Source organism: Coregonus clupeaformis, chromosome 7, assembly GCF_020615455.1.
Source record: "Coregonus clupeaformis isolate EN_2021a chromosome 7, ASM2061545v1, whole genome shotgun sequence".
NCBI classification, from domain to species: domain Eukaryota; kingdom Metazoa; phylum Chordata; class Actinopteri; order Salmoniformes; family Salmonidae; genus Coregonus; species Coregonus clupeaformis.
Window position 1 is genome coordinate 68,174,030 of NC_059198.1, and position 144,179 is coordinate 68,318,208.

The window sequence follows — 144,179 nt, forward strand, 5'->3', positions numbered from 1 at the left end:
CACTCGCACCAAACCTACGGTGCGCGTCGCCAGCCCGGTCCGGCCTGTTCCTGCCACCCGCACCAAGTCTACGGTGCGCGTCGCCAGCCCGACCCGGCCTGTTCCTGCCACTCGCACCAAACCTACGGTGCGCGTCGCCAGCCCGGTCCGGCCTGTTCCTGCCACTCGCACTAAGCCAGGGGTGCGAGAAGTCAGCCTGGTAAGGCCCGTCCCTCTTCCACGCACCAAGCCAGGGGTGCGAGTCGTCAGCCTGGTAAGGCCCGTCCCTCTTCCACGCACCAAGCCAGGGGTGCGCGTCGTCAGCCTGGTAAGGCCCGTTCCTCCTCCACGCACCAAGCCAGGGGTGCGAGTCGACAGCCTGGTAAGGCCCGTTCCTCCTCCACGCACCAAGCCAGGGATGCGCGTCGTCAGCCTGGTAAGGCCCGTTCCTCCTCCACGCACCAAGCCAGGGGTGCGAAGTCGACAGCCTGGTAAGGACCGCTCCTGTTAAGTCCAGTCCTGCTCCAGCCGGCGGGGCCAGACTGGACCAGGGGCGCTATGGGGGGTGTGTTGGAGGGTGGTGGTCAAGGCCGGAGCCAGAACCGCCGCCGAGGAGGTATGCCCGCCCAGCCCTCCCCTGGTTTGTTTAGTTGAGGCGCGTGCCGCAGTCCGCGCCTTTAGGGGTACTGTCACACCCTGGCTCTGGGACTCATTATGTTGAGCCAGGGGTGTGTTCATTTCTATGTGTGTATTTCTATGTTGGTGTTCATTCTAGTTTGTTGTATTCTATGTTTGCCTGAGTGACTCCCAATCAGAGGCAACGAGTGTCAGCTGTTGGCTGGTTGTCTCTGATTGGGAGCCATATTTAAACTGTATGTTTTCCCTTTGTGGTTGTGGGTTTTTGTTCCGTGTTCGGTCATTGATACCGTGGACGTCACGAGTCGTGTTTTATTTTGTATTTTGACGCTTTAACTAATTAAAGTAATGTTTGTTCATCACGCTGCGCATTGGTCTACTCCTTACCTCGACCTTGACAGAAAAACCCACCATGCAACGACCAAGCAGCGTGTCCAGGGGCAGCTCTTGGGCTGGACATGGGAGGAAGCGCCGGGAGAAGAGACGGTGGAGGCGCGCCGTAGAGAGGTGCTACGGCGTGATCAGGGTCGTCGTCGGACGGTCGTGAGGCAACCCCAGAAAATTTTTAGGGGGGGGGCACACGGCATGGACGACGGGGCTGACGGAGGAGAAAAGGGGGCGGATCCAGAAGGCCACCAGGCCAGGGGTACACCGCCCTGTACGTCCTGTGCGGATGCCTCACACAGAGTGTGTGAGGGTAGGCATTCAGCCAGGACGGGTGGTGGCCGCTCTTCACTCCAGGCCTCCTATCCGTCTCCACAGCCCGGTTCGGCCTGTCCCTGCTCCACGCACCAAGCCTACGGTGTGCGTCGCCAGCCCAGTCCGGCCTGTCCCTGCTCCACGCACCAAGCCTACGGTGTGCGTCGACAGCCCAGCCCGGCCTGTCCCTGCTCCACGCACCAAGCCTACGGTGTGCGTCGCCAGCCCAGTCCGGCCTGTCCCTGCTCCACGCACCAAGCCTACGGTGTGCGTCGACAGCCCAGCCCGGCCTGTCCCTGCTCCACGCACCAAGCCTACGGTGTGCGTCGACAGCCCAGCCCGGCCTGTCCCTGCTCCACGCACCAAGCCTACGGTGTGCGTCGACAGCCCAGCCCGGCCTGTCCCTGCTCCACGCACTAAACCTACGGTGCGCGTCGCCAGCCCGGTCCGGCCTGTTCCTGCCACCCGCACCAAGTCTACGGTGCGCGTCGCCAGCCCAACCCGGCCTGTTCCTGCCACTCGCACCAAACCTACGGTGCGCGTCGCCAGCCCGGTCCGGCCTGTTCCTGCCACCCGCACCAAGTCTACGGTGCGCGTCGCCAGCCCGACCCGGCCTGTTCCTGCCACTGCACCAAACCTACGGTGCGCGTCGCCAGCCCAGTCCGGCCTGTTCCTGCCACTCGCACTAAGCCAGGGGTGCGAGAAGTCAGCCTGGTAAGGCCCGTCCCTCTTCCACGCACCAAGCCAGGGGTGCGAGTCGTCAGCCTGGTAAGGCCCGTCCCTCTTCCACGCACCAAGCCAGGGGTGCGCGTCGTCAGCCTGGTAAGGCCCGTTCCTCCTCCACGCACCAAGCCAGGGGTGCGAGTCGACAGCCTGGTAAGGCCCGTTCCTCCTCCACGCACCAAGCCAGGGATGCGCGTCGTCAGCCTGGTAAGGCCCGTTCCTCCTCCACGCACCAAGCCAGGGGTGCGAGTCGACAGCCTGGTAAGGACCGCTCCTGTTAAGTCCAGTCCTGCTCCAGCCGGCGGGGCCAGACTGGACCAGGGGCGCTATGGGGGGTGTATTGGAGGGTGGTGGTCAAGGCCGGAGCCAGAACCGCCGCCGAGGAGGTATGCCCGCCCAGCCCTCCCCTGGTTTGTTTAGTTGAGGCGCGGTCGCAGTCCGCGCCTTTAGGGGGGGGTACTGTCACACCCTGGCTCTGGGACTCATTATGTTGAGCCAGGGTGTGTTCATTTCTATGTGTGTATTTCTATGTTGGTGTTCATTCTAGTTTTTTGTATTCTATGTTTGCCTGAGTGACTCCCAATCAGAGGCAACGAGTGTCAGCTGTTGGCTGGTTGTCTCTGATTGGGAGCCATATTTAAACTGTATGTTTTCCCTTTGTGGTTGTGGGTTTTTGTTCCGTGTTCGGTCATTGATACCGTGGACGTCACGAGTCGTGTTTTATTTTGTATTTTGACGCTTTAACTAATTAAAGTCATGTTTGTTCATCACGCTGCGCATTGGTCTACTTCTCTCCCTGACGATCGTGACAAATTGTCAAGATGTATTGCAATGCTTCACTGGATCAATCTGAAACTTTGCACACACACATCTAAATTGCGCCTAAACTGCAATATTATATTGTGGACTTTCTCTTGCATTTAAAAGACAATAAAAAAAAGAATTGTTTTTGTTTGTATTACCTTTTACCAGATCTAATGTGTTACATTCTCCTACATTCATTTCACATTTCCACAAACGTCAAAGTGTTTCCTTTCAAATGGTATCAAGAATATGCATATCCTTGCTTCAGGTCCTGAGCTACAGGCAGTTAGATTTGGGTATGTCATTTTAGGCGAAAATAGAATAAAAGGGTCCGATCCTTAAGAGGTTAAAGATATGTAAAGACATAATTCAGTTGCTCAGTGAGGAGCTGTTTTTGCTTATGCTTAAGGTATGATATCTACTAGAATGTGTGGTGTGCCCCCAGGCTTGGAGGGAAGCAAAAGTCATTCCGCTACCTAAGAATAGTAAAGCCCCCTTTAATGGCTCAAATAGCCAACCAATTAGCCTGTTACCAACCCTTAGTAAACTATTGAAAAAAATTGTGTTTGGCAGATACAATGCTATTTTACTGTAAACAAATTCACAACAAACTTTCAGCATGCTTATAGAGAAGGACATTCAACAAGCACAGCACTTACACAAATGACTGATGATTGGCTGAGAGAAATTGATGATAAAAAGATTGTGGGGATGTTTTGTTAGACTTCAGTGCGGCTTTTGACATTATCGATCATAGTCTGCTGTTGGAAAAACGTATGTGTTATGGCTTTCCACCCCCTGCTATAATGTGGATAAAGAGTTACTTGTCTAACAGAACAAAGAGGGTGTTCTTTAATGGAAGCCTCTCAAACGTAATCCAGGTAGAATCAGGAATTCCCCAGGGCAGCTGTCTAGGTAAAGTAAGTGAGTAAAGCCAGTGTGTCTATGTATGCGGATGACTCAACACTATACATGTCAGCTACTACAGCAACTGAAATAACTGCAACGCTTAACAAATAGTTGCAGTTCGTTTCGGAATGGGTGGCAAGGAATAAGTTAGTCCTGAATATTTCCAAAACTAAAAGCATTGTATTTGGGTCAAATCATTTACTAAACCCTAAACCTCAACTACATCTCGTAATGAATAATGTGGAAATTGAGCAAGTTGAGGAGACTAAACTGCTTGGAGTAACCCTGTCAACGTCTGGGTGAAGTGATGAAACGGAATCAGGCGCAGGACACAGAACTGAGAAATGAATGGATTTACTAAAACAAAAGTAAACCATAACAAACCCTCCATGCAGGGGAGAGCAGAACAACAGCTCACCAAACGACGTAAAACAACGGACAATCACGCACAAACCCAGGAGGGAAAACAGAGGTAATTATAGGGAAACAAATAGGCATAATGGGTAACAGGTGTGAATAATAAAGATAAGACTAGTGTACCACAGAAACATCGATCGGTGGCAGCTAGTACTCCGGTGACGACGAACGCCAAAGCCTGCCCGAATAAGGAGGAGGGGCAGCCTCGGCTGTATTCGTGACAAACCCTGGATTGTAGACTGTCATGGTCAAAGCATATTGATACAACAGTAGCTAAGATGGGGAGAAGTATGTCCATAGTTAAGCACTGCTCTGCCTTCTTAACAACACTATCAACAAGGCAGGTCCTAATGGCCCTAGTTTTGTCGCACCTGGACTACTGTTCAGTAGTGTGGTCAGGTGCCACAAAGAGGGACTTGGGAAAATTGCAGTTGGCTCACAACAGGGCAGCACGGCTGGCCCTTAAAAGTACATGGAGAGCCAACATTAATGACATGCATGTCAGTCTCTCCTGGCTCAGAGTGGAAGAGAGATTGACTTCATCACTGCTTGTTTTTGTAAGAGGTGTTGACAAGCTGAATGTACCGAGCTGTCTGTTTAAACTACTATCACACAGCTCGGAAACCCATGCATACCCCACAAGACATGCCACCAGAACCAGAAGTCCAGAACAGACTATGGGAGTCGCACAGTACTACATAGAGCCATGACTACGTGGAACTCTATTCCACATCAGGTAACTGGTGCAAGCAGTAGAATCAGATTTAAAAAACAGGTAAAAATACACCTTATGGAACAACAGGGACAGTGAAGAGACACACACAAGGATATAGACATGCATACGCACACATTGTGATATTGTTGTATGGTAGTATTAAACATTTAGTATTGTAGCTAGGTAGTGGTGTAATAATGTCATAAGATGTACTGTTTCATATTTTGTTTCATATGTAATGTAAGTGCTTTAATATGTTTGGTCCCCAGGAAGAGTAGCTGCTGCCTTGGCAGCATTGGAATAAGAATGTCATGAAACCTTTCCATTAGAAGGTGTTGTGTTTGATTGGAACGTATTCATCATAATTTACCTGTATATTAAAATGTGTATGGAGAAGCACTGAATGCTGATTGGCTGAAAGCCGTGGTATATCAGACCATATACCATGGTATGACAAAACATTTATTTTTACTGTTCTAATTATGTTAGAAGTCAGTTTATAATAGCAATAAGGCACCTTGGGGGATTGTGGTACATGGCCAGGCACTCGAGCCTTGAATGCTCATTGGCTGGAAGCCGTGGCATATCAGACCATATACCACGGGTATTTTTACTGCTCTAATTACGTAAGTAACCAGTTTATAATAGCAATAAGGCACCTCTGGGGTTTGTGGTATATTGCCAATATACCACGGCTAAGGGCTATATCCAGGCACTCTGCGTTGTGTCGTGCTAAAGAACAGCCCTTAGCTGTGGTATATTGGCCATATACCACACCCCCTCGGGCCTTATTGCTTAATTATATCCATCTCCTTTAGATATTGCCTCCTTTTCTATAAAAACATATTTCACACTTAACTACACTGATGTTCTGTCTGCATCTCCCGTTTGTGTGTATGTATATGTGCGTGTGCGTGTTTGTGATTGACTGTCTATGAGTGTCTAGTGCACAGGTAGTCTGTTCTAAACTATTCCTCTCCATACTCCTCCTTGTCATCAGGCTTTTGTTTTGGGGCCGGTAGGTGTTTCTGTTTTCATTATTCATACTTGTCATTAGATAGATACTAGGAGACCATTACACAATGCTGGTCTCTGAAGAGGCAGAGGAGGATGAGGGATGGTGCTTTGTGATGATGTGAATGGCATATTAACCTGTTGTCTGCCCAAAGAGGTCTGGAGATGCAGCAGCCATTCCTGCCATTACAGAGCAAGGTGTCAACAACTCATCATCAATGCTATTTTCGTCCTAAATGGCACCCTATTCCCTATTTAGGGCACTAAAAGCTCTGGTCAAAAGTAGCTCATCAGCCAAATATTCAGTGGTTCCGTACTGAAGAGATAGAGGATGTTTCCCAAATGGCAACCCACTCCCTACATAGTACACTACTTTGACCAGAGCCACATGGTCCCTTGTCAAAAGTGTTGCACTATAGGGAATAGGGTGCCATTTGAGATATAGTCAGAATCCTCTACCTACACTCTCTATTGTTATTGTGCCCCAGACATGGGATAACTATAGTTTTAACTATGCTTTGTGGAAAGTAACTATTTGAATACAGATCCCAAAAAAGTACTACTTTTTAAAATGATTTCAATACAGATCTCAGACAGTAACTACAGTCCCCTGTAGCTCAGTTGGTAGAGCATGGAGCTTGCAACGCCAGGGTTGTGGGTTCGTTTCCCACGGTGGGCCAGTATGAAAATGTATGCACTCACTAACTGTAAGTCGCTCTGGATAAGAGCGTCTACTAAAATGTAAAAAAAAAAAAAACTATTTGAATACAGATCTGAGAGAGCAGCTACTTAAAAAGTAATATTTGAATACAGTTGCCTTTAACTAATGGCAGGTATGTATCTGGAACTGCATGTTGAAGATAGAAATAGAAGAAATAGAGCACATACAATCTCCTTTCCTATTCCAATCTATCTGACAGTCATATTTGATCTACACAATACAGTTTTGGGATATTTAGTTTCCATTAAACACTTAATACCCATATTGTGTTACTGTTAGCATTCTCAGTAACACTTAACATTAAACTGTTCTTGTGCCTGTGTAATAAAACAAATTACTTTTGGAGCAGCATTTTATTAGCATGTTGTTACATAATACTTTGGTAATTGCATTTTAAATGCATAGCAATGAGCAATAAGCTGAGAGTTTTTGTAACTACTGTACACAAGAGGAATAGTGACTGTTCCTTATTCCACTTATGTAATAACTCCATTATTAGGCAATTATAAAGCAGTATATATATCTAAGAACCCTCCAAACCATGTGCTTATGATCATATATTTAGACTAATTCAACTAACTGTTGTAGTTTTTGTTTCTTCAGCAAATATTTGGCAGGCATCAAATACACATGCAAATACCTTCAAATATTATTTGGTTTTCTGAGAGGTAATCAAAATACTTTCAAAAATGACTTGTTTTTCTGAGACCTGTATTTGGAATATTAAAGAAAATAGTTGCCTTTTCATTGAAACTCTATATAAACTACATTCAACTATCTCAAGTATTTGAAAAGCTGGTATTTTCAAATAAAATACAAAATACAACTATTTGGCACCTGGCAGGGTGTGTTTGTGTATTTGCGTATTTGCATGTGTTTACATTTTAGTCATTTAGCAGACGCTCTTAACCAGCGCGACTTACAGTTAGTGAGTGCATACATTTTCATACTGGCCCACTGTGGGAAACGAACCCACAAACCTGGCGTTGCAAGCGCCATGCTCTACCAACTGAGCTACAGGGGACTGTTCTACTGAAAGGCTGCTGATGAGATGACTCATCATGTTTCTAACTGTCTAATGATTATCAGACTCTAGACTGTTGGTATAGTATTTATTTATTGGATTCTTCCTTTTCAAAAACAAGACAGTTATCTTCAGAGACACTTATGTCCTGAAGGATGCTAAACATCAATATGATCTTAAGTTGTTTATTCATGAAGAAACGTTATGTATCAGGGATTTTCTATTCAAAAATATTGTGTCCTAGCGGCAAGGCTGTCCACTCCAGTTTATTTTGTTAATCCCATGTTTCGATCTGTTCCCGCTGGTTTACGTCATGGCTGTTACACCAATGGGCTGAGTAAGGCTGTATCTGTCCCTTAAACAGTAACAACAGCGATAGCCTTCTAATAGCTCTGGTAATTTGGCGGTTCCCTCCACCCCTGCTTTGATCGCTCTCTCCCCCCACCGGCTATGAGAAATAGCCTTTCATATTACCTCTTTCCCTCTTATGCCCCGCGGTTTCATATGAGTTTAATCCCCAATATGATTCCCTCTTATCTTTCTCTGTAACAAATCTTGATGTTGATTTGCCCCAAAAAGTTGAGAAACGTTGATGCCTCTTGGGTAAAATTTCTCAATATTACTTAAATATTATTTATGGTTTCAGCCTTTTTAAGATACTTTTTATTCCTCCAGTCTTTTGGTTCATCTATATTACTTTAAAAAGTGAAAAAGAAGGGAAGGAGAAAAGAGAATATATTTCTCAGGGTGGGAGTTAGTTAATAAAAGTCCTTGAAGTGCGGAGAGAGAGAGGGAGCAAGAGAGGAGGCTGTCACCTGCTCTGTAGATAGATAGCACTCCTTAGTCTTAAGTATTCCCTCTGCAGAGTTGTATGCCTTTACTTGAGCCATTTGTTGATTAATTAATCAGGTAATGCAGGCTATCTCTGGGACAAAACATGACAGTAGTTCTCCTTGGCTCCTATGCAACCTCAGGTATAAAGAATATCTCCCACTAGACTAGGGTTTGCATTCCAAATGGCACCCTATTTCCTATTTAGGACCCGGGTCCATCAAAAGTATTGGACTCTATAGAGAATATGGTGCCATTTGGGACTAAGCTTAGAACCATACTCCATTCAAAGCATTACAGTCCCAGCAGCTAAGCACTGCAAAAAGCCAAGGGAAGCAATTCCATTTGTAGAGTGGGCCTGTATTAAAATGTAAAGGAGAACAATAAACAACAGAGGGGAAATGGGTTTCCAGTTTCAATTATATATTTAATTTAGCAGCCCTGAGTCAACTCTGTCTGATGTAATTCTTCATTTATGGGAGAATGTTTTAAACTGTCAAATAAACCACGTGGCAAGAAGAAAGTAAACAAATTAAGAAAGTACACAAGATGGCGTATTGAATACACAGCGGTGCGAATCACCTCAAGATAAAAACATAATATTGTCAGTGGGTGCTGTAGGTGGGTGTGGTGCAGGAATCAGATGCAGGACGCAGAAAGATAAGTCCAATAGATTTTAGTGAAACGCACACTCAAAATCACGAGTCAAACGCCCGGAGGCGAGAAAGTCCGCACACAGGCGAAAACCAAAAGGCGCACCAAACAGTGCGTAATAAACCTCCTAACACAGAGGAGGAAAATGCGAAATGCACAAGGCAAACAGTAGCGCACAAAACACGACAGCGAAACAATAACACACAACCACAGACACACACAACGAGACTTAAATAGAACACTAACGAGGACTAACTAGACACAGGTGTACAACATCAAGACCAAACCAAACGAACATGAAACATAGATCGGTGGCAGCTAGTACTCCGGAGACGACGACCGCCGAAGCCTGCCCGAACCAGGAGGAGGAGCAGCCTCGGCCGAAACCGTGACAGTATCCCCCCCTTGATGCGCGGCTCCAGCCGTGCGCCGACCCCGGCCTCGGGGACGACCAGGAGGACGCGGAGCAGGGCGCGCGGGATGGTCCCGGTGGAACTCCGACAGGAGAGATGGGTCTAGGATGTCCCTCCGCGGCACCCAGCACCGCTCCTCCGGGCCGTACCCCTCCCACTCCACGAGATACTGGAGACCCCCCATCCGGCGTCTGGAGTCCAAGATGGACCGAACGGTGTACGCCGGAGCCCCCTCGATGTCCAATGGGGGCGGAGGAGTCTCTCCTATCTCATTGTCCTGGAGTGGACCAGCTACCACCGGCCTGAGAAGAGACACATGGAACGAGGGGTTAATATTCTTATATTCAACAGGTAGATGTAACCTATAACACACCTCGTTCAATCTTCTCAGGACTTTAAAGGGGGCCCCACAAACCGCCGACCCAGCTTCCGGCAGGGCAGGCGGAGGGGCAGGTTTCTGGTAGAGAGCCAGACTCGATCTCCGGGTGCGTACACCGGCCCCTCACTGCGGTGGAGATCGGCGCTCGCCTTGTGACGAAGGACGGCCCGCTGCAGGTGGACGTGGGCAGCGTTCCACGTCTCTTCCGAGTGCCTCATCCAATCATCCACCGCAGGGGCCTCGATCTGGCTCTGCTGCCACGGTGCCAGAACCGGCTGGTAACCTAATACACATTGAAAAGGGGTTAGGTTAGTAGAGGAGTGGCGGAGAGAGTTCTGGGCCATCTCGGCCCAGGGAATGTAACGCGCCCACTCCTCAGGCCGGTCCTGGCAATACGACCTCAGAAACCTACCCACATCCTGGTTGACACGTTCCACCTGCCCGTTACTCTCCGGGTGGTACCCCGAGGTAAGGCTAACCGAGACCCCCAAACGCTCCATAAACGCTCTCCACACACGGGAGGTAAACTGGGGGGCCTCGATCAGACACTATATCCTCGGGGACCCCGTAATGCCGGAAGACGTGGGTAAATAGGGCCTCAGCGGTCTGTAGGGCAGTAGGAAGACCCGACATAGGGAGAAGACGACAGGCCTTAGAGAACCGGTCCACAACGACCAGGATGGTGGTATTCCCCTGAGAGAGGGGAAGGTCTGTTACAAAATCCACCGAGAGGTGGGACCATTGTCGTTGTGGAACGGGTAGGGGCTGTAACTTACCCCTGGGCAGATGTCGGGGCGCCTTACACTGGGCGCACACTGAGCAGGAGGAGACGTAAACCCTCACATCCCTAGCCAAAGTAGGCCACCAGTATTTAGTGCTAAGGCAATGCACTGTCCGGCCAATACCCGGATGTCCTGAGGAGGGTGACGTGTGAGCCCAGTAGATGAGTCGATCCCGAATCTCGAGCGGAACGTACCTCCGACCCTCAGGACATTGTGGAGGGCTGGGGTCGTGCACGCAACGCTCGCTCGATCTCGGCATCGACCTCCCACACCACCGGTGCCACAAGGCAAGACTCCGGTAGTATGGGAGTAGGCTCAACGGACCTCTCCTCCGTGTCATACCGCCGGGACAGCGCATCTGCCTTGCCATTCTGGGACCCAGGGATGTACGTGATTTTAAATACGAACCTGGTGAGAAACATACTCCATCGAGCCTGGCGAGGGTTCAGTCTCCTCGCTGCCCGGATGTACTCCAGGTTCCGATGGTCAGTCAAAATGAGGAAAGGGTGTTGAGCCCCCTCAAGCCAATGCCTCCACACCTTAAGGGCCTGAACTACAGCTAACAGCTCCCTGTCCCCAACGTCATAGTTACGCTCCGCCGGGCTGAGCTTTTTGGAGTAAAAGCACAGGGGCGGAGTTTAGGTGGTGAGCCGGACCGTTGAGAGAGCACGGCCCCTATACCAGCCTCAGACGCGTCCACCTCAACCTGAAAGGGAATTGTGGGGATCCGGATGCGCCAGCACCGGAGCCGACGTAAACAGGTCCTTCAGTCTCCCAAAGGCCCTGTCCGCATCAGCTGACCACTGCAGGCGCACCGGACCCCCCTTTCAGAAGGGACGTGATGGGAGCTGCCACCTGTCCAAAACCCCGGATAAACCTCCGGTAGTAATTCGCAAAGCCCAAGAACTGCTGCACCTCTTTTACAGTGGTTGGAGTTTGCCAATTACGCACAGTGGACCACGATCCACCTCCATACTCACCCCTGACGCGGACAACCGATAACCCAAAAAAGGAGACCGATTCCTGGAAAAACAGACATTTCTCTGCCTTGACATATAGGTCGTGCTCCAACAGCCTCCTCAATACACGTCGCACCAGGGTTACATGCTCGGCTCGGGTAGACGAGTACACCAGAATATCATCAATGTACACGACCACCCCCTTGTCCCTGCATATCCCGGAAAATGTCATCTACGAAGGATTGAAAGACTGATGGAGCATTCATCAACCCATATGGCATGACAAGATATTCGAAATGACCTGACGTGGTACTAAACGCTGTTTTCCATTCATCGCCCTCCCTAATGCGCACCAAGTTATACGCGCTCCTGAGATCCAATTTTGTGAAAAACCGCACCCCATGCAATGACTCCGTCATGGTCGCAATCAGAGGGAGTGGATAACTGTATTTCACAGTAATCTGATTGAGACCACGGTAATCAATGCACGGGCGCAACCCTCCATCTCTCTTTTTCACAAAAAAGAAACTCGAAGAGGCGGGGGAAGTGGAAGGCCGAATGTATCCCTGTCTCAAAGATTCGGCTCTGTGCTCTTCACAGATGAAAGCAGGTTCACACTGAGCACGTGACAGACGTGACAGAGTCTGGAGACGCCGTGGAGAACGTTCTGCTGCCTGCAACATCCTCCAGCATGACGGGTTTGGCGGTGGGTCAGTCATGGTGTGGGGTGGCATTTCTTTGGGGGGCCGCACAGCCCTCCATGTGCTCCTGCCAGAGGTAGCCTGACTGCCATTAGGTACCGAGATGAGATCCTCGGACCCCTTGTGAGACCATATGCTGATGCGGTTGGCCCTGGGTTCCTCCTAATGCAAGACAATGCTAGACCTCATGTGGCTGGAGTGTGTCAGCAGTTCCTGCAAGAGGAAGGCATTGATGCTATGGACTGGCCCGCCCGTTCCCCAGACCTGAATCCAATTGAGCACATCTGGGACATCATGTCTCGCTCCATCCACCAACGCCACGTTGCACCACAGACTGTCCAGGAGTTGGCGGATGCTTTTGTCCAGGTCTGGGAGGAGATCCCTCAGGAGACCATCCGCCACCTCATCAGGAGCATGCCCAGGCATTGTAGGGAGGTCATACAGGCACGTTGAGGCCACACACACTACTGAGCCTCATTTTGACTTGTTTTAAGGACATTACATCAAAGTTGGATCAGCCTGTAGTGTGGTTTTCCACTTTAATTTTGAGGGTGACTCCAAATCCAGACCTCCATGGGTTGATAAATTTGATTTCCATTGATAATTTTTGTGTGATTTTGTTGTCAGCACATTCAACTATGTAAAGAAAAAAGTATTTAATAAGATTATTTCATTCATTCAGATCTAGGAGGTGTTATTTTAGTGTTCCCTTTATTTTTTTGAGCAGTGTATATATCTATATATATTTGCGAGAACAAAAAAAAACATATGTGGGATTGGAAGTGATGCAGACAATTACGTTGATGGAAGTTATAATCTATCTGCAATATTAAAACTGATCTACCCCCGAAAAGAAAGAAGAAAAAAAGAGGAAAAAAGAGGAAAAAAAATAAAGTACAGCATAACTTGGACCAAGAGGTCGGTCTGTCGAACCTAATACCTAATACAATCTCAGCAGGAATCCTTTCAGTCTGAAAATGGAATGGGATCTTTTTCTGCAATCAATGCAGATTTTCATAATCACGTGTAAAATGTGTGAATTGAGTCATTGTGTTGAAAAGTAAACAGTCAATGATAATCCAATTCTATTTTGTGATTACAGTTATTGAATTCCCTCATACATTGAGTCACATGTAGATCCATACACATTATGCTATTGCCTTGCATCACTAACTCCCTGTTGTTGAACTTGCCACGTACACACGCGCACACACACACACACATACACAAGGCAGACATCCCACGCAACCCATAACCAGCTCCATACTATCATATTAGAGACGTGTCCTTAAATTTCTATAAGTAGCTTTCAAACTGACCTCCCGGTGCACTTCCTGAATTCACATCCTGACTACTTCCTATGTCCTTCCTCCTTTCTCCTGTTGCTCTGAGTTCCCTCTCAGCTGGCAACATTATGTAAAGAAACTGAAAGAAATGGCAGGAAAATATGACAGGCAGTATTTAACGAAAGAGGCTTTTCTGGTGTCAATAGGGAGTGTTCACACTACATGAATAAGAAGTGTCTGCATTTCCAGTCAAACCCAAACCCTTACATGCTGATCAAACCGGCTTTGCGCGTGCGTCCATGTGAGCCATCGTGCGCATGTTGACTTTGTCTATGTCACGGTTTCGGCCGAGGCTGCCTCTCTCCCTTGTTCGGGCAGGCTTCGGCGTTCGTTGTCTCCGGAATACTAGCTGCCACCGTTGTATGTTTCATGTTCGTTTGCTTTTGTCTGATTGTTGTCACACCTGTTTTCATTTAGTGTCATTAGTGTCCTATTTAGTTCTCGTTGTGTTTGTCAGGTGTTGTGTGTTATTGATTTTGTCAGTCGTGTATTTCGCTCGGTTGAGCTTCTCTCCACTGCGCTGGAGTTATTACGCACCTGTTTTGTGCGCTGTTGTTTCGTTTCGCCTTCGTGCTTATTTCGCCTTCGGGCAAGTGTTGTCCGTTTGCCGTGTTTTGGCATTACTAAAGTCTGTTGGATTATCCGTCTGCGTCCTGCGTTTGATTCCACCACTGCACCTACAGCACGCTTTTGACAGAATAACACACCCTAATGGAATCAGCAGGAGCCGCAGCAGCCCAGGCGACTCTGGAGGACAGGGTCCGGGAACAAGGTGACCAGATCCTGCAGATGGGCACCGCACTGCAGGAGGTGATCACCACCATCCGAGGCTAGGGGACGCCTCCACCGCCACCCTCCATGCCAGCACCATCGGCCAGTCAGCCTATTCCCGCACCAGAACCCCGAGGAGTCCGACTCTCGCTCCCGAGGGCTTACGATGGGACCGCGACCGGGTGCCAGGGTTTCCTTCTCCAGGTGGAGCTGTACCTGGCCACCGTGCACCCGGCGCCCTCGGGACATGAGAGCGTGTCCGCCCTGATCTCCTGCCTGTCCGGGAGGGCGTTGGAATGGGCCAACGCGGAGTGGAGGAGGATCGACGCGGACACCATAACTTACGACGAGTTCTCCCGCCGCTTCAAGGCGGTGTTTGACCATCCCCCGGAGGGGAAAGCGGCGGGGAGCGTCTGGTCTTCCTCCGGCAGGGAGGAGGAGTGCTCAGGAGTTCGCCCTCGAATTCCGTACTCTAGCGGCAGATGCAGGGTGGAATGATCGGGCCCTCGTCGATCACTACAGGTGTAGTCTACGAGAGGACGTCCGTCGGGAGCTGGCCTGTAGGGACACCAGCCTCACGTTCGACCAGTTGGTCGACATGTCCATCAGGCTGGATAACCTGCTAGCTACCCGCGGACGTTCCGAGGGGGGTCCGTCCATTTCACCCTCCAGCGCTTCCGAGCCGTGCCCCATGGAGCTCGGGGGCGCTGGCGCTAGAGAGAGGAGGGGTCGGCTTACTAGGGGGTCCATCCCCTGCACCAACTGTGGTCGGGGAGGACACACTGCGGCTAGGTGCTGGGGATGGCCTCCTAGGGGAGAGGACGACAGGTCCCGCGACTGGGGATTCCCTCCAGGTGAGTAGGCGCCCCACTCACCCAGAGCTCTCTGTTGCACATTTTTGTATGCCTGTGCGTTTTCCACAGGTAGCACCTCATTCCCAGCATAAGGCGCTGGTAGATTCAGGCGCGGCTGGGAATTTTATTGATAAGAAGTTTTGTTTAGCTTTAGGGATTCCCCTTCTTCCTGTTGATGTTCCTTTCCCCGTTCATGCCCTAGATAGCCGTCCGTTGGGTGCGGGCTTGATCAGGGAGGTCACTGCGCCACTTAGGATGTGTGCGCAGGGGGGTCATCAGGAGATGATTCAGCTATTTCTGATTGACTCTCCTGCGTATCCGGTGGTGCTGGGCATGCCCTGGTTGAGTACCCATAACCCATCCATTTCGTGGCAGGAGAGGGCTCTGATGGAGTGGTCTGCCCAGTGTGTGGGTAGATGTTTAGGCGTTTCCGTGAGGGGCTACCTCGGTGGAGAGTCCAAACCAGGTGCCCGCATTGCACGTTCCCCCTGAGTATGGGGGATTTGGCTATTGCGTTTAGTAAGTCGAGGGCGACGCAGTTGCCGCCCCATAGGCAGGGAGATTGTGCGATAGACCTCCAGGCAGGAGCTGCGCTCCCACGGAGCCATGTGTATCCTCTGTCTCAAGAGGAGAAGAAAGCTATGGAGACTTACATAGACGAATCTCTGAGACAAGGATACATACGGCCTTCCACTTCCCCTGCGTCCTCGAGTTTCTTTTTTGTGAAGAAAAAGGATGGTGGTTTGCGCCCGTGCATCGATTACCGTGGTCTCAATCAGATTACGGTGAAGTACAGTTATCCACTCCCGCTGATTGCGACCATGACTGAGTCGTTGCATGGGGCGCGTTTCTTCACTAAATTAGATCTCAGGAGCGCGTACAACTGGTGCGCATCAGGGAGGGCGATGAATGGAAGACAGCCTTTAGTACCACCTCGGGCCATTACGAGTATCTGGTCATGCCATACGGGTTGATGAACGCTCCGTCAGTTTTCCAATCATTCGTGGATAAGATCTTCAGGGACATGCAGGGGCAGGGGGTGGTTGTGTACATAGATGACATTCTCGTGTACTCGCCTACCCGTGTCGAGCATGTGGCCCTGGTGCGTAGAGTGTTGCGGAGGCTGGTGGAGCACGACCTGTATGTGAAGGCAGAGAAGTGTCTGTTTTTCCAGGAGTCGGTCTCCTTTTTGGGGTATCAGTTGTCTGCGTCAGGGGTGAAGATGGAGGTAGACCGGGTGTCGGCCGTCGTAATTGGCAAACACCAACCACTGTGAAGGAGGTGCAGCAGTTTTTGGGGTTTGCGAATTACTACCGGAGGTTTATCCGGGGTTTTGGACAGGTGGCAGCTCCCATCACGTCTCTTTTGAAGGGGGGTCGGTGCGTCTGCAGTGGTCGGCCGAGGCGGACAGGGCGTTTGGGAGGCTGAAGGACCTGTTTACCTCGGCCCCGGTGCTGGCGCATCCGGATCCCTCTTTGCCGTTCCAGGTAGAGGTGGACGCGTCAGAGGCCGGTCTAGGAGCCGTGCTTTCACAACGGTCTGGCGCGCCACCTAAACTCCGCCCCTGTGCTTTTTATTCTAAGAAGCTCAGTCCGGCGGAGCGGAACTATGACGTAGGGGACAGGGAGCTGTTAGCCGTGGTACAGGCCCTAAAGGTGTGGAGGCACTGGCTTGAGGGGGCTCAACACCCTTTCCTCATTTTGACGGACCACCGTAACCTGGAGTACATCCGGGCAGCGAGGAGGCTGAACCCTCGCCAGGCAAGATGGAATATGTTCTTGACCAGGTTTACTTTTAAGATCACGTACATCCCTGGGTCACAGAACGGCAAGGCAGATGCGCTGTCTCGCGGTATGACACGGAGGAGAGGTCAGTGGAGCCCACTCCCATACTGCCGGAGTCGTGTCTGGTGGCACCGGTAGTGTGGGAGGTCGATGCTGAACTCGAGCGGGCGTTACGCACCGACCCTAGTCCACCACAGTGCCCGGAGGGTCGGAAGTACGTTCCGCTCGAGGTTCGGGATCGATTGATCTATTGGGCTCACACGTCACCCTCCTCTGGACATCCGGGTATCGGCCGGACAGTGCACTGTCTTAGTGCCAAGTACTGGTGGCCCACGTTGGCAAGGGATGTGAGGGTTTATGTTTCCTCCTGCTCGGTGTGCGCCCAGTGTAAGGCACCTAGACATCTGCCTAGGGGTAAGTTACTACCCCTGCCCGTGCCACAACGATCATGGTCCCACCTCTCGGTGGATTTCCTTACTGACCTTCCTCCTTCACAGGGGAATACCACTATACTGGTCGTTGTGGACCGGTTTTCTAAGGCCTGTCGTTTACTCCCCATGCCGGGCCTTCCTACCGCCCTGCAAACTGCCGAAGCCCTATTCACCCATGTGTTCCGGCACTACGGGGTACCCGAGGATATTGTGTCTGATCGGGGTCCCCAATTTACCTCCAGAGTCTGGAGGGCCTTTATGGAGCGGTTGGGGGTCTCGGTGAGCCTCACCTCGGGTTACCACCCGGAGAGTAATGGGCAGGTGGAACGGTAAACCAGGATGTGGGCAGGTTTCTTAGAACATACTGCCAGGACCGGCCGGAGGAGTGGGCAAGGTACGTTCCCTGGGCCGAAATGGCCCAGAATTCCCTACGCCATTCCTCCACTAACCTAACCCCTTTCTAATGTGTGTTAGGTTACCAGCCGGTTCTGGCACCCTGGCAGCAGAGCCAGATCGAGGCTCCTGCGGTGGATGAGTGGGCGAGGCGCTCGGAGGAGACATGGAACGCTGCACACGTCCACCTGCAGCGGGCCCTCCGACGTCATAAGGCGAGCGCCGATCTCCACCGCAGTGAGGGACCGGTGTACGCACCTGGTGATCGAGTCTGGCTCTCTACCAGAAACCTGCCCCTCCGCCTGCCCTGTCGGAAACTGGGTCGGCGGTTTGTAGGGCCATTTAAAGTCCTGGGAAGGTTGAACGAGGGTGTGTTATAAATTACAGCTACCTGTTGAATATAAAAGTATTAACCCCTCGTTCCATGTGTCCCTTCTCAGGCCGGTGGTAGCTGGCCCACTCCAAGAAAGTGAGATCAGGGGAGACTCCTCCGCCCCATTGGACATCGAGGGGCACCGGCGTCACTCCGTGAGGTCCATCTTGGATTCGAGACGTCGGATGGGGGGTCTCCAGTATCTAGTGGAGTGGGAGGGTACGGTCCGGAGGAGCGGTGCTGGGTGCCGAGGAGAGACATTTTGGACCCGTCTCTCCTGACGGAATTCCATCGTGGGCACCCGACGCACCCTGCTCCCGCGTCCTCCGGGTCGTCCCCGAGGCCGGAGTCGGCGCACGTCTGGAGCCGCGCGTCAAGGGGGGTACTGTCACGGTTTCGGCCGAGGCTGCCTCTCTCCCCTTGTTCGGGCAGGCTTCGGCGTTCGTTGTCTCCGGAATACTAGCTGCCACCGTTGTATGTTTCATGTTCGTTTGCTTTTGTCTGATTGTTGTCACACCTGTTTTCATTTAGTGTCATTAGTGTCCTATTTAGTTCTCATTGTGTTTGTCAGGTGTTGTGTGTTATTGATTTTGTCAGTCGTGTATTTCGCTCGGTTGAGCTTCTCTCCACTGCGCTGGAGTTATTACGCACCTGTTTTGTGCGCTGTTGTTTCGTTTCGCCTTCGTGCGTATTTCGCCTTCGGGCAAGTGTTGTCCGTTTGCCGTGTTTTGGCATTACTAAAGTCTGTTGGATTATCCGTCTGCGTCCTGCGTTTGATTCCACCACTGCACCTACAGCACGCTTTTGACAGTCTATCCCCACCAACTATATTAATTTAGGGACAGGGAGTAACACACATGAAACACTCATGGGCATTTAGCTTTCTCTTGCTAGCTAATTTGTCCTGGGAGATAAACATTGGGTTGTTATTTTACCTGAAATGCATATGGTCCTTTTTTTTGCTGGATCTTTGTAGACCCATTTTGAGTCATACAAAATCGTGTGTTCTTTACTCCGACAATTAATCCACAGATAAAAGGTGAAACCTAGTTTGTTTTTTGTTCGTTTTCTTTGATTAATCTCTCCTCGTTCATGTTTCTTCTTCTTCTTCTTCTTCTTCTGTGGATTTTATATGGCGGTTGGCAACAAACTTTAAGGTGCATTACCACAACCAACTGGACTGGAGTATGGACCTCATTCATCTTCCATATGGGTTAGTAAGCTGTAAAAAACAATGAGTAGATGGGATAGGCGGGACTTGCAGAGCGTCAAGTGTAGAAATAGAACCAAGTTATATTTTAGTGCCTGGCTACGCAGACTCCCATTGATGCGCGCAAGCAGTTTGGATGAAATGATTGAATAGCATATGTGTACATTTCTTTTGCAACGCTCATGCATGAAACGCGGACAGTTTAGTCAGCATGTTACGCAGCACAGAAATAACACCATGGATCATCAAATACTACTGTAACACATTACAATATCAGCATCCATCCTGAAAATCATTCATGCCTCAGACATGGGCAAACTCTATGAGTCTGATCATGTACATGTAATAGAGTGGCTCCGATAAAGATGCTGGCAACCGCCTCCATTCTCTTCTGATCTCCTCTACCCTCTATTCCCCATCATTTTCTCACAACCTGCAGGCAGGTAGAGTCTCCAGTAATTTGTATGTACTGTAGCTACGTGTAGAGGACGGTGCGGGGGAATTTACGATAATCAGCCGTGGTTATTCTCACCCCTCTATAAAGCTGTCGTGGATTTACCGCTCCCTCTGTGTCACCTGCGTCTTTAAAATGTATAGGTTTGCCGCTCGCTGCCAAGAAAGTTGCAAAATATGCCAGAAATTGGCTTCTACGTCTCTCTACTTACTGTACTTCACCCAGCAGCTCTGGTTGGTTGGTTGGTGTGTGTGTGTGTGTGCGTGTATGCCTCAGACAGACTGAATCACAAGCTGTCACAGCTCCTATCACACTAAGTCAACTGACTCAACTCAAGGCCTAGACTAAAACCCAGCCTGGGCCTTAATTAAACACCTTCCCCGTTATTCCCCCTTATTGTGTCTCAAGGTTTGGGAAGCAACGCAATGCAGACAAGATGGAGCATAAGGAGTCAAGTAAATCTAAGATCGAGGACACACAGGAATCGGAGGAGGAGATGCTATGGATGGAGAGGTGAGTGTGCGTGTGTTTGCATGCATCAGTGTGTGCGTGTGTGTGTACGCTCGGCTTGGTAAAAGCCTGTGAAGAGAACGCACAGTGCTCCTGCATGCTGTTAACGAAATGGGGGAGTGGAGAAAGAAAAGTTCTGGGAAAGCATTCAGATGTCAATTTGTAAATGTTCAGGCCCTTTTATAACAGTATATTAAAATGATCATTTATAGATTGTTTTTGCTTTGTGCCGTTGAATGGACCTGACCTGTTAATGGGCCCGGTACGCTCCTTCTGCTTTGACTGATTGAATGGCCGGTCTTTAGAATTGTCAAATCAATGTTGTAGGGCATTTCTCTTTTCTTTTTGGCAGGAAAAGGTTGTTCATCATTCAAACATTTGTCGTTCAGTTTCCTATTTCCTATATAGTCCACTACTTTTGACCAGAGTCATATGGGGCTATAAAGTGAATAGGACACCATTTCCTTTACTTTGGTAACTGCCAAAGTAAAGGAAGCACCAACATAAAGTGTCTTAATAGGGCGTTGGGCCACCAGGAGCCGCCAGAACAGCTTCAATGTGGCAATGCATAGATTCTACAAGTGTCTGGAACTCTATTGGAGGGATGCGACACCATTCTTCAATGATGAAATTCCATTATTTGGTGTTTTGTTGATGGTGGTGGAAAACGCTGTCGCAGGTGCCGCTCCAGAATCTCCCATAAGTGTTCAGTTTGGTTGAGATCTGGTGACTGACACACACACACACACACACACACACACCCTTTAAACCCCTTATGTTCCTTTGAGACCCCTCTTTCAAAGTCACTGAAATCTCTTATTTTAGCAATGGTAGCCAAAATAATGGGCAACTGGGCATTTTTATAGATTAAACTAATCATAATGATATGTTAATTGCTTAATTAACTCAGGAAGAACACCTGCATGTACAGGTAACTGACAAAATAATGGAAATTAGGGATACTATCATGGCTCAGGAGAAGACCCAGATGCAGACAGTTGCGAAGTAACAAAAGTTATTACAAAAACAGGGGGGCAGGCAAACGACAGGTCAAGGGCAGGCAGAGGTCAGTAATCCAGAACAGCATCCAAAAGGTACAGAACAGCAGGCAGTCTCAGGGTCAGGGCAGGCAGAGGTCAATAATCCAGGGTGGGGTGATAAGGTACAGAACGGCAGGCAGGCTCAGGGTCAGGGCAGGCAGAGGTCAATAATCCAAGGCGGTGTCACAAGGTACAAAACGGCAGGCAGGCTCAGGGTCAGGGCAGGCAGAATCGTCAAAACCGGGAAAACTAGAAAACAGGAACTAGAGAAAAACAGGAGTATGGGAAAACCGCTGGTAGGCTTGACAAGACGAACTGGCAATAGACAAACAGAGAACACAGGTATAAATACCCTGGGGATAATGGGGAAGATGGGCGACACCTGAAGGGAGGTGGAGACAAGCACAAAGACAGGTGAAACAGATCAGGGTGTGACAGATACAAAGTATATTGAAAGCAGGTGCTTCCACGCAGGTGTGATTCCTGAGTTGTTTTGGCCATTATTTTGGCTACCATGGCTATGCCGCCATACGATGACAATGCCCCCATCCACAGGGCACGAGTGGTGACTGAATGGTTTGATGAGCATAAAAACCATATGCCATGGCCCTCTCAGTCACCAGATCTCAACCCAATTGAACACTCTTGGGAGATTCTGGAACGGCGCCATTAACAGCGTTTTCCACCACCATCAACAAAACACCAAATGATGGAATTTCTCGTGGAAGAATGGTGTTGCATCCCTTGAATAGAGTTCCAGACACTTGTAGAATATATGCCAAGGTGCATTGTTCTGGCTCATGGTTGCCCAGCGTCCTATTACTTTACGTTGGTAATTCCTTTACATTTTACATGTTTAAAATGTTAGTCATTTGTATTTGTATTTATTATGGATCCCCATTAGATGCTGCCAAGGCAGCAGCTACTCTTCCTGGGGTCCAGCAAAATTAAGGCAGTTATACATTTTAAAAACATTACAATACATTCATAACAGATTTCAAAACATATTAAGTGTGTGCCCTCAGGCCTCTACTCTACTACCACATATCTATAACACAAAATCAATGTTTAATGTGTGTATAGTGCGTATGTTATCGTGTGTTTGTATGTTTGTGTTGCTTCACAGTCCCTGCTGTTCCATAAGGTGTATTTTTATCAGTTTTTTAAATCTAATTTTACTGCTGGCATGAGTTACTTGATGTGAAATAGAGTTCCATGTAGTCATGGCTCTATGTAGTACTGTGTGCCTCCCATAGCAGATGCTCTTATACAGAGTGACTATCTTAAGATAGCTAAGTGGGACAACCACATATCTCAGTCATAGTAAGTACATTTTTACTAAATAAAGTAGCTATCAGCAAAGTCAGAGCTAGTGTTAATTCACAAATGGCATTTCATTAATACATTTTTTTTAAATGGGGCGTCGGGTTGAGGAGGGTATGCGAGCCACCTTTCCAACAAGTCAGTTCGTAAAATGTCTGCCCTGCTTGAGCTGCCCCAGTCAACTGTATGTGATGTTATTGTGAAGTGGAAACGCCTAGGAGCAACAACGGCTCAGCTGCGATGTGGTAGGCCACACAAGCTCACAGAACGGGACTGCCGAGTGCTGAAGCGTGTAGCACGTAAAAATCGTCTGTCCTCGGTTGCAACACTCACTACCGAGTTCCAAACTGCCTCTGGAAGCAACGTCAGCACAACAACTGTTTGTCGGGAGCTTCATGAAATGGGTTTCCATGGCCGAGCAGCTGCACACAAGCCTAAGATCAGCATGCACAATGTCAAGCGTCAGCTGGAGTGGAGTAAAGCTCGCCGCCATTGGACTCTGGAGCAGTGGAAACGTGCTCTCTGGAGGGATAAATCAGGCTTCACCATCTGGCAGTCTGACAGACGAGTCTGGGTTTGGCGGATGCCAGGAGAACGCCACCTGCCCGAATGCATATTACCAACTGTAAAGTTTGGTGGAGGAAGAATAATGGTCTGGTGCTGTTTTTCACAGTTCGGGCTAAGCCCCTTAGTTCCAGTGAAGGGAAATCTTAATGCTACAGCATAAAATGACAAGGCCCTTTCCTGTTTCAGCATTACAATGCCCCCGTGTACAAAGACCCATACCGAAATTGTTTTTCAAGATCGGTGTGGAAGAACTTGACTGGCCTGCACAGAGCCCTGATATGAACCCCATCCAACATCTTTGAGATGAATTGGAACGCCGACTGCGAGCCAGGCCTAATCGTCCAACATCAGTGCCCAACCAAGTCCCCACAGCAATTTTCCAACATCTTGTGGAAACCCTTCCCAGAAGAGTGGAGGCTGTTATAGCAGCAAAAGGGGGAACAACTCCATATTAACGCCCATGATTTTGGAATGCGATGTTCGACGAGCAGGTGTCCACATATATTTGGTCATGTAGTGTAGCTTCAGGGGGAAGCTGGTTCCACCACTGGGGTGCCAGGTCAAAGAAGACTGGGCTGGGCTGAGTGGGAGCTGCCTTCCCGTAGGGGTGGGAGGGCCAAGAGACCAGAGGGGGCAGAATGGAGTGCTCTAGTTGGGGTGTAAGGTTTGAGCATGGCCTGAAGGTAGTGAGGGGCAGTTCCTCTTGCTGCACCATAGGCAAGTACCATGGTGTTGTAGTGGAGGCAAGCTTCGACTGTAAGCCAGTGGAGTGTGCGGAGCAGCGGGGTTGACATTGGAGAACTTGGGAAGGTTGAACACCAGGCGGGCTTCCTGTGTGGCAGTTACCTGTTTGTATGAATTTTTTTTAATTTATTTTTTTATTTCACCTTTATTTAACCAGGTAAGCCAGTTGAGAACAGGTTCTCATTTACAACTGCAACCTGGCCAAGATAAAGCAAAGCAGTACAATAAAAACAACACAGAGTTACATATGGGGTAAAAAACATAAAGTCAAAAATACAACAGAAAATATATATACAGTGTGTGCAAATGTAGCAAGTTATGGAGGTAAGGCAATAAATAGGCTATAGTGCAAAATAATTACAATAGTATTAACACTGGAATGCTAGATGTGCAAGAGATTATGTGCAAATAGAGATAATGGGGTGCAAAAGAGCAAAATAAATAACAATATAGGGATGAGGTAGTTGGGTGGGCTAATTTCAGATGGGCTGTGTACAGGTGCAGTGATCGGTAAGGTGCTCTGACAACTGATGCTTAAAGTTATTGAGGGAGATAAGAGTCTCCAGCTTCAGAGATTTTTGCAATTCGTTCCAGTCATTGGCAGCAGATAACTGGAAGGAATGGCGGCCAAAGGAGGTGTTGGCTTTGGGAATGACCAGTGAGATATACCTGCTGGAGCGCAGACTACGGGTGGGTGCTGCTATGGTGACCATACGTATTTATTTTTGTTCTCTACGCCTCATTCCTTCCTTGCAGACAAGCTCTATTTAATTCACTTGACTGAAAGAGACAATATCAATGGCTGTGTGAATTAAACAAGGCGCTTGCTGCCTCTATTGTTCTCTGCAAGCCAAATTAACTCAGTTATCAAACTACTGTTGGTAATGAAGCGTAATTGAAAATAAATGGGGTTGATATTGCTCTCAGTGGAGAGAGAAAAAAAAGAAAAGGAGTGGTGGATAGCTTGGATACACACATGCGCTCGCACGCACAAGCAGACACACACACACACACACACACACACACAGTGACGGACCACAATGGTGTTCCTGTTCAATGGAACAGCTGCAGCAAGTCTTCAAAGACGCTAGCTAGCTAGCTCTGTCTTAGACTGTGACATGCAGGGAATGTCTTGTTTTCTGCTCTGTGAGCCCCAGCTGCCCCTCAGGCTGCTGGCCCAACACATTGCCAGCACACCCCAGAGACCTACAGCCAGATCCTTCAAGAGCCAAGCTGTGTCCTCTTTGAGGCTCTCCCAAACGTCTGCTATGCAAAGCCAGCATAAAAAAACACAGAAACAGAGACACACTGGGCTTAAGCTACAGTACATGCACTCATCCTTCTCTTCCCCTCCTCGGAAATCAATTACCTCTGTATTTTGGGTTGTGTTACGCCACTCAGAGGTGTACATTTGATGGGGGTGGTGCACTGAGACTGAGAGTGGGTCTTGCTCAAGGCAAATGCACTGAATGATTATATAGGGCCCAATGAAACTGAGCTATTTCAAACAACGTTTATGATATTGTAGATCGAAGGTGAGGGGAAAAGCGGACTATGTTTCTAAAACTGAATTTACAAAACATTAAGGACATCTCATCTTTCCATGACATAGACTAACCAGGTGAATCCAGGTGAAAGCTATGATCCTTTATTGATATCACTTTTTTTTAAAGCGTCTGCTAAATGGCATATTATTATTATTATTATTATTAGTGTAGATGAAGGGGAGGAGACAGGTTAAAGAATGATTTTTAAGCCTTGAGACAATTGAGACATGGATTGTGTATGTGTGCCATTCAGACAGTGAATGGGCAAGACAAAAGGTTTAAGTGCCTTTGAACGGGGTATAGTAGTAAGTGCCAGGCGCACCGGTCAAGAACTGCAATGCTGCTGGGTTTTTCACGCTCAACAGTTTCCCATGTGTATCAACAATGGACATCCAGCCAACTTGACATAACTGTGGGAAGCATTGGAGTCAACATTGGCCTGCATCCCTGTGGAACACTTTCGACACCTTGTAGAGGGGTGTGCAACTCCATATTAGGTAGGTATTCCTAATGTTTGGTATTCTCAGTGTATAGTAAGCCCAGCAGGAGAAGTGTCAGAAATGTCAAGATTTCACGCTGCGAAACACACTGCTCAGCTGACACACACACACACACACACACATGGTAGTCAAACTGACAGCTATAACACCAAATACGACTTTCTGAAAATTTGCCAGCAGGAATACTGTAGGCCTATCTCCAGTGTTGGGGAAGCTACTGCTACCGATCACTCTGGAATCAGATGTTAGCAGAATGTGTTATTTAGCCGATTATTAAACACAAAATATATGTTTCAAGTGAGAATTAGGCAGGTCTGATGCCGAAAAAGAAAGTAAATTATTGCCTACTTTACCCATATTTTAATTTATAAAAAAAAAAAAAAAAAGTTTGTAGTTCCAGTACTTAGCTACACCACTACATTGCAAGAAAAGTAATTAACTACTGAAAACACAAATGGGATTTGAATTTAGTTCAACTACCACCAAGCAACTGCAAAATATAGTTAAATTACTAGTTGAACTACATATAGTTCACTACTCCCCATATTGTTAAAGGATGTTAAAAGCACAGAGTAGGTAGGCACATCTACTGTGGTTAAGACTGGATAAAAGTCACAGCCCACAGAAAGGCTAAAAGACAATGCCTTCATTGGCCACAATACTCCCATTAGCAAACATTCAGACTAGTGATGCACGGGTTGACTCATAACACACTGCTCAGCTGACACTGACAATCATTAAATCAAGCAATGTTTTTGCAGACTTTATTGTAGTATTCACTGTAGTGTTTTTACAGACTGAAGTCTGTAGTATACTGTAGTATTTACAGTTTACTATATTATAAATACTGTAGTTAGAAAATTGTCGTATTTACTATAGTCATTACTGTAGTGTTTTTGCGGACTGTAGTATACTGTAATATACGTAGCCGGCCACGACCGGGAGACCCATGGGGCGGCGCACAATTTGCCCAGCGTCGTCCAGGGTAGGGGAGGGAATGGCCGGCAGGGATGTAGCTCAGTTGGTAGAGCATGGCGTTTGCAACGCCAGGGTTGTGGGTTCGATTCCCACGGGGGGCCAGTATAAAAAATTAAATGTATGCACTCACTAACTGTAAGTCGCTCTGGATAAGAGCGTCTGCTAAAATGACTAAAATGTAAAATGTAAATGTAATATGTACTGTTATCACGTTTCAGGAGAAGATCCAGATGCAGACAGTGTCGAAGTAAAAAAAGTTTATTTCAAAAACAGCGTGCAGGCAAACGACAGGTGAAGGGCAGGCAGAGGTCAGTAATCTAGATCAAAGTCCAAAAGGTACAGAACGGCAGGCAGTCTCAGGTTCAGGGTAGGCAGAGGTCAATAATCCAGGGTGGTGTGACAAGGTACAGAACGACAGGCAGGCTCAGGTTCAGGGCAGGCAGAATTGTCAAAACTGGGAAAACTAGAAAAAAGGAACTTGAGAAAGCCAGGAGCAAATGAAAAAATGCTGGTAGGCTTGACGAAACAAAACGAACTGGCAACAGACAAACAGAGAACACAGGTATAAATACACTGGTGATTGTCACGTCTCCTCCCGTTGCTCCCCTCCAGCGCTCTGATTCGCCGGTCTACTGAGCCACCGGTCTGAGCGCACCACACGGCAACACCGGAATGGAAACCCAACGCACCCTAATCACCTCCAGCGCACCTGCATCTCATCATCTCATCACTACCGTGTAGCTCAGTTGGTAGAGCATGGTGCTTGCAACGCCAGGGTTGTGGGTTTGATTCCCACTGGGGGCAAGTATGAAAAAAAAAATAATAATAATAAAGAATGTATGCACTCACTAACTGTAAGTCGCTCTGGATAAGAGCGTCTGCTAAATGACTAAAATTTAGCCCTGGACTGTTCTGTAGGATGTTGTGTGTGATTGTTTTGCTTCGTGTCATGTACTCTATCTTTGTTAATTCTCTTTGTCATTGTTTGAGTAAACCCTGACCTTGTTAATTCCTGCGTCTGCGTCATGCCTCTTCGTATACTCAGTACTCGTCACAGGGATAATGGGGAAGATGGGCGACACCTGGAGGGGGGTGGAGACAATCACAAAGACACAGGTGAAACAGATCAGGGTGTGACAACTGTAGTGTTTTTGGGGAAATTAATGTATTTGTATTTATTATGGATCCCCATAAGCTGCTGCCAAGGCAGCAGCTACTCTTCCTGGGGTCAACCAAAAATTAAGACAGTAATATACATTATAATACAATTGTTAAACATTAAAATACGTTTTACATAAGATTTTACAATACATTAGGTGTGTGCCCTCAGGCCACTACTCTACTACAACACACAATCCAGGTGTACGTGTGTGTATACTGTGTATGTTATGTGTGTTTGCATGTGTGTGTTTGTACCTGTGTGTGTGACTCTTCACGGTCCTCGCTGTTCCATAAGGTGTATTTTTATCTGTTTTTTTCAATCAGATTTTACTGCTTGCGTGAGTTACATGATGTGGAAAAGAGTTGCATGTACCCATGGCTCTATGTTGTACTGTGCACCTCCCATTGTCTGTTCTGGACTTGGGGACTGTGAAGAGGTGGCATGTCTTGTGGGGTATGCATGGGTGTCCGAGCTGTGTGCTAGCAGTTTCAACAGACAGCTCGGTGCAGTCAACATGTCAATACTTCTTACAAAAACAAGTAGTGATGGTCAATCTCTCCTCTACTTTGAGCCATGAGAGATTGACAAGCATATTATTATTAGCTCTACATTTACATTTTAGTCATTTAGCAGACGCTCTTATCCAGAGCGACTTACAGTTAGTGAATATATTTTTTTTTATACTGGCCCCCCTTGGGAATCGAACCCACAACCCTGGCGTTGCAAACGCCATGCTCTATCAACTGAGCTACATCCCTGCTGGCCATTCCCTCCCCTACCCTGGGCCAATTGTGCGCCGCCCATGAGTCTCCAGGTCGCGGCCGGCGGCGACAGAGCCTGGATTTGAACCAGGATCTCTAGTGGCACAGTTAGCACTGCGATGCAGTGCCTTAGACCACTGCGCCACTCAGGAGTACAAACACTACCGGTCAAAAGTTTTAGAACACCTACTCATTCAAGGGTTTTTCTTTATTTTTTACTATTTTCTACATTGTAGAATAATATTGAAGACATCACAACTATGAAATAACACATATGGAATAATGTAGTAACCAAAAAAGTGTTAAACAAATCAAAATATATTTTATATTTGAGATTCTGTGGTCAATGTATGTCGCTCCGATACCACAGAGGTGCACACGACACGTGGGGGAAGGTGCTGTGGGAGATGATTGGTTGGTACTGTAGATTAAGCAATGAGTAATGCTTCTCCCGGCACTCTGTACTGGCTAACGAAGGCCAAGTTTGATGGTTTGGTCTACCAGACCTTCTGTGCATTTGGGTGAAAGTGTCTGGAAAAGAGATTAGTTGTAATGTGACTAACATCACACCACGTTAGAGTGTGTGCCATCCTTCAGCAAAACATAGCACCCTTTATAAAAGCACGTGTTTATATCATATTTGACATAGTGGGTTATGTCACATTTGACGTTGGTGATTATGTCACACAGTTATGCCACATTTATAAAGCATTTTTATAAAGCATGACATATGGTTATAGATGCTTTGTAACACATTTATGTAGTGCTTATGAAGGCATTATGAAGCCTTTATAAGCTGAACGTCTTTTAAAGCGGGACCCACAATTCTATACTAAGTACTTCACATGATTGAGGGATGCTACAGTGTGTAGTATAGTATTTTACAGTATACTACAGTTTACTACAGAATTCTATAGTAAGTACTGTGGTATTCTAAAGTAAACTGTAGTATTTTTTATGTGGCAGTAGAAACACTGACACTGAAAAATCCTCTACCAGGGCATAACAACCCATAGCAGCAGAGCTGTGATGAACTATTCTGAAGTTGATGAGAGTCGTCATCAGCACCATTTGTTTTGCTACAATTGTACAAATTGAATGCAGCAGCTGCCTGCCTGCCTGCCGCCTATATTTATGTTTAGCAGACTTTCCCATTCCTCATCAAGAGCTTCATTATGGCCTAGCTGGAGAGGCCATCCATAGCCACGCAAGTACGCACACACATGAAGCACACACACACACTGCCCTCGGCACAACAGCAATTAGAGTACCTTGTTTATGCCCGTGGACAACCCCTGGCCACTGTACCTGATTGTGCCACACTGAGAGGACTAGCACGAGTCTCTTTGATTGTTACCATGCAGGTTGGATAGGATAGGAGTAGCATAGAGTACAGGGAGTCAGTGTGTTTCAGAGTATCAGTTTGAGCAAGGTAAGGTGCAGAATCACTCATCTCTATAATGAGTCGTTATTTGGGATGCAAGGTGATTCCTAGATTGCTTGCTCAGGCCAATCCCCTTGAACACGCTGACTCTCTCTCACTCTCTCTCTCAGTGCCTAGGGTTTGAGTGGCCCACCGTCAATCAAGTAGAGAGAGAGGATGTTTCAGGAGGAGGATATGCTATGGATTATTCCCTTTCATATGTCCTGGTGTGCTGAGATTGGGATTGTCACATTGTCTCGTCGGTTTACCAGTGTCTGTCTGAAGCCAAATCTAAAACCACCTCAGTAGCAACCAGCTGCCGTCTGCTCCTTCTGTGTTAAACTGTATGGAACTGCAACACTTCCCTCCCCTTCACTCTCTCTCTCTCTCTCTCTCTCTCTCTCTCTCTCTCTCTCTCTCTCTCTCTCTCTCTCTCTCTCTCTCTCTCTCTCTCTCTCTCTCTCTCTCTCTCTCTCTCTCTCTCTCTCTCTCTCTCTCTCTCTCTCTCTCTCTCTCTCTCTCTCTCTCTGTGATTGTGGTGGGAGATTATGATGCCCCTTCTCTTATCTGGTCGGCTCTGCTGAGCTTCTAATCAGTGGCTCACACTCCTCCACTGCTCCATCCATCCATCTCGCTCTCTTCCTGCTCCCAGACCAGACCAGACGCCTTGTAGTGCCTGTTTGGCTATGTCCACCCTGTCTACCTGTTTGGTTTCCTGCTGATGCCAGCCAAACAAAGACAAGCTATACTGCTTCTGTAGCTTATCAGTCAGCAGACTTTGAGATCACAGATGTGTGGTTGGTTTCAAGGAACTAGGAGCTGCAAGAGCAACTATAGCAGTCAATTTCCCTATTTTAGATACACATTGGTTTTGAGGAACTAAGCCACAAGAGCAATTAGCCATCAATGTCTCTCGTTTAAAATTAGTGCTGAATTGATGGTTGGGACTACATAAAGTGTGTGACTTTCCTCTATTAGAATGAAATTAGAAATTAAATTAAACTTGTGTTAATGTCGTACTAATTACAGTGTCGGCAAATACGCAGCAGGTACTTTATAACTTGTTTCTGCACTAAGTTAATGTGAGTTAGTCATTATCTTTGCAGATCTTTTCACCTTCCTTTGTAACGTAATTGTTACCAAATAAATAGCTAGCTTTGTCGCCGTTCCACTTTCTCAAACTGCTTCGTTATTTCAGAGTTGTTTGTAATGTTTCACTCTCTGTCTTCTGTTGTCATTAGCACAGTGGGTTCAAAGAGAGATCCACTGATTGCAAGCCTGATTATATTTGTAATTATTTGATACTCAATCAATTTGATACTCTGCAGTAAGCTTCATGTGATTATTACAGAATTGAAATGTGCCCAATTATTTACCTGGTGAAATTATACTATTGTGGGGTAAGTGTCAACATAAAATATTGTGTATCAGAGTCTTAATGACAGCACAGTCCTTTGCACACAAGATTGTACTTTTGTGTTTTTATTGTCAACTAATTTGTTAAAATAGAGGCAGAATAAGTATGTTTAAGACGTCTACAAATTTACTAAAGAAAGCAATGTATTCTGTTTCATCTGCCTTTGCGATACAATGTAAAGTCCCCTGTAGCTCAGTTGGTAGAGCATGGCGCTTGCAATGTCAGGGTAGTGGGTTCGTTGTCCACGGGGGGCCAGTATGAAAATGTATGCATACACTAACTGTAAGTCGCTCTGGATAAGAGTGTCTGCTAAATGACTAAAATGTAAAAATGTATATTGAACAGGCAGACTGTCACGATCGTCTAACAGAGTGGACCAAGGCGCAGCGTTGAAAGTGAACATATTCTTTTATTTTACTGATCACACGATCAAAAACAATAAACGATAACGTGACGTCTACGGTTTAACACGAACCGAAATGAACAAGAAACCACAACACAAAGTGAAAAGACCGATAGTTAAATATGGCTCCCAATCAGAGACAACCAGCTGACACTCGTTGCCTCTGATTGGGAGTCACTCAGGCCAACATAGATTTACCAACATAGACTTACACACCCTGGCTCAACATAACATAGTCCCCAGAGCCAGGGCGTTACAGCTCCCCCCCAAAGCGCGCGGACTCCGGCGCGCCAAACTCAACCACAACAGGGAGGGACCGGGTGGGCACTCCGCCTCGGCGGCGGATCCGCTCGGACATGACCCAGGCACGGGTTGTGCTGGACTGACGACGCACACCCCTGGCTTGATGCGTGGAGGAGGCGTGCGGACGGGCTGACGAGGCGCACCCTGACTGGTGCGGGGAGCAGGAACGGGCCGGACCGGGCTGGCGCGCGCACCACAGACTTGGTGCGGAGAGCAGGAACGGGCCGGACAGGGCTGACGAAGCGCACCACAGACCTGGTGCGGAGAGCAGGCACGGGCCGTGCCGGACTGACGACGCACACCACTGGCTTGGTGCGGGGAGCTTGGATGGGCCGGACTAGGCTGGCGACGCGCACCACAGACTTGGTGCGGAGAGCAGGAGCGGGCCGAGCCGGGCTGTCGAAGCGCACCCCTGACTTGGTGCGGGGATCAGGAACAGGCCGGACCGGACTGGCAACACACGCCAGTACCTCTCGCCGTGCCTCTACATCTTCCACCCCCTCTTCGACCAGTGGCCCCCGTAACCTGGCGGCCTCCTCTGCCAATCCGCTGGGCCGCTCTGCCGCGGTCTCCTGCTGGCCCGTCGTCCACGGCGTTAGCCCCCCCCTAAAATTTTTCTGGGCGTCTCCCCTACCCGTGGACCAGGTCTCCATGTCCCTCGCCAGCCTTTCGCCCTTCTGCCATAATGTCAAGCCCTTCTCTTCCTCACTCGGCTTGACCCAGTCGAGGAGGCGAAGGAGATCTGTTAGGGATCTCCCTGGCGATGGCTCCTGGACACGCTGCTTGGTCACATCTTGGTGGTTTCTTCTGTCACGATCGTCTACGAGAGAGGAGGACCAAGGCGCAGCGTTGAATGCGAACATTTTATTAAACTTGAATGAACACACGAACAAAACGAAAACGTGACGTCCCTGGTTACATAAACCAACCAACACGGAACAAGAAACCACAAACACAAAGTGAAAGACAGACAGTTAAATATGGCTCCCAATCAGAGACAACCAGCTGACACTCGTTGCCTCTGATTGGGAGTCACTCAGGTCAACATAGAAATACAAACATAGAATTACACACCCTGGCTCAACATAACAGTGTCCCCAGAGCCAGGGCGTGACAGACCTGGCCAAGATAAAGCAAAGCAGTGTGATAAAAACAACAACACAGAGTTACATATGGGGTAAAACAAAAACATAGAGTCAAAAATACAACAGAAAATATATATACAGTGTGTGCAAATGTAGCAAGTTATAGAGGTAAAGCAATAAATAGGCTATAGTGCAAAATAATTACAATTAGTATTGACAATTAACACTGGAATGATAGATGTGCAAGAGATGATGTGCAAATAGAGATACTGGGGTGCAAATGAGCAAAATAAATAACAATATGGGGATGAGGTAGTTGGGTGGGCTAATTTCAGATGGGCTGTGTACAGGTGCAGTGATCGGTAAGGTGCTCTGACAACTGATGCTTAAAGTTAGTGAGGGAGATAAGACTCTCCAGCTTCAAAGATTTTTGCAATTCGTTCCAGTCATTGGCAGCAGAGAACTAGAAGGAATGACGGCCAAAGGAGGTGTTGGCTTTGGGGATGACCAGTGAGATATACCTGCTGGAGCGCATACTATGGGTGGGTGTTGCTATGGTGATCAATGAGCTAAGATAAGGCAGGGATTTGCCTAGCTGTGATTTATAGATGGCCTGGAGCCAGTGGGTTTGGCGACGAATATGTAGTGAGGACCAGCCAACAAGAGCGTACAGGTCACAGTGGTGGGTAGTATATGGGGCTTTGGTGACAAAACAGATGGCACTGTGATAGACTACATCCAATTTGCTGAGTAGAGTGTTGGAGGCTATTTTGTAAATAACATCGCCAAAGTCAAGGATCGGTAGCATAGTCAGTTTTACGAGGGCATGTTTGGCAGCATGAGTGAAGGATGCTTTGTTGCGAAATAGGAAGCTGATTCTAGATTTAACTTTGGATTGGAGTTTCTTAATGTGAGTCTGGAAGGAGAGTTTACAGTCTAACCAGATACCTAGGTATTTGTTGACTCATTTCTCTCTGCCTCCTTCTTTCCACTCCTCTCGTCTTTTGACCTCACCCTCTCACCGTCCCCCCCTACTCACAAGGCAGGCAATACGCTTGACCTCATCTTTACTAGATGCTGTTCTTCTACTAATCTCACTGCAACTCCCCTCCAAGTCTCCGACCACTACTTTGTATCCTTTTCTCTCTCGCTCTCCTCCAACACTACTCACTCTGCCCCTACTCAGATGGTAATGTGACGTCGCAACCTTCACTCTCTCTCTCCCGCTACTCTCTCCTCTTCAATCCTATCATCTCTTCCCTCTGCTCAATCCTTCTCCCTCCAAAATCCTGATTCTGTCTCCTCAATCCTCTTCTCCTCCCTTTCTGCATCCTTTGACTCTCTATGTCCCCTATCCTCCCGGCCGGCTCGGTCCTCCCCTCCTGCTCCGTGGCTTGACGACTCATTGCGAGCTCACAGAACATGGCTCCGGGCAGCCGAGCGGAAATGGAGGAAAACTAGACTCCCTGCGGACCTGGCATCTTTTCACTCCCTCCTCTCTACATTTTCTTCATCTGTTTCTGCTGCTAAAGCCACTTTCTACCACTCTAAATTCCAAGCATCTGCCTCTAACCCTAGGAAGCTCTTTGCCACCTTCTCCTCCCTGCTGAATCCCCCCCCCCTCTCTGTGGATGACTTTGTCAGCCATTTTGAAAAGAAGGTTGACGACATCCGATCCTCGTTTGTTGAGTCAAATGACACTGCTGGTCCTGCTCACACTGCCCTACCCTATGCTTTGACTTCTTTCTCCCCTCTCTCTCCAGAAGAAATCTTGCGACTTGTGATGGCCGGCCGCCCAACAACCTGCCCGCTTGACCCTATCCCCTCCTCTCTTCTCCAGACCATCTCCGGTGACCTTCTCCCTTACCTCACCTCGCTCATCAACTCATCCTTGACCGCTGGCTATGTCCCTTCCGTCTTCAAGAGAGCGAGAGTTGCACCCCTTCTCAAAAAACCAACACTCGATCCCTCCGATGTCAACAACTACAGACAGGTATCCCTTCTTTCTTTTCTCTCCAAAACTCTTGAGCATGCTGTCTTTAGCCAACTCTCTTGCTATCTCTCTCAGAAGGACCTTCTTGATCCAAACCAGTCAGGTTTCAAGACTGGTCATTCAACTGAGACTGCTCTTCTCTGTGTCACGGAGGCTCTCCGCACTGCTAAAGCTAACTCTCTCTCCTCTGCTCTTGTCCTTCTAGACCTGTCTGCTGCATTTGATACTGTGAACCATCAGATCCTCCTCTCCACCCTCTCCGAGTTGGGCATCTCCGGCGTGGCTCACTCTTGGATTGCGTCCTACCTGACCGGTCGCTCCTACCAAGTGGCGTGGCGAGAATCTGTCTCCGCACCACGTGCTCTCACCACTGGTGTCCCCCAGGGCTCAGTTCTAGGCCCTCTCCTATTCTCGCTATACACCAAGTCACTTGGCACTGTCATATCCTCACATGGCCTCTCCTATCATTGCTACGCAGACGACACACAACTAATCTTCTCCTTTCCCCCTTCTGATAACCAGGTGGCAAATCGCATCTCTGCATGTCTGGCAGACATATCAGTGTGGATGACGGATCACCACCTCAAGCTGAACCTCGGCAAGACGGAGCTGCTCTTCCTCCCGGGGAAGGACTGCCCATTCCATGATCTCGCCATCACGATTGACAACTCCGTTGTGTCCTCCTCCCAGAGTGCGAAGAGCCTTGGCATGACCCTGGACAACACCCTGTCGTTCTCCGCTAACATCAAGGCGGTGACCCGATCCTGTAGGTTCATGCTCTACAACATTCGGAGAGTACGACCCTGCCTTACACAGGAAGCGGCACAGGTCCTAATCCAGGCACTTGTCATCTCCCGTCTGGATTACTGCAACTCGCTGTTGGCTGGGCTCCCTGCCTGTGCCATTAAACCCCTACAACTTATCCAGAATTCCGCAGCCCGTCTGGTGTTCAACCTTCCCAAGTTCTCTCACGTCACCCCGCTCCTCCGCACACTCCACTGGCTTCCAGTTGAAGCTCGCATCTGCTACAAGACCATGGTGCTTGTCTACGGAGCTGTGAGGGGAACGGCACCTCCGTACCTTCAGGCTCTGATCAGTCCCTACACCCAAACGAGGGCATTGCGTTCATCCACCTCTGGCCTGCTAGCCCCCCTACCTCTGCGGAAGCACAGTTCCCGCTCAGCCCAGTCAAAACTGTTCGCTGCTCTGGCACCCCAATGGTGGAACAAGCTCCCTCACGACGCCAGGACAGCGGAGTCACTCACCACCTTCCGGAGACACTTGAAACCCCACCTCTTTAAGGAATACCTGGGATAGGATAAAGTAATCCTTCTACCCCCCCTTACCCCACCCCAAAGAAAAAAAAAACATATTGTAAAGTGGTTATCCCACTGGCTATAAGGTGAATGAACCAATTTGTAAGTCGCTCTGGATAAGAGCGTCTGCTAAATGACGTAAATGTAAATGTAAATGTAATACAGGCATCCCAATTCGAAACTTTTTTTCACTAATTGGTATTTAGACTAATCAGATCAGCTCTGAAAAAGAACTGATGTAAAAACATCTGATGTGATATCTGTGCTTGGAGTTCAAAACAGTTAAACAATACTAATCTAGCAGTGTTGTTAAAAGTCTTATTGAAACATGTTCTCAAAACGGTATTTCATTATCTTCAAATAACATGTCATTCTAAGAACGTTATTAAAACCTCCCAGGAAAACTTTTAGGGAACCATAGTAAAACGTTCTCAGAACCTCCCTGCAACCTAAAAATGTACGTTCCCAGAACAGGTAAGGTTTTAACTTCCGTTCTCAGAATGTTTAAAAAATGTTCAGTTTTACCGGTCAGGAAATGTATGGCTTTCGTTCCCAGGACCAATGGAAAACCAAAAATGTACGTTCCCACAACTGCCAGGGACCTAAATGTGCTAGCAGAGAGAGAAATTAGAAAGTCCACAGTAGAGAGAGAGTAGAGAGAGGAGAGGCACTGCCTTGTTAATGAAGGATGGTGCAGTAAAGAAGTGCTTAGTGTGGGCAGAGCTCTCTCATGTTAACACCATGCTGGGTCATTAATTGTGTAATAGAGTTAGGGCTGGGAGATGGTAGGGTAGAGGGCGGGCAGTTACACCAACCAAGCAAGCAAATGGGGTCTGCCCGGTTGGTCGGCATGCGTGGCTCAGTACATCACATTAAGTCCCTGTGTTATACTGGCAATGTAGGCAATCTGGGCGCCGTTGGTTGGCCCACAGCTAGAGGTGCTAAGCTAAGCCATCTGATCTGATGGTGATATTCCTCTCTCTCTTCTTCTCTCTCTCTCTCTCTCTCTCTCTCTCTCTCTCTCTCTCTCTCTCTCTCTCTCTCTCTCTCTCTCTCTCTCTCTCTCTCGCGCTCTCTCTCTCTCTCTCTCTCTCTCTCTCTCTCTCTCTCTCTCTCTCTCTGTCTCTTTCTGCATCCAACAGTTTGGATCTGGCATGTTACTGCCTCATAGTCAGACTGCAGTGCCCTGACCTTGGCTGTAAACACTATCCCTCCCTCCCAGCCACAGACTGGGGATGCGACCCAAATGGCACTATATTTCCTATATAGTGGGCCCCTTTGGGCCCTTGTCAAAAGTATTGCACTTCATATGGAATAAGGTGCATTTTGGGAAGCAGACTGGATCTGATGTGATGTTATCCCTGTCTGTTCACTAGAGCCCACTTATTAGCTCATGCTGAAAGACTCATGTAAGTTTGCTTTTAGGCTCTGGTGGCTTCTATCTGCTATGTCTGTCTGTGTGTGCCATGCAGTCAGCGTTGTCAGTCTAGCCATTATCCCATTTGAACACTGATATTGTCTTTTTATGAATTTGATTAGTCCGTGAAGCACCCGAGGCCTTGAATTCCCACTGGGTTTCTATAAAAACCTGTCATAACATCATTTTCTAGTCTTACTGGCAGTGATGTGACATCAGTTTGGGCAGGTGCCGAGAGGAGACTGCTGTGGCGGGAACTAATCTATATCACTCTCAGAAGCTTTGTCCCAAATGGCACCCTATTCCATATGCAGTGCACTACATTTGACAGGGCCCATAGGGAATAGGGTGCCATTTGGGACACAACAGAGACTGCACTGAAGGAATGGGATTCATATCATACTTTCTATTGTCCAGACAAATACAAATTCACATCAGGGAGAATGTTGAGGAGTTTATTAATGACATGTGCATGGAACATCATGTGAGCACAACACCATCAAAATCTAACACTTTTGATCATTCTGAGAAAATGGGATTTCCATGCCTAAAAATAGATGAGCAAATCTTATGGTATGTTGGAATTGGGTTATTGTGGCATAGATAAATGGTCATTGTTTGGAATGTGATTACACTGTTATTATAAACTGGGTGGTTCGAGCCCTGAATGCTGATTGGCTGAAAGTCGTGGTATATCAGACCGTATACCATGGGTATAACAAAACATGTATTTTTACTGCTCTAATTAAGTTGGTAACCAGTTTATGAAAGTAATAAGGCACCTCAGGGGTTTGTGATATATGGCCAATATACCACGGCTAAGGGCTGTGTCCAGGCACTCCATGTTGCGTCGTACATAAGAACAGCCCTTAGCCGTGGTATATTGGCCATATACCACACCTCCTCGGGCCTTATTGCTTAATTAGAATATAGAATATTCGGACCCATGAGAGAACGCTGGGGGATTCCAGTCTTGTTACCATGGCAGCACTGTCAATCATCTGTGAAAGACAGCCGCTGGGTGTCAGAGGTTAGCTATAACCTAAGGTAATGGGGGAAATGGGGAATATCCCACAGAATGGGAGGTGAGGTGACACTCACATAGAGCTGCCTGGGAGAGTGGTGTGATGAATGGTGGTGTGTGTTGGTGGCGAAGAAGGGAAGTGTGTGTGGGTTCGTGTGCATTTATGTTCTTACGTGCTTGCGCCTACATGCATGCCTGTGCGTGCATGTGCACGTACACACGTGTGTGTGTGTGCGTGTACATACAGTAAGTGTGCGTGTTACCCCTCTGGCAGGGCACACCATCTGGAGCCACTAACCAGGGTCACCCTGCAGGGGTTCATCCCTCTGTCCTCACCACCCTGTTACCCCTCTCCTAGTGCCCCATTCCCACAGCTCCAGATCCCCTTTCTCCCCTCTCTCCCACGCGTACGCCTGTGCCTTGTTATACGTAGAAAGAGAGACAGGCATTCATAGCAGCCTGGCCCACCGTATGAGGATGGAAAGGCCGTGTTGTGTGGAAGGAAAGAGGGTCCCAGGGAGCAGGGGAAGAGGATAATGGTCCAGGGGAAGAGGAATTGGAGGAGAGATCAGAGAGGGCCTGTTTTCTCTTTGGTTAGTACGAGCCTGGAGAGGGATCTATACACTCTTCTCGGGAAGATCCCCAGCCAACCATGGGCTGGATGGCCACTTCACCTCTGTGTCCCAAATGGTTCCCTATTCCCTATATAGAGCCCTATGGACCCTGGTCAGAAGTGTGGACTATATACGGTGTCCACCTTCTCTGCTCAGAGTGGGTAAAAACACTTTTTGGCGATGACATTTCACTTCCTTATGTTATAAAATACATTTTACCAAGACAAATATGATTATTCATATTCTGAATTGTTCAGTGGGGTCTTTATCTAACATAATCATTAACATTCTATTCAAAAAGTCGGATTTCGTAATCTAATACATCTGATAATAAGCACCAAGCTCTGTTGACAGAGCGGTGCAGATTTATGGCCAAAACTTTTGAGGATTTTACATTTTGTGTTCGTGTTTTCCAAGTTATTTCTGCGGGTGGCATATAGCAAAATTACAGTGACACGAGCTGAATTAAATGTAAAAGGCTTTGAAAATAAAAAGCTTGGGGTACGCTCAGTGCTCTGTAGACATTTCACAGAGATACGCTTGATTTTGTGAGAAGTCTTCGAAAAAGAACAGGTGGTCCTCTGTAGCTCAATTGGTAGAGCATGGCGCTTGTAACGGTAGTGGGTTCGATCCCCGGCACCACCCATACGTAAAAACGTATGCACACATGACTGTAAGTCGCTTTGGATAAAAGCATCTGCTAAATGGCGTATTATTATTATTAACAGGAACTTCGCAATAATGTGAACAGCGTATACTAAAATATGGAAATACTACATGTCATGTCTCAAAATTGATATCTATCTTACCTCTATATTGTTTTATGTTCTCCGGACTTAAGAAGAAAGATGACAAGTTCAATGGTAAGCCCGTCTGGTAGCCTTAATTCTCACACAGCATCCAGCCTAGCTGACACAATGCTATTTCCTTATTTATGGCCTCCATTGATTTAGTCACCCAAATTTTGACCATCTACAAGGGTAAAAACTCCAATTAGTTTTTATCGGATTATGATAGAGATTATTATAAATACCAGCACTCCACCGGCCGCACATCTGGAAATCCCTGCATGGTGTCCGCCGTTAGACTTATCTTCTATTTTGCTGGGTGAAAGAAAAACCGGCTAGAGATATAAGGAATGGCCCAATAAGATGGACGAAGGGCCCTCCTCTTCAAATGAGACTGATAGATGTAGGAGATAGATAGACATAAAAGTAGGGATGTTGTTGTAAGTCTTGTCTCTCTCTCTCTCTCTCTCTCTCTCTCTCTCTCTCTCTCTCTCTCTCTCTCTCTCTCTCTCTCTCTCTCTCTCTCTCTCTCTCTCTCTCTCTCTCTCTCCCTCCATCTCTCTCTCTCTCTGAAGGAAATTCCATTAAATATGTCTTACAGTGGCTTGCAAAAAGTATTCACCCCCCTTGGCATTTTTCCTATTTTGTTGCCTTACAACCTACAATCAATTAAAATTGATTTTTGGGGGGGTTGTATCATTTGATTTACACAACATGCCTACCACTTTCAAGATGCAAAATATTTTTTCTTGTGAAACAAACAAGAAATAAGACAAAAAAAACAGAAAACTTGAGCGTGCATAACTATTCACCCCCAATTGGATTGAGGTCTGGGATTTGTCTAGGCCATTCCAAGACATTTAAATGTTTCCCCTTAAACCACTCGAGTGTTGCTTTAGCAGTATGCTTAAGGTAATTGTCCTGCTGGAAGGTGAACCTCCGTCCCAGTCTCAAATCTCTGGAAGACTGAAACAGGTTTCCCTCAAGAATTTCCCTTTATTTAGGGCCATCCATAATTCATTCAATTCTTACCAGTTTCCCAGTCCCTGCCGATAAAAAACATCCCCACAGCATGATGCTGCCACCAACATGCTCCACTGTGGGGATGGTGTTCTTGGGGTGATGAGAGGTGTTGGGATTTTGCTAGACATAGCGTTTTCCTTGATGGCCAAAAATATCAATTTTAGTCTCATCTGACCAGAGTACCTTCTTCCATATGTTTGGGGAGTATCCCACATGCCTTTTGGTGAATACCAAATGTTTGCTTATTTCTTTCTTAAAGCAATGTTTTTTTCTGGCCACTCTTCCGTAAAGCCCAGCTCTGTGGAGTGTACGGCTTAAAGTGGTCCTGTGTACAGATACTCCAATCTCCGCTGTGGAGCTTTGGAGCTCCTTCAGGGTTATTTTTGGTCTCTTTGTTGCCTCTCTGATTAATGCCCTCCTTACCTGGTCTGTGAGTTTTGGTAGGCGGCCCTCTCTTGGCAGGTTTGCTGTTGTGCCATATTCTTTCAATTTTTTTATAATGGATTTAATGGTGCTCCGTGGGATGTTCAATGTTCACCAACTTCACCAATTTGGACTATTTTTTGTATGTCCATTACATGAAATCCAAATAAAAATTTAAATTACAGGTTGTAATGCAACAAAATAGGAAAAATGCCAAGTGGGATGAATACTTTTGCAAGTCACTGTAAGTTTATTTGAAATGGCTGAAATGTGTCGTGTCTGCAGACACCATGAAACCAACAGAGTACATTGAGTTTTTTCCCAAATGGTGCCCTATCGCTTACATATTGTATTGCTTTTGAACAGGCCCCATAGGTCTCTGGTTAAAAGTAGTGCACCACATAAGGAATGGGGTGTCATTTAGGACACAACCCTTGAAGCCTCAGCTTGAAGCTTCCTAACCTTTCCCTGTTTCCACCAGCCAACACCAACCCCTCAAATATATTATTTCCAAACCAATCCCTCTTTTCACGCATCCTCACGATGGCTTTCTTGTGTTTTATTCCCTAAATAATAGTATGAAATATTGAGTTAAAGCACTGTTGAACTTTTCCTCTTTTTCTCCATCTCCCTCCCTCCCCCTTCCACCCTCTGTCCTGTCTCCAGGATGCAGGCGAAGACGAGGGAGTTCCGTGAATGTCAGGCATCGGATGCGAGGGAGAGGGAGTACGCTGAGATCCAGGACATCAACCCCAACCCCAAACCCAACCTCAACCGCACCTTCAGCTCCAACGAGGACAAGGAGCACCCCTACGCAGGCATCGGCTCCCTGGACAGGTCATCCATTGACAGCAGTCAGGGGCCCCACCAAAGGCCTCAGGGGCTCCAGCCCCCCTCAGGACAGTGGTCCAGGCCAGCCTGACCTGGTGGCCCTCTACGCCCAAGTCAACAAGCCCCGCAATGGATGCCCTCCCTCAGCTGACAGGTAGGGGGCACCACCACCCATCACCAACACCAGAAACAACCACCAACTAACACCATCAGTATAATCAACAGCAGCACCAACAACACCTCACCTCAATCCCCTACATCACCATCACCACCACCCAAAACCAACAACACTATCAAAAGCAACATCAGCACCACCACCATCACCATCACCATTTGGCTCATCTTCAATTCATACAGCACATATCCAGACACACACAACCACTGCCTCGCTACCTACCGGTGTTAATTTAAACCTCATTTATAAAAGATGAGTGTCTTTCTCTGTTTATTTTTTATTTGTCACGCATGTCACACATACCATGCTGAAAATGAATACCACAGTCAGTTTTAACACTGTGTCCCCAAAGGCACTGCGAAACCCAGGCAGGTTGTAGATTATACAGCGTGGGCAGAACCATCAATAATTCTGTTCTCAGGGTGTGAAAATGTCCCGGATCATGTCTAATCCTGCCCTGCTTCCACACACCTTGTCTAGAGGCACGCCACATCACTGTCAACACACACACACACACACACACACATACATTCAGTACACACACATAGAGACACAAGCCACATCATTGTCAGAAATTTTTCCCTGGCCAGAGGGAGAAAGTAATCTCAGGAGTCAACAGGAATATGATGTGATGACAAATATAGCTTGGTATTATTAGTGTTTTGCTATGCTGATTACTGTGAGGAAGGCATTGGTATTCTGAAGAGCTATTCTGAAGATGTTGCTATGCTTGTATCTTTTTGGGCTTAGTTGTTTTGACTCTTGATTTAGTTGTGTTGCACTATATAGGGAATAGGGAGCCATTTGTGACACAGCATTGTATTACTGACACATTGCCGGTGATCTTTTAAAAACACCCAATGCTCTGATGTTTTTTGTTTGGCAAAAATAGTATTTCAGTTGTTCACTGGTTCAGTTCCTAATTGTTTCAGTTCCTCATGATCTAATGATGGGAATTTATTTAGTTTCCCAAAACAAGAAAAGGAAGGAAGGCAAATATTTGTCACAAACATGTCATAAAGTATTTCATGCCAAAGCAAGGGAACAAAAGTTCTAAAATGTATTTCTCATCACTCCCTACAACCTATTATTAAGGTATTGATTTTCGATGTTGGAAAAAAGAAAGTAGATATTGTTCCACTTGAAACCGACAGGTTGTTCGACCTTATTCATAATTTCATTGCACGTAAAGGTTGTGAAATTATGAGGGAAGTTAAGTCAAGGTCAGAACACGGCATATCCACCCCAAACGAATAGTGGGTGAATGAACAGGTCATGAACAGTCAAAATCATGATTTTCATGAAATTTGATGATATTTGGATGAAACCAGATGAAAGTATGATGACCAAAGTATGAAAAATGACTGTTGCTTCTACATTGATAAAGTTTGATCATAAAGTTACTGGTCCTCTCACCCATGTCAAACACTTGCATTCAAACCAAATCAAGTCAAATTGTATTTGTCACATACACGTGTTAAGCAGATGTTATAGCGGTGTAGCGAAATGCTTGTGCTTCTAGCTCCGACAGTGCAGTAATATCTAACAAAGTAATAACTAACAATTTCACAACATATACCCAATACACACAAATCTAAGTAAGGAATGCAATTTAAGAATATATACATATATGGACATGCAATGACAGAGTGGCATGGACTAAGATACAGTAGAATATTATAGAATGGAATGCAATATATACATATGAGATGAGTAGTGCAAGATATGTAAACATTATTAAAGTGACTAGTGTTCCATTTCTTAAAGTGGCCAGTGATTTCAATAGGCAGCAGCAGCCTCTAATGTGCTAGAGATGGCTATTTAACAGTCTGATGGGATTGAGATAGAAGCTGTTTTTCATTCTCTCTGTCCCAGCTTTGATGCACCTGTACTGACCTCGCCTTCCTCCTCACCCTCCCTCATCCCTCTCTGTGGATGACTTCGTCAACCATTTTGAAAAGAAGGTTGACGTCATCCGATCCTCATTTATTAAGTCAAATGACACCGCTAGTCCTGCTCACACTGCCCTACCCTATGCTTTGACATCTTTCTCCCCTCTCTCTCCAGATGAAATCTTGCGACTTGTGACGGCCGGCCGCCCAACAACCTGCCCGCTTGACCCTATCCCCTCCTCTCTTCTCCAGACCATTTCCGGAGACCTTCTCCCTTACCTCACCTCGCTCATCAACTCATCCTTGACCACTGGCCATGTCCCTTCCATCTTCAAGAGAGCGAGAGTTGCACCCCTCCTCAAAAAACCTACACTCGATCCCTCCAATGTCAACAACTACAGACCAGTATCCCTTCTTTCTTTTCTCTCCAAAACTCTTGAGCGTGCCGTCTCTAGCCAACTCTCCTGCTATCTCTCTCAGAATGACCTTCTTGATCGAAACCAGTCAGGTTTCAAGACTGGTCATTCAACTGAGACTGCTCTTCTCTGTGTCACGGAGGCTCTCCGCACTGCTAAAGCTAACTCTCTCTCCTCTGCTCTTATCCTTCTAGACCTATCCGCTGCCTTTGATACTCTGAACCATCAGATCCTCCTCTCCACCCTCTCCGAGTTGGGCATCTCCGGCGCTGCTCACTCTTTGCGTCCTACATGACAGGTCGCTCCTACCAGGTGGCGTGGCGAGAATCTGTCTTCGCACCACGTGCTCTCACCCCTGGTGTCCCCCAGGGCTCAGTTCTAGGCCCTCTACTATTCTCTCTATACACCAAGTCACTTGGCACTGTCATATCCTCACATGGTCTCTCCTATCATTGCTACGCAGACGACACACAATGAATTTTCTCCTTTCCCCCTTCTGATAACCAGGTGGCGAATCGCATCTCTGCATGTCTGGCAGACATATCAGTGTGGATGTCGGATCACCACATCAAGCTGAACCTCAGCAAGACGGAGCTGCTCTTCCTCCCGGGGAAGGACTGCCCGCTCCATGATCTCACCATCACGGTTGATAACTCCATTGTGTCCTCCTCCAGAGAGCAAAGAACCTTGGCGTGACCCTGGACAATACCCTGTCGTTCTCCGCTAACATCAAAGCGGTGACCCAATCCTGCAGGTTCATGCTCTACAACATTCGCAGAGTACGACCCTACCTTACACAGAAAGTGGCACAGGTCCTAATCCAGGCACTTGTCATCTCCCGTTGTCACGCTCGTTTAAGGACGGGTCAGACCAAGGCGCAGCGTGAAAGGCATACATGTTTATTTCACCGATAAACACACGAACAAAACAACAAACCAACGAAACGTGAAGTCCTAAGGCTAAACACAATACAAGCCTCTAACACGGAACAAGATCCCACAACTAATGATACAAACAGGCTGCCTAAGTATGATCCCCAATCAGAGACAACGAGCGACAGCTGTCTCTGATTGGGAATCACACCCGGCCAAACATAGAAATACAACACCAAGAATGAGAACATAGAAAATAACACAAAGAACTCCATACCCTGACTCAACATACTAGAGTTCCATAAGTCAGGGCGTGACAGTACCCCCCCCAAAGGTCCGACCGCACAAACCTTACATAACAGGGTACGGTCCGGGTGGGCATTCCGCCTCGGAGGCGGATCCGGCTCCGGGAGTGACAACCACATTCTCTCAGCCTCCCCGTTGCGCCCCTGGTCTGGTCTGGACCTCGGCGCGCTACTTCCCCTCTCCTTCCTGCCACGATGTACCAAGCCCTGTCTGGACCCTGGTGTGGGAAACCCCGAACCTGGAGAGGGGCTGACGTCTGGGTCTGTACTGGAGCCGCTGACCGGAGCTGGACTAGGCACCGGTGGAGCGGACTGCTCTGGCTCCGGACTGGAGCTGCTGACCGGAGCTGGACTGTGCACCGGTGGAGCGGACTGCTCTGGATCCGGAGTGGAGCTGCTGACCGGAGCTGGACTAAACAAAGGTGGAGAGGACTGCTCTGGTTCCGGAGTGGATCCGCTGACCGGAGCTGGACTGGGTACCGGTGGAGTGGACTGCTCTAGCTCCGGAGTGGAGCAGCTGACCGGAGCTGGACTGGACCCCGGTGGAACGGGCACGGGCCGTGCCGGACTGGACACACGCACCACTGGTCTGGTGCGAGGAGCAGGCACGGGCCGGACCGGACTAGGAATACGCACCACTGGCTTGGTGCGAGGAGCAGGAACGGGCCGGGCCGGACTGGCGACACGTACCACTGGCTTGGTGCGGGGAGCAGGCACGGGCCGTACCGGACTGGGAACACGCACCACTGGTCTGGTGCAAGGAGCAGGAACGGGCCGGGCCGGACTGGGAACACGCACCACTGGCTTGGTGCGAGATGCAGGCACGAGGTGTACTGGACTGGGAACTGACGTTAGAGATCTCCGACTGTACCAGTCTTTCACACTCCGCGCCCAGTCCTCCTCCCGTGAGGACTCCTCCCTGAGCCCCCATGAGTGCAGTGGTCGGGGCTCTTCTCCATGGGGCTCTTCTCCATCGATCCCCGACCACCCTTTTAGCCCCCCCAATTTTTTTTCTTGGGGCTGTCTCTCGGGCTTCCTCCTCGGCCGGCGCCTTCTGCGTCGCCATTGCTCCTCTCTAAACTGGGCCTCCACTGTCTCGTCCCAAGGACGGCGATCCATCCCAGCCTGAATCTCCTCCCATGTCCAGGATCCCTTTCCGTCCAGGATCTCCTCCCATGTCCAGGATGTCTGCTTCTGGGCACACTGCTTGGTCAATTTTTGGTTGGATCTTCTGTCTCGGTCGATTAAGGACGGGTCAGACCAAGGCGCAGCGTGAAAGGCATACATGTTTATTTCACCGATAAACACACAAACAAAACAACAAACCAATGAAATGTGAAGTCCTAAGGCTAAACACAATACAAGCCTCTAACACGGAACAAGATCCCACAACTAATGATACAAACAGGCTGCCTAAGTATGATCCCCAATCAGAGACAACGAGCGACAGCTGTCTCTGATTCGGAATCACACCCGGCCAAACATAGAAATACAACACCTAGAACGAGAACATAGAAAATACAACATAGAACTCCACACCCTGACTCAACATACTAGAGTCCCATAAGTCAGGGCGTGACACCCATCTTGATTACTGCAACTCGCTGTTGGCTGGGCTCCCTGCCTGTGCCATTAAACCCCTTCAACTTATCCAGAACGCTGCAGCCCGTCTGGTGTTCAACCTTCCCAAGTTGTCAACCCGCTCCTCCACACACTCCACTGGCTTCCAGTTGAGGCTCGCATCTACTACAAGACCATGGTGCTTGCCTACGGAGCTATGAGGGGAACGGCACCTCCTTACATTCAGGATCTGATCAGACCCTACACCCAAACGAGGGCACAACGTTCATCCACCTCTGGCCTGCTAGCCCCCCTACCTCTACGGAAGCACAGTTCCCGCTCAGCCCAGTCAAAGCTATTCTCTGCTCTGGCACCCCAATGGTGGAACAAGCTCCCCCACGACGCCAGGACAGCGGAGTCACTGACCACCTTCCGGAGACACTTGAAACCCTACCTCTTTAAGGAATACCTGGAATGGTATAAAGTAATCCTTCTTCCCCCATAAAAATTTTAAAAAGGTGGGTGTCCCACTGGCTATCCTAAGTTGAATGCACCAATTTGTAAGTCGCTCTGGATAAGAGCGTCTGCTAAATGATGTAAATGTAAATGTAAATAGCAGGGAGAACAGGCAGAGGCTTGGGTGGTTGATGTCCTTGATTATCTTTTTGGCCTTCCTGTGACATCGGGTGCTGTATGTGTCTTGGAGGGCGGGTAGTTTTTCCCCGGTAATGCGTTCGGCAGACTGCACCACCCTCTGGAGAGCCCTGCAGTTGCGGGTGGTGCAGTTGCTGTACCAGGCGGTGATACAGCCTGACAGGATGCTCTCAATTGTGCATCTGTAAAAGTCTGTGAGGGTTTTAGGTGCCAAGCCGAATTTCTACAGCCTCCTGAGGTTGAAGAGGCTCTGTCGCGCCTTCTTCACCACACTGTCTGCGTGGGTGGACCATTTCAGTTTGTCAGTGATGTGTACGCCAAGGAACATGAAGCTTTCCACCTTCTCTACTGCGGTCCCGTCAATGTGGATAGGGAGGGTGCACCCTCTGCTGTTTCCTGAAGTCCATGATCATCTCCTTTGTTTTGTTGATGTTGAGTGAGTGTCACGGTTTACTATGCCAGAACCCAGAAGCAGACAAGGACAAGGTACGTTGAGAGAAAGGTGAGTGTTTATTTAGTAGATTCCGAGTGAGGCTGAATAATCCAGGGAACAGAGCGGGTGGCGTGGATGGGTTGTTGAGGGTGCAGTGGTTGGTCCGGTACTGGCTCGGCAGCCGCCGACCATCAGGCAGAGGTTGGGTGAAGGTTCCGGGTGAGAGACTGCAGACAGAACAAAAACGGAGGTCAGTACACAGCAAGTAACAAGGTGCAAAACAACAAAACTAACTAAGGGCTCAGAGGCTGACACGCTGACAAACATACTGTTCATAGCTAACGATCCGGCAGGAACTGGATGTTCGGCCAGAGCCTAAGAAGGGTGATGATCAGGACCAGGTGTGCAGATTGCTGATGGGATGCAGGTGCGGAAAACCAGAGCGCTCCCCGGAGCGTTCCCGAACCCTCGGGAAACTGGAGATTACGAACAGGAAAAACTAGTCACCAGACAGGACCCGACTCAGACAGCCGGAATCGTTACAGTGAGAGGTTATTATCCTGGCACCACACTCCCAGAGCCCTCACCTCCTCCCTGTAGGCGGTCTCGTCATTGTTGGTAATCAAGCCTACTACTGTTGTGTCATCTGCAAACTTGATGATTGAGTTTGAGGCGTGCTTGGCCACGCAGTCATGGGTGAACAGGGAGGACAGGACGGGGCTGAGCACGCACCCTTGTGGGGCCCCAGTGTTGAGGATCAGCGAAGTGGAGATTGTTTCCTACCTTCACCACCTGGGGGCGGCACGTCAGGAAGTCCAGGACCAGTTCAGACCCAGGGCCTGGAGCTTAACGATGAGCTTGGAGTGTACTATGGTGTTGAATGCTGAACTATAGTCAATGAACAGCGTTCTTACATAGGTATTCCTTTTGTCCAGATGGTATAGGGCAGTGTGCAGTGTGATGGTGGTTGCATCGTCTGTGGATCCATTGGGGCGGTAAGCAAATTGAAGTGGGTCTAGGGTGACAGGTAAGGTAGAGGTGATATGATCCGGAGGCAGGATTATTAAGGCGATAGGGTGACATTACTCTAACTCTAATTTTAATACACCAATGGTAACATGATGTTCTCTTACCTAATTTAATTAAGTACTGCCTCCCGAGTGGCGCAGCGGTCTAAGGCACTGCCTCTCAGTGCTTGAGGCGTCATTACAGACCCTCTGGTTCGATTCCAGGTTGTATCACAGCCGGCCGTGATTGGGAGTCCCATAGGGCGGCGCACAATTGGCCCGGATTTGGCCGGTGTAGGCCGTCATTGAAAATAAGAATTTGTTCTTAACACACTTGCTTTGTTAAATAAAAATAACAGGATCGGCGAAGGCGTGTTTGCAGATGGGCATGGTTTAAATACATAGCTAGATACAGTTGAAGTCGGAAGTTTACATACACTTAGGTTGGAGTCATTAAAACTCGTTTTTCAACCACTTCACACATTTCTTATTAACAAAGTATAGTTTTGGCAAGTCGGTTAGGGCATCTACTTTGTGCATGACACAAGTAATTTTTCCAACAATTGTTTACAGACAGATTATTTCACTTATAATTCACTGTATCACAATTCCAGTGGGTCAGAAGTTTACATACACTAAGTTGACTGTGCCTTTAAACAGCTTGGAAAATTCCATAAAATGATGTCATGGCTTTAGAAGCTTCTGATAGGCTAATTGACATCATTTGAGAAAATTGCAGGTGTACCTGTGGATGTATTTCAAGGCCTACCTTCAAACTCAGTGCCTCTTTGCTTGACATCATGGGAAAATGAAAAGAAATCAGCTAAGACCTCAAAAAAATTATTGTAGACCTCCACAAGTCTGGTTCATCCTTGGGAGCCATTTCCAAATGTCTGAAGGTACCACTTTCATCTGTACAAACAATAGTATGCAAGTATAAACACCATGGGACCACACTGCCATCATACCGCTCAGGAAGGAGACGTGTTCTGTCTCCTAGAGATTAACGTACTTTGGTGCGAAAAGTGCAAATCAATCCCAGAACATCAGCAAATAACCTTGTGAAGATGCTGGAGGAAACCGGTACAAAAGTATCTATATCCATAGTAAACAAGTCCTATATCGACCTAATCTGAAAGGCCGCTCAGCAAGGAAGAAGCCACTGCTCCAAAACCACTATAAAAAAGCCAGACTACGGTTTGCATCTGCACATGGGGACAAAGATCGTACTTAATGGAGAAATGTCCTCTGGTCTGATGAAACATAAATAGAACTGTTTGGCCATAATGACCATCGTTATGTTTGGAGGAAAAAGGGGAAGGCTTGCAAGCCGAAGAACACCATTCCAACCGTGAAGAACGGGGGTGGCAGCATCATGCTGTGGGGGTGGTTTGCTGCAGGAGGGAATGGTGCACTTCACAAAATAGATGGCATCATGAGGAAGGAAAATGATGTGGATACATTGAAGCAACATCTCAAGACATCAGTCAGGAAGTTAAAGCTTGTTCGCAAATGGGTCTTCCAAATGGACAATGACCCCAAGCATACTTCCAAAGTTGTGGCAAAGTGGCTTAAGGACAACAAAGTCTAGGTTTTGGAGTGGCCATCACAAAGCCCTGACCTCAATCCTATAGAGACTGTGGGCAGAACTGAAAAAGTGTGTACAAGCAAGGAGGCCTACAAAGCTGACTCAGTTACACCAGCTCTGTCAGGAGGAATGGGCCAAAATTCACCCAACTTATTATGGGAAGCTTGTGGAAGGCTATCCTAAACGTTTGACCCAAATTAAACAATTTAAAGGCAATGCTACCAAATACTAATTAGGTGTATGTAAACTTCTGACCCACTGGGAATGTGATGAAAGAAATAAAAGCTCTCTACTATTATTCTGACATTTCACATTCTTAAAATAAAGTGGTGATCCTAACTGACCTAAGACAGGGACTTTTTAGTAGGATTAAATGTCAGGAATTGTGAAAAACTGAGTTTAAATGTATTTGGCTAAGGTGTATGTAAACCTCTGACTTCAACTGTAGCTACTCTACTGGTGCCAAAATCTGACTGTAGGGTGTCAGCAAATATAATTAAAAGTTTACACTATTCATCTATAGCAAAGATACTTATATGTCTCCCCTTTCATCTGTGTCTGGTGTTAGCTAGTTACTGGCTAACTAGGTCTTCAGCCAGCATGGAACAAAAGGGGGTGAAGGGTCATTCAAAACTCTGACGCAGTTGTCATGTGTTGCAGTGAACCGCATCACAAGAGACATTGTCAGGAGATCAGTCTCATAAATTCTTCAATAGCTCGCACGCCCACACACACAGACAGACACACACTCAGACACACACACTAATTTCCTCAGAAGCTCATAATTTCCGGTGGTTGTTATTAACAGGGTCTGCAATACCCCTTCTGATGATTGACAGCTGCCATGATGACGGCTTATGAACATTCAGTGGACGCAGGAGTCCAGTGAATGATATTATCCCAGTGGGACTGTGTGTGTGTTTGTGTGTGTGTGTGTATGAGCAGGTGTGTGAGGGTGAGCGCGTGTGTGCATGTGTCTGTGGATAGACTACCACTGAGAAACTATTCCCTGCTGTCATATTATGACGACCCAGTAGATATGACAAGGTTATCCACCCCTCCAATAACCGGCTAAATCCATGTGCCAACACTTCCTGGGTTTAGGAAAGGCCATCAGTCCATTTGTCTGAATTGAAGGTCAGTGTGGATAGACAGTAGCATATGTTTCCTGAGGATAGTGTTGTCTCATAGTGGCTAGTGAAACAGCGCTGAGACTGATTAGGACCTTATTGATAAGACGTATGGTTGGCTGGAAAACCAATCTACATGTATAAATCTCATATTTTTTGGGTCTTAATAAATTGTTAAGACATGGTCAGTGATACTTGTTTCTTGTTTCTTGTTTCTTGATGATGGCATTCACTGAAAGGCATTGGCTTTGACAATACAATATTATATTTTTGGATCAAACTGCTTTGTCCTACCTATAGTTGCTGAATATCGTCTCAACTTCCTGTGATATGTAATTACCAGACTGTTTGAGTATCTCCTGGTGAGTTCATGGTGATTATCCAATTCCTTCTCCTTAGTGACAGTTAGACCTATTTATAGAAATGTTTTAGTTTATTGTAAATTCTCAGTCAGAGAAAACAAGAGTTTGTAAAATTCTTGCCACATGAGGGAAGTAATTGCGAGCAGATGCATGATTCTCTCTCTCTCTCTCTCTCTCTCTCTCTCTCTCTCTCTCTCTCTCTCTCTCTCATATACGATTCTGAAAATGATTTTCTCCAGTACACTAGCTAATGGCTGCTTGTTATTACTCAGACTTTTGCCAAATCTTGACTTCGCTGCTTGGAAGCACTGTGTGTGTATGTGTATGTGTGTGTGTGTGTGTCTTGGATAAGAGCATGAATACATTAGCACAGGTATTAGCTAGCTAGACGGTAGATTTCACTGGAGTTGAGACTTTCTTATAAAGTTTGCCGCTTATTTGTGGCCTCTTGTTTCAGAGGGTTATGTTTAATACGGATAACCACCGTCATATAGGCTTATTTTAGTATAATGAGATTAAATCTGAAACATATGTTCTTTACAGTATGGAGACTGGGTGTCTGAGTTGGAATTATTGCTAAGGAAAAATAAATACCAGAATTATGGCTGTAGCTGCTTTGTCTGGATTTGAAATATGCACCCCATGTTAAACGTGGAGTTTTTGTTTTGCGTAGCTTGTGTATGCCAGTGAAATGTCTGTAATGTCTGTAATATTTGTCTGGGTGCCTGCGAGATTAATAATATGCTTTCATTTTTACGCAGCTCAAGGGCTCAGTATTTATATGACTACGGCAAAGCAGCTTGAAATCCATTCAGATTGAAGACTGACATTATTTTCCTTGCCAAAATAAACATAAACAGTCATTTGCATTTGCAAATTAAAGTTAATGGAACTTTCATAGACTCAAATACAAAGACTGAACTCCACAGAATTTCAAATTGGATTTCACTGTTATACTTTAATACAATTGGGCAAAATGGCATTTTGAAGTATAGTTTTAAATAAGTTCTGAGTTGCAATTTCCTATACAGGTTAGAAACACATTCCCCTCTGCTGAAGTTTTAGTTTGCCTCGCATAATTTAACCGAAATAATATTGACGTCTTTGAAGACATAACAGGGAGACTGAACTGATCCTGTTTGAAGGTCACATGTCAGGAAGTGAATAAGGTTTGTCCAGGGAGAGGAACTCCTTCCGTGCTGTCAGTCACTTTTCAGAATGAATGACAAGGGCGACTAGGCATTTAACCTTGGGTTGGATACAGTTACACACTTCTGTTGGGGTCATTTTCCCTTGGGGTCATTTTGACCTTAGCCAAAACCACATAATTCTGCCTATAGTAATTTGACAGATAGGACCTTTATTTGAATCTAGGTTTCTCTGGAGACATAATAACAAGTTATCCATACCACCAGTGATTTTGAACAGATAGACAGATCATCTGCAGAGATATAGCTCCCCATGTACTCGCCTAAGATTGTACTTTTCTATACCACATATCGTGTGACTGTGTACATTACCCAAATTACAACATTTCTGTGCATATAAAAATCTGCCAATGGTATACAACATATGCCAATGGTATAAATACTTGATAGAATTACAATAAAGAACTTAGATACGCTCCGAATCTACACAGAGTATATTTATTTTATAAACGTTTATAAATGACTTGTTTCTCCCCAATAGTTGGCCACATTAGTAGACAGTACCTGACGCTCCACCAATGGCTAAAAATAATCAAATTCATTGCATGAACTTCATGCTTGAACAATTTCAGTTACATATTTCATAAGCTTCATAACTGCAGCCATTAACAGTCAAGTAAATCCATATAATATACACCATCACAAATAAATATTTTTGTTTCAATTAGGCAGGTCTTAAGAAACATTATGATATTAAGAAAATGTATTTCAAAATAATGTAATTATGTTACTGTGCTTAGTTAGCCCAAAACTCGAATTGAAGTTCAGACGAAACGGTCCTATGCCAATGTTTTCACCACGGTGACAGATGAGGGATATGGCTTGACAATTTACCTCAATCCAGGGATAGGTGGTGTCGCTGTACTCCTAACTATCCCATTATCAACAACACTTCCGGCTGCAATTAACCCCAATGCTATGCGTCACATTTTGATGGAGTCCAATGGGCAGCTTTAGCATCAGCTAGCCTGTCGGGTCCTGGCAAGTTTAGATACGTGTAACGTTTAGTTACATAGCTATGGGTAGCTATCCCTGTAACATGGCTAGGTACCACATGTTACAGTAGCTAGCTAGGTACATGCCAGCTACCAGTAAAGTTACAACAGGACAGATAAGTTAGCTTGGACCGCAACAAAGGACTGCAACTAGGGACATTGGTTTGAAGTCATGTCATGTCAGAATCGTATATTATATATACAGTGCCTATCATAAGTATTCACCGCCTCCCTATTTTTAGACATCTTAGCATCAGGCACTGTCTACTAATGTGGCCAGCTTTGGGGGAATAACAAGTCATTTATGAACGTTTATAAAGTATAAATAGTGCTACAGTCTACATTAATCATCAACTGAGGTATACGTAATGAAGCCCTTTACCTACTTGAGTCAGATGAACTCATGGATACCATTTGTATGTCTCTGCGTCCAGTATGCAAAGACATACTGGATGCAGAATATGGTTCATTAAGGGACCTTAATATACAGTGCTACCCTTAGATCAAAGAGACATCATGTTTGCAGCTTTAATGTTGAGGGTATGAATAAATAAAAAGCTTTGATATTCAACATAAAATAAAGATACACTACATGATCAAAAGTATGTGGACAACTGCTCGTCGAACATCTCATTCCAAAATCATCGGCATTAATATGGAGTTGGTCCCCCCTTAGCTGGTAGAACAGCCTCTACCCTTCTGGGAAGGCTTTCCACTAGATGTTGGAACATTGCTGCTGGGATTTGTTTTCATTCAGCCACAAGAGCATTAGTGAGGTCAGCAACTGATGTTGGGCGATTAGGCATGGCTCGCAGTCGGCGTTCCAATTCATCCCAAAGGTGTTCGATGAGGTTGAGGTCAGGGCTCTGTGCAGGCCAGTCAAGTTCTTCCTCAACGATCTCGACAAACCATTTCTGTATGGACCTCGCTTTGTGCACGGGGGCATTGTCATGCTGAAACAGGAAAGGGCCTTCCCCAAACTGTTGCCACAAAGTTGGAAGCACAGACTTGTCTAGAATGTCATTGTCTGCTGTAGTGTTAAGATTTCCCTTCACTGGAACTAAGGGGCCTAGCCCGAAACTTGAAAAACAACCCCAGACCATTATTCCTCCTCCACCTAACTTTACAGTTGGCACTATGCATTCGGGCAGGTAGCGTTCTCCTGGCATCCGCCAAACCCAGATTCATCCGTCAGACTGCCAGATGGTGAAGCGTGATTCATCACTCCAGAGAACGCGTTTCCACTGCTCCAGAGTCCAATGGCGGCGAGCTTTACAACACTCCAGCCGACACTTGGCATTGCGCATGGTGATCTTATGCTTGTGTGCGGCTGCTCGGCCATGAAGCTCCCGGCGAACAGTTCTTGTGCTGACGTTGCTTCCAGAGGCAGTTTGGAAGTCGGTAGTGAGTGTTGCAACCAAGGACAGACAATGTTTAAGTGCTACGCGCTTCAGCACTCGCTGGTACCGTTCTGTAAGCTTGTGTGTCCTACCACTTCGCGGCTGAGCAGTTCTTGCTCCTAGACATTTCCACTTCACAATAACAGCACTTAAAATTGTCCGGGGCAGCTCTAGCAGGGCAAAACTATGACGAACTGACATGTTGGAAAGGTGGCATACTCTGACGGTGCCACGTTTAAAGTCACTGAGCTCATCAGTACGGGCCATTCTACTTCCAATGTTTGTCTATGGAGATTGCATGGCTGTGTACTCGATTTTATACACCTGTCAGCAACGGGTGTGGCTGAAATAGCCAAATCCACTAATTTGAAGGGGTGTCCACATACTTTTGTATTTATAGTGTATTATCACTGGATGTTCTGATACACTCACATGCACGTTCACATGCAAGCACACATTCAAACACAGACGCATGCAGAGGATATTTATCCAGCTGTCTGCTCCTTTTCGTCTGACCGACCAGCAGTGGGTAAACAAGATTTGAACTCATCATGGATGACTGAATACAAATGCATGCCTTGATAATGACATAAATGCAAACACATGTGGCACACAGGATCTACGAAGCAAACACATAAACTACTGGTACAGTCTTGGAAAGAGACCCTCTAAACCTGGAGAGAGTGATATTAGGTCATATTTCTCTCCATATCTGGTCAGTGCCATATTAAGGCTATTCATCTGATAATCATTTAGCGTACTGGATACAGAGCACAATGTCATACTGTAGCACCCCTAACACGGAACTAGTTCTATTCTCCTTACTCATAGTAACACTGTTCTGTTGAATATCCACACTGCATCAGAGGTCATATGATAATCACCAGATGTCTCCCCACGAACACTCTAACAATAATACCAATTACTCTGCTGTTTGGGGAGGGTTGGACAGGGTTGTGGCTGGTCTCTAGAGCAGAGCTGACACACAACAAGAGTGTGTTTGTCAGTGTGAACCACAATGCAGCGTCTCAGGCCTCCTGCACCAGACCCATAAGTTCTCTACTATTTGTTTTAGATTGCCTGAGATCGGGAAAGGATATCGTTCCAAATGTGTAAAGTGTGTGTGTGTCTGCGTGTGTGTAGACTCTATCCCTTATCTGTAATAGACCATGGTCTACACGACCCTGCCAAGCTGCACTGTTTCTTGACACACTGCTTGCTTAACCTGGAAGCCAGCCGCACCCATGTGTCGGAGGAAACACCGTACACCTGGCGACCAAAGTCAGTGTGCATGCGCCCGGCCCGCCATAAGGAGTTGTGTAATGAAAATATGTAATCATTATTTGAATATGTTGGTAACCCGTTGTATAAAAGTGATAATGCCCTCGAAGCCAGAGGATATATTGGCACGGTTTGCCGGCCCCCTTTCAATGCTTCCTAATAGTCTTACATATATGACTATCTTACTCGTTTTTGTTATTCGTTATTCCCTGTCACTATTTAAATGTTTTATCTTTATCTTTAACTCTGCATTGTTGGAAAATGACCCGTAAGTAAGCATTTCACTGTTAGTATACACCTGTTGTTTACGAAGCATGTGACAAATAACATTTGATTTTATTTTATTTTGATGAATGAATAATAGTCATACACTGCAATAGTAAGATCATTTACTTATGATAATCAAGTCCTTGTAATGTACGTTGATTGCTTTGTTATTGTTTTTTTATTGCCTGTTTGTTTGTCTCAATTAGCTCCAAATCAACAATCAATCTCAGTTGCATTTTTATGGTTGAAATGTTAATTTAACATGCAATCAAAGCTGTTTTCTCATCACATTTAAGATAGCATCCTGAGCACTTTTTTTGATTAAAGAAGCCCTTTTCTTAATAATTCATATGTAAATAAATGAACGTGTTGAGATCATTGCATCTATTTAAAGGACATAAGTGTTTAATAACCTCTTTCATCTCTCTGTATGTGTGCGTGTGTGCCATGTAGTAATAGATACATTGTCTTAATGGGCGACTGTTCTGCTATTTTAAATGCATTTACATAGCTGCACATTATTTCTTACTTGCATAATTCATGGTTGTCTGTTTAAACACATCCTATTGTTCCAAGATGCTCTCAGTATGTATAACATCCAGTTAATTTTGTCTCCGTCCCAAATGGCACCCTATAGAATGCACGACTTTGACCAAGGCTCATAGGGCTCTGGTCAAAGTAGTGCACTATGTAGGGAATAGAGTGTTGTTTGAGACACATTCTTTCTCTCTCTTCCTTTTGACATCTGCCAAGTAATACAAGATGTAAAGTGGAGGGGGCTTTAATGCATTTACTTTCTGCGGCAGGGTTTTGCTATTATTTTGTTTGTCTCTGACATCTGGTAATGTTTGTCATTACTCCTGTGTGTGTGTCCCTGAGGGACTGGGAAACTAGTGTCACAAAAAATGTCTGGAGCATCATTCTTCAGAGTAAGGCACGCAATGTGTAAAATAGGAGGGACACAGAGGTTGCGCTCCAGTTTGACTTACAGTAACCCATGAGTCAATGTTGTTGGCAGAGACTGTCATTATAAATGGATGAATAAAAGAAGCAATATCCCCCCCAGTTTTGCTCTTACATTGCTGAGACATTATAGTCTAACAGTAAGATAATGCTGAAAGGTGTTTTTCACTCCATTTCAGGTACACACACACCAGAGGCGGCCGGTGGCACCTTAATTGGGGAGGACGGGCTCATAATGATGGAATAAATGGAATGGAAACTATGTGTTTGATACCATTACATTCACTCAATTCCAGCCATTATTATGAGCAGCCTGCTTTGACGCACACATGAATAATGGTAGAAATAGGCATAGGTACTATACACGCACATTTGCTATATACAGAAAATGCATTAACCCACAAACACATTATGCACACGCACAAACAGATATAGACATATACGTGGCATGCATATACATGCCCTTTCCTCCCTCCCTGCTCTATCTGAGCTCCAGCGATAGCGCCACAGCCTCTAATGCTGCAAATGTACATCAGCCTTATCGCCCGGTTTATGCACAGATAGCAACTTGTATCTCCGAGTCAAAGCAAGTGAATTAATTATCTTCCGTGTCTGTGTCATTTCTTCCCCCTGCCTTGTAGAGGAGTGGAGGCCCTGTGGGATATGCATGATAAAATGGAGAGCTGAAAGGCAATGTATCCTTCCGTTTGTACCATTACATTCATTTAAGAAAGCAAACAGCCCGAAAGGATTGAGACTTCGACGTTCCCCGGCTTCCCTCCATATTCCCTATATACTGTGTAGTGCACTACTTTTGACCAGAGCCATATGCACCCCTGGTCAAAGGTTGTGCATTGTAAAGGGAATAGGGTGCCATTTGGGACACAAACAGTTTGTTTCACTGTTAAATGGATCAGGCTGATTATAATGGATAGTACAGTATGTAGGCCTGTTTTATTCGTGTGTCCTTCAAATAGACGCCATATGCCTCGGAGATAGGCTACACCTAATGACTTTTCAGCAGTAACATGAAAGGAATGTTCTCATTTAGGAGCGAATGGATGATGCCCCGTGGAAGATGAAGGGATGGGGTTGGGGGGAGGCAGGGCCTAGTTGAGATGTGTGCACGCAGAGGGCAGTTAATTCTCAGCAATCAGCTGCAGTAAATAGAGAGTTAATCACATGCAGCACTTCTGAAGTATTGTGTGCTGGTAATGAGGAGATGGTGAACAGAAATGTATGCCTTATGAATGTGTTATAAAGAGCTTATGTAGCTATCCTTCAAGTAAAGGGTCACCAATGTTTTTTGTTTTGTTTTTGTTTTTAATTCAGAATGTTTGACTTCATAATTCCTCTCGGCAGACATCAATGCAGTGAGTGTGTCGCTCTGTTTTACATTTACATTACATTTTAGTCATTTAGCAGACGCTCTTATCCAGAGCGAATTACAGTTTGTGCATACATTATTTTATTATTTTTTTTATTTAATTTTTTTATACCCCCCGTGGGAAGTGAACCCACAACCCTGGCGTTGCAAACGCCATGCTCTACCAACTGAGCTACATCCCCGCCGGCCATTCCCTCCCCTACCCTGGACGACGCTGGGCCAATTGTGCGCCGCCCCATGGGTCTCCCGGTCAGTTTTCAATGCTAGATTGGTTAATTGACTGTACCACACACATATATCACATACTATACAAACTAACTAGATTGTCATCCTTGATTCCTCTTTCTGAGAAAACTGATTTGATGTAATATTTTGAGTTGATGGTTTCTGGGTCACGTTGAGGAGGAGATTCCTTCCAATTGTGTGATTGCTAGCTATCCTTTGCAGTATGCCTGGGACCATTATAATATTCCAGACACGTCTTACATGATGAATAAGCCAATTTCATAACCTAATCATGGGTCCCACTGCAAACGTAGCATCCACAGTTTCCTTTGAGATATCTGAGGGTAACAGAGGGCTCATCACACAGCACGTCAAAGATCAGATGACTCCCTCAGATGACTCTCTCTCTCTCTTTCTATCTCTGTCTCTGTCTCTGTCTCTGTCTCTGTCTCTGTCTCTGTCTCTGTCTCTGTCTCTCTCTCTCTCTCTCTTTCTATCTCTCTCTCTCTCTCTCTCTCTCTCTCTCTCTTTCTTTTCTGATAGCTCCCCCCCTCCCCCTCCAACCCCAAAAATAACAGGTCTAATCCCACACACATACCAATACACTCTGTAGTATCAACAGAGACTAACCGGTACAGTCCTGTTGTTATATCGAGTGTAAGAAATTAGTGGTGCACGGGTCAGCTGTTTGTTCAACTGCACCCGCCCACAATCATCTTCTGTAATTAAATGTTGCCCTAGAAGACTAAATAAACCCTTACTCACCAGAATGATGTCATAATGCTTAACGTTTTCTGCGTCATCTTTCTTCTTTTGCGGAGCAAAGAGGTTTAGTGTACGGGGAGAAAATGCCTAACTATAAAAACTGGCAAGATTTTCTGTGCAAAATTTCCAAATGAAATCAGATTGAAAGCTATGAAAATGACCCAACATGTTACGATTTTAGTTGGGCTTGGATGCATATTTTATGTGGTTGAAATACTATCAGCTTTTATGAGGCTGATAAAGACTGCACCTCTACAGATAGTATCTAACTGTGAATTTGCATTCTCTCAAGATGCTGAAAGAAAGAAGTCATATTCCAAAATGTAGCCTACATTTGGTGTATCATTTTACTGCAATAAATGCTTAATTCTGAAGGAGTTAATACACTGAACAAAAATATAAATGCAACATGTAAAGTGTTGGTCCCATGTTTCATGACCAGAAATGTTCCATATGCACAAAAAGCTTATTTCTCTCAACTTTTATGCACAAATTTGTTTACATCCCTGTAAGTGAGCATTTCTCCTTTGCCAAGATAACCCATCCACCTGACAGGGGTGGCATATCAAGAAGCTGATTAAACAGCATGATCATTACACAGGTGCACCTTGTGCTGGGGACAATAAAAGGCCACTCTAAAATGTGCAGTTTTGTCACACAACACAATGCCACAGATGTCTCAAGTTTTGAGTGAGCGTGCAATTGTCATGCTGACTGCAGGAATGTCCACCAGAGCTATTGCCAGAGAATTTAATGTTCATTTCTCTACTATAAGCAGTATGAAAATGTATGCACTCACTAACTGTAAGTCGCTCTGGATAAAAGTGTCTGCTAAATGACTAAAATGTAAAATGTAAAGATAAGCCACCATATTAGAGAATTTGGCAGTACGTCCAACCGGCCTTACAACCGCAGACCACGTGTAACCACGCCAGCCCTGGACCTCCACATACGGCTTATTCACCTGCGGATCGTCTGAGACCAGACACCCAGACAGCTTATGAAATTGTGGGTTTGCACAACCGAATAATTTCTGCACAAACTGTCAGAAACCATCTCAGGGAAGTTAATCTGCGTGCTAGTCGTCCTCATCAGGGTCTTGACCTGACTGCAGTTCGGCGTCGTAACCGACTTCAGTAGGCAAATGTTCACCTTCGTTGGCCAATGGCACGCTGGAGAAGTGTGCTCTTCACAGATGAATCCCGGTTTCAACTGTATGGCATCGTGTGGGCGAGTGGTTTGCTGATGTTAACATTGTAAACAGAGTGCCCTATGGTGGCGAGGGGATTATGGTATGGGCAAGCATAAGCTAATGACAACAAACCCCATTACATTTTATCGATGGCAATTTGAATGCACATACCGTGAAGAGATCCTGAGACCCATTGTCATGCCATTCATCCGCCCCATCATCATGTTTCAGCATGATAATGCACGGACACATGTCGCAAGGATCTGTACAGTCGTGGTCAAACGTTTTGAGAATGACACAAGTATTGGTCTTCGCTGCTTCAGTGTTATGAGATATTTTTTTGTCAGATGTTACTATGTTATACTGAAGTATAATTACAAGCATTCCATAAGTGTCAAAGGCTTTTATTGACAATTACATTAAGTTTATGCAAAGAGTCAATATTTGCAGTGTTGACACTTCTTTTTCAAGACGTCTGTAATCTGCCCTGGCATGCTGTCAATTAACTTCTGGGCCACATCCTGACTGATGGCAGCCCATTCTTGCATAATCAATGCTTGGAGTTTGTCAGAATTTGTGGGTTTTTGTTTGTCCACCCACCTCTTGAGGATCGACCACAAGTTCTCAACGGGATTAAGGTCTGGGTAGTTTCCTGGCCATGGACCCAAAATGTTGATGTTTTTTTCCCAGAGCCACTTAGTTTTCACTTTTGCCTTATGGCAAGGTGCTCCATCATGCTGGAAAAGGCATTGGTCGTCACCAAACTGTTCTTGGATGGTTGGGAGAAGTTGCTCTCTGAGGATGTGTTGGTACCATTCTTTATTCATGGCTGTGTTCTTAGGCAAAATTGTGAGTGAGCCCACTCCCTTGGCTGAGAAGCAACCCTACACAAGAATGGTCTCAGGATGCTTTACTGTTGGCATGAAACAGGACTGATGGTAGCGCTCACCTTTGTTTTCCGGATGCCCCAAACAATCGGAAAGGGGATTCATCAGAGAAAATGACTTTACCCCAGTCCTCAGCAGTCAAATCCCTGTACCTTTTGCAGAATATAAGTCTGTCCCTGATGTTTTTCCTGGAGAGAAGTGGCTTCTTTGCTGCCCTTCTTGACAACAGGCCATCCTCCAAAAGTCTTCACCTCACTGTGCGTGCAGATGCACTCACACCTGCCTGCTGCCATTCCTGATTCCGCAGCTGAATCAACTTTAGGAGACGGTCCTGGCGCTTGCTGGACTTTCTTGGCCGTCCTGACGCCTTTTTCACAACAATTGAACCTCTCCTTGAAGTTCTTGATGATCCGATAAATGGTTTATTTAGGTGCAATCTTACTAACAGCAATATCCTTGCCTGTGAAGCCCTTTTTGTGCAAAGCAATGATGACGGCACATGTTTCCTTGCAGGTAACCATGGTTAACAGAGGAAGAACAATGATTTCAAGCACCACCCTCCTTTTAAAGCTTCCAGTCTGTTATTCTAACACAATCAGCATGACAGAGTGATCTCCAGCCTTGTCCTCGTCAACATTCTCACCTGTGTTAACGAGATAATCACTGACATGATGGCAGCTGGTCCTTTTGTTGCTGAAATGCAGTGGAAATGTTTTTTTGGGATTAAGTTAATTTTCTTGGCAAAGAGGGATTTTGTAATTAATTGCAATTCATCTGATCACTCTTCATGACATTCTGGAGTATATGCAAATGTCCATCATCAAAACTGAGGCAGCAGACTTTGTGAAAATTAGTATTTGTGTCATTCTCAAAACTTTTGACCACGACTGTACACAATTCCTGGAAGCTGAAAATGTCATAGTTCTTCCATGGCCTGCATACTCACCTGACATGTCACCCATTGAGCATGTTTGGGATGCTCTATTTAATTTAATTTAATTTCACCTTTATTTAACCAGGTAAGCCAGTTGAGAACAAGTTCTCATTTACAACTGCGACCTGGCCAAGATTAAGCAAAGCAGTGTGATAAAAACAACACAGAGATACATATGGGGTAAAATAAAACATAAAGTAAAAAATACAACAGAAAATATATATACAGTGTGTGCAAATGTAGCAAGTTATGGCGGTAAGGCAATAAATAGGCTATAGTGCAAAATAATTACAATTAGTATTAACACTGGAATGATAGATGTGCAAGAGATGATGTGCAAATAGAGATACTGGGTTGCAAATGAGCAAAATAAATAACAAAATGGGGATGAGGTAGTTGGGTGGGCTAATTTCAGATGGGCTGTGTACAGGTGCAGTGATCGGTAAGGTGCTCTGACAACTGATGCTTAAAGTTAGTGAGGGAGATAAGAGTCTCCAGCTTCAGAGATTTTTGCAATTCGTTCCAGTCATTGGCAGCAGAGAACTGGAAGGAATGGCGGCCAAAGGAGGTGTTGGCTTTGGGGATGACCAGTGAGATATACCTGCTGGAGTGCATACTACGGGTGGGTGTTGCTATGGTGACCAATGAGCTAAGATAAGGCGAGGATTTGCCTAGCAGTGATTTATAGATGGCCTGGAGCCAGTGGGTTTGGCGACGAATATGTAGTGAGGACCAGCCAACAAGAGCGTACAGGTCACAGTGGGGCTTTGGTGACAAAACGGATGGCACTGTGATAGACTACATCCAATTTGCTGAGTAGAGTGTTGGAGGCTATTTTGTAAATTACATCGCCGAAGTCAAAGATCGGTAGGATAGTCAGTTTTACGAGGGCATGTTTGGCAGCGTGAGTGAAGGAGGCTTTGTTGCGAAATAGGAAGCCGATTCTAGATTTAACTTTGGATTGGAGATTCTTAATATGAGTCTGGAAGAAGAGTTTACAGTCTAACCAGACACCTAGGTATTTGTAGTTGTCCACATACTCTAGGTCAGACCCGTCGAGAATAGTGATTCTAGTCGGGTGGGCGGGTGCCAGCAGCGTTCGATTGAAGAGCATGCATTTAGTTTTACTAGTGTTTAAGAGCAGTTGGAGGCTACTGAAGGAGTGTTGTTTGGCATTGAAGCTCGTTTGGAGGTTTGTTAACACAGTGCCAATGAAGGGCCAGATGTATACAAAATGGTGTCTTCTGCGTAGAGGTGGATCTGAGAGTCACCAGCAGCAAGAGCGACATCATTGATATACACAGAGAAAAGAGTCGGCCCAAGAATTGAACCCTGTGGCATGGGCAAGTTGCAGCGGAGGGTGCAGAGCTGGTGGCCGGGGTAGTGGTAGCCAGGTGGAAAGCATGGCCAGCCGTAGCAAAATGCTTGTTGAAATTCTCGATTATTGTAGATTTATCGGTGGTGAAAGTGTTTCCTAGCCTCAGTGCAGTGGGCAGCTCTTATTCTCCATGGACTTTACAGTGTCCCAAAACTTTTTGGAGTTAATGCTACAGGATGCAAATTTCTGTTTGAAAAAGTTAGCCTTTGCTTTCCTAACTGATTGTGTATATTGGTTCCTAACTTCCCTGAAAAGTTGCATATAGCGGGGGCTATTTGATGCTAATGCAGTACGCCACAGGATGTTTTTGTGCTGGTCAAGGGCAGTCAAGTCTGAGGAGAACCAGGGGCTATATCTGTTCTTAGTTCTGTATTTTTTGAATGGGGCATGTTTATTTAAGACTGAGAGGAAATTACTTTTAAAGAACAACCAGGCATCCTCTACTGACGGAATGAGATCTATATCCATCCAGGATACCTGGGCCAGATCAATTAGGAAGGCCTGCTCGCTAAAGTGTTTTAGGGAGCGTTTGACAGTGATGAGGGGTGGTCGTTTGACCGCGGACCCGTTACGGACGCAGGCAATAAGGCAGTGATCGCTGAGATCCTGGTTGAAGACAGCGGAGGTGTATTTAGAGGGTAAATTAGTCAGGATGATATCTATGAGGGTACCCATGTTTACGGATTTAGGGTTGTATCTGGTAGGTTCGTTGATAATTTGTGTGAGATTGAGGGCATCTAGTTTGGATTGTAGGATGGCCGGGGTGTTAAGCATATCCCAATTTAGGTCACCAAGCAGTACGAACTCTGAGGATAAATGGGGGGCAATCAATTCACATATGGTGTCCAGGGCACAGCTGGGGGCTGAGGGGGGTCTGTAGCAAGCGGCAACAGTGACAGACTTATTTCTGGAAAGGTGGATTTTTAGAAGTAGAAGCTCAAACTGTTTGGGAACAGACCTGGATAGTATGATAGAGCTCTGCAGGCTATCTCTACAGTAGATTGCAACTCCACCCCCTTTGGCAGTCCTATCTAGACGGAAAATGTTGTAGTTGGGGATGGACATTTCTGAATTTTTGGTGGCCTTCCTAAGCCAGGATTCAGACACTGCTAGAACATCAGGGTTGGCGGAGTGTGCTAACACAGTGAATAACTCAAACTTAGGAATGAGGCTTCTGATGTTAATGTGCAGAAAACCAAGGCTTTTACAGTTACAGAAGTCAACAAATGATAGCTCCTGGGGAGCAGGAGTGATACTGGGGGCTGCAGGGCCTGGGTTAGCCTCTACATCACCAGAGGAACAGAGGAAGACTAGAATAAGGATACGGCTAAAGGCTTTAAGAACTGGTCTTCTAGTGCGTTGGGTACAGAGAATAAAGGGGGCAGATTTCCGGCCGTTGTAGAAAAGATTCAGGGCATTATGTACAGACAAGGATATGGAAGGATATGAGTACAGTGGAGGTAAGCCTAAGCGTTGGGTAACAATGAAAGAGATAGCATCACTGGAGGCACCGATTGAGCCGGTCTCGGCGTGTATGGGGGGTGGAACAAAGGAACTATTTGAGGCAGTTTGAGAGGGACTTGGGTTCTACAGTGAAATTGTATAATAAGAACTAACTGGAACAGTTATAGGCAAGGCATATTGACATGGGAGAGAGGCATAAAGCAATCACAGGTGTTATTAGAGAGAGCTAAGACAACAACTGGTAATGGCGATAAAGTTTCGGCTGAGCAGAATAAACAGGACAGGGTACCGTGTAAAGGAACAGTCCAGCAGGCATCAGCTATGCAGCTGAGTGATCATAAGGTCCAGTGAACAGAAATATGTGAGTCCGAGAGCAGTTCAAATTGGTGCTTCAGCACAGCGAGCAGGAAGCACGGTTGTAGTTTGCGTGTGCTAGCGGGCCGGGCCTAGCAGATGGATCTTCGTGGTCGTCGCAACGGGAAGCCTGTTGAAAGGGCTCCGTGTCGACTATAGGAGGTCCCGTTCGGTTGACAGAGAGGTAGATAGCCGGGAGATGTGCCTGACTCAAGGCTAGCTCAAGGCTGATTAGCCAACAACAACGTTCATTTGGTTGCAGCTAGCTAGTTGCGATTATCCAGTGTTAATGGTCCAGTGATTCAGTGATTCCGGCAGAAAATCCGATAGGTTCTGGGTCGATATGAACGTTAACTCAGTAAAATCGTAGAAATTCTTGCATGTTGCGTTTATATTTTTGGTCAGTGTAACAAGGCTATGTGGGAGGTTATCGACCTACAGTCAGTGTCCAGATTTCAGTTTCCATTTAATCCATCTGAACAGTAGGCTACAGTTCCCTTGACGTGCCATAGGCCTATTTGAAGTCCCCGTCTTGTGACTGTCAAATTTGTACAGTGCCTCACAATCCTCACTCAGAACATAGCTGGCACTGCTATCGTCCTCTTTTACCCCTTCACCACATGACTTTTCTGGCCCTCAACTTTCTATTTCACAGCTTTTCTCTTATTGAATTAAACTCCGACATTGTCCTTTTTGCCTCCCTGGATAGACATGAACTTTTTCTGCCCGTTCCCAAAAGCATTTGGCGATTGGCGTGTAGGCTATTTAGCGCAGGTACAGTTTGGCCTTAAAGCTTAGTCTTAGGCTTATGCATTAATGCCAGATAGTCTAAAATAAACAAAGAAAAACCTCAATGTAGCCTATAGATATAAACTGCACAAGAATTATACATTTAAGGATTTTTTAAGGTATTGTTTTCTCTATATTCAACCCGCCTGCAACCCACCCGCCCTTCATCCACACAATATTTCATGACCCTAAACCCGCCCGCCCCGGGACATAACCGCTGGGACTGCGGGTTATAAGTCAACTCGCGCACCACTAGTCTGAATGTTTGCTATTGGGAGTATTGTGGCCATGGAAGGCATTGGTTTTTTGGCCTTTCTGTGGGCTGTGACTTTATCCAGTCTTAACCACAGTAGATGTGCCTACCTACTCTGTGATTTTAAGGTCCTTTAACAATATGTAGTTCAACTAGTAATTTAACTACATTTTGCAGTAGCTTGGTGATAGTTGAACTAAATTAAAATCTTGGTTGTGTTTTCAGTAGTTAATTACTTTCTTGCCATGTAGCGGTGTAGCTAAGTACTGGAACTACACCATGTTTTGGGGGCAAAAATTAAATTAAATATGGGTAAAGTAGGCAATCATTTCCTTTCTTTTTCGGCATCAGACCTGCCTAAATCTCACTTGAAACATAGTTTTTCTCCAGAGTGATCTGTAGCAGCAGCTTCCCCAACACTGGAGATAGGCCTACAGTATTCCTGCTGGTGAAATTTCAGAAAGGAGTATTTGGTGCTATAGCTGTCAGTTTGACTACCATGTGTGTGTGTGTGTGTATGTGTATGTGTGTGTGTGTGTGTTTGTGTGTAGAACAGTATTTGTAAGTCTTTGGCAGTGTAAGCCGGATGAGTTTTAGTTTATTCTAATCTAAAGCCGGTCACTGTGTACAGTAACATAATTAAATGTACCTTACCCACATTCCTAGCAGAGGAGCCAGCCCGTGCATGCCGTGCACTCAGTCAAAATAATTGCATTAGTTCCTCTATTTAAAGAGCAGTATCCATATTTCTTTGTCAGTCCTGCTATTGTCATTCCAATCCCCTGCCTAGAACAAGCTCCTAGCTAACAGCAAATCGGATCTCTTGAAGAGCTATTGTAATTACTGGGAGCTGAATGGGTGAATACTTTCAAATCCACAGGAGTGAGGAGTGACACATTCAATCTGTCTTAAGCCTTGTTCACATATCGGAGATAATTTCTTGCAGAAAGAAAGCGTGAAAAGGTCCACTGCTTTTTATGTGTGAGCGTGTGCATGCGTGTGTGTTTGCATTTGCGTGTGGGTATTTGTGCAGATGCGTGTGTGCAGGTGCAGGTGTGTGTCAGTGTGGTCAGTGCCGTTTATGATGAGGGAGGACAATTTTATTTTTCATGAGCATGGCCTTATTTCTATTACAGCATGTTGGATGACTGTCATTCATATTCCATTCACCCAGTTCAATATAACATCGGTAGATTTAGGCTACTACATGATACTCAAATTTTTCCTATACCCATCATGAGGTTGCTACAACCTAGCCTATGAATGAAAGTTTACAACGTAGGTGCACACAGTTCGAGAGAAAAATTTGAGATGACAGACAGTGACACATGGACAGACAGTGACACAATCAATACCGCCTTGAACACTCTTGCCTGCATCTAGCTTATATAGGGTGTAATCATTAGTCCAACAGTTGCAAACATGAGTTTCTATTGGACAAATTTGGGTATCTTTATCCCTGTTTTGTTTGCTTCTGTTTACAACATATTTTTTAACAGAATCGGCGGAAATGAATACACCCCTGATCACGCATAAACACAGTTCACTTTCATAGCAGCCACGTTGTATTCCTTCTCGGCTCTATGCACACTCCTCCTCTCATCTTTTCCCTTCGTTTGTGGACTTAAATTAACAACACATCAGCTGTATGTGACCAGGCGAAAAAACCTTTCCAAGCCAAACCATGTCATAACCGTTACACACAGCCTACATCGTTGTCCCCATATTAGCTAATGTAACGTCCTAGTCAACATAGCTAATAATATAACTAATGCGTTAGTAAACCCGCTACAAACGTGCAGTAACGTTACAGTGTATAGTCTGTAAACAGTTACACCGGCGGGCCCCGCTGGCAATAAATTAATAAAACCAAAAGCTTACCTTGACTTGGAAGAGTCCCAGTGTTGTATTGGATAGTCATAGCCAGCTAGGTAACATAGCATCACTCTGTTTGAGCCGGATGTTTGAGTAACTAAACTAGCCAGCTGCATTTTCTAGCTAAGTAAGTGAAACTGAAAGTGAAAAAAAAGACTCTCTCTCTCTCTCTCTCTCTCTCTCTCTCTCTCTTGCTTCTCCTTCATTTTAGAATAAATTAATTTGTTGAAAACTTCAACTATTGTCTTTCTCTATCTAGCTGTAGCTTATGCTTTTAGTACTAGATGAATTCTCTGATTCTTTGATTGGGTGGACAACATGTCAGTTCATGCTGCAAGAGCTCTGATAGGTTGGAGGACGTCCTCCGGAAGTTGTCATAATTACTGTGTAAGTCTATGGAAGGGGGTGAGAACCAAGAGCTTCCTAGGTTTTGTATTGAAGTCAATGTACCCAGAGGAGGATGGAAGCTAGCTGTCCTCCGGCTACACCATGGTGCTGCTACCCTACAGGGTGCTGTTGAGGTTACTGTAGACCTTCTTTGCAAAATAGTGTGTTTTAATCAGTTATTTGGTGATGTGATTATATAGTGTTATCTAAAAAGGATAACTTTTTCAATGTTTTACCATTTTGGCCTGGATAGAGCATTAACAGCCTCTGTATGGAGCCTCAGTAGAGACAGGAGAAGTGGTTTATCAGGCAACATGAGCCTAGACCTGGGGAATGGTCCATCTCACCAGAGAGAGCTAATACAGCTAATAAAACCCAGAGGCCAGCAGCTAGCCTTAATGCCATTGGATTGGCCTGTGAAAACCATGTTAGCGCTAAGCTAGCTACAGAATAATGACAGCCCCTCCCTTATTGACTGTCTGCAATGGCAGAATGATCTTATAAGCAGTCTTTCTGCTTCGCTGCAGACGTCTAGAATGTATTCCAAATGGCCCTAAAGTCCCTGGTCAAAGGTAATGCACTACAAATGGAATAGGGTGCCATTTGGGACATTCCTATTTCTTGGGCTGTGTTTAAGAGAAATTGCCATCGTCCGTCTTATGAGGATTCTGGGGAATGTGAGTCTTTCCCTATAAGCATGCGTGGCCTCTGACGTGGCCTCTGTTTTTTTTTAAATGCCAGAATAAAATGGAAGGAAAGATAATAACTGCTGGCATTTTAACCCAGACAGTCTTATTGAATTGCCTTAGATGATTGGACCAAACCCATGCAGATCTGTGGTATTCCTTCCCTCCGTCTCTCTCTCCATCCCACCCTTCATTTCCAGCATATTCTCTCTCTCTCTCTCTATCTCTCTCTCTCTCTCTCTCTCTCTCTCTCTCTCACTCCCTCTGATGACACTCTCTCTCTCCCTCTCCCTCTCATTTGTGTCTGACAGCTTATTCTGAGGAAATGTGTGTGTACCTCCCTCCCTGTCCCCTCCTATCCGTTAGTTTAACTATTGTGCGTCCAGGTGAGCGGAGCAGCGGTTAATGGGCTGTAAGTGTCCCTGAAAGAGAGTCACCATGGAACCACTTTTCCCCGCTATCCCGATTAAACATAAAAAATCACACTTTGCCCCATCGTTATGGCCAACATGGCCACTGTGGTTCATCTTCCTGGGTTAATGGCCATGTTTTAGTGTTACTCAGGGTATCAATTAAAACCTGTTCAAGGTGTGTGTGCGTGTGTGTTTTTTTGTTTGTGTGTTCCTTTTTAGTGTTAAAGGGAACGTGATGTGATAAAACCAGTATTTTGAAAAGGTTTTACGTTAGTGACAATGTTGTTGTAGGACTCCACATACCCCACACACTGCAGGCAGAAAGCAATAAATTAATAATGCAAGACAATTTGATGGGAGGGAGAGCTTTGTGGGAGCCGACTGAATTTAATAGACTGCTCAGTACTGGGGGGGGCTTCTCTTCCTGCTGCCAAATGAAAGTGTTTCCAATGGAGACCATTTGGCAAAGCAGTGACTTTATTCTTAGCAGAGAGAGGCTGTGTTTTGTTAACTGTGACATTGACAGTGAAGCAAAGACAGACCTCACAACAGACAGAAATATATAGAGAGAGAGAGAGAGAGAGAGGGGAGAGAGAGAGAGAGAGAGAGAGAGAGAGAGAGAGAGAGAGAGAGAGGGGGGGGGCACAGTGCTGAAGCAATGCTAAGAAAACATCTCACATTCGAATGGTATTGTTAAAACGTGCAGAATTGGGTATGAAAATATGACGGCTTTCTGTGGAAGTGGAGACTTAAAGCCCCAGATTTAGAAATAGAGTGAGATGGTGGGTAGTGGCAGTAATGGGGGCTCTCTCTCACTCTCTCTCTCTCTCTCGCTCTCTCACTCTCTCTGGGGTGGCAGGTAGCCTCGAGGTTAGAGCGAGAGAGACAAGGTGAAAAATCTGTTGCTGTGCCCTTGAGTAAGGCACTTAACCCTAATTGCTCAAGGGGCGCTGTACAATGGTGACCCTGGTCGTGGCCCCACTCATTGCGGGTGTCTCAGGGGGAGTTGGGATATGCAAGAAACACATTTCCGTTATACACATATAAGCACCCCCCAACTGTTATATTATCTCTTTGTCACTTTCTCTCTCTCTGCTTGATTACTGTAGCCGTTGGGTTAGCGTTAGCATTATTAGCATTTCAGCCACATTCTCCATCCACTAGGCCTAACCTGGTTTGGTCAAACAGTGAATTAATATATGGGATGATGTGAGGAGGCAGAAGGAGGGATGTTTCATGTCAGAATATGCAAATATGCAAAGTAAGGCAGTGGAAGAGGATGAGAAAGAGGAGGAGGAAGAGGAGGAGGAAGAAGCACAAGAAGAAGAAGAAGAAGAAGAAGAAGAAGAAGAAGAAGAAGGTTCATGTATCTTTCTTCGTTGTCATAGTCACGAGTGTCCTCAGTATCTCTGTGTTCACAGTTAATCCGGCCAGCGCTTTGTTTCACCACCACCACAGAGTCATCATGAGTCAGGGCTTGAGAAAGAATCAAGGTCTTGATGTGTCACAATATATTTCACCAGGGAGCGTGTCTGCAAAGGTCTCCTGATCCATGAGCTCATGCTGTGTGTGTGTATGGTATCGATGGAGAGATTAAGAATTCATCATAGGTCCCTGCACAATGTAGAAATGAACAGTAATCTATCTCTCTCTTTCTCCATCCTTCCCTCCCTCCCTCATACAAACCAAGGCCAAAGATCCTGAACAAACCCTATCGAGCATGTTCAATAAAGTACTGATTCAAGGTCAGAGAGAGAAAGAAAGGAAGAGAAAGAAAAAATAAATAAATACACCGTAAGGCCCTGAATGGCTGCATATTGTATACGATAGCTTTTGTGTCGTCTCTCTGTTATAATGGTCTCGTGGCTATCTTGGGGTCTTTTTGGGGGCCTGTTATTCAAGCCCTATGTAGGCAGTGAATAAGCACTCCAGCACCCAGTGGGGGTTCAGCCCTTTCTCCTACTCTCCATGGAAATGAGGGGAGAGCTAGTGAAAAGCTCTGTGCCACACGCACAGCCTCCTCTTTCCTTCCATCCTCCCTCCCTCCATTTTTCCCTCCGCCACACAACTCTGCTGAATGAAAAGCTCCAAAGCTGATTAGTCAAACTTGTGATTTCCAATTTCAAACCCCACACAAATCCCTGCACTTAATATTCATGGTAGAAGCGGTTCGGGCCTTGCAACTGCCGCTGCCTCTGTCTCTGCCTCTGTATCCGTCTCTGTCTTGGCTCGTGTTCAAGCAGGCAAGCAGGCAGACAAGGGCTGAGGGGAGAAAATTGTCTTCTGTAATCAGCTTATGCAGAGGGGATGGAGAAGATGAGGAGGAAGAGAAGCTCTACGGACAATTCCTTCAACCTCATGGCTTGGTTTTTGCTCTGACATGCGTTGTCAACTGTGGGACCTTATATAGACAGGTGTGTGCCTTTCCAAATCATGTCCAATCAATTGAATTTACCACAGCTGGAATCCAATCAAGTTGTAGAAACATCTCAAGGATGATAATCGGAAACAGGATGCACCTGAGCTCAATTTTGAGTCTCGTAGCAAAGGGTCTGAATACTTATGTAAAAAAGGAAATATATAAATACATATAAACTACCGTTCAAAAGTTTGGGGTCACTTAGAAATGTCCTTGTTTTCGAAAGAAAAGCTAATGTTTTGTCCATTAAAATAATATCAAATTGAACGGACATACAGTGTAGACATTGTTAATGTTGTAAACGGCTATTGTAGCTGGAAACATCAGATTTTTAAAGGAATATCTACATAGGCGTACAGAGGCCCATTATCAGCAACCATCAGTCCTGTGTCCAATGGCACGTTGTGTTTGCTAATCCATGTTTAATCCGTTGTTCTATAGGATGAGGTCAGGGCTTTGTGATGGCCACTCCAATACCTTGACTTTGTTGTCCTTAAGCCACTTTGCCACAACTTTGGTCATTGTCCATTTGGAAGACCCATTTGCAACCAAGCTTTAACTTCCTGACTGATGTCTTGAGATGTTGCTTCAATATATCCACATAATTTTCCTTCCTTATGATGCCATCTACTTTGTGAAGTGCACCAGTCCCTCCTGCAGCAAAGCACCCCCACAGCATGATGCTGCCACCCCCGTGCTTCACGGTTGGGATGGTGTTCTTCGGCTTGCAAGCAACCCTCTTTTTCCTCCAAACATAACGATGGTCATTATGGTCAAACAGTTATATTTTTGTTTCATCAGACCAGAGGACATTTCTCCATTAAGTACGATCTTTGTCTCCATGTGCAGTTGCAAACTGTAGTCTGGCTTTTTTATGGCGGTTTTGGAGCAGTGGCTTCTTCCTTGCTGAGCGGCCTTTCAGGTTATGTCGATATAGGACTTGTTTTACTGTGGATATAGATACTTTTGTACCTGTTTCCTCCAGGATCTTCACAAGGTTTGTTGTTGTTCTGGGATTGATTTGCACTTTTTGCACCAAAGTACGTTCATCTCTAGGAGACAGAACGCGTCTCCTTCCTGAGCGGTATGACGGCTGCGTGGTCCCGTGGTGTTTATACTTGCATACTATTGTTTGTACAGATGAACGTGGTACCTTCAGGCGTTTGCTCCCAAGGATGAACCAGACTTGTGGAGGTCTACAATATTTTTTCTGAGGTCTTGGCGGATTTCTTTTGATTTTCCCATGATGTCAAGCAAAGAGGCACTGAGTTTGAAGGTAGGCCTTGAAATACATCCACAGGTACACCTCCAATTGACTCAAACAATGTTAATTAGCCTATCAGAAGCTTCTAAAGCCATTACATCATTTTCTGGAATTTTCCAAGCTGTTTAAAGGCACAGTCAACTTAGTGTATGTAAACTTCTGACCCACTGGAATTGTGATACAGTGAATTATAAGTGAAATAATCTGTCTGTAAACAATTGTTGGAAAAATTACTTGTGCCATGCACAAAGTAGATGTCCTAACCGACTTACCAAAACAATAGTTTGTTAACAAGAAATTTGTGAAGTGGTTGAAAAACAACTTTTAATGACTCCACCTTAAGTGTATGTAAACTTCCGACTTCAACTGTCTATATACATTTGCAAAACATTCAAAAAGCTGTTTTCGCTTTGTCATTATGGGGTATTGTGTGTAGATTGATGAGGGAAAACAAATATTTTAATCCATTTTAGAATAAGGCTGTAATGTAACAAAATGTGGAATAAGTCAAGGGGTATGAATACTTTCTGAATGCACTGTACCCCATAGGTTGTAAGTAAACACCTTTTTAGCTGATATAACTTGTATCATTATTATAGGGCTGTGAAATCCATTGCCTAATGGCTTCAGACTGATTATTTCTCAACATTTATTTGCAGAGAGCCATTTCCGTTTTACAACCGGTAGTGTCCATTTATTTACAGTAGTGTGTTGATTAATTATTGCTTTCTTCAGTGGAAATACAGAATATGTATAAAAAAGCCAAATATACCAAAAGCTGAATCAAGCCTAGATTTATGACTATTATTTTAATATTATAATCATTACTGAAACATGCAAACTACAAACATTTAACCAGTTAAAGATAGTGAATACATGACAAGTAGATACAAATATTTTATAAAAAATGATTCATACAAAAGTCAAAAGTTGGCTATAACATAATTACAAACAAAGTGAGTGTATGTATATATGTGTAAGTGTTTGTGTGCGTGTGTGTGTGTGTTTTATGGTGTGTATTATAATTTTCCATCATAAAAATCTATCCCCATTCCCCAATCAAATGCCTACATTGATACCACAAAAAAAAAGGATCTGTATACAGTGAAGGAAAAAAGTATTTGATCCCCTACTGATTTTGTACGTTTGCCCACTGACAAAGAAATGATCAGTTTACCATTTTAATGGTAGGTTTATTTGAACAGCAAAAACATCCAGAAAAACGCATGTCAAAAATGTTATAAATTTATTTGCATTTTAATGAGGGAAATAAGTATTTGACCCCCTCTCAATCAAAAAGATTTCTGGCTCCCAGAAGTCTTTTATACAGGTAACGAGCTGAGATTAGGTGCACACTCTTAAAGGGAGTGCGCCTAATCTCAGTTTGTTACCTGTATAAAAGACACCTGTCCACAGAATCAATCAATCAGATTCCAAACTCTCCAAGACCAAAGAGCACTCCAAGGATGTCAGGGACAATATTGTAGACCTACACAAGGCTGGAATGGGCTACAAGACCATCGCCAAGCAGCTTGGTGAGAAGGTGACAACAGTTGGTGCGATTATTCACAAATGGATGAAACACAAAAGAACTGTCAATCTAAGAACTGTCAATCTCCCTCTGCCTGGGGCTCCATGCAAGATCTCACCTCGTGGAGTTGCAATGATCATGAGAACGGTGAGGAATCAGCCCAGAACTACACAGGAGGATCTTGTCAATGATCTCAAGGCAGCTGGGACCATAGTTACCAAGAAAACAATTGGTAACACACTACGCCGTGAAGGACTGAAATCCTGCAGCGCTCGCAAGGTCCCCCTGCTCAAGAAAGCACATATACATGCCGGTCTGAAGTTTGCCAATGAACATCTGAATGATTCAGAGGAGAACTGGGTGAAAGTGTTGTGGTCAGATGAGACCAAAATTGAGCTCTTTGGCATCAACTCAACTCACCGTGTTTGGAGGAGGAGGAATGCTGCCTATGACCCCAAGAACACCATCCCCACCGTCAAACATGGAGGTGGAAACATTATGCTTTGGGGGTGTTTTTCTGCTAAGGGGACAGGACAACTTCACCGCATCAAAGGGACGATGGACGGGGCCATGTACAGTCAAATCTTGGATGAGAACCTCCTTCCCTCAGCCAGGGCATTGAAAATGGGTTGTGGATGGGTATTCCAGCATGACAATGACCCAAAACACACGGCCAAGGCAACAAAGGAGTGGCTCAAGAAGAAGCACATTAAGGTCCTGGAGTGGACTAGCCAGTCTCCAGACCTTAATCCCATAGAAAATCTGTGGAGGGAGCTGAAGGTTTGAGTTGCCAAACGTGGAACAAAATCCCTCCTGAGATGTGTGCAAACCTGGTGGCCAACTACAAGAAATGTTTGACCTCTGTGATTGCCAACAAGGGTTTTGCCACCAAGTACTAAGTCATGTTTTGCAGAGGGGTCAAATACTTATTTCCCTCATTAAAATGCAAATCAATTCATTCGTTTTTCTGTATTTTTTTGTTGTTATTCTGTCTCTCACTGTTCAAATAAACCTACCATTAAAATTATAGACTGATCATGTCTTTGTCAGTGGGCAAACATACAAAATCAGCAGGGGATCAAATACTTTTTTTTCCCTCACTGTATTTTCTCCAATCTGGCAACCCTCATAAAATTAGACACAGCCTTGTATAAAATGTATTATGAAAGAAATGGTAATGTACACGAAAAAAGTGGAGCCTTGTATTAAATGCATTATCAGGAAAATCGTGTAGGCCTACTGTTGCCTACACACACAAAAGGGCCTTTCTGACTTCAAGTGCACCAGTATCCCAAAGTATTAATGGAAAACAAGCATAGAAAATAATACGGGCATTAATAAAAAATATAATAAATTCAAGCCTACTACTATATTATAATTGTGTCGGTGACAAACTTTTTGATGAACAATATTGGGTTGTTAACACATACCATTTTTTATATACAGTACCGGTGAAAAGGTTGGACACACCTATTCATTCAATGTTTTTTCTTTATTTTTACTATTTTCTACATTGTAGAATAATAGTGAAGACATCAAAACTCTGAAATAACACATATGGAATCATGTAATAACCAAAAAATTGTTTAACAAATCAAAATGTATTTTATTTTTGAGATTCTTCAAAGTAGCCACCCTTTGCCTTGATGACATTTTTGCACACTCTTGGCATTCTGTCAACCAGCTTCATGAGGTAGACACCTGGAATGCATTTCAATTAACAGGTGTGCCTTGTTAAAAGTTAATTTAGGTGTGTCCAAACTTCTGACTGGTACTGTAAATAAATGTGGGACACAAAAAAAAGGCAGTGTAGAACACCACTGCCCATCTTGCATTGCTCTAATAACTTTCAAAAGATTGTTCCGAAGTTTGCCTCTCAAAAATGTATTTTCCTATGAATGAAGTCACACAAAAATGTGTATTTTCCTACGAATTAAGTCACACAAAAATGAGTGTCTTTTCACACAAATTAAACCACACATAAATGCACAGAAATGTGTGTGAGATTGTTTTGGACAGAGAGGTAGAGAGGGAGAGAGAGAAGAGCGAGAAAGAGATTGAGCAAGAGAGATGTAGAGAGACTATGGGGAGATAAAGGATTACTTTATCCTATCCCAGGTAATCCTTAAAGAGGTGGGGTTTCAAATGTCTCCGGAAGGTGGTGAGTGACTCCGCTGTCCTGGCGTCGTGAGGGAGCTTGTTCCACCATTGAGGTGCCAGAGCAGCGAACAGTTTTGACTGGGCTGAGCGGGAACTATGCTTCCGCAGAGGTAGGGGAGCCAGCAGGCCAGAGGTGGATGAACGCAATGCCCTCGTTTGGGTGTAGGGACTGATCAGAGCCTGAAGATACGGAGGTGCCGTTCCCCTCACAGATCCGTACGCAAGCACCATGGTCTTGTAGCAGATGCGAGCTTCAACTGGAAGCCAGTGGAGTGTGCGGAGGAGCGGGGTGACGTGAGAGAACTTGGGAAGGTTGAACACCAGACGGGCTGCAGCATTCTGGATGAGTTGTAGGGGTTTAATGGCACAGGCAGGGAGCCCAGCCAACAGCGAGTTGCAGTAATCCAGACGGGAGATGACAAGTGCATGGATTAGGACCTGTGCCGCTTCCTGTGTAAGGCAGGGTCGTACTCTCCAAATGTTGTAGAGCATGAACCTCCAGGATCAGGTCACCGCCTTGATGTTAGCGGAGAACGACAGGGTGTTGTCCAGGGTCACGCCAAGGCTCTTCGCACTCTGGGAGGAGGACACAACGGAGTTGTCAACCGTGATGGCGAGATCATGGAACAGGCAGTCCTTCCCCGGGAGGAAGAGCAGCTCCGTCTTGCTGAGGTTCAGCTTGAGGTGGTGATCCGTCATCCATACTGATATGTCTGCCAGACATGCAGAGATGCGATTCGCCACCTGGTTATCAGAAGGGGGAAAGGAGAAGATTAGTTGTGTGTCGTCTGCGTAGCAATGATAGGAGAGGCCATGTGAGGATATGACAGAGCCAAGTGACTTGGTGTATAGCGAGAATAAGAGAGGGCCTAGAACTGAGCCCTGGGGGACACCAGTGGTGAGAGCACGTGGTGCGGAGACAGCTTCTCGCCCCGCCACTTGGTAGGAGCGACCGGTCAGGTAGGACGCAATCCAAGAGTGAGCCGCGCCGGAGATGCCCAGCTCGGAGAGGGTGGAGAGGAGGATCTCATGGTTCACAGTATCAAAGGCAGCAGACAGGTCTAGAAGGACAAGAGCAGAGGAGAGAGAGTTAGCTTTAGCAGTGCGGAGAGCCTCCGTGACACAGAGAAGAGCAGTCTCAGTTGAATGACCAGTCTTGAAACCTGACTGGTTTGGATCAAGAAGGTCATTCTGAGAGAGATAGCAAGAGAGTTGGCTAAAGACAGCACTCTCAATAGTTTTGGAGAGAAAAGAAAGGGATACTGGTCTGTAGTTGTTGACATCAGAGGGGTCGAGTGTTGGTTTTTTGAGAAGGGGTGCAACTCTCGCTCTCTTGAAGACGGAAGGGACATAGCCAGCGGTCAAGGATGAGTTGATCAGCGAGGTGAGGTAAGGGAGAAGGTCACCGGAGATGGTCTGGAGAAGAGAGGAGGGGATAGGGTCAAGCGGGCAGGTAGTTGTGTGGCCTGCCGTCACAAGTCGCAAGATTTTATCCGGAGAGAGAGGGGAGAAAGAAGTCAAAGCATAGGTTAGGGCAGTGTGAGCAGGACCAGCAGTGTCATTTGACTTAACAAACAAGGATCGGATGTCGTCAACTTTCTTTTCAAAATGGTTGACGAAGTCATCCACAGAGGGGGGGGATTCAGCAGGGAGGAGAATGTGGCAAAGAGCTTCCTAGGGTTAGAGGCAGATGCTTGGAATTTAGAGTGGTAGAAAGTGGCCTTAGCAGCAGAAACAGATGAAGAAAATGTAGAGAGGAGGGAGTGAAGGTTGCGACGGCGCATTACCATCTGTGTAGGGGCAGAGTGAGTAGTGTTGGAGGAGAGCGAGAGAGAAAAGGATACAAAGTAGTGGTCGGAGACATGGAGGGGAGTTGCAGTGAGATTAGTAGAACAACAGCATCTAGTAAAGATGAGGTCAAGCGTATTGCCTGCATTGTGAGTAGGGGGGGAAGGTGAGAGGGTGAGGTCAAAAGAGGAGAGGAGTGGAAAGAAGGAGGCAGAGAGAAATGAGTCAAATAGGGAGGTTGAAATCCTCCCTTCGTGAAATCCTCCCTACGTGATTACTCACCCCGCTCCCCAGAAGAGGCTCTTTAAACATCGCCCTTAGCCATTATTATTACATTAAAATAACCAGAAAGAGGGAAACCCTGCCCACCCAGAATCATAACTCTCCAGATATCTATCAGTTAATACCCACTAGTCTGCCATTAGTGAATGGAGGGGAATAATTTTTGTCCATGTACATAGAGTATTCCCCCTGGGAGGGGTAAAGAGAAATGGCCTATGATAAAGCCTGTGTGGGTCATAATTCTGAGGCATAATTCTGAGGCAGTTGAAGTCGGAAGTTTACATACACTTAGGTTGGAGTCATTAAAACTTGTTTTTCAACCACTCCAAAAATGTCTTGTTAACAAAGTATAGTTTTGGCAAGTCGGTTAGGGCATCTTAGGGAATTTTTCCAACAATTGTTTACAGACAGATTATTTAACTTATAATTCACTGTATCACAATTCCAGTGTGTCAGAAGTTTACATATACTAAGTTGTCTGTGCCTTTAAGCAGCTTGGAAAATTCCAGAAAATGATGTCATGGCTTTAGAAGCATCTGATAAGCTAATTGACATAATTTGAGTCAATTGGAGGTGTACCTGTGGATGTATTTCAAGGCCTACCTTCAAACTCAGTGCCTCTTTGCTTGACATCATGGGAAATTCAAAAGAAATCCGCCAAGACCTCAGAAAAAAAATTGTAGACCTCCACATGTCTGGTTCATCCTTGGGAGCAATTTCCAAATGCCTGAAGGTACCTTGTTGTCACGTACATTGAAGGACGGGTCAGACCAAGGCGCAGCGTGAAATGCATACATGTTTATTATCCAAAATAAACACACGAACAAAACAACGTAACGTGAAGTCCACAGGCTAAACACAACACAAGCCAAGCCTCTACACGGAACAAGATCCCACAACTAATAATGCAAACAGGCTACTTAAGTATGATCCCCAATCAGAGACAACGAGCGACAGCTGCCTCTGATTGGGAATCACACCCGGCCAAACATAGAAGCACAATTTCTAGATACTACACATAGAAAACAGAACATAGATACTAAACATGCACACCCTGACCAAAGTAACAAGAGTTCTATAGGTCAGGGCGTGACAGTACCCCCCCCCCCCCAAAGGTCCGGACTCCGACCGCACAAACCTGACATAACAGGGTAGGGTCCGGGTGGGCATTCCGCCTCGGAGGCGGATCCGGCTCCGGGCGTGATGACCACATTCTCACAGCCTCCCCGTTGTGCCCCTGGTCTGGTCTGGACCTCAGCGCGCTGCTTCCCCTCTCCTTCCTCCCACGCTGCACCAAGCCCTGTCTGGGCCCTGGTGTGGGAGACCCCGAACCTGGAGAGGAGCTGACGCCTGGGTCTGGACTGGAGCCGCTGACCGGAGCTGGACTGGGCACCGGTGGAGCGGACTGCTCTGGCTCCGGAGTGGAGCTGCTGACTGGAGCTGGACTGGACCCCGGTGGAGCGGACTGCTCTGGTTCTGGAGTGGAGCTGCTGACCGGAGCTGGACTGGACCCCGGTGGAACGGACTACTCTGGCTCCGGAATGGAGCCGCTGACCGGAGCTGGACTTGGCACCGGTGGAGCGGACTGCTCTAGCTCCGGAGTGGAGCAGCTGACCAGAGCTGGACTGGACCCCGGTGGAGCGGACTGCTCTGGCTCTGGAGTGGAGAAACCGACCGGAGCAGGATCAGGCACCAGTGGACCACCCTTTTAGCCCCCCCCCCCCATTTTCTTGGGGCTGTCTCTCGGGCTTCCTCCTCGGCCGGCGCCTTCTGTGTTGCCGTTGCTCCTCTCTAAACCGGGACCCACTGTCTCCTCCCATGGACGGCGATCCATCCCAGCCTGAATCTCCTCCCATGTCCAGGATCCCTTTCCGTCCAGGATCTCCTCCCATGTCCAGGATATCTGCTCCTGGGCACCCTGCTTGGTCCATTTTTGGTGGGATCTTCTGTCACGTTCGTTGAAGGACGGGTCAGACCAAGGCGCAGCGTGAAATGAATACATGTTTATTATCCAACAACGAGCGACAGCTGCCTCTGATTGGGAATCACACCCGGCCAAACATAGAAACACAATACCTAGATTCTACACATAGAAAACATAACATCGATACTAAACATGCACACCCTGACCAAACTAACAAGAGTTCTATAGGTCAGGGCGTGACACACGTTCATCTGTACAAACAATAGTATGCAAGTATAAACACCATGGGACCACGCAGCCGTCATACCGCTCAGGAAGGAGACGCGTTCTGTCTCCTAGAGATGAACATACTTTGGTGCGAAAAGTGCAAATTAATCCCAGAACAACAGCAAAGGACTTTGTGAAGATGCTGGATGAAACAGGTACAAAAGTATCTATATCCACAGTAAAACGAGTCCTATATTGACAAACCTGAAAGGCCGCTCAGCAAGGAAGAAGCCACTGCTCCAAAACCGCCATAAAAAAGCCAGACTATGGTTTGCAACTGCACATGGGGACAAATAAAGTGGTGATTCTAACTGACCTAAGACAGGGAATTTTTACTAGGATTAAATGTCAGGAATTGTGAAAAACTGAGTTTAAATGTATTTGGCTAAGGTGTATGTAAACTTCTGACTTCAACTGTATGTTCGCATACCCCCTTAAAAGACCTTCGCTTGAAAAACAAGAAAAAGCAGCGATAGTACTGTTTGTGCAGATGCCGTAGCCAGTATACACTTCCTCAAAATAGTCAGAATAAGATAACTCAAGAAATCTGTCATTAATTTTGAAGTTTTTGCAGAGATCTTACATTTTACATCTAACTAAGATGCTTGGTGCAGTATTTCTTAAGTGAAGAAATGTGCATGAAAATGATTTGTCTCTAATTGAATGACAACAAACACTTAATTGAAGAATCCCTACTGTTGACCAATCACAGATGAAGGGGCGTAGATGTCGGCTACCGACTTCGGCTTGCCTCGAGAAATGTTTTTGTGTGCGCAAACAGCTGAAAAAGCTCTTGCCAAAGATCAAAATGAACAAAAACGTCACAAAATGTCATCATAATATATGCACAAACTGTTCCGAACTGTTTCGGAAGGGAAGCATGCAGACGCCTTAAGCCTGTATGGGTCATAATTCAGCGCAGGCAGATTCTTCGATGGTAGGTCATAATTATGAGGTTTGAATACTTGAGCTGTTACCACAGCATTATTGTGGGTTCGAATGGGATGGCTTTTAGTTTATATAAAACATTATATAGGGCTCATACATGTGGAAGGTTTTTGCAATCATGGCTGGCAACTTTCCTACAATTATTAGTATAACAGATCTGAAACCTCTCCATTCCCAGCTCTAAGCTGCTGCTGATGCGTCAGAGTGTTTGTCTGTACTGTACAGTCAGTGTGATGTATAATAGGGTAAATCCACTTCCACAGAAAACCGTCATATTTTCATACCCAATTATGCATGTTTTAACAATACCATTCCAGTGTGAGATGTTTTCTTAGCATGGCTTCAGTACAGTGCCTCTCTCTCTCCCAAATGGTCTTCATTGGAAACAGTTTGATTTGGCAGCAGAGAGTGAGAGATATTCACACAACACAGGGCAGGAGCTAATACTACTAATGAAACACATTTATTTTATGTTCCGGTGTTTCCTAACCCTGATCCTTGAGTACCCCCAACAGTATACATTTGTATTGTAACCCTAGACAAGCACACCTGATTCAACTTTTCAACTAATCATCAAGCCCTCAATGAGTTGAATGAGGTGTGTTTGTTCAGGGCTATAATGAAAATGTACACTGTTGGGGGTACTCGAGGACCAGGGTTGGGAAACACTGTTATATCAGACCAAGAAAATGTTATTTCACTGTTATGAAAATAGACTAAGAAGACCCAACAGATGCCAGCACAGTATTTAATAACCCGTAATGCTAAATACATATTTTATTTTGCACACACTGGCATTTAGTAAAACAACTATCAGATTAACTCTCCCCATATAAGGGTATGCATACACACACGCACGCATGCACGCACACACACACACTCTAAAAAGGTTTTGAGTTACCATGTCTGGCAAACACGTTCCGTGCAGCAGAACATTTGAACATTTGAACCTTACTTCTAATTGGCTTTTCACTAAATTGCTTGTGATTACCATTCCAGGCCTGCTTTAGCACTTTCTTTTATTTTCTTATTATCCGCTTCTCCTCCCTCTATTTAGAACAGGAGAGAAGGGAGAGTCTAGAACCCTGAGGAGCTGTCAATCATCCATCAGAATCCCAGGTCAACTTGCCATGCTGCCAAATGTCACATCACCTCCTCCCCAGTGTCAGCAGTCCTCATTAAAGGTCAAAGGGTAAACTAAGGATGTGAAGGAGCTTTCCTCTTCATTACTCCCTGAATCCCTTGTGACCTCCTCACCTCCTACACACCCATGTAGACTCACGTAACCTCTATTCTACACCCCTATCTCTTACGTAATTTAACAACCCCCGCCTCCTTCTCTCACTCTCTCCTTCACTTTCTCTCTCTCCTTCCCTCCTTCTGTCTCTCTCTCTCTCTCTCTCTCTCTCTCTCTCTCTCTCTCTCTCTCTCTCTCTCTCTCTCTCTCTCTCTCTCTCTCACTCCTTCTGTATCTCACCTCCCCCTCTGTTCATTCTCTAAGGCCTGACAGAGACTGTGAAAGGAAGGGCTTAATAGGAAGCTTTAGAAAGGTGTCCTCTCCATCCTGTCTAAATTGAGGTGTCAGAGAGAAAGTAGCCAGCCGCTCTTCTGTAATGGATGTTCAAAGGAGAGGTTGCGTCCCAAATGGCACTACTTTTGACCAGGGCCTGAATGTTGCAGGTCAGCATGGGGAGGACGGCCAGATGCTGTCACCTCCAGGTAGGTGTTTGTCCCCCTGTATGCTGAGAGTGTCAGGTTCTTGTAGAGTTCTAGCATTTTGGTCACCACAGACTAGTACATCTCCCTGGGCCTGGAAATAGTTGATCTCCCCCTCTAAGATGGAGAAGCTGTAATGGGGATTCAATTGGGGGGATATACTGTAGGTAGCACACATGAGGAAATTATTCTCTGTTGAGTAATATTTGGGAGGGAATGCTGTCACCTCCAGGTAGGTGTTTGTCCCCCTGTATGCTGAGAGTGTCAGGTTCTTGTAGAGTTCTAGCATTTAGGTCACCACAGACTAGTACATCTCCCTGGGCCTGGAAATAGTAGATCTCCCCCTCTAAGATGGAGAAGCTGTAATGGGGATTCAATTGGGGATTCAATTGGGGGGGGTGGTATACTGTAGGTAGCACACATGAGGACATTATTCTCTGTTGAGTAATTCCTTATTAATTTCTTGCCAGATGTAAAATGTTCCTGTTTTGACAAATGTAATATTGTCTACAGCAATGTTAAAAATACAAAAGGCTACTAGGTATTTAGGTGATATGGAAATCCTGACAATGTGACCTGACCAGGAAAAATCCTGTGCTCTACTGTATCAGGGAAGTTAGACTGGAAATATACATTTTACATCGAGCAGAGGAAAAATGCACCTGCAAATAAAAGTGGATTTGACATCTGTGATCTGACACCTCTGTCACTGTGGGTATGATGATGGTGGAAAAGAGACTAGACCTCAATACAATCCTTCTCTCATCTGGTGTGTGTGTGTGTGTGTTTTCTCCGGTGTGTTTGGTAGAGTGCAGCGCTGGGTTCTAGGGACAGATCAAAGTGTTGTTCCCACACAACTGTGACAAAAGTATCTGAATGAGACAGAGAATATACAGAATTAAGGCTTTTGGAGATGTGAATGTGTGGGCGAGGATGAGAGAGCTGGGATAAAGACAAATGAACACTCATCTGCATATCTCCCTTGTGTTTAATACACTCCTTACAATGGAGGGGATTGTATCAGTCCTGTGGCAAGTTTGTGAACATGTTGGTGGGTATCTTGGACATTTGACAGTATGATGGATAAGCATGCACAGGAATTTGCATGAAAGTGTGAGAGCACTGTGTGTGTGTTCCAATATGCCTGTTGGTGTGTGTGTGTGTGTGTGTGTGTGTGTGTGTGTGTGTGTGTGTGTGTGTGTGTGTGTGGCAGCCCTCAGACACAGATCACTCAATGGGCCCCTAAGCCGGGGTCACACCCGACACGGTCATTTCCATTAAGCCGCCGCCCCGGCAGGTCGGCCTGTCACACTGGGGCCCCTGACAGCTACCATCAGCAAGCCACTAATCCCTACTTAGGTCTGGGTAAACAATGAGAGTTCCCCCCTCCCTAATCAGTCTATCCCCTCCTCTATCCATCGCAGTCTGCCCAGCCTGCCCGCCTCAGATGCACCACACACGCACAAATGAACGCCGGTACACACAGACACACATAAACACACACGCACACACACACCTCCCCAGCTTAGCGCCTCCAGAGTTCATAAGGCCCATATGGGACAGACTGGGAATTCCTGGTCATTCCCATTGTTCCTCAGGTTATCCCTTCTCTCACCACCTGGAGAGGAGGAGGATTAGGAACCACCACCATACTGCCCCTACGTCCTGGACCCTCACCGCTACAAGAATGCTTTTTACTCTTTCACTCCCTCTGTTCTTTTATTTTTATTTTTTATTTTCCCAGAGTGGTTGGTCAAATGCCATATGTTCTGATTGAATGAGGCTTGTCTTTAATGGAGGCTGGGTTTACATGGATACACATTTAGTTCCCACTGTCTGGCGTGTGTGTGTGTTTGCGCGAGTGCACACCTTTGTATGTGTGTGGCATGTGTGACACAGGGAGGTAAATGGAGCAGACCCAGGAGTGTTAAGCTACTTGAAACGTCCAGGCATTAGGTCAATAGGTGACCTTATACACTGCTAGTGATGTGTTTATGATATGGCCGCTTGGAGAGCAATCTCTGGACATACCGTAGCTATCCCAGGTGAAAAAGGCTAAAGGTCATGTTTGCAGATTTTTATAGTAACTGGTTGAAACTCAAATCCACCCAAAGACATTGTTTTCCAGAAAAGGTGGGGCGCAATGATATGTTTTGAAACCGTACTGTATCGCATAGGTTTATCACTAAGCATAACACAAAACCTTCTACCCTATGTGTTTGTGTAAACTTACATTACTAACTCATTATGAGGAGGAAAGAGAAAATGAAGTGGCGCCACTGAATCTTCCAGGTTATAACATTATTACCTTTATGTCTCCTGCTCTCACAGACACCAAAATAGAACCTGTATGACATCCTTCGTCTTACTCCATCTGTTAAAGCTTATCAGGATTGTTGCTTGGAGAGTTAAAAAACTCTGAGAGAGTGAGAGAAAGCAGGAGAGAAAAAGAGAGGGGAGAGATGGTTCAGTCTTATTCTGGGACGAGAGGTTGTTTACCATAATCTTTTTGATAGGACATGACACGAAGTTGGCCGCCGCGTAGCTTTTAGCATTTCACCCCTCGGTGTAGGTTTCAGCACGTAGCTGGGCAGGGGTAGTTATGATATACTCCCCTACTGAGATATTTTTCAGCAACATAAATCTTAAATCAGGCTCCGGCGGAATGCAGCACAGAGATAATATCTAGAATGTACTGTACTGTAGAGCCAACGCCTTGTCGAAAGACACCTTTTGAGTTCGAACACAGCTTACTTTTCATTATTTGTGTTCTGCACTTCTACTTCCCTTCAACCAATGTTCAGGGATCATCTTTACATAGCATGGTGGTAATGGCAGTAAAAACATCTCGTAAACGTGTAATAATGATGGCATTGTGTGGAGTACAGCTGGTCGACACATCATCTGTTCTGTCAAGCTACGTGACTGGCTGCAGGTTTAACACTGTAACCCCCTGTGAGTGTCTACCTCGGTCCAGTTCTGAGCTTTATCCTGTCCCATTATGTATTATCTCATCCTTACTACCATATAGCCCTCTCCTCCCCACGTCAAAGGTCCTCCTAGTGCTTTATTTACACCCTTCCCCCCAAGCACTACCCTGTTCCTCCCTCAATAGCTGCCTCTGTGCATGGAAAGCTGGCCCTCTCAGCCAATGATCTGGAGGCAGTCCAGTAAACACTCTGACATCATCACTTCACCCCGCTACTGTCCCAGGGCTGAAGGATGGCTTTGTGTGGTTAGTGTGCGTGCGTGTTGAATATGTGCCTGTGTGCGTGTTAGAGTAGCCTAGGGACGAGAGAGAGTGACGAGGGCAGCATACTGTAGCATAGTGCCAAGGTCAGTTTGGGGTAGCTTTGATACCCACTGGCCTCTTTTGGCCCTCGATGATGATGTGGAACAGAACAACAGGTGTCTTGTGGGGCGACTGTGGGAAGAGCCTGAACTGTCTGTGGCTCTGAGGGCTCTGATGCTTCAGGGCTTGGCTAGCTACCCCTGAAACAACACACGTCAACCAGACCAAGATCTGGGTATGGTCGTCGTGTTCTGTTTCAGCTAGCCAAGCCCCGAAGACCAGACATCATGTGCCTCTGCAAACAGAGGACAGACTAATAATAAGAGTTGAAATAACAGCAACAGATAGAAAACTGCATAGTTTTGCCTTCCAGAGACAGTTAGCCTTGTTGTGTCCCAGACTTGAGAATGCTCTACCATCAGACAGTGTGCTATACTGTGTGTGTGTGTGTGTGTGTGCGCTCTTGTGCATATGTGTGCGTTTGTAGATGTACAATAGTGTTAGCTGTGCCACTAGAGATCCTGGTTCGAATCCAGGCTCTGTCGTAGCCGGCCGCGACCGGGAGACCCATGGGGCGGCGCACAATTGGCCCAGCGTCGTCCAGGGTAGGGGAGGGGATGGCCGGCAGGGATGTAGCTCAGTTGGTAGAGCATGGCGTTTGCAACACCAGGGTTGTGGGTTCGATTCCCACGGGGGGCCAGTATGATTTTTTTTTTTAAACATGTATGCACTCATAAGAGCGTCTGCTAAATGACTAAAATGAGGTGAAAGATTGGCTCTGTCAGAGGAAACCACAGTGCTGTTGGCCTGTCAATACAATACTTAGCCCAGACAATAACTTCTACTTGTGGTTTTCCCTGCTGCATAAGACTCACTCAATGTCATCTTGCATCGGCCTCAGCACTGAATCAACAGTTTACCGTACAGTAATGTAATTAACAACCGACTTGCTGTGTTGACAGTTTTTATGTTTTGGGTTTCATTACAGAGAGTAATTGGCAAGTTGACTTTTTTAATTACAAGGATGGCTATATTTATTTCAGGCAAGAATGCATTTTATTTTGAAACTCTCAGAGTTATAGCAGTGTGGGGAAATGCCCATACCTATGCCTTCTTATACTGACAAGAAAAAGGCATTTTGCTCCTCGTCTTTGTAGCGTGATCCTGTCTCCCGATTTAGTCTACCTTTTAGTCTCTCTTTTTTCTCTCTCTCTCTCTCTCTCTCTCTCTCTCTCTCTCTCTCTCTCTCTCTCTCTCTCTCTCTCTGTCTCTCTCTCTCTCTCTCTCTCTCTCTCTCTCTCTCTCTCTCTCTCTCTCTCTCTCTCTCTCTCTCTCTCTCTCTCTCTCTCTCTCTCTCTCTCTCTCTCTCTCTCTCTCTCTCTCTCTCTCTCTCTCTCGCTCTCTCCCGTGTCTGGAGTAGATAATTTAATCAGTAGTACCCGGTGAAAGCAATGAGTGTCGTGCTGCTGACGTGAAGCAGACCTCTTCCAAAGCCACCTTATTATGTTCACTCTATATGTGACTATCTGTCTGATGAACTGACTAGAGAGTAGTGCAATGCAGATAAGACAGGGGTGGCGACGGGGGTGGTGTGGCAAATAAATGTACCCCCTGTCAACGGAGAGTGCATGCCAGAGGTTGGGGTACGGGTTGATGGGGGGATGGTGTGAGGTTGTTTGATGGTGTGAGGTTGTTTGCTTGTCTGATAAGGCAAACATCTTATCTTTGGCTGAGCCACTGGCACACAAGAGCTAGTAGGGAGACCATCTAATCAGACCAGCCACAGGGAGGGAGGGAGGGAGGGAGGGAGGGAGGGAGGGAGGGAGGGAGGGAGGGAGGGAGGGAGGGAGGGAGGGAGGGAGGGAGGGAGGGAGGGAGGGAGGGAGGGAGGGAGGGAGGGAGAGCTGCATATCACATCAATGGAAGATTCAGTGGCGCCACTTCATTCTCTCTGTCCTCGTCATAATGAGTTAGTAATGTAAGTTCCCATTGGCCCTGTGTTTTGCCTTAAAATATCAGGGCCAGATTTCTAATGAGTTCTCTCTTGTTTGCCCCCTTCTCTAATCCCTACAGCAAACTCTTCAACCGTCTCAGTCATGCACTCACTGGACTTGACATTTCAAACTCTGGATGACTTAAAGGTCCAATGCAGCCATTTTTATATCAACATCAAATCATTTCTTGGTAACAATTAACTACCTTACCATGATTATTTTCAATTAAAATTTTCAAAAATAAATAAAAATATCTACTTAGCAAAATGCTATTTCTCAAGCAAGAATTTTGCTTGGACTGTCTGGGAGTGATCTGAGAGAGGGGGCTAATTGGAGAAGCCTAATGCGAGGAAAGTGTAACCTGAAAACTAACTGTTATTGGCAGAGAGGAGGGAAAACTGTCTTTGTTATTGGTCTATTAACTTATACCGCCTGGTGATGTCACCAAAAAGCAAAAATCCCACCAAGCCAAACATGTTGAAATTTCAGGCTTTTCAAACAGCTCTTACACTAAACGTGCATTATCATAATTTTCACAATTTCACAGCGTGGGAATATATATACACTATATATACAAAAGTGTGTGGACACCCCTTCAAATTAGTGGATTGGGCTATTTCAGCCACACCACCTTTCCAACAAGTCAGTTCCTCAAATTTCTGACTTGCTAGAGCTGCCCCGGTCAACTGTAAGTGCTGTTATTGTGAAGTGGAAACATCTAGGGGCAACAACGGCTCAGCCGCAAAGTGATAGGACACACAAGCTCACAGAACGGGACCGCTGAGTGCTGAAGCACGTAGCACGTAAAAATCGTTTGTCCTCGGTTGCAACACTCACTACCGAGTTCCAAACAAGAACTGTTAGTCAGGAGCTTCATGAAATGGGTTTCCATGGCCAAGCAGCCGCACACAATCCTAAAATCACCATGCGCAATGCCAAGCGTTGGCTGGAGTGGTGTAAAGCTTTCCGCCATTGGACACTGGAGCAGTGGAAACACTTTATCTGAATCACGCTTCACCATCTGGCAGTCCGACGGACAAATCTTTCTTTGGCGGATGCCTGGAGAACGCTACCTGCCCGAATGCATAGTGCCAACTGTAAAGTTAGGTGGAGGAGGAATAATGGTCTGGGGCTGTTTTTCATGGTTCGGGCTAGGCCCCTTAGTTCCAGTGAAGGGACATCTTAATGCTACAGCATACAATGACATTCTAGACGATTCTGTGCTTCCAACTTTGTGGCAACAGCTTGGGGAAGGCCCTTACCTGGTTCAGCATGACAATGCCCCCGTGCACAAAGCGAGGTCCATACAGAAATGGTTTGTCGAGATCGGTGTGGAAGAACTTGACTGGCCTGCACAGATTCTTGACCTCAACCCCATCGAACACCTTTGGGATGAATTGGAACGCTGACCGCGAACCAGGCCTAATTGCCCAACATCAGTGCCCGACCTCACTAATGCTCTTGTGGCTGAATGGAAGCAAGTCCCCCGCAGCAATATACCAACATCTAGTGGAAAGCCTTCCCAGAAGAGTGGAGGCTGTTATAGCTGCAAAGGGGGACCAACTCCATATTAATGCCCATGACTTTGGAATGAGATCTTCGACTTTTGGTCATGTAGTGTATAAAACACAGAAAAATCACATTTGACTGCACTGCCCCTTAAAAGTAAAACACAATTTAAGTCAATTTTTAATTACTTTGTTAAAATATTTAATATTGATAGATGGAATCTCTCTGGGTATCACTATTCATAGACGTCCTACCCACTGTCACACTGTGCTGTTGTCCCAAATAGCAACATATTCCATATGTAGTGCTCTACTTTTTACCAGGGCCCATAGGGCTCTTATCAAAAGTAGTGCACTTTACAGGCAATAGTGTGTCATTTGGGACGCACAAAATGTACTGTTGTATCCCTACATGGCTCTGGTCTAGATTCAATCAGCTCAAGCGTTAACCGGCGATAGCAGACACCCACATAGCAGATAGTTTTGGCGGTGTTGGAGGTGGAACTGTGTTGGAGCCGTCTAATCGGTGATCAGCTGCTCATCACGAAGCCACACCCGCCCTACTCGTGTTAGAAGTTCATACCGAGGAAGTGTAGGCTATATAGAAATAATTACACTCAAATTGAAAAATCATTAAACGAAATAAGGAGGATTTCTATCATCCTAATTGAGGTGTAGATTACGTCTCACATTCCAGTGTTCAAACTTATAAACAAGTCAGCATGAGATTTCTGTTAATATGATTTTGTGCAGTCAATGGAAATGTCCACTTTAGGTAGAGCCACTTGTGGATTTGACAGCTGTGACTCAGTTCCACCTCCGACACCATCAAAACAACAGCTATGTGGATGTCGGCTGAAGCAGATCTGATAGAATAGAGCCCTCTGTGTTTGGGTAACCAGCCATGATCGTGTCTACACACACACAGACAGACACACACACACACACACCTTTATATTGCAGAGATAACACTTTAGTGAGCTCTGGTTTCAAACAACAGAGATAGGGAGTACATTACATTAACTGATTTTATCAGGTCTCCTTGTCTCCTGATGTCAGACCAAGTTATTCTTTATCCGTGCTGGTTTATTGCATTTGATTTGCCTGATAATCTTTCCATTCCTGCAATGGCCCAATTACCAGTCATCGGTGTCAAGATTCATTAATATTATACAGCAAGAGATGACATCTAGGGACCAACTCTGCTGCTATCAGTGAAACGTGGGTCTAAACAAATTGGGTTTATCAGTTCAATTTTGTTTTCAGTAGTTTTAGTTTTCCGCTCCCTACTTCTTTTGGAGACAATCAGTTACTATTTTACACCACCTGCAAATGCTGTCGTCTGTATTCAGAGATGACGCAGGACAGCATTCATTTTAATTGTAATAGCTATGAGGAAATACAGGCACCAGAGATCCCATATTTTCATTTATAATAACTTCTCATTCTTCTCTATAATGAACATGTACTCCAACTACATGGGATTTGTTTTCATTGGAATTAACTCAGAACTGAATGAAAAAACACAGGCCAACATTTACATTATCCTGCATAGGTGTGGAGGCCTGGAGGTCTGGTCAAGTGAGTAAGCTGAACTCTTAGGCCCAGGGAGAGGGCAGGCAGGCAGGCAGGTAGGTAGGGCAGGGAGTGTAGGCATAGAGGCCTGGAGGTCTGGAGCTCCAGTGTAAGGCGTGGAGATCCAGAGAGGGTGAGGCAGGAGTGAGGCCCAGACAGGGGTGCCTGGAGTGGGGCAGAGGTCACCAGGTAAGTGAGGGCATGCCTTGATGTCAGGTAGGCCCCAGGGAGAAAACCCATGTGAATAGGTGTGTGAGTGACACTGTCCTTCAGCGGGGAAGAGCAGGCAGCCTCTGTGGGACCCCAGAAGTCGTCAGACAATTATTGGAATTGTCCTGCTGTTCCAGAGGTAATTTCAGTACATTTAAAGTTTTTTAATGAATGAACTTTGATTTGAATAGAATATATTCTCAACATCTAAGGACTCAGTTTGTGTCCTGTCTCTGCCCAGGCAGCCAGGTCTGTGGGATACTATAACACTGTACTGGGTTTAGTTTGTTTCCTGCCTCTGCCCAAGCGCCCAGATCTGTGGGATACTATAACACTGTACTAGGCTCAGTTTGTATCCTGCCTCTGCCAAGGCAGCCAGGTCTGTGGGATACAATAACATTGTACTGGGTTCAGTTTGTATCCTGCCTCTGCCCAGGCAGCTAGGTCTGTGGAAAACGATGATACTGTAGCTACTGCAGCCAGGTGTTACCAAGCCTGAGGAACCCTAGGTAGCTGATTACTGCAGGAAGGAGTTCTCTCTCTCTCTCTCTCTCTCTCTCTCTCTCTCTCTCTCTCTCTCTCTCTCTCTCTCTCTCTCTCTCTCTCTAATTATACGTGATTGTATTATTTCCAATACCTTTGTCAGGAATGGCCTACTACACTAGGTAAAGCTTTCCTAGAATATAGCTTCTTGATGTGTGAGTGGATGTGAAGCACAATAGTTATTTTTATGGACATGCCTTACTACAGATCTCTCAGCTGAAGCCTTGACATTTTTGCCTCTCGTTGGAGGTGCTTGACAAACAAACTGTTACTGTTTCTCTGTTACACCATATCTAGTTTCTATGGAAACCCAGTGCTCGCTATGGTAGATGTTTGTCATTTGGAAAAACATTCCAGACATGTAGATATTTCTGGTCACTTGGGGTGGTAACTATCATACGTTCAATTAGTTATGTATTGTAGGTATTGTCATTTTATGACACCTTTCTTGATTTAGCAGGAATAAGAAAATCACAGTGCAGCTTTTAAGGATTAAATTTGGCCCAGAATAAGCCTTTCTCTTGCAATCCGGCTTGTTTTTTTTAACTAAACAACAACAGTCATCTCAGCTCCACACTGTAGTGAACCTGTCAAAATATGGCATCTCTCCGCCACATGCCATCTCTGCTTTGCCGTTTTAGCAGAGTGTGCCAGTGTGATGTCACAGCCAGGGACTGCACTGTGTTAGTCCTGTTTGGCGGAGCACAGGAAGAGGCGCCTGGCCCCAATATGTCAGCTCCCAGCAGGCAGTTAAGAACCACGGTGGGGAGGGGACCCCCAAGAAACTCCTCACAGTCAGCCCCCACAGCCAGCCCATGCTGCTCTCAAGTGGGGGTGAGGGGTAGGAGGTACGCCCTTTGCGCCATGAACTCCATGGAAGACTTCCCAACCACCCTACACTCCCCCCTGTCTCCCCCCTTTTGTCACACCTGACTAATAGAGGCCTGTTGATAACACAGATGACTGAGCGAGGCCTGTAGATGAGAATGACTCCACCTTTCCACCATGGCCTTCACCCTTTAAAATAAAAACAGTAACTTTGAGGCATCATGGACCTTGGAGGCATCATTGTATTTTCTGTTTTTAACGTTCAACCTTTATCATGAAAAATACATGATGACCCCAGAACCTTGATTCCTTGTTGTCTCTTTCAGTATTGTTTCATTTAATAGATTGACCTTTGTTTGACACTGTCTGCAGCTTCTCTCCCTGTAGTTTTAGATAATTGTGTGCTGAGTTTGGTTTAATCATGTGTGTAGGGTTAATAGCCCAGGGGTTGGCCGTGACCCCATGCTAAGATAGTGTTGACATACAGTATTTCCACCTGCTCACTGCTTTTAGTACAGAACAGGTCTCCTCGCCACATGAGACAAACAATGGTGGTGGGGGTGGGGGGGTGCTTGGAGTCACACGAGGCACACGTTAACATGCATGCGGTAGTACACACACATACAGACATGCATATGCACATACTTGCACTTCAAAATACATATAAGAAATACATAGAACATAGAAACACACACTCACCCAATGAACAAGCACACCAGTACAGAGACACTAAAACCCAGGCACACACAGGGGCAATTGAACACACACAACACATTGCACAAGCTCGCACACTCTTCAATAGGTCTCGGATTTCACAGCGCCAAGTGGCTTCATAACCTGTGATTTTACAGGCATCTCCTCTCCTGCTACTTCAGCCGCTGTGGTAAAATTACAGGCTGCATCCTAAATGGCACCCTATTCCACTATAGTGCACTACTTTTGACCAAAGCCATATGGTTTATATTCCCTATATAGTGCAGTATGTAAGGAATAGGATGCCAATTGGGACGGATACCACAGTATATGTCCCTATCCACACATACAGCCCACAGACAGGACCACACTTGAATCATTGCAACAATTTGGCCTATCAAATAATAATGGTGGAAGAGATTGCCTTTGTTTCCTGTGTGATGAGAAGCAGCTCCAGGTCCGTAGGCTTGGGTTAATGTGTTTAGAAAGGTATGCATTTGTTTTCTCTATTTCTAGACTGAATTGGAAAAGCCCGTTTTTATTTTGTAGTTTGTATGTTTTCTGCTTGAAAGCATTCTGACTTAATTGGAAGAAACTGGATATGAATGGGTGGGCAGAGACTTTTCTTGTTTAGAAAATTTCCCACGGTTTATCTCTGTAGCAATTTTAGAGTGATTAATTGATTTTGACATTTTGCCACTGAATTGTGGATGAAAAATGTTGAAGCTGCTTGCCTGACAAAGTTTATTGCAGTTGACATGTACCAAGCATTTTTGACAAATTGATGTCTAATGCATTACTTATCACTCAAAACCTCTCCAATATACTGTATTGAAGGTGACTGTTTTTGTCTACATACCAGCAGTACCAGTGGTGGTTTATTTACCATAGAGAGTTGTGATTAATTTGATCTTCTTAGAAGTGATGGAGAGCTGAGTCATCATCTCTTAAAATGACATCTCCCTGTTCATCTACAATGATTTCAACCAGACCACCATGGGAATAATTGCAGTAAATTGCCATGAAATTACTCTTAATAATTACTGTTGTTTAGTCTGTACTATTACATACTGTAAAGTGTCTGCTATTGCTCATACTATTATAATAAACTAAAGCTTGGCACTTACACAGATATGTATGCATGTACATACACACACACGCACACACACGCACACACGCACACACACACATTTAAGTTTTCTGATAAAAGAAAGCAGAGCAATCAGAAAGACTGTTGTTATTACATAGCATCCTAGGCCATCAGAAGATCAGGAGGGGGGCAAAGGGTCAGCATGCACACACACACACCCCTCCCCCCATCACACACACACACACACACTGCTTCTCTCCGCTCCCCTAATGATCAGCTCTGTCAAGCCCAACCAGAGAAGAAGACAAATAATGGCCACCGCCGCGTTGCCCTCTTCTTTTCACCAGAGATAGAATGATTATTCCAGGCCGCATTGATCCAGCTATTCTCGCAGAGGTAATGGATGGCATTGTCCCTCATCAGCTCTGTTAGTACAAATAATTATTAATCTATATGCCCTCTAGTCTTAGTTCGGAACACCATTTTAACACATTATTTATTCTCCCGCATGCTCGCTCGCTGTCGGACTCCGGTGAGGGTTGTTTCCGACTCGGCCGGCAGCTACTGGTTGGACAATCAATCGGACCAATCAGCTAAAGACCCTCAATTATAATGTCTGATTGGGAATAATAATGCCATTTTGTATCACTCCAGTCCTCTGTATGTAGGCTTCGTGTGTTGGTGTGACATTAATGGTATTGAACCCACCCCAAGGCCAGTTCACCTGTATATGTTATACACTGAGCCATGAATTTGTTTGGTCATTGATGGTGAATAATATTGTCATGAACCCTGCATCCTGAGTCGGTTCCTGCCTGTGTTGCCATTTTTCTGCTCGGAATCTCCAGTTTCCTGAGGGTTCGTGAACGCTCCCGGGCCTGGTTGCCGGGCGACGTTGCTAGGCGGGAGATCTCCCGATTAACCGCACCTGCATCTCATCAGCGGTCTACACACCTGGTCCTGATCATCACCCTTCTTAAGCCCTGACCTGACATCCATTCCCTGCCGGATCGTTAGCCATGAACAGTATGTTTGTCAGTGTATCAGCCTTGGAGTTTATAGCTTTAGTTTTGTTGTTTTGCACCTTGTTGGCTTGCCGTGTACTTACCTCCGTTTTGTTTCTATCTGCAGTCAATCTCCCGGGACCTTCACCCAACCCCTGCCTGGTTGTCGGCGGCTGCCGAGCCATTCTTGGATCTACCACTGCACCTCCACCAACTCATCTCCGCCGTCCGCTCTGTCCCCTGGATTATTCTACATCGTTTTTTGAATCTGTTAAATAAATACTCACCTTCGTTTCAACTCACCTTGTCCTGGTCTGCTTCTGGGTTCTGGCTTAGTAAACCGTGACAGAACGATCCGGCCAGAAATGAACCCAGCGGACCTGGACTCTGTTCGCCATGCCATTACCCATCAGGAGAAGATGTTGGGACAACATAGCACGGCGCTACAGGAGATAGCTTTGTCCGTTCTGAACTTTTCTACCAGTCTGACGAAGATCCAGGCTCAGCTCAGTTTGCCGGTGGAGAATCCACGACCGGTTTCACCCATCTCGCCTGCCGCTTCTGGAGCTGTGCCCTTCCGTGAGCCCAAGGTTCCGACGCCTGATAAATATGAGGGGGAGTTGGGAAGATGCCGTTCTTTCCTTATGCAGTGTGGATTAGTGTTCGATCTACAGCCCCACTCTTATGCCACAGACAAGGCTAGGATAGCCTTTGTCATTGAGTTGCTGCGTGGTCGAGCTCTGGAGTGGGCTTCAGCCGTTTGGGAACAACAGGACACCTGCATGGCCTCACACCAGGAGTTCACGGCCGAGATGAGGAAGCTATTTGACCATCCCGTCCGAGGTATGGACGCAGCTAGGCGCCTGTTTTCGCTTCGCCAAGGAACTCGCAGCGTTGCCGACTTCGTGATCGAGTTCAGGACTTTGGCTGTGGAGAGTGGGTGGAATGAGGAGTCTCTGCAAGCGGCCTTTTACCAGGGGCTGTCGGAGCAGCTCAAGGATGAGTTGATCTCCTATCCGGAGCCTAGTGACCTGGACAGCTTGGTAGCCTTGTCTATTCGGGTGGATAACCGAGTTCGAGAGAGAAGGAGGGAGAAGCAATTGGGCCCGTCCACTTGTTCCCGGCGGTCGTCAAACTGCTCGGCTCGCTAAAGTTGGGAGGACTTTTAGCGAGCCAGTTTCAACCTCTCAATACCTCTGTCAGACCCCGTTTCCCGGCTACCCTCATGAACAGGAATCAGAGTCTAGCGATTTAACGCTTTCGTCGATTCAGGTGCCGATGGAAGCTTTATTGATGCCGAAGTGGTGGAACAGCTGGGGCTTTCCAAGGAGCGATTACCGGAAGCCATTGAAGCTACCACTCTGAACGGCAGTAGTCTGGCACGTATCACAATGAGGACTGAACCGGTTAAGATGCTGTTGTCAGGGAATCATTCTGAGGTGATCTCATTCTTCATTCTGCCTTCTTCCCATGTTCCTCTGGTCCTTGGATACCCCTGGCTGAAAGAACACAATCCCACGTTCGATTGGGTGACTGGCAAGGTAACTAGTTGGAGCCTTGAGTGTCATGCTAACTGCCTCAAGACTGCCTGTTCCCATTCTGTTCCCAGTCAGGTGATTGAGGCTACACCCCCAGATGTGTCCCTGGTTCCCGAGACATATCACGATTTGGGGGAAGTGTTCAGTAAGCAGAGGGCTCTGTCACTCCCTCCCCACCGACCATATGACTGTGCCATAAACCTGTTCCCTGGAGCTGTTTATCCCAAGGGACGGTTATACAGCATCTCCCGACCTGAACGTGAGGCTTTGGAGACCTACATCAAGGAGTCCCTAGCGGCTGGTCTCATTTGTCCCTCATCATCACCCCTGGGGGCAGGATTCTTCTTTGTGGGTAAGAAGGATGGCTCTCTTCGACCGTGTATTGATTATCGGGGGTTGAATGATATTGGGGTCAAGAACAAGTATCCCCTGCCCTTGATGAGCTCTGCCTTCGACTCCTTACAGGGTGCTACTGTGTTCACCAAGCTAGACCTACGCAATGCATATCACCTGGTCCGGATCAGAGAGGGGGACGAGTGGTTGAAGGGTTTCAATACACCGATGGGTCACTTCGAGTATCAGGTGATGCCGTTTGGACTGACCAATGCTCCAGCAGTGTTCCAGAGTATGGTGAATGACGTCCTGAGAGATATGATCGGTCTCTTTGTGTTTGTTTACCTGGATGACATTCTTATCTTCTCGAAGGAACCTTCCAGCCACGTCCAGCATGTCAGACAGGTTCTGCAGCGATTGTTGGAGAATCGCCTGTTCGTGAAGGCCGAGAAGTGCGAATTTCACGCCCACACTACATCCTTCCTCGGGTACATCATCTCCAGGGGAGAGATCAGGATGGACCAGGAGAAGGTTAGGGCGGTTCTGGAATGGGCCCAGCCCGGTACGAGATTGCAGCTCCAGAGGTTTCTGGGGTTTGCGAATTTCTATCGCAGATTCATCCGGGATTACAGTCTTGTGGCCGCTCCTTTAACTGCCCTGACTTCCAGTACCAGGACCTTCAGTTGGAACCCTGAGGCGGACCGAGCGTTCCTGGATTTGAAGAGGCGATTCACCAACGCACCGATTCTCTCTCAACCTGACACGGCCCGTCAGTTCGTCGTGGAAGTGGATGCGTCTGATGTGGGGGTTGGCGCCATCCTGTCCCAGCGATGCTCCACTGACGGGAAACTCCATCCCTGCGCCTACTACTCTCGTCGTCTTTCGTCTGCGGAGAGGAACTACGATGTGGGTAACCGGGAGCTTCTCGCGGTGAAGCTTGCCTTGGAGGAGTGGCGCCACTGGTTGGAGGGGGCGGAGCAACCGTTTATTGTCTGGACCGACCACAATAATCTTGCTTACGTGCAATCGGCTAGACGTCTCAACTCCCGTCAGTCCAGGTGGGCTTTGTTTTTCGGACGCTTTAATTTTTCCCTGACGTTCCGACCTGGGTCTAAGAACGGCAAGGCGGACGCCTTGTCCCGGATGTTCTCCAAGACGGAGGAGAGTGGGGCCAAGACCGAGACGATTCTTCCCCGGAACTGTGTCGTGGGAGCAGTTATGTGGAGGATTGAGGAGGAGGTTATGGCGGCCCTTCGGACGCAGCCCGGTCCCGGTAACGGTCCACCCGGTCGTTTGTTTGTGCCTGAGTCGGTTCGTTCTGCTGTCCTCCAATGGTCCCACGCCAGCAAGATGGCTTGTCACCCTGGCGTGGCCCGGACGATGGCGTTACTTCGCAGACGATTTTGGTGGCCGGCCATGGGAGAAGATACTTGGAGGTTTGTTGCTGCCTGTCCAGTGTGTGCGCAGAATAAGAGTGCCAACCGGCCCAGCTCTGGACTACTTCACCCCCTCCCTATTCCCCGGCGACCATGGTCGCATCTGGCCCTGGACTTTGTCACTGGGTTGCCCTCTTCTGAGGGGAACACGGTCATTCTGACTATCGTGGACAGATTCAGCAAGTTCGCCCACTTTGTGCCCATTTCCAAGCTTCCCTCGGCCTCTGAGACGTCCGAGATCCTGGTTAGGGGAGGTTTTCAGGGTCCACGGGTTGCCCAGTGACATAGTTTCCGACCGTGGCCCTCAGTTTACCTCTGCTGTCTGGAAGTCTTTCTGTTTGGCCATTGGAGCTACAGTCAGTCTCACATCTGGTTTTCACCCCCAATCTAATGGTCAGGCGGAGAGAGCCAACCAGAAGATGGAATCCACGCTACGCTGCCTTGTCTCCTCCAACCCCACCTCCTGGGTCTCTCAGTTGCCTTGGGTTGAGTATGCCCACAACACTCTCCCTACATCTGCCACTGGGATGTCTCCCTTCCAGTGCCTGTATGGCTACCAACCTCCCTTGTTTCCTTCTCAGGAGAAGGATCTCTCAGTGCCCTCTGTTCAGGCCCACATTCGTCATTGCCACCGGACCTGGCATCGGGCCAGAAAGGCCCTCCTTAGAGTTTCTGACCGGTATCAGCTCCAGGCGAATCGTCGCCGGATTCCCGCCCCCATCTATACCATCGGAGATAGGGTCTGGTTGGCCACACGGGATCTTCCTCTGCGGACTGAGTCTAAGAAACTGTCACCGAAGTTCATTGGTCCGTTTGTGGTGGAGAAGGTGATCAATCCTGTGGCGGTTCGACTCAAGTTACCTAGAACGCTCAGAGTCCATCCCACCTTTCATGTCTCCTGCCTCAAGCCTGTTCTCCTCAGTCCTCTGTTACCCCCTCCGCCTCCTCCTCCTCCCCCTCGGATGATCGGAGGTGGTCCTGCCTACACGGTGCGCCGCATTATGGATTCCAGACGGCGGGGCCGGGGTTTCCAGTATCTCGTGGACTGGGAGGGGTATGGTCCTGAAGAGAGGAGTTGGATTCCTCGGCGCCAGATCCTGGATGCTGACCTCCTTCGTGACTTCTACCGCCTCCATCCTGGCGCTCCGGGTAGTCCGCCCGGTGGCGTTCGTCGGAGGGGGTACTGTCATGAACCCTGCATCCTGAGTCGGTTCCTGCCTGTGTTGCCATTTTTCTGCTCGGAATCTCCAGTTTCCTGAGGGTTCGTGAACGCTCCCGGCCTGGTTGCCGGGCGACGTTGCTAGGCGGGAGATCTCCCGATTAACCGCACCTGCATCTCATCAGCGGTCTACACACCTGGTCCTGATCATCACCCTTCTTAAGCCCTGACCTGACATCCATTCCCTGCCGGATCGTTAGCCATGAACAGTATGTTTGTCAGTGTATCAGCCTTGGAGTTTCTAGCGTTAGTTTTGTTGTTTTGCACCTTGTTGGCTTGCCGTGTACTTACCTCCGTTTTGTTTCTATGTGCAGTCAATCTCCCGGGACCTTCACCCAACCCCTGCCTGGTTGTCGGCGGCTGCCGAGCCATTCTTGGATCTACCACTGCACCTCCACCAACTCATCTCCGCCGTCCGCTCTGTCCCCTTGATTATTCTACATCGTTTTTTGAATCTGTTAAATAAATACTCACCTTCGTTTCAACTCACCTTGTCCTGGTCTGCTTCTGGGTTCTGGCTTAGTAAACCGTGACAAATATGCTCTCAGGGCGGTAATAGAGAAACATTTTCTTTCAATTACTTCAGCATAGTTGGCTTTTCAAATGATGCACCTTTGTGCTTTGTATATACTGTATACTAAAGTACTATCCTATTGGTGTAAATTATTTAGAAAATATGATTTGTTGGTCGAAAATGTGTGTTGCAGCTTAACATCCATTGTAGGAAGTGGTGTCAGAGTTCTTTGCTCTTACAGCTCTGAGAGGCAGTTCCCTATATTTAGGCAGGCAGAGAAACACACTGGATCTACTCCAACAAAGAACTGTAGTACAAACCTTTGAACAGCTGCAAAGGTCTAAAATGCTGTCTTAAGCCATCAGCCCAAGGTCGTAACACGACTTCGCACAGAGTTAATATTAAACTCATCCTGGCTATATATATATATATATATATATATATATACACACACACACAAACACAAACACAAACACACACACACACACACACACACACACAGAGGAATAATATCCTTGCTCTTTGCCATGCCAAGGCCTTGAGGTGAAATGTCACAGAGAGTTACTCACAGAGAGATTGTGTGCCCGTATTTGAGTCACTATGAATCAAGTCTGGGCGTTCAGTTCCACCTGCCTGAACCCTGCCTGTACAGTTCAGACAATCAGACATCCTGTGTCGCTGTCACACCTGTCACAATGGGGTGTGGAAGGTGACTGGATCTCAAAGGCTGAGTCCCAAATGGTACCCTATTTCTGACATAGTGCACTAGGGCCTTGGTCAAAAGTTGTGCACTATACAGGGACAAGTCCCCTTTCCTTTCTCCTCTCAGAGCTACCAAGGGCATAATTAGGAAATACACTGATCAAAAATATAAACGCAACATGTAAAGTGTTGGTCCCATGTTGCATGAGCTCAAATAAACGATCCCAGAACTGTCCCATATGCATAAAAAGCGTATTTCTCTCAAATGTTGTTCACAAATTTGTTTACATCCCTGTTAGTGAGCATTTCTCCTTTGCCAAGATAATCCATCCACCTGACAGGTGTGGCTTATAAAGTAGCTGATTAAACAGCATGATCATTACACAGGTGCCCCTTGTGCTGGGGACAATGAAAGGCCACTCTAAAGTGTGCAGTTTTGTCACACAACACAATGCTGCAGATGTCTCAAGTTTTGAGGGAGCATGCAATTGGCATGCTGACTGCAGGAATGTCCACCAGAGCTGTTGCCAGGGAATTTAATGTTAATTTCTCTACCATAAGCCGCCTTCAACGTCGTTTTAAAGAATTTGGCAGTATGTCCAACCAGCCTCAAAACTTTAGACAACTTTAACCATGCCAGCCCAGGACTTCCATATCCGGCTTCTTCACCTGCTGGATCGTCTGAGACCAACCACCCGGTCAGCTGATGATACTGTGGGTTTGCACAACCAAATAATTTCATCACAAACTGTCAGAAACCATCTCAGGGAAGCTCATCTGCGTGCTCATCGTCCTTACCAGGGTCTTGTCATGACTGCAGATCTGCGTCGTAATCGACTTCAGTGGGCAAATGCTCACCTTCAATTGCCACTGGCACGCTGGAGAAGTGTGCTCTTCACGGATGAATCCCGGTTTCAACTGTACCGGGCAGATGGCATCGTGTGGGTGAGCGGTATGCTGATGTCAACATTGTGAACAGAGTGCCCCATGATGGCGGTGGGGTTATAGTATGAGCAGGCATAAGTTATGGACAATGAACACAATTGCATTTTATCGATGGCAATTTGAATGCATAGAGATAACGTAATGAGATTCTGATGCCCATTGTCGTGCCATTCATCCGCCACCATCACCTCATGTTTCAGCATGATAATGCACGGCCCCATGTAGCAAGGATTTGTACACAATTCCTGGAATCTAAAAATGTCCCAGTTCTTCCTTGGCCTGCATACTCACCAGACATGTCACCCATTGAGCATGTTTGGAATGCTCTGGATCAACGTGTACGACAGCGTGTTCCAGTTTCTTCCAATATCCAGCAACTTCGCACAGCCAAAGAAGAGGAGTGGGACAACATTCCACAGGCCACAATCAACAGCCTGATCAACTCTATGCAAAGGAGATGTGTCACGCTGCATGAGGCAAATGGTGTTCACACCAGATACTGACTGGTTTTCTGATCCACTCCCCTACATTTTTTAAGGTATCTGTGACCAACAGATGCATATCTGTATTCCCAGTCATGTGAAATCCATAGATTAGGGCCTAATGAATATACACTGCTCAAAAAAATAAAGGGAACACTTAAACAACACAATGTAACTCCAAGTCAATCACACTTCTGTGAAATCAAACTGTCCACTTAGGAAGCAACACTGATTGACAATACATTTCACATGCTGTTGTGCAAATGGAATAGACAACAGGTGGAAATTATAGGCAATTAGCAAGACACCCCCAATAAAGGACTGGTTTTGCAGGTGGTGACCACAGACCACTTCTCAGTTCCTATGCTTCCTGGCTGATGTTTTGGTCACTTTTGAATGCTGGCAGTGCTTTCACTCTAGTGGTAGCATGAGACGGAGTCTACAACCCACACAAGTGGCTCAGGTAGTGCAGCTCATCCAGGATGGCACATCAATGCGAGCTGTGGCAAGAAGGTTTGCTGTTTCTGTCAGCGTAGTGTCCAGAGCATGGAGGCGCTACCAGGAGACAGGCCAGTACATCAGGAGACGTGGAGGAGGCCGTAGGAGGGCAACAACCCAGCAGCAGGACTGCTACCTCCGCCTTTGTGCAAGGAGGAGCAGGAGGAGCACTGCCAGAGCCCTGCAAAATGACCTCCAGCAGGCCACAAATGTGCATGTGTCTGCTCAAACGGTCAGAAACAGACTCCATGAGGGTGGTATGAGGGCCCGACGTCCACAGGTGGGGGTTGTGCTTACAGCCCAACACCATGCAGGACGTTTGGCATTTGCCAGAGAACACCAAGATTGGCAAATTCGCCACTGGCGCCCTGTGCTCTTCACAGATGAAAGCAGGTTCACACTGAGCACATGTGACAGACGTGACAGAGTCTGGAGACGCCGTGGAGAACGTTCTGCTGCCTGCAACATCCTCCAGCATGACCGGTTTGGCGGTGGGTCAGTCATGGTGTGGGGTGGCATTTCTTTGAGGGGCCGCACTGCCCTCCATGTGCTCGCCAGAGGTAGCCTGACTGCCATTAGGTACTGAGATGAGATCCTCAGACCCCTTGTGAGACCATATGCTGGTGCGGTTGGCCCTGGGTTCCTCCTAATGCAAGACAATGCTAGACCTCATGTGGCTGGAGTGTGTCAGCAGTTCCTGCAAGAGGAAGGCATTGATGCTATGGACTGGCCCGCCCGTTCCCCAGACCTGAATCCAATTGAGCACATCTGGGACATCATGTCTCGCTCCATCCACCAATGCCACGTTGCACCACAGACTGTCCAGGAGTTGGCGGATGCTTTAGTCCAGGTCTGGGAGGAGATCCCTCAGGAGACCATCCGCCACCTCATACAGGCACGTGGAGGCCACACACACTACTGAGCCTCATTTTGACTTGTTTAAGGACATTACATCAAAGTTGGATCAGCCTGTAGTGTGGTTTTCCACTTTAATTTTGAGGGTGACTCCAAATCCAGACCTCCATGGGTTGATAAATTTGATTTCCATTGATAATTTTTGTGTGATTTTGTTGTCAGCACATTCAACTATGTAAAGAAAAAAGTATTTAATAAGATTATTTCATTCATTCAGATCTAGGATGTGTTATTTTAGTGTTCCCTTTATTTTTTTGAGCAGTGTATTTATATGAACTATCACTCAATAAAATCTTTGAAATAGTTGCATGTTGCATTTATATTTTTGTTCAGTGTACATATTACATGAAGTCAGAGGATATGAAGTCTGAAATGGCTAGTACCTAACTGTTATCTCTGAAATGGTTAGTACTGTATTGTTATGTCTGAAATTAAGTCTGACACAATGTAGGGAGGGTAAGCTAGAGCTGTATGTCTGAAATGCATTGGCTGCCTACAGTGGTGTAGTGGAGAGTATACGCAGGTATACTCAGTATACCCACTTATTTTTCAGTGGGCATTGCGAATATTCACTTCTTAATCCCCACGATGTGTATCAAAGTAGTTTAGTGGAGGTATATGCCATATGTGGTCCTCTGTAGCTCAGCTGGTAGAGCACGGCGCTTGTAACGCCAAGGTAGTGGGTTCGATCCCCGGGACCACCCATACACACAAAAAAAAAAGAAAAATGTATGCACGCATGACTGTAAGTCGCTTTGGATAAAAGCGTCTGCTAAATGGCTTATTATTATATCAATTAATAAGGCTGATGGAACAGATCAGAATGTTTAGCTTAAAATGTTGATAAACTATTATTTCATCACATTTTAAGCGCAGCAATGTGCACACTGCTGTAGGTCTACACACAAATGTTCCAAAATGGAATTTGCGGGAAAACACAGTTGTAAAATGCACATCGCACACGTGAGGGGTTTCATGGACAGAGATGGAAATATCTGTTAGAAATGTTGAAAGAGGGGAGATCTAACTATGCAATAACTATCATGGGTTGTTAATATGACTAGGATAATGCCTTTGGGTCCTAGACAAGGAAAGAAATTGGAAAGAAAAACAATAGAACAGGAGAATGCATTTGAGGAAGTCTTTATAAAATAATTGCCTCCACGTTTACATGGTGGGATTTTGGCTATAGGCTACTGTGAAGCAAGGTAAGACATGCCTCATAATATGAAGTAAATAGTCCAGGTTTCAAACAACTAAGGAACAGGAAAAATATAGCGATGCTAATGATAGGCCTAACCTCCTTCTGGTAGATGGAAAGGCTTTGCCTATTTGGCAGAAGGATATGATTATTTGCTTCAATCCAGTGGCCATTTGTTTTGCAAACTCCATTACATGTGTTACAGAAACACTGCTAACCAAACAACAGTGCTAGGTGCCAGTGCACTTGTATTAAAGGGTAACTACACTAAAAAAGTACAATTTCTTAGATTTTTCCCAGACCTCAAAAGTGGTCTCCTGATGTGGTTTAAGCATTGTTATGGACTTAGAACATCTAAGTTTGTTGTTGTCCTATAAAAAAAGTGTTTTCACAAAATCGGAAACCTGTGGATTTCTGACTCAGTTGACAGCCTAATTTATCTGTTTCAGTAGTAGGCCTACTGATTGTGAAAGATCAATATGGGATTCATCATTTTTGGTCATTCAGAGTTTTGGCAAAATGTTAGTATACCCACTTCTCCAGGCACCACAACAGCACTGGCTGACTAGCACAGCACTTTGGTCTGAACACTTGATTTAAGTCTTCCTCTCATGGGTGTGACTGTACAGACACATACAGGAAGGGGCGAGGAAAACAAAGTCAGCTAGATATACGCCCTTTCACACATATTCCCACCACTGGAAGGGGTCTTTCTTAACTCACACTGATAGGGACCAAGGCTGGGGTTAGTGGTTCTAGTGGGGGCCAGATTTGAGTTCAAATCGTATTCAAAATGTTTCTAATATTTTAGCTGTGTTTGATTGCGCTTGCATGGCACAATGAAAACAATTGAATAGTCCTAAAAGTACGAACCCTGTCCATCTGGCACTCCATGCATAGGTTTGAGCAAATTCTCATAGTATTTGGAAGATATCAAATAATATTTGAACCCAAGTATGGTGGGGACCTCTGTCTGTCGAAGGAAGGCAGTGGGGAAGGGGGCCCTGGTGGGTGGAACCAGGAAGTGGGACAGCCAGCTGGCTGGGGTCAGGTCAGGACTTGTCCTCTCTTCCTCTATCACGCACACACACACACTCACACACTGGCCTAGGCTGGCTCTCAGGCCTGCCCGCGTCCACAGAATTATGCCTTTGTAGATCACACACGTCTGGGTTGGCACCAGCCATGCCCGGGAGAGGGAGTTGGGTGCCCCTGAGAAAAGTTTTGGTCCCACTCTTTTTTGGGCACAGCACACACACTCGCAGGCAGTCCCACAGGACACACACACACACACACACACACACACACACACACACACACACACACACTGGCAAACACTGGCACACAATCCTATATGGATGGTGTTAAGAGATAGATGGGAGGTATTGAATAGTGTTGAAGGATGGGACTAATAACAAATAACAACAAATAATACCAAAAATAGCTAATAATGTAAGCATACTGTGTCCATAATAAGTATATAGGTTGTATGTTGGGATCTTTTGGGAAAGAGCACAGTTAGAAAGATATGGCATATAGAAGCAAACCGGATGGACATCATGAAAATTATCGGAGAGGTTGAGAGTAGAAGAAGTTCAGGAGCAAAAAATAAATAATATAATTATTGTAAAATTAACTCTGTCCATAAGGTGTAGATAGTAAGTATAGACCGGAAGTAGAGGCCTGGGCATTGTTGTTCACTAATTTACTCCAAGTAGGGAAAGGATGGTGGGGTTGAAAAGTAATAAAGGGGAATATATATATATATATAAAAAAATATATATAAAAAAATATGGGGGATTGGAAGTGATGCAGACAATTACATTGATAGAAGATACAATCTATCTGCAATATTAAGCTGATCCATTCCCCCAAAAAAAAAAAAAAAAAAGAAAAAAAAAGAAGAAAAATATTAAGAAATATATAAAGAAAAAATAAAAAAATAATAAAAATAAAAAAACACACTGCCACACACACACACAATGAAGCGACTGCAAAGTGAAAGGTCTCTCTCTCTCCCCCTCTGTCTCTCTTGCTCTCTCTCTCTACTCTCTCTCTCTCTCTCTCTCTCTCTGTCTCTTTCTCTCTCTCGTTCTCTCTCTTTCTCTTTCTCTCTGTTCTCTCTTTATCCTAGATCAGCACTTCTACTCTGTGACGTTTTATGAATATGGGCCTTGGTCTAAAGGGAACAGATCTCTCTTCTCAGTCCTTACATATTTCCTATTGCTGCTATGACCACTTTCTGTATTGTGGCCACCGGGCTGAACAATGGCTAGCTAATGAAAGATAATGGAAGCTCTGGAAGAGTTTCCAAGTTAACAATGGACTGGACTGGAGGCAGTCAAACGGTTACACACACAGACACACACACATGCACACACAGTCCTCTCCCACAATGAACTGGAGGTAGAGGCAGTCAAAGAGTTACTGCACCTTCCCCTACTGAAACCTTTGTTCCCCAATGCAGCACTGAGGGGAGATTTGAATTAATCTCAAAGAGCTAATCCTCTGCCTCACACTAATCACATTTGTTTTTCTTATTTATCTACATCTTAGCATTTCCTATGTGATGGCTTTAAAAAGTGAACGGAGTGAGGGGTGATGAATAGAGAGAGAGAGAGTATTTAAATCAAGAGCTGGCTGGGATGAATCTCTCTAAATCCAACCTTCTTCCATTACTCCACTCAGGTGTGAATTGTTTTCTCTTTCTTTATCTCTCGCTTCACTTGACCTTTTATTAGAAATATTAAGGAAGTAAAGTCATTTCTGTTAATGCTAAAGGTCCCATTGCCTCCATTTTCTGTATCAAAATGGTGTCTTATACATTTTAGTCATTTAGCAGACACTCTTATCCAGAGCGACTTACATGAGCAATTAGGGTTAAGTGCCTTGCTCAAGGGCATATTGACAGATTTTTTACCTAGTCGGCTCAGGGATTAGAACCAGCGACCTTTCGGTTAATGGCACAACGCTCTTGACCACTAAGCTACCTGCTGCCTACCCATAGTACCTAGGCCTTAAAATAGTATATCACTATCTAGACAGAGTAGTATTTATAGTATAGTAGCATTGTACATTACAGATAGTACTACCTCTGACATCTAGTAAAGTATGATAGGGATGTGTTAGATTAGATTCATCTGCTTTTACAAATCTCTGTAACACCCTTGCTCAAGTTTAATATTTGTCCAATCATGGCTTCTTTTATTTCAGTATTTGCAGTATATATTTGGCTGAAACTTTGTTACTTAAATCACAGGCCAAAAGTACAGTGGGGGATAATTTTTGGACACAGATATTATATTTCTCTTTCCCTCTGTCACGACTTCCGCCGAGGCTGCCTCCCGTCCTTTTTCGGGCATGCTTCGATGTTCGTCGTCACCGGCCTACTAGCCACTGCCGCTCCATTATTCATCATTCCATTTGTCTTGTCTTGTCAATCACACACACCTGGTTCTTATCCCCTCATTAGTCTGTGTATAAGTGTTCCCTCTGCCCCCCTTGTCCTTGTGGGTGATTGTTTATTCATGAGAGTAGTGTAGCTCAGAGTTTCGGACTCTGGCAGCGGGGTCCGGGTGGATCGAGCGGGTCCTGACCGACCATTTAAAGTGCCATCTGCGGGAGGACATCCGACAGGAGCTAGCCTGCCGGGACACCATGTTGTCTTTCACGAAACTGGTGGACATGGCCATCCATATGGACAACCTGCTGGCAGCCAGAGGACATCCTGGTAGGGGTCTGCCTGTTTCCACCCCGGACGACTCGGATCCCGAGCTGATGGAGCTGGGTGGAGCCACCGTCCGAGAGAGCGGAGGACGACAGCAACAGTGCCACTCTGGTGGCACGAAGGGACAGTACACCACACGTGGTCGTCAACGCTCTTTTAGGTCTGGAGGCGGCAGGCAGGGCACTCTCGCATCACCCCAGGTATCGAACACCCACACTCGTTCAGAGCCCTCTGCTGCGCACAGTACCCTACCTATCCACTTTCCCGATCACATGGTAGTTCCCCAGTGTAAGGCGCTAGTCGATTCAGGCACAGCTGGGAACTTTATGGACAGGGCATTCTCACGCCGTCAAGGCATTTCATTGGTTCCCCTATCCATTCCACTCCCCATCAGAGCACTTGATAGTCGACCATTAGGGTCCGGGTTTGTAAAGGAAGTCACTGTACCAGTCACCATGATCACCCAGGAGACTCATTGTAGGCAGGTTACTTTTTTGATTATTGAGTCTCCTGCTTTCCCTGTGGTATTAGGTGTTTCTTGGCTAGCACTCCACAACCCCACCTTCTCATGGCCGCAGAGGGTTCTCACGGGGTGGTCGCGAGAGTGTCAGGGTAGGTGTCTAGGTGTTTCTGTTGGTGCAACCACGGTGGAAAGTCCAGACGGTACCTCCACCGTGCGCATTCCCCCTGAATACCATGATCTGGCGCACGCATTTTTTAAGACACAGGCGACAACATTACCACCTCATCGGGCAGGGGATTGTGCGATAAACCTTTGGGTAGACACTGTACCTCCCAGGAGTCATGTGTACCCCCTGTCGCAGGCTGAAACTGAGGCTATGGAAACATACGTCACCGAGTCCCTGGGCCAGGGGTATATAGGTCCCTCCACTTCACCCGCCTCCTCAAGTTTCTTCTTTGTGAAGAAGAAAGACGGCGGTCTGCGCCCGTGCATTGATTATCGAAGATAGATAAGATTTAGTTATCCTCTCCCTCTCATTCCTTCAGTGATTGAGTCATATCATGGGGCGTGCTTATTCACCAAATTAGATCTCAGGAGTGCATACAACCTGGTGCATGTTCGGGAGGGGGATGAGTGGAAGACAGCATTCAGCACAGCCACGGGGCATATGAATACCTGGTGATGCCCTACGGTTTGATGAATGCTCCATCCGTCTTCCAGTCCTTTGTGAACGAGGTGTTTTGGGACATTTTTGGTAGCGGTGTGGTGGTCTACATCGATGACATCCTGGTGTATTTTGCTACGTGCGCCGAGCATGTGTCCCTGGTTCGCAAAGTGCTGGCCCGACTGTTGGAAAATGACCTTTATGCCAAGGCAGAGAAGTGTATGTTTTTCCAGCAGTCCGTCTCCTTCCTCGGATACCGCATTACCACCTCAGGTGTGGAGATGGAGGGAGATTGCATTTCAGACGTGCGTAATTGGCAGACTCCAACCACGGTTAAGGAGGTGCAGCGCTTCCTTGGCTTTGCCAACTACTATCGGAGGTTTATCCGGCACTTTGGCACGGTCGCAGCTCCCATTACATCCCTGTTGAAGGGTGGTCCGTCCCGGCTCCGCTGGTCTGCTGAGGCTGACCTGGCCTTCAGCAAACTGTGGGGTCTGTTCATCTCAGCCCCGGTACTGGCCCACCCCGATCCATCACTACCGTTTGTAGTGGAGGTGAATGCGTCCGAGGTAGGGATAGGCGCTGTCCTGTCTCAATGCTCAGGCACGCCACCCAACGTTGGTGATTGGGAGCTATTGGCTGTTGTCCGAGCTTTGACCGTGTGGAGGCATTTGCTCAAAGGGGCGAAACACCCTTTCCTCGTCTGGACGGACCACCGTAACCTGGAGTACATCCGGGCAGCGAGGAGGCTGAATCTTCACCCGGTTTGAGACGATGGACGTGGATATAGAGCAGGCATTATGCACAGATCCATCAGAGGATATAGTGTCCAACCGAGGTCCCCAGTTCACGTCCAAGGTCTAGAAGGCATTCATGGAACGTCTGGGGGTCTCGGTCAGCCTGACCTCTGGGTTCCACCCCGAGTCTAATGGGCAGGTGGAACGGGTAAATCAGGATTTGGGTAGGTTCCTGCGGTCCTACTGCCAGGACCGGCCAGGGGAGTGGTCGGTGTTCTTGCAATGGGCAGAATATGCCCAGAACTCTCTTCGCCACTCCTCTACTGACCTAACGCCATTCCAATGTGTTTTAGGTTACCAACCGGTTCTGGCACCGTGGCACCAGAGCCAGACCGAGGCTCCTGCGGTGGATGACTGGTTTCGGTGCGCGGAGGAGACGTGGGACGCTACACACGTTCACCTCCAGCGTGCCATACGTCGTCAGAAGGCAAACGCTGACCGTCACCGCAGTGAGGCCCCGGTCTTCGTACCGGGGGATCGGGTCTGGCTCTCGACCCGGAATCTGCCCCTCCGCCTGCCCTGCCGGAAGCTGAGCCTGCGGTTTGTGGGGCCGTTCAAAGTCCTGAGGAGAATCAACGAGGTCACTTATAGGTTATTACTTCCCCCTGATCACCGTATTAACCCCTCGTTTCATGTGTCTCGCCTCAGGCCGGTGGTGGTTGGTCCTCTCCAGGAGTCTGAGGTGCGGGAGGTTCCTCCACCTCCTCTGGACATCGAGGGGGCCCCGGCGTACTCTGTCCGTTCCATCCTAGATTTGAGGCGTCGGGTGGGGGGCCTTCAGTACCTCGTGGAGTGGGAGGGGTATGGTCCGGAGGAATGGTGCTCGGTCCCGGTGAGGGATATCCTTGATCCCTCCCTGTTGCGTGATTTCCACGTCGCCATCCGGCTCACCCTTCTCCGCGTCCTCCTGGCCGTCCCCAAGGCCGGGGTCGGCGCGCTGCTGGAGCTGCGCGTCAAGGGGGGGGTACTGTCATGACTTCCGCCGAGTCTGCCTCCCCTCCTTGTTCGGGCAGGCTTCGGCGTTCGTCATCATTGGCTTACTAGCCACTGCCGCTCCATTATTCATCATTCCATTTGTCTTGTCTTGTCAATCACACACACCTGGTTCTTATCCCCTCATTAGTCCATCTATAAGTGTTCCCTCTGTCCCCCTTGTCCTTGTGGGTGATCGTTTATTCGTGAGAGTAGTGGAGCTCGGTGGAGCTACTCGTACCTTGTAATTACCGGGGTAGATATTTCCCCTGTGCCTGTTTCATTTGTCGCTATCCAGCGCTATTTGTGGATGACGGAATAAACTCTGCATTCTGTGATTACCCTCCTGCGCCTGACTCCTTCTATCACACTCATCACACCCTCTCATTCTTTCTTCCTACTATTCATGCCCTGAAGTAAAACCGCACAATAAATGAAAGACGGCTTTATAAACTGATTTCTCCACAACACCCTGAAGCTTGGGGCGAAAGAATGTGAAACATACCCAGCTAGCACCAACGGTCTCCTTGGCTGTGTCCCAAATGGCACCCTATTCCCTATATAGTGCACTACTTTTGACCATAGCCCCCTGGTTTAAAGTAGTGCACCAAATAGGGAATAGGGTGTTATTTGGGATGCATTCTCTGTCATATGATCCACCACAGGGAGAAAAAGCTATACAAGGAGATGAGATAAGAGAGGATGATGACTGTGATTCTGGACCCAGTTTTGGCACTAATGGCGTCCTTGATGTTTCTGTCATTTGTTTTGTCCTCCACTATCTTCCTTTTGCTACTGTATTCTCTCCTTTGTTTTAAGTCTTGGCTACCGTGTGTGTCATATGCCATGGTAGCCATGCTTATTGTGTGAGTGCAAATCCTCTGCCATTTCCACTGCTCCACTGCTGCTTTGACACTTTGCACTTGTTGTCCGTCTAAGTTTACGGGACAGATGCTTCACTTGCCAGAGAGTACTGTAAGAACATCTGTGGATAATCTCTGCTCAGAAACTCCTCTGTTACGCACGTCTTATCCCTGAAATATGCACCAGAGATAGTTTATTACACTAGATTTACATTGTCCGAAGTGGGTTTTCAAGTGGGATTTCGTGAGTATTTTTAAAGAAGGCAGCATTTAAGATGGAAATGTAGGAGTTTGTTAAAAAATATATGGACAATGCCATCTAAGTTTCCATTTAGGAAGCAATTTGAACCTGCTCTTCTGGATTGTGAAAACCCTACCAATTATATTGACAGAAATGTTGGGCCGTGCCCTTTTTCCCCTGTTAATCTTGGATATTCCCTAATGTTTTGCAATCAGTTTAATCAGTTAGGGAGCCGTATTTGGCTCCAGTCCATGGACAAATACACAGACTAATGGTTTGAACCCATATTTGACGAGGTTCTGCATATTTAGTCTCTCACCTCTCTGGTGAGTCTCGGTCTCAGAGTCATTACCCCTCCAGCTGTGTAGGAGGGAGAAAAGTATGGCCCATCACCTCTTGGTGCAGGTGGAGCTCACTAATCCAGCTACAGGGCCCTCCTCCTGCTCTGTGAGGAGGGAAGTGGAGGGTGGAGGATGTAGGAGCTAGGGCCCATCTTCTCATCTACTGCTGCAGGTGGAGCTCACTAACCTAGCTAGAATATAGACAGCTGCACTGGGGGGATACCACCCCTTCTCTGTGGTTCCTCCTCCCCTCTCTGAAGTGGAGTCACTGTGGCAATATTTATGCCCTCTCCATCCATACAAAATGGATTTGGTATTAGTAAGTAGATGCAACATTTTAAAATGTACAGTGAATTCTATGATTTGAAGTGTGCCTCACTGTGACTTCTATAGCGATTGAGCGAGAAATTAAATAGCCAGAGCCACATGGAGTAATGGAGTAGGCCCTATCTCTTAGTCAGTGCCTCTCCCTTCTTTCCTCGCTGGCATCTCCTCTGCCTGCAGAAAATACCACACAAAAGAGGAGCACGTTTCACTGGGTAATTGGGGTAATAATTATTGGGAAGCTAGTGCCAGCTGGGTGACTAAGAAGGTCAGGAAGCAGCATGAGGTCAGGCTTATCTCTGGGTAGGATCCGGAGCTGAAGCTGACCTCCATATGGCAGCAGACAATGCACAGTCCTGTCCCAGGATGCAGCACACAACACTGAGTAAGAAACAACTGGCTGGCTGGATTCACTGGCTGGCTGGATTCACTGGAATGGGGTGAGGGTTGAAGGAAGAGAGGGAGGGAGGGAGGGAGGGGGAGATGAAGGACTGGAAAAGGAAGGAGGGAGAAAGAGGGAAGAGAAGGAGAGAGAGATGGAGGGGGGAGGGAGAGAGAGAGAGAGAGAGAGAGAGAGAGAGAGAGAGAGAGAGAGAGAGAGAGAGAGAGAGAGAGAGAGAAAGAGAGAGAGAGAAGCTCTACCTTCATACACATCTGGAAAAATACTTTGAGAGGAGGCAGACTATTAGATGTTAAATTGGCCTTTGTTGATTACCCTCTACCTCCTCCCCCTTCTTCACCCTCAAGTATGACCTTACTGCTTACTGTGTTGCCATGGCACCAGGTCACCCATAGTAACCCACACTAAGATTCATAAATCAGACTTTTATTGTGTCAGACTCCTTTTAATCTCTATTCCACCAAAGGTTGTATTTGATTCAGGCCCTTTGGATGGCTATCAATGGCCAGTTCAACAGTAGAAGAATGCTGGATGTGTGTGTTCAGAGGTTTGGAGGTGAAAAAGGGCTTCCAGAACAATGTAGGTCCTACGGTCCCATTGATTTTCCCTTCATAGAGCTGTTAAGCCAAAGTTACAAAGTCTCCCCTTTTCCCTTTCTGTTCAGTGACTTTGGGAACAGGGAATGTGTGAAAGTCATATTTTTTTACGATGATCGTTAATCACGAAGGGGGGCAACTGTAATCATACCTCACTTTCAGGTCTGAACTAAGAAGAGAGGGCTGTTTTTCTCTTGACTATCCTTTTTAATGTGATTTTATTTAATTAAAAGGGAAGTTGGCACTGTATGGCCGACTATTACTTATTCAAAAAGTGACTTTGTTTCCTTGCTGCGATCGACCTGTTAATCAGACGACAAGGCTGTGGTACACAGGCCAACAAACCCCTCTGTGACATACAACTTTAATGTCCGCTTCAAGCCTCCTGAAATCAAACAGTAAAGGTGAAAGGAATATAAGAAATATAAGTCTTAAAGAAGGCAAGAATGGGGAAACTAAAAGAAGTCACAGCTTCAGCTCTTATCATTCAGCTTATATGCGAAATGTGGAAACCATGTTGGAGGGCCATCCATGTACAGACAGAGGGGCCATTTTGAGATTGTGAACTGTCAAATTGATCTCCAGGTAAATGGGTGGGTAAGATGGGTCTGTAATAGGGAGTCCTTACAGTGCAGTGTTCCTCTCCCTCCCAGTAAGAACAGCAGCTGTCTATCTGTGGTGGTTAAGCTGTGATCGATGAGCAGGCTGTGAAAGAGCAGGCACTGAGCAGGTCATGTGAGGTAGACCCCTGCCTCTCTTCACAGCCAGGCCTCTCGCTCCCTGAGGAGGTTCAGAGTGTGTGTATGTCTGTGTGTGTGTCAGGGGTTCAAACTTCATTATCACCTTTTGTCCTCTTGAAGGGACATGGTGACACAGAGTGTGTGTCTCGCACTCATTATGTTTGACAATGTCACATTATCTCTCCCCAGCTATCACAGGCAATGTGCTCAGCACCTGCCTTGTCTCTAGCCACAGTGTTTCATGGGCTGCGCCTCAAATGGCACCCTATTCCCATACGGCTCTTGTCAAAAGTAGTGCACTATGTAGGGAATAGACTCCCATTTAGGATGCAGAATTGTACTGTAGCCTCTCACATTAAATAGAGAAAATGTATCTAAAAAAGCCTACTGCGTTTTACTATCGCATTGTACCATTTCATCTATTAACATTTGTCTTGTGAATTTCCATTATTAAAATAGTCTCAGCTCAGAAATCATGCAGTATTAGAGCGATGGCTATTTACGCTACATAAGCTTTCAGATCTCTCTGTGGGGAAATATCATAATGGCCTTGTGCAAATATGGACATATGTTAGTGAAAATCTGCACTTGGTAGAAATGAAATTACTGGCTTTCAGTACTTCAATGGCCAGGGGAAATATAACGATAAGCTTTAACAGCCCACATAAGTGCTGCAAAGTCTTCACTTTATCTGTGTCTCATAAGGATAATAGAGAAGGCTAAAACACACACGCACACACACACACACACACCAGCCAGCCAGCCACATATGAAGACACAAATTTGTGCCATATATCAGTTTTTCTTTATCCATTTTAAAATTAATTTGTGCCTTTCTGTCAATACACAGTAAACGCCACTGATCCAGTTTTCATTCATAAATATATTTGCTCTGTGTCTGTATATTGACTGTAGTCTTGGCGTACTTCCCAAATAGCACACTATACATTTACATTTTAGTCATTTAGCAGACGCTCTTATCCAGAGCGACTTACAGGAGCAATTAGGGTTAAGTGCCTTGCTCAAGGGCACATTAACGTCATTTAGCAGACGCTCTTAGCCAGAGCGACTCACAAATTGGTGCGTTCACCCTATAGCCAGTGGGATAACCACTTTACAATTTGGGGGGGGGGGGGGGTTAGAAGGAATACTTTATCCTATCCCAGGTATTCCTTAAAGAGGTGGGGTTTCAAATGTCTCCGGAAGGTGGTGAGTGACTCCGCTGTCCTGGCGTCGTGAGGGAGCTTGTTCCACCATTGGGGTGCCAGAGCAGCGAACAGTTTTGACTGGGCTGAGCGGGAGCTATGCTTCCGCAGAGGAAGGGGAGCCAGCAGGCCAGAGGTGGATGAACGCAATGCCCTCGTTTGGGTGTAGGGACTGATCAGAGCCTGAAGGTACAGAGGTGCCGTTCCCCTCACTGCTCCATAGGCAAGCACCATGGTCTTGTAGCGGATGCGAGCTTCAACTGGAAGCCAGTGGAGTGTGCGGAGGAGGGGGGTGACGTGAGAGAACTTGGGAAGGTTGAACACCAGACGGGCTGCGGCATTCTGGATGAGTTGTAGGGGTTTAATGGCACAGGCAGGGAGGCCAGCCAACAGCGAGTTGCAGTAGTCCAGATACCCTATATATTGCACTACTTTTGACCAGAGACCTATTGACCCTGGTCAAAAATAGTGCACTATATAGGGAATAGGGAACATATCCTTGGACTTAGAAAATGGCTGACATCGGTAGTCTGAAAATGCTTGGGTACAGATGGCGTGTTGGTTTTTCTCCTTTGACTTTGAAACTCTTGAGCTCCGATCCAAAGAATTTTTTAAAAAGTGAAAAACAAATATCCCTCATGGTAACACAATCAAGACAACTTTGATATCCAAAAATGTATTTGTTTGGTCCTTCTTTGCACGGCCGCCACACATTCAGCTAGGGTGAGCCGATTGTCAAAGAGCTTTTAGCGTTACCAGCTGCCGAGCTGCCTCATTGAAGTTGTTGCACTTTTTTGAATTGTTTTATTTTCAATCATCTCTCTTTTTCTCCCTCTCTCATTCATCTTTACAAGATCTGCGAGTATGGTACGATTTAATATATACTATATTAGCCTGCCTATGCATTTAAATCTATTTCTGGTAGATAAAATCTATCACAAAAGCCAAGTTCCTGGTATTTTCTATGGTCTAATTTAATGTTTGTAAGACACTCCTGAAGATGATGGATTTGATGTGAGTGGGCGTGTGAGTTAAAACTGAGAGGATTAAATCCACTTTACTGTGATGAGTTCCAAATTGCGGATATATAGTCCCTATGGTCTCTGGTCAAAAGTAATGCACAACATAAGGAATAGACTGCTATTTAGGACACTGCCTGTGATATGAGTGTTAAATTGAAGTCTCACTGTCTCTGTCACTGTGTGGACTCTCCGTACGGAATCCCTTTTTACGACTCGTCTGAACAAAAGTAAGCCTTTTAATGCAGTGACCTGGTGTCGTGCTCGAGACACTTTATGTCTTCCTCTCATAAATGAACCTTTGTGGCTGTTGGGAGGGCAGATCTGTTTTAACCAGTTAAATGTAACTAAATATAATCTAAAATGTAATTTATGTAATCCCCAAAAGTAATTATTTATCATGAGAGAGCCATAAACAATAACTACTAATGCTGCATATTCCAAGAAAGGTTAAGATCTCACCTTTCTGGTAAAAATAGGTATATGTTGCTAGGGTGCAGTCACTTCTGAAGACACAAGCGCAAGCACATTGTACAAATATGATACAAATATGAAAATATGAAATATTTTATATGATGTATTTCCTATTCAACAAAGCTTTTGGCTTGAAATGACTTATACAGTATGCTTTCTAAATATAGTATAATCCAATTATAAAATGACTAACTAACATATTTGTATGTGTAGTGTTAGAGAAAATGTGCATGTTTTCTAAAGTTCTCTCTTGATCAAAACGTCCCCTACCACTGTGAACGTCACACATAGCTCTAGCTTGGCTTCCTGAACTCATTAGGAACTTGTCTTTCATCTCATATTTGTCTATGACAAACAGAAAGGGTTTTTTGTTTAAAGTACTTTTAGATTACTTCAATACATTTGGCTACAAATCGGTCTCTGAATGTGCTACTTTCTCCTGCTGCGCTGTGATGTAAGGATTGCAGACATGTGCTTTGCCAGTGGCTGTAATGTAAGGTTCAGCCAGGAGTTGATGGACAGTCCGAAGAGCGAATGAAATGGTAGGAGGGGCATCCAAATCAAATTAAATATTATTTGTCACATGCTTCGTAAACAGCAGTTGTAGACTAACAATGAATGCTTACTTATGGGCCCTTCCCAACAATGCATAGAGAAAAATTGAGAAATAGTAATAATAATAATAACATGAGGAATGAATAGAAAAATAATAACACAAGGAATAAATACACAATGAGTATATACAGTGGGGAAAAAAGTATTTAGTCAGCCACCAATTGTGCAAGTTCTCCCACTTAAAAAGATGAGAGAGGCCTGTAATTTTCATCATAGGTACACGTCAACTATGACAGACAAATTGAGAAAGAAAAATCCAGAAAATCACATTGTAGGAATTTTTATGAATTTATTTGCAAATTATGGTGGTAAATAAGTATTTGGTCACCTACAAACAAGCAAGATTTCTGGCTCTCACAGACCTGTAACTTCTTCTTTAAGAGAATCCTCTGTCCTCCACTCGTTACCTGTATTAATGGACCTGTTTGAACTTGTTATCAGTATAAAAGACACCTGTCCACAACCTCAAACAGTCACACTCCAAACTCCACTATGGCCAAGACCAAAGAGCTGTCAAAGGACACCAGAAACAAAATTGTAGACCTGCACCAGGCTGGGAAGACTGAATCTGCAATAGGTAAGCAGCTTGGTTTGAAGAAATCAACTGTGGGAGCAATTATTAGGAAATGGAAGACGTACAAGACCACTGATAATCTCCCTCGATCTGGGGCTCCACGCAAGATCTCACCCCGTGGGGTCAAAATGATCACAAGAACGGTGAGCAAAAATCCCAGAACCACACGGGGGGGACCTAGTGAATGACCTGCAGAGAGCTGGGACCAAAGTAACAAAGCCTACCATCAGTAACACACTACGCCGCCAGGGACTCAAATCCTGCAGTGCCAGACGTGTCCCCCCTGCTTAAGCCAGTACATGTCCAGGCCTGTCTGAAGTTTGCTAGAGTGCATTTGGATGATCCAGAAGAGGATTGGGAGAATGTCATATGGTCAGATGAAACCAAAATAGAACTTTTTGGTAAAAACTCAACTCGTCGTGTTTGGAGGACAAAGAATGCTGAGTTGCATCCAAAGAACACCATACCTACTGTGAAGCATGGGGGTGGAAACATCATGCTTTGGGGCTGTTTTTCTGCAAAGGGACCAGGACGACTGATCCGTGTAAAGGAAAGAATGAATGGGGCCATGTATCGTGAGATTTTTAGTGAAAACCTCCTTCCATCAGCAAGGGCATTGAAGATGAAACTTGGCTGGGTCTTTCAGCATGACAATGATCCCAAACACACCGCCCGGGCAACGAAGGAGTGGCTTCGTAAGAAGCATTTCAAGGTCCTGGAGTGGCCTAGCCACTCTCCAGATCTCAACCCCACAGAAAATCTTTGGAGGGAGTTGAAAGTCTGTGTTGCCCAGCAACAGCCCCAAAACATCACTGCTCTAGAGGAGATCTGCATGGAGGAATGGGCCAAAATACCAGCAACAGTGTGTGAAAACCTTGTGAAGACTTACAGAAAACGTTTGACCTGTGTCATTGCCAACAAAGGGTATATAACAAAGTATTGAGAAACTTTTGTTATTGACCAAATACTTATTTTCCACCATAATTTGCAAATAAATTCATAAAAAATCCTACAATGTGATTTTCTGGATGATGAAAATTACAGGCCTCTCTCGTCTTTTTAAGTGGGAGAACTTGCACAATTGGTGGCTGACTAAATACTTTTTTCCCCCACTGTATACACAGGGTACCGAGTTGATGTGCAGGGGTACGAGGTAGTTGAGGTAGATATGTGCATATAGGTAGGGATAAAGTGACTAGGCAACGGGATAGATAATCAACAGTAACAGCAGGGTATGTGATGAGTCAAAAGAGAGGAATGCAAAAAAGTATCAATGCAGATATTCCGGCTAATTGGTTAACTATTTAACCAACTATATAGAAGTCTTCTAGCTTGGGGGTAGAAGCTGTTCAGGCTCTTGTTGGTTCCAGACTTGGTGCATTGGTACTGCTTGCCGTACAGTAGCAGAGAGAACAGACTATGACTTGAGTGGCTGGAGTCTTTGACAATTTTAGGGCATTCCTCTGACACCGCCTTGTACAGTGGGGAAAAAAGTATTTAGTCAGCCACCAATTGTGCAAGTTCTCCCACTTAAAAAGATGAGAGAGGCCTGTAATTTTCATCATAGGTACACGTCAACTATGACAGACAAAATGAGGAAAAAAAATTCAGAAAATCACATTGTAGGATTCTTTATGAATTTATTTGCAAATTATTGTGGAAAATAAGTATTTGGTCAATAACAAAAGTTTCTCAATACTTTTTTATATACCCTTTGTTGGCAATGACACAGGTCAAACGTTTTCTGTAAGTCTTCACAAGGTTTTCACACACTGTTGCTGGTATTTTGGCCCATTCCTCCATGCAGATCTCCTCTAGAGCAGTGATTTTTTGGGGCTGTCGCTGGGCAACACAGACTTTCAACTCCTTCCAAAGATTTTCTATGGGGTTGAGATCTGGAGAGTGGCTAGGCCACTCCAGGACCTTGAAATGATTCTTACGAAGCCACTCCTTCGTTGCCCGGGCGGTGTGTTTGGGATCATTGTCATGCTGAAAGACCCAGCCAAGTTTCATCTTCAATGCCCTTGCTGATGGAAGGAGGTTTTCACTCAAAATCTCACGATACATGGCCCCATTCATTCTTTCCTTTACACGGATCAGTCGTCCTGGTCCCTTTGCAGAAAAACAGCCCCAAAGCATGATGTTTCCACCCCCATGCTTCACAGTAGGTATGGTGTTCTTTGGATACAACTCAGCATTCTTTGTCCTCCAAACACGACGAGTTGAGTTTTTACCAAAAAGTTCTATTTTGGTTTCATCTGACCATATGACATTCTCCCAATCCTCTTCTGGATCATCCAAATGCACTCTAGCAAACTTCAGACGGGCCTGGACATGTACTGGCTTAAGCAGGGGGACACGTCTGGCACTGCAGGATTTGAGTCCCTGGCGGCGTAGTGTGTTACTGATGGTAGGCTTTGTTACTTTGGTCCCAGCTCTCTGCAGGTCATTCACTAGGTCCCCCCGTGTGGTTCTGGGATTTTGCTCACCGTTCTTGTGATCATTTTGACCCCACGGGGTGAGATCTTGCATGGAGCCCCAGATCGAGGGAGATTATCAGTGGTCTTGTATGTCTTCAATTTCCTAATAATTGCTCCCACAGTTGATTTCTTCAAACCAAGCTGCTTACCTATTGCAGATTCAGTCTTCCCAGCCTGGTGCAGGTCTACAATTTTGTTTCTGGTGTCCTTTGACAGCTCTTTGGTCTTAGCCATAGTGGAGTTTGGAGTGTGACTGTTTGAGGTTGTGGACAGGTGTCTTTTATACTGATAACAAGTTCAAACAGGTGCCATTAAATAAGGTAACGAGTGGAGGACAGTGGAGGCCTCTTAAAGAAGAAGTTACAGGTCTGTGAGAGCCGGAAATCTTCTTTGTTTGTAGGTGACAAAATACTTATTTTCCACCATAATTTGCAAATGAATTCATTAAAAATCCTACAATGTGATTTTCAGGATTTTTTTCCTCAATTTGTCTGTCATAGTTGACGTGTACCTATGATGAAAATTACAGGCCTCTCTCATCTTTTTAAGTGGAAGAACTTGCACAATTGGTGGCTGACTAAATACTTTTTTTCCCCACTGTATATGTGTCCTGGATGGCATGGAGCTCGGCCGCAGTGATGCACTGGGCCGTACGCACTACCCTCTGTGTCGTCTTGCGGTCAGATGCCAAACAGTTGCCATACCACGCAGTGATGCAGCCAGTCAAGATGCTCTCAATGGTGCAGCTGTATAACTTATTGAGGATCCCAGCTTCATGTGGTGTCAGATTTCACATCCTACTTCTCACCAGGGCTACCGCTCAATGTAAGCCATTTCGATATGCGTTGTCCACAGATCGTTTTATAAGAGAAAGTGTCAGTTAGAACCAGTACCAGAACCACGCAGTTCCCCTTTACATCTAAGAGGTTTAAGATGATAATGAGCCGACTTTAAAGTATGAAATGGAAACTATTACCTTGGATGTCTCATCAGTCACTTTGAATTTCTGAAGGTGGAAAAAGGAGAGAGAGAGAGAGAGAGAGAGAGAGAGAGAGAGAGAGAGAGAGAGAGAGAGAGAGAGAGAGAGAGAGAGAGAGAGAGAGAGAGAGAGAGAGAGAGAGAGAGAGAGAGAGAGAGAGAGAGAGAGAGAGAGAGAGAGAGAGAGAGAGAGATTGAGAGAGAGATTGAGAGAGAGAGAGAGAAACCTTATTTGGTGCCAATCCAATTTGCCAGGAGTGTGGGGTTGACCTTAAGCCTGTCAAATATACTGTCACTTCTCATACGGTCAGAATCATCATTATTTAAAGGAGCTGTGACTTTAGCATACTGAAACATAATGACATTACAGGTACAGCATTTAAGGTTCATACATGTATATGATGAACACATAACTGGAAATAGAGAAAATATGGTTTTGCCTCAATAGGGAAGTGCCAGATAAATCAATATTAAAACTGAGAATTTGACATGAAAAAAAACGTACATTGTAAATAACTGTTATGCTTCAGTGAATGTTAAATGAAAGATCTCCAAGACCTTTGCCCCTTCAACTGGATTACTATCAGCAGCTCAATTACCTGGTGGTCGCCATGATTACGGTTTCACTATGATCCACCTGTCTTGGATCCCCATTTGGTGCCTCTGCTCACCACTTGTCTCAGCCTTACCTGGAGGATATCAGTTAACCTAGGTTAACAGAACATGTTTAGATTCATCAAAGCCCTCCATTGTTCCTCAGTTCTATGGAGTAATACAAACACAGGCCCTGTAATTAATAATATGCCATTTAGCAGACGCTTTTATCCAAAGCGACTTACAGTCATGTGCACATACATTTTTACGTATGGGTGGTCCCGGGGAATCGAACCCACTACGCTGGCATTACAAGCGCCATGCTCTACCAATTGAGCTACAGAGGACCACATTGAGCTACAAGCACTCCCACACATGCTTTTGTTCTCAAGGCCCCACAAGCTAGGGGAATAGGGTTAATGAGGGATTTGGGGGGAGATTGGAGGAAGGGGGTGTGTGTGTGCATGCGTGCGTCCATGCATGTATGTGTGCGTGCATGTGTGCGTGCATGCGTGTGTGTGTTGGGTGGGTTGTCTTGATTCTTGAGGAGTTCAAATACAGGCTGCCATTCAGTCAGCCAGCCACCATCTTTGTTAGTACCTACAGGCATTTTATTCAGGGGTTACTGTTTAGTTGGCTAATCCTCTGATGCTTGTCATTTAGCCCTCTATCTAACCAGGCATGTATACAGTATATCATTTTGGACAGTAAAAGGCACATTAGTTGCTGGCTCACACTTTCATAGTTGTTTGTCCATAGGGTCCCCTTATAAAAAAAGAATGTGAAGGAAAGTTACAGTACTATGATGGGGTGGGTGTTTGAATTGAGTTATTTTCAGTGTGTTGGGAGAACAGAAGCAGGTATACTCAGGATACTGAATGAGAGTTGTTTCAGGCATCTCCTCTTACATAACCATAGATAGTAATGAGGTAGTCTAGGAGCTTGCAGCCACACGGTAAGTAGGGCTCTCTTTCTCTCTATCCATTTTCTAAAGTGTTGAGATCCCCAAGTTGTATTATCATCATGGCTGTTGGATAACAGGTGGGGTTCACCTATGTTTTAGAGTTGAATCTGCGTCTAAGACGTTAATTAAAAGGACTTTGTGATTCCGAACGCGAACACACTGTATAAGCTCATAGTTCATGATGCCCCTCTCTCTCTTTCTCTCTCTTGCTCTCTCTCTCTGTGTCCTTCTCTCCTCCCCCCTCTCTCTCTCTATTATTTGGGGTAGAAGCGGTTGAATTAAAGGATTAGAAGAGCTTACTCTGTGATCTGGTGCTCTGTTAACTGATCTTTTTTTAAATAAGTAAGGGACAGGAAAGAGAAGATACAGAAAGAACACACGTGGAAATCAGAGGGTTGGAGTTAGATCAGAATGAATGGTGGATTGGCCGCTGTGGGTGAAAGTCCAGCACTTGAAGAAAGAGGAAATTAGGAATATATTGTGATGTCACGAGAGGCTGTGTCCTGGAGGGACGTTACATCCCCCTGAGATGGCTGCAAACCCAGACAGCTATGGCTCCATCTGCTGGTAGGGTCGGGAACTCCACCCCTCTATGGCCAATCTTCCCACGCAGCTGAAACAAATGAGGAGCTGATGAGCTGAAGTTTTGGGAAGGGAAGAGACACACTGAGGGAGTGTGTGGGGGGTGAAGAGACACAGTCTCCAACCTGGGCTCTCTGGAGGACAAGAGTGCTGCACGTCCACTTCCATGAGGAATATAAGGATTTGGAGATACTTACCTTTGGGAAATACTCACCTTTGGATATATGCACCTGTGGAAATACGTGAGAGACATTTGGAAGGACTTTTTGCTGGGTTGGCCACTAGCTGCAACGTGGACTACAGTAAGGCTGGGGAAAAGTTATCTGAGCGAGTGAGAATTATGATTTTGGATGTGGAAGAGACATCCCTGAACTGTTAACCCTTAAAGAGCCACAAGAGAACAGAATTTTGTTATATTTTCGTTAATTTCCCAAGACCTATAATAAAATCCTTGTTTTGTTTGAACCTTGTCTCCTTGCACTACTTGAGCAATCCCGCTGAAAGCTGTGTAGCCTCTCGTGACGTCACAGATGGTGGAGAATACAGGCACGCTCAAGCGTTAATAGTGCATGTCAGAGGAGGATACCGAAGGTTTGATCACCCAGTTTTCCAAGCTGGCCGTAGGCTCCCCGCCGACTGAAATGGAGGACATATTGAAAGCCCTTGTTGCTGGCCAGCAAGCCCAGATGCAAGCAAACGTGGCTCTCTTGGAGGAGCAAAAGAAAGCCAACCTTCTGAAGGCAGAGGAATTGCAGTTGCAGAGACAGAGGGTGGTCCAAAATACCCGCCCAATAAAGGCAAGTGACTTTATATCTAAGATGGGAGCTACCGATGACATTGAGGCATACCTGCATGCATTTGAGGCCACGGCCACTAGGGAAGCCTGGCCCAAGCAACAGTGGGTTGGTCTGTTAGCCCCCTTTCTAACCGGGGAAGCGCTGAATGCTGTCCGGGACCTGGGCCCTGACCAGGTTACTGACTATGATGCCCTGAAGTCTGAGATCCTCAGCAGATATGGACTCACAAAGTTTGGTATGGCCCAGCGCTTTCACAGTTGGACCTTCCAACCAGACCAACCTCCTCGGGCGCAGATGCATGAACTTGTCCGAATCGCAAGGAAATGGCTGGATCCGCAGAGGAATACAGCAGCGGCGGTGGTGGAGGCCGTTGTGGTGGATCGTTACCTACGCGCCCTGCCTTATGAGGCAAAAACGGTTCATCAGTCAACAGGCCTTGACCACGGCTGATCTGACCGTGGAAGCTGTGGAAAAGTACCAGGCCACAGCGGAGATGCTGAATGCTTCCCGGAAAGACCCCAGGAGTGCGGCCCCACCACAAATGGGGAAAACCCGTCCAAAGGACCCCAAGGTCTCGAACCCCGCCGCGTCAGGACTTATCCCGGCTCCAGGGGGAGCCAGAAACCAGGCGGGTCCAAGAAGAGTACACCAGGATGGGGAACCTCGACAGTGTTACCGGTGTGGGGAGATGGGACATATCTCCTGGCAGTGTGGGAAACCAGCCGATGAACCTATGCCCACTGCGGAGTCCTCCAGCTCAGCACCCACACATCGTTTTGCCTCGCTCTTGGGAGTCGTAGATGGCGGCCCAGATCGACCCCCCCCACCTGCCCGGTAACTGTGAATCACCATGATGTGGAGGCCTTACTGGATTCTGGTAGTCGGGCCACCCTGGTGCGTAAGGATTTGGTGGGCCCAACGTGTCTGACCCCCGGGAAAGTCCTCCCAGTTTCCTGTGTCCATGGGGACACCAGAGAATACCCCATTACTGAACTTACAATGACCAGCACACGGGGAACCATACACACGACGGCGGGGGTGGTTGATTCCCTCCCCGTCCCTGTCCTAATTGGGACGAGACTGCCCAGCCTTTTACCCACTCTGGAGAGAGTCTCAGGAGAGGATAACCCGAGTACCTCGGAAACGGAGAGGCAAGACTCATCCTGGGAAGGCTCCGGTGCAATCCTCCGAGTTACTCACTCCCGCCCGGGCTCTGATAGGGATGGCAGGTGCCCAGACCGACACAGAGACGGAGCTACAGAATCTGGACAAAGAACTGTCTGGTCTGAAGGGGACCGCTGAGAGGTATCGTTTGTTAAAGCAACAGTTAGACATGAAGACAGAAGAGTTAGATATCCTCCAGGCTAAACTCCAACAGAGCTCCTTCCTAAGCAACAGGAGGAGCTGGAGAGGCTGCGCAGGACCATCGAGGAGTGTGAGGAGACCCTGCGCAGTAGTAAGGAGCTCCAGAAGAAGGCAGAGGAGAAGTACAAGGTGTTGGAGAACAAGATGAAGAATGCGGAGGCAGAGAGAGAGAAGGAACTGAAAGCTGCTCAACAGAAGCTAAACTCTGCTAAAACCAAGGCTGATGTGTTCAGTAAGAAACTCAAGGAGAGACAACAGGAGGCTGAGTCCCTGGTCCTAGAGTTGGAGGAGTTGAAGAGAGAGCAGTCTGGCAAGCACCACGGCAATGCGGACGCCCTCTCCCGGCGTGATGCCTTCTTCGCTGCCTTTACCCCGACGAGGACGTCGGTCCCGAGGAGGGGGATGTGTGATGTCACGAGAGGCTGTGTCCTGGAGGGACGTTACATCCCCTGAGATGGCTGCAAACCCAGACAGCTATGGCTCCATCTGCTGGTAGGGTCGGGAACTCCACCCCTCTATGGCCAATCTTCCCACGCAGCTGAAACAAATGAGGAGCTGATGAGCTGAAGTTTTGGGAAGGGAAGAGACACACTGAGGGAGTGTGTGGGGGTGAAGAGACACAGTCTCCAACCTGGGCTCTCTGGAGGACAAGAGTGCTGCACGTCCACTTCCATGAGGAATATAAGGATTTGGAGATACTTACCTTTGGGAAATACTCACCTTTGGATATATGCACCTGTGGAAATACGTGAGAGACATTTGGAAGGACTTTTTGCTGGGTTGGCCACTAGCTGCAACGTGGACTACAGTAAGGCTGGGGAAAAGTTATCTGAGCGAGTGAGAATTATGATTTTGGATGTGGAAGAGACATCCCTGAACTGTTAACCCTTAAAGAGCCACAAGAGAACAGAATTTTGTTATATTTTCGTTAATTTCCCAAGACCTATAATAAAATCCTTGTTTTGTTTGAACCTTGTCTCCTTGCACTACTTGAGCAATCCCGCTGAAAGCTGTGTAGCCTCTCGTGACGTCACAATATGTATAATTATTTAACTACAAGTACTGTAGATGTGTACTGTACATGTGAGTGACATAGCTGTAAGTAGCAGTAGAAGTATTGTTGTCCGTTAGTTTACTGCAATTAGGGTAGGAATGGTAGGGTAGGGGGGAAAAAGTATGACAAATTAATTAACAACAAAACAACACCTAAAACATACAGTGCCTACGAATCAGGTGGCAACGTACAGTACCAGTCAAAAGTTTGGACAGACCTACTCATTCAAGGGTTTTTCTTTATTTTAACTATTTTCTACATTGTAGAATAATAGTAAAGACATCAGAACTATGAAATAACACATATGGTATCATGTAGTAACCAAAAAAGTGTTAAACAAATCAAAATATATTTGAGATTTGAGATTCTTCAAATAGCCACCATTTGCCTTGATGACAGCTTTGCACACTCTTATCATTCTCTCAACCAGCTTCATGAGGTAGTCACCTGGAATGCATTTTAATTAACAGGTGTGCATTGTTAAAAGTTAATTTGTGGAATTTTTTTCCTTCTTAATGCGTTTGAGCCAATCAGTTGTGTTGTGACAAGGTAGGGATGGTATACAGAAGATAGCCCTATTTGGTAAAAGACCATGTCCATATTATGGCAAGAACAGCTCAAATAAGCAAAGAGAAACGACAGTCCATCATTACTTTAAGACATGAAGGTCAGTCAATCCGGTACATTTCAAGAACTTTGAAAGTTTCTTCAAATGCAGTCGCAAAAACCATCAAGCGCTATGATGAAACTGGCACTCATGAGGACGGCCACAGGAAAGAAGACCCAGAGTTACCTCTGCTCCAGAGAATAAGTTCATTACAGTTACCAGCCTCAGAAATTGCAGCCCAAATAAATGCTTCACAGAGTTCAACTAACAGACTCATCTCAACATCAACTGTTCAGTGGAGACTGCGTGAATCAGGCCTTCATGGTTGAATTTCTGCAAAGAAACCACTACTAAAGGACACCAATAAGAAGAAGAGACTTGCTTGCGCCAAGAAACACGTGCAATGGACATTAGACTGGTGGAAATCTGTCCTTTGGTCTGATTAGTCCAAATTTGAGATTTTTGGCTCCAACCGCCGTGTCTTTGTGAGACGCAGAGTAGTTAAACGGATGATCTCCGCATGTGTGGTTCCAACCGTGAAGCACGGAGGAGGAGGTGTGATGGTGTGGGGATGCTTTGCTGCTGACACTGTCAGTGATTTATTTACAGTGAGGGAAAAAAGTATTTGATCCCCTGCTGATTTTGTACGTTTGCCCACTGACAAAGAAATGATCAGTCTATAATTGTAATGGTAGGTTTATTTGAACAGTGAGAGACAGAATAACAACAAAAAAATCCAGGAAAACGTATGTAAAAAAATTTATAAATTGATTTGCATTTTAATGAGGGAAATAAGTATTTGACCCCCTCTCAATCAGAAAGATTTCTGGCTCCCAGGTCTCTTTTATACAGGTAACGAGCTGAGATTAGGAGCACACTAATCTCAGTTTGTTACCTGTATAAAAGACACCTGTCCACAGAAGCAATCAATCAATCAGATTCCAAACTCTCCACCATGGCCAAGACCAAAGAGCTCTCCAAGGATGTCAGGGACAAGATTGTAGACCTACACAAGGCTGGAATGGGCTACAAGACCATCGCCAAGCAGCTTAGTGAGAAGGTGACAACAGTTGGTGCGATTATTCACAAATGGTAGAAACACAAAAAAACTGTCAATCTCCCTCGGCCTGTGGGCTCCATGCAAGATCTCACCTCGCGGAGTTGCAATGATCATGAGAACGGTGAGGATTCAGCCCAGAACTACATGGGAGGATCTTGTCAATGATCACAAGGCAGCTGGGACCATAGTCACCAAGAAAACAATTGGTAACACACTACGCAGTGAAGGACTGAAATCCTGCAGCGCCCGCAAGGTCCCCCTGCTCAAGAAAGCATATATACAGGCCCGTCTGAAGTTTGCCAATGAACATCTGAATGATTCAGAGGAGAACTGGGTGAAAGTGTTGTGGTCAGATGAGACCAAAATAGAGCTATTTGGCATCAACTCAACTCGCAGTGTTTGGAGGAGGAGGAATGCTGCCTATGACCCCAAGAACACCATCCCCACCGTCAAACATGGAGGTGGAAACATTATGCTTTGGGGGTGTTTTTCTGCTAAGGGGACAGGACAACTTCACCGCTTCAAAGGGACGATGGACGGGGCCATGTACCGTCAAATCTTGGGTGAAAACCTCCTTTCCTCAGCCAGGTTATTGAAAATGGATCGTGGATGGGTATTCCAGCATGATAATGACCCAAAACACACGGCCAAAGCAACAAAGGAGTGGCTCAAGAAGAGGCACATTAGGGGGAGCTGAAGGTTCGAATTGCCAAACGTCAGCCTCGAAACCTTAATGACTTGGAGAAGATCTGCAAAGAGGAGTGGGACAAAATCCCTTCTGAGATGTGTACAAACCTGGTGGCCAACTACAAGAAACGTCTGACCTCTGTGATTGCCAAAAAGGGTTTTGCCACCAAGTACTAAGTCATGTTTTGCAGAGGGGTCAAATACTTTTTTTCCTCACTGTAGATTTAAAGGCACACTTAACCAGCATGGCTACCACCCCATTCTGCAGCGATACGCCATTTAAATCTGGATTGCGCTTAGTGGGACTATCATTTGTTTTTCAACAGGACAGTGACCCAAACACACCTCCAGGCTGTGAAAGGGCTATTTGTCCAAGAAGGAGAGTTATGGAGTGCTGCATCAGATGACCTGGCCTCCACAATCAACCGACCTCAACCCAATTGAGATGGTTTGCAATGACTTGGACCGCAGAGGGAAGGAAAAGTAGCCAACAAGTGCTCAGCATTTGTGGGAACTCCATCATGACTGTTAGAAAAGCATTCTTCATGAAGCTGGCTGAGAGAATGCCAAGAGTTTACAAAGCTTTCATCAAGGCAAAGGGTGGCTACTTTGAAGAATCTCAAATATAAAATACATTTTGATTTGTTTTTGGTTACTACATGATTCCATATGTGTTATTTCATAGTTTTGATATCTTCACTATTATTCTACTGTCACACCAGCCTTCGCTTTGGCTCCCCCTCCTGTCCAGCTGAGGCGTTCGGCGTCGCCGGCCTTCTAGCTGCTGCCGAACCTGCTGCTGGCAAACGCCCTTCACTCATCAACCCCGGAATTGTCTCGTCATCATTAGACACACCTGGTTCCAATCCCCACTCTATCATTGTATTTATACTCCCTCTGTCATTTGTCTTTGTCGCATGCATATTTTCCTGAGAGGAATCTTGCCTACTATTTCCTGAGCACTTAATATTTTGCACTGTGGGTTTCATCCTTCTTTAAGCTATGGTGCTTTAATAAATTCAGTAGTTCCAAACCTGCGACTGCCTCCTGCCTACTGCTCTCTACAGTTGTGACAGAATGACCGACATAAGAAAACAGGAGGCAGCAGGACATCCTGACCTCTCCGCTGTAGGAGCACGACTCGTGCCTGGAGCACCTCGGGATTGCAACGGACGAGGTGATCCGGACTGTACGCCAACTGCAGGCTACACCTCCACCTTCCCAGCTGCATCCACTGGCTGGAACGACCAGGCCCTGTTGACGGTTTTATGCAACGGGCTAAAGGCGGACGTCCAGACCGAGCTGGCCTGTCATGATGAGGACCTCACGCTGGACCAGCTCATCGCCATGGCCATCCGCCTGGATAATCTCCTGCGTGCCCGTCATCGACAATCCAGGGGTTTGGGTCTCTCCCAGGAACCTCCAGCGAGACTGAGCCCATGGAAGTGGGCATGACACACCTTCCCCCAGAGGAATGTCAACGCCGCCGTCAACAGGGTCTCTGCTCCTACTGCGGGGAGTCAGGAAGGGGAGGTCTTGCGGCTCTCTGTCCACCCAGCCTGTCCTTCTCTCTGTCTCTATCTGTGCCACCTCCGTGGAAAGTCCGGACCAGGCCACCCACATCCCTATCCCGGAGGAATACTGGGACCTACAGGTGGCTTTTTTGAAGACTCGTGCCACGCTCATGGGACTGCACTATCGACCTACTGCCTGGTTCTACCCTCCCGCGGGGGCACATCTACCCGCTCTCGCATGCAGAGACCGAAGCCATAGAGGTCTACATCCAATTCAATAGACTGCCTCCTGCCTACACCTCTCTACACTTGTGACATCTACAATGTAGAAAATAGTACAAATAAAGAAAAACCCTGGAATGAATAGGTGTGTACACATTTTTGTCTGATACTGTATATTAGCAGTAATTACTAATGCAAATGAACTATATATATATATTTTTTTAAACGGTCTTTTTGACTAGGATTAATGAGGCTAGACAGATAAGAAAAAATATAACACGTTTTTTAAAAACACAATTAATTCCAGACCTTATTTACTCCGATGGTGATGGCCTCTCCCTGGCCGTGTTATTGACTTTGAATGAGGCTGATTATGTTGACGGTCACATAGAGCTCATGGTCATGATAATTGAGATAGTAATCATGGTAGAGTCATGTGGTCTATAGAGGTCCTGTCTGTCAGTTGCTGTGCGATTGATTGATTGCTGATGTAAGTTGATGGATGTAATCTGGCATTAACACTGAGTTAGTCCCAGCCACGGCTCATTGTCTCTTAACAATGGGTTGCGTCCCAAATGTCACCCTATTCCCTATATAGATACTTATGACCAGGGCCCATAGGGCTAGTGCACTATATAGGGAATAGGGTGTCATTTGGGACTCCCATCCCTGGGAGTTTAAGGCTGTCTATATGACTTCATTACAGCAGAAAGTGTCTGAAAGCCACAGTGGACATAGATCACGGCTGTGACAGCAGAACATAATGTCAGAGTGGTTTGATAGTGACGGCTTGAATGCGGAGGTCAGGGGTAAAGAGATATTAACATATGTAAGGCACAGAGGTCAAAGTAAGATAGTTGTAGTGTATATATATATATATTCTTTTTTTACGATGGGCATGTAAAACAAAATGTAAATAGGCTACATTAAATTTGGCTTGCAGAAATTAGATACTGAAAAATGAAATTAAGCAACATGAACGTAAAAATGTTTTAGCTAAAGAATTAGGCCTATTAATTCACTCTCTATATAAGATGTCAGTTGTCATCTGGCTTAGCAATGTCACTCATCTCATCTTTATGATTATGGATAGGATATCAATAAACACAAGCATTGTCCGAAAAACAGACATATAGTGGCTTGTGAAAGTATTCACACCCTTTGGCATTTTTCCTATTTTGTTGCCTTACAACCTGTAATTGAAATTGATTTTTTGGGGGTTTGTATTCTTTCATTTACACAACATGCCTACAACTTTGAAGATGCAAAATACTTTTGGGGGTGAAACAAACAAGAAATAGGACAAAAAAACTGAATACGTGAGTGCACATACAGTAACTATTCCCCCCCCCCCAAAGTCAATACTTTGTAGAGCCACCTTTTGCTGCAATTACAGCTGCAAGTGTCTTGGGGTATGTCTCTATAAGCTTGGCACATCTAGCCACTGGGATTTTTGCCCATTCTTCAAGGCAAAACTGCTCCAGCTCCTTCAAGTTGGATGGGTTCCGCTGGTGTACAACAATCTTTAAGTCATATCACGGATGCTCAATTGTATTGAGGTCTGGGATTTGACTAGGCCATTCCAAGCCATTTAAATGTTTCCCCTTAAACCACCCGAGTGTTGCTTTAGCATTATGCTTAGGGTAACTGTCCTGCTGGAAGGTGAACCTCCATCCCAGTCTCAAATCTCTGGAAGACTGAAACAGGTTTCCCTCAAGAATTTAGAACCATCCATCATTCCCTCAATTCTGACCAGTTTCCCAGTCCCTGCTGATGAAAAACATCCCCACAGGGTGATGAGAGGTGTTGGGTTTGCACCAGACAAAGTGTTTTCCTTGATGGCCATAAAGCTCTCATCTGACCAGAGTACCTTCTTCCATATGTTTTGGGAGTCTCCCACATACATTTTGGCGAACACCAAACGTGTTTGCTTAGTTTTTTCTTTAAGCAATGGCTTTTTTCTGGCCACTCTTCCGTAAAGCCCAGCTCTGTGGAGTGTACGGCTTAAAGTGGTCCTATGGACAGATACTCCAATATCCGCTGTGGAGCTTTGCAGCTCCTTCAGGGTCATCTTTGGTCTCTTTGCTGCCTCTCTGATTAATGCCCTCCTTGCCTGGTCCGTGGGTTTTGGTGGCCAGCCCTCTCTTTACAGGTTTGTTGTGGTGCCATATTCATTCCATGTTTTAATAATGGATTGAATGGTGCTTCGTCGGATGTTCAAAGTTTCAGATATTTATTTATAACACAACCCTGATCTGTACTTCTCCACAACTTTGTCCCTGACCTGTTGTGAGAGCTCCTTGGACTTCATGGTGCCACTTGCTTTGTGGTGCCCCTTGCTTAGTGGTGTTGCAGACTCTGGGGCCTTTCAGAACAGGTGTATATATAGTGAGATCATGTGACAGATTGTGACACTTAGATTGCACACAGGTGGACTTTATTTAACTAATGATGTGACTTCTGAAGGTAATTGGTTGCACCAGATCTTATTTAGGGGCTTCATAGCAAAGGGGGTGAATACATATGCACCAGTTTTCCGTTATTTATTTTGTAGAATTTTTTGAAACAAGTTATTTTTTTCATTTCAGTTCACCAATTTGGACTATTTTGTGTATGTCCATTACATGAAATCCAAATAAAAATAAATTTCAATTACAGGTTGTAATGCAACAAAATAGGAAAAATGCCAAGGGGGATGAATACTTTTGCAAGGCACTGTAAATTGTCCTTTTCACTCCGATTCTCCTTTCCTCCTCTAACACTCCCCTTTTTTATGATTCATCCCATCTGTCTGTATATGCCAACCTTCTGACCTGCTAATTGATTATTACACAACATTGATAATGTAATTGAAATGATTCCCCCGCTTTGGAGGCTTTTTATGCCTCTCAGTGTGGCCATTACCAGGGGTCGTGACCTCTGACCCCTCCGTCTTCCCTCTTACTGGGTCCCATAAGGGTTCTGGGCCCTAATTCAATAATGGAGGGGAAGAATAGTCAGTGGAGGCTTCACCAGGAGGAGGAGGAGGAGGAGGGGGTGACATCCCTCATCTCCTCCTCTCTTTCTCTTCCTTCCTCCTCTCTCCAGTAACTCTCACCACCCACCCCAAACCCCTACACTCCAGTACTCTCACCATCCACCCTCCTCACAACACCCCACCCCCTCCTTAGAGCACTTATGGCATGGGACCAGCTGTGCCAAGAACAAAAATCATTGGGATCCATCGTTTTAATTCTGCTTTATTACTTCCACTATCAATATTGTTATTTTTTTATTTTTTAAAATTTTATTTCACCTTTATTTAACCAGGTAAGCCAGTTGAGAACAAGTTCTCATTTACAACTGCGACCTGGCCAAGATAAAGCAAAGCAGTGCGATAAAAACAACAACACAGAGTTACATATGGGGTAAAACAAAACATAAAGTCAAAAATACAACAGAAAATATATATACAGTGTGTGCAAATGTAGCAAGTTATGGAGGTAAGGCAATAAATAGGCTACAGTGCAAAATAATTACAATTAGTATTAACACTGGAATGATAGATGTGCAAGAGATGATGTGCAAATAGAGATACTGGGGTGCAAATGAGCAAAATAAATAACAATATGGGGATGAGGTAGTTGGGTGGGCTAATTTCAGATGCGCTGTGTACAGGTGCAGTGATCGGTAAGGTGCTCTGACAACTGATGCTTAAAGTTAGTGAGGGAGATAAGAGTCTCCAGCTTCAGAGATTTTTGCAATTCGTTCCAGTCATTGGCAGCAGAGAACTGGAAGGAATGGCGGCCAAAGGAGGTGTTGGCTTTGGGGATGACCAGTGAGATATACCTGCTGGAGCGCATACTACTTGTGGGTGTTGCTATGGTGACCAATGAGCTAAGATAAGGCGGGGATTTGCCTAGCATTGATTTAAACAGTGAGGGAAAAAAGTATTTGATCCCCTGCTGATTTTGTATGTTTGCCCACTGACAAAGAAATGATCGGTCTATAATTTTAATGGTAGGTTTATTTGAACTGTGAGAGACAGAATAACAACAAAAAAATCCAGAAAAACGCATGTAAAAAATGTTATAAATTGATTAGCATTTTAATGAGGGAAATAAGTATTTGAACCCCTCTCAATCAGAAAGATTTCTGGCTCCCAGGTGTCTTTTATACAGGTAACGAGCTGAGATTAGGAGCACACTCTTAAAGGGAGTGCTCCTAATCTCAGTTTGTTACCTGTATAAAAGACACCTGTCCACAGAAGCAATCAATCAATCAGATTCCAAACTCTCCACCATGGCCAAGACCAAAGAGCTCTCCAAGGATGTCAGGGACAAGATTGTAGACCTACACAAGGCTGGAATGGGCTACAAGACCATCGCCAAGCAGCTTGGTGAGAAGGTGACAACAATTGGTGCGATTATTCGCAAATGGAAGAAACACAAAATAACTGTCAATCTCCCTCGGCCTGGGGCTCCATGCAACATCTTACCTCGTGGAGTTGCAAGGATCATGAGAACGGTGAGGAATCAGCCCAGAACTACACAGGAGGATCTTGTCAATGATCTCAAGGCAGCTGGGACCATAGTCACCAAGAAAACAATTGGTAACACACTACGCCGTGAAGGACTGAAATCCTGCAGCACCCGCAAGGTCCCCCTGCTCAAGGAAGCACATATACATGCCAGTCTGAAGTTTGCCAATGAACATCTGAATGATTCAGAGGAGAACTGGGTGGAAGTGTTGTGGTCAGATGAGACCAAAATCGAGCTCTTTGGCATCAACTCAACTCGCCGTGTTTGGAGGAGGAGGAATGCTGCCTATGACCCCAAGAACACCATCCCCACCATCAAACATGGAGGTGGAAACATTATCCTTTGGGGGTGTTTTTCTGCTAAGGGGACAGGACAACTTCACTGCATCAAAGGGACGATGGATGGGGCCATGTACTGTCAAATCTTGGGTGAGAACGTCCTTCCCTCAGCCAGGGCATTGCAAATGGGTTGTGGATGGGTATTCCAGCATGACAATGACCCAAAACACACGGCCAAGGCAACAAAGGAGTGGCTCAAGAAGAAGCACATTAAGGTCCTGGAGTGGCCTAGCCAGTCTCCAGACCTTAATCCCATAGAAAATCTGTGGAGGGAGCTGAAGGTTCGAGTTGCCAAACGTCAGCCTCGAAACCTTAATGACTTGGAGAAGATCTGCAAAGAGGAGTGGAACAAAATCCCTCCTGAGATGTGTGCAAACCTGGTGGCCAACTACAAGAAACGTCTGACCTCTGTGATTGCCAACAAGGGTTTTGCCACCAAGTACTAAGTCATGTTTTGCAGAGGTGTCAAATACTTATTTCCCTCATTAAAATGCAAATCAATTTCTAACATTTTTGACATGCGTTTTTCTTGATTTTTTTGTTGTTATTTTGTCTCTCACTGTTCAAATAAACCTACCATTAAAATGATAGACTGATCATGTCTTTGTCAGTGGACAAATGTACAAAATCAGCAGGGGATCAAATACTTTTTTCCCTCACTGTAGATGGCCTGGAGCCAGTGGGTTTGGCAACGAATATGTAGTGAGGACCAGCCAACAAGAGCGTACAGGTCACAGTGGTGGGTAGTATATGGGGCTTTGGTGGCAAAACGGATGGCACTGTGATAGACTACATCCAATTTGCTGAGTAGACTGTTGGAGGCTATTTTGTAAATGACATCGCCGAAGTCAAGGATCGGTAGGATAGTCAGTTTTACGAGGGCATGTTTGGCAGCATGAGTGAAGGAGGCTTTGTTGCGAAATAGGAAGCCAATTGGAGATTCTTAATGTGAGTCTGGAAGGAGAGTTTACAGTCTAACCAGACATCTAGGTATTTGTAGTTGTCCACATACTCTAGGTCAGACCCGTCGAGAGTAGTGATTCTAGTCGGGTGGGCGGGTGCCAGCAGCGTTCGATTGAAGAGCATGCATTTAGTTTTACTAGTGTTTAAGAGCAGTTGGAGGCTACTGAAGGAGTGTTGTATTGTTTAAAGTGGCCCTGGACATCCTGGTGGGCTACCTCGCTCTTTAGATATGAATGTGAGGAAGAGGATGGAGCAGGGGGTGAATGGTGGGGTGAGTGAGTGTGTGTATGATTAGAGATTAGATTAGAGAGTTGAATAGTCACATATACAGTGTTGCAGGTGCAATTACAGGGTACAGTAAAATTATTGGGCTCCGAGCTCCAACAATGCAGGACAAATTGAAATAAGCATAATAACAAACGGTAGTGCACTATATAGGGAATAGGGTGCCATTTGGGAGGCAGACCCATTTACACTGCCATGTGAGTGCGTGTTCCTGTGTGGGTGCATGATGCGAGGTGGGGTATGGGAGCCTTGAATCCTGAATAATTCACTGGCTCCTGCATGGTCACCCACTAGGTGGCAGCCATTGATATATGGGGGAGTGAATGTCTGCGCTGTATGATGTCGGGTAAATGAGATACTTTACAGTTACAGGCCTTGGAGAGCTGAGAGCTCCCAGCCAGGCATGCAGAGACCTGTGGCGTAGCTGCTACGCTAACAAGGCTAACAGGCGGCAGGATATCTGCTCAGCTTTTTAGGCCTCGTAATGGCAGTGTAAATGGGTTGCGTCCCAAATGGCAACGAATTCTCTATATAGTGCACTACTTTTGACCAAGACCCATAGGGTTCTGGTCAAAAGTAGTGCCCTAGGTAGGGAATAGGTTGCCATTTGTGATACAGATGGGATGTATGGCTTGAAATGCCCCTAGATGGATAAGCCGTCCAAAGTAGCCAGCAATCCTCCCATAGGAAATCGTACACCAGATGTCAAATAATAATACATTTCTCTACATATTAGTAATGTATGGCAATATACCATCACTTAGGCCCATTTTAAATCCAATACCTTTAATTCAGCTTGTAGAACAGTAGTGAATGTCCGCTTATTTCTCTGGTTGTTCAGTAAAGGCTATGCCAGAGAGCCATTGAGTGTGAGGTCAAATGCATGTGTACTCTCGTACCTGGAGTAGACGTGTCCATCCATTCACATTAAGTGCTAAGTCTATTTGCATTAAGTGCACCATAATTGCTTTGTCGTCAGTGTGATTATTGTAGTCTGATTATGTGGCCCTGGCAGTGAAAGATGGCCTCTCATAGACCAGTCCCAAATGGCACCCTCTTCCCTATATAGTGCACTACGTTTAAGCAGGGCCCAATGGGCGCTGGTCTAAAGTAGTGCACTATTTAGGGAAGATGGTGCCATTTGGGACACATTCATATACTCTAGAGGACCAGAAACAGTCAATGTAAATATCATTCCCCATTCATTGGTCTACGTCATAAGGTAAAATTGCAAACCTCTTGAAATGTGAGATGAGGATAAAGAGAGACTGACATGTATTTAATATGCTCGTTGGCATCACAGAGGAGCAAAGCAGCACATTCTCCATTAACGCAAAAAGGAAAGTATTACTATTACCGTCCCTGGTATTCCTTTTAGTCATGCACTAACCTCGAGGCACGGCCTACTATGCTGGTTTCTTCTTCTCCCTTTCAGAATTCTCCAGTCTCCCATCTCTGCTTTTTTGCTACTGTATCTATGGCACTACTGGATCCAACACGTGTACCTCTTAAATGTGCTGCCAGCATGTGGGCGTTTCATATATCCAGGAAGGAAAGAGGGAAGAAACAGCTGAAGGATGAAACAGTAAAAAGTGGGCACGACACAGCACGGCATGGTGTCTGTAGTAAAAGTAGAGTTACACTGTCTGGCATGGTAGTCTGTTTTATAG